The sequence below is a fragment of the Papio anubis genome, chromosome 3 (assembly GCF_008728515.1).
Source record: "Papio anubis isolate 15944 chromosome 3, Panubis1.0, whole genome shotgun sequence".
NCBI lineage: Eukaryota > Metazoa > Chordata > Mammalia > Primates > Cercopithecidae > Papio > Papio anubis.
In genome coordinates, this window is record NC_044978.1 from 161,558,621 (window position 1) to 161,702,799 (window position 144,179).

Genomic DNA, 144,179 nt, shown 5'->3' on the forward strand with positions numbered 1-144,179 from the left:
TAGTATAGTTATAATAAAAAAGCCAGATAGGTGGGGCGCTGTGGCTCATGCCTGTAATCCCAACACTTTGGAGGGCTGAGGCAGGCGGATCATTTGAGGTCAGGAGTTCGAGACCAGCCTAACTAACATGGTGAAACCCCGTCTCTACTAAAATACAAAAATTAGCCGGGCATGTGGTGGGCACCTGTAATTCCAGCTACTCGGGAGGCTGAGGCAAGAGAATCGCTTGAACCCAGGAGGCAGAGGTTGCAGTGAGCTGAGATCACACCACTGCACTCCAGCCTGGGTGACAGAGTAAGACTCTGTCTCCAAAAAATAAAATAAAATAAAATAAAATAAAATAAAATAAAATAATAAAAGCTAGATAATAACAAGTGTTGATCACTATGTGAAAAAATTAGAACCCTAAGTGCAATGTCTCACACCTATAATCTCTACACTTTGGGAGACTGAGGTAGGAGGACTGCTTGAACTCAGGAGTTTGAGACCAGCCTGGGCAACATAGTAAGACTCCCATTTCTGTATTTAAAAAAAATACATGAATGAATAATTAAAAAAAAAAGAACCCTTATATATTGTTGAGAGCATATAAAATGGTGCAGCTGCTCTGAAAAACTGTTCAACAGTTACTATAAAAACTGTCTGGGAAACTGTGTGGCAGTTACTCTGAAAGTTAAATATAGGTTAACCAAATGACCCATCAATTTCATTCCTAGATATAGACCCAAGACAATTGAAATGATATAAATTCGTATAATATTTCTGGGATGTAATCCTATTTGACCCATAAATTCTACCTCTGGTAATATAGTCTAAGGAAGTATATATTTTCTTGGGTTTTTTTTTTTGTCCCAAACTATCCTCAAACTCCTGGGCTCAAGTGATCATCCCACCTCATCCTCCCAAGTAGCTGGGACTAGACTAATGGCAGGCACCACTGCACACAGCTCTAATAAAATATATTCAGACAAGAGTGCAAAATATATGTATAAGATGTTTATTGATGTATTGTGTAATAAATTTGGAAATAACCTCAAAGATCTATCAATAAGAGATAAGTTATGACACAGTTTCTATTAGGCAGTGGAATACCTAGCATTTATTTAAAAGGATTTTGTTGATAGCTGGGTGTGGTGGCTCACACCTGAAATACCATCACTTTGGGAGGCCAAGGCAGGTGAATCTCCTGAGCTCAGAAGTTTGAGACCAGACTGAGCAACATGGCAAAACCCAGTGTCTACCAAAAATACAAAAAAAGAGCCGGGCGTGGTGGCAGGCACCTGTGGTCCCAGTTACTTGGGAAGCTGAAGTGGGAGGATCTCTTAAGCCTGGGAGGTGGAGGTTGCAGTGAGCCGAGATCATTTCACTGCACTCCAACCTGGGTTACAGAGTGAGACCCTGTCTCAAAAAAAAAGAAGAAGAAGAAGAAGATAAGGGCAGGCGCAGTGGGTCATGCCTATAATCCCAGCACTTTGGGAGGCTAAGGTGGGCGGATCACTAGAGGCTAGGAGTTCGAGACCAGCCTGGCCGACATGGTGAAACCCCATCTCTACTACAAATACAAAAATTAGCTGGACACGGTGACTGGTGCCTGTAATTCCAGATACTTGGGAGGCTGAGGCAGGAGGATTGCTTGAACCCGGGAGGCAGAGGTTGCAGTGAGCCAAGATCGTGCCACTGCACTTGAGCCTGGACAACAGAGTAAAACTGTGTCTCCAAAAAAAAGATAAGAGGATTTTGTGTTACTGGACTGATGAACCTTTTACCCTGTAATTTTTATCTTGTTTGGAGATGGAATGAACAGACTAGGACAAACATCTGCTTTTCTTATTCACTCACCTCTGGGTCCACTTCCTAGAAGATACCACATATTTGAAGCAACAAAGGAGAATGTGCAATGTTTGCAAATTCCTTTTCTACAGTTCCTGGTTGTTGGAGGCTATGTTGAGTTGCTTTCTATGTTTCTATTTGACAATTGGGGGTGAAAGATTCCCTTCAGTGTCCCAAATGAGAGAAGAGAATTGTGATTGGGAGTGGCAAAGGTTCACAATTTCAGCCTGGAGGAAAGTTAAAGAGGTAAGGGCAGCTCCCACCTTGGAAAGACAATCTCCCAGGCCTGCAGAAACAGACCTGCAGGATACCAGAGGCCCCTTGTCTACTCCCACATCACTGAGAGAGCTTCCCTAACTTGAGGCTCAGCAACATTTGGTATCCTACATTTAGGCAGAGGGTTGCGAACAGTAGGGGCAAATGCTTGAACTCTGCTTAGCACTGAGTGGTCTTTGCTGCTTTTGGTCCTGAAATTTCTACCATGTTCCAATGAATCTAAGTACAATCTAGTCCCGGGGTCAGGGTGGGGTAGCCAGCCTAAATTTTGGGATTTTTGTTGTTGTTGTTTGTGTGTTTTGAGACAGAGTTTCGCTCTTCTTGCCTAGGCTGGAGTGCAGTGGAGCGATCTTGGCTCACTGCAACCTCCACCTCCCAGGTTCAAACGATTCTCCTGCCTTGGCCTTTCAAAGTGCTGGGATTACAGATGTGAGCCACCATTCCCGGCCTTTGATAGTTCTTAAGGTATCTATTTATTGAAAGGAAAGATGTCCATGATGTTAAGTAGAAAAGGAAAGCTGACTACGTTAGGACATAGATATGTTCATATGCTGGACCACATTCACATGTGTATCAAAACATCACATTGTACACCTGAAATATATGCAATTTTAAAAGCTGAAAAAGAGTATGTGTGTATATATATATACACACACACACACATATATATACACACATACATATACACATATATACACACATATATATACACATATATATAGTGATTTCTATTTTTTGTATTAAAAGCATACAAGTTGTTTGTATAGAGAAAACATTTTGATGGACATATATCCAGCATGGTAACAGTGGCTGTTGCTGGGTGGTGTGTTTTGGAGGTGATCCTTTTTTTCTTTTGTATTCTTCACTAGCATTTTATTTTTATTTTGCAAAGAGCATGTATTTTATAAACAGTAGAAATAAAACTATTTTTTAAAAGATGCCAATGTGAGAGGGTCAGGTAGATACTATTGGCCTCAATAGCTGCACTTCGGAGCTTGACAGATCAACAGTGACACATAGAAAAGCACATAACACAGGGTAGTTCCTGATTGCAGGGCACAGGGCGCTACTTTCTGCCCGATAATTTATCTCTCACCAGATGTTTGTGGTCATGTCTCCTCCTGCATTATATCGAAGTTAAAGGAATGTCAGAACCTGGTCTGCTAAATGGAGGATTGCTATGGGCTGAATTGTATCCTGCTCCTTCAAATTCATATGGTGAAGTCCTAACCCATAGTACTTCAGAATGTGGCCCTATTTGGAGATAGGGACTTTACACAGGTGCTTAAGTTAAGATGAGGGTATGAGGGTAGCCCCTAATCCAATCTGACTGGTGTCCTCTAAGGGAAATTTGGATACACAAAGAGACGCCAGGGATTAACCTACCCAGAGGAAAGGCCACGTGAGGACACAGCAAGAAGGTGGCCGTCTGCAAGCCAAGGAGAGAGGCCTCAGAAGAAGCCAAACCTGCTGACACCTTGGACTTCCCAGCCTTCAGATTTGTGAGAAATAAATTGCTGTTGTTTTAAGTCACCCAGTCTATGATATTTTGTTATAAAAGCCCTAGCAAACTAATACAAGGATATTCATCATTCTATGTTTTTGTGCATTGAAATGTATAAATATTTCAGCCTCAATATTTTCACAGATGCTGTCTTTTTTGTCTCCATTCAGAGTAGCTTTCTTCAACAAATATTTCATAAGAACAACTTCATAATATAAATTGTCTCTATTTATGATTCCACACAATTATGGGCTTCCACAATTTCATTTTATTCCAGTACAGAACATAAATTTATCTAATTAAAAATAGGTGCTTCAGCAAAAGATTCATCCTGCAAGTTGAGATATTCTAAAATGCAATTACAGAATTTCAGCATTAATATTGTATACTATTTGAGGGCTTATTGTTTAATTTGTTCAGTACTCACTGTGCTTATGAAAGGATAAACTTCAAGTTTCTCTGTTTGCAAATCATTTTTCCAATAACCGCATTTTAGTATTTCATTTGACAAATACTTTGATTAAAACTTTTTATAAGCATATGAAAATGTGCTCAACTTTATTATTCATCAGAAAAATACCAATGAAAACTCCAGTGAGATACCACTACACACTAGAATGGGGAATCATGAAGATTGACACTACCAAGTGTTGGCAAAGATAAGTTGCAACCGGAATTCTCAGATGTTGCTGTAGGAACACAAAATGGTATAGTAGCTGGGGCCATGGCATTATGTTATAAAGGTAAATTCATTATGGCTGGGTGCGGTGGCTCATGCCTATAATCCCAGCACTTTGGGAGGCCAAGGCAGTGGATCACCTGAGGTCGGGAGTTCGAGACCAGCCTGACCAACATGGAGAAACCCCATCTCTACTAAAAATACGAAATTAGCCAGGTATGGTGGCACATGCCTGTAATCCCAGCTACTAGGGAGGCTGAGGCAGGAGAATCGCTTGAACCGGGTAAGCGGAGGTTGCAGTGAGCCGAGATCATGCCATTGCACTCCAGTCTGGATAACAAGAGCGAAACTCTGTCTCAAAAATAAATAAAGTTAGATTCATTATCATACGATCCAGAAATTCTACTTCCAGATATTTACCCAAGAGAAATAAAAACATATGTCCGAACAAAAACATGTACATGATAGTAGGGTGTGGTGGTGGATACCTGTAATCCCAGCTACTCAGGAAGCTGATGCAGGAGAATCGCTTGAACCTGGGAGGTGGAGGTTGCAGCGAGCCAAGATCGCGCCATTGCACTCTAGTCTGGGTGACAGAGTGGGACTCCATCTCAAAAAAAAAAAAACAAAAAAAAAAACTCACAACAAAACATATACATGAGTGTTTATAGCAGCATTATTCATAATAGCCCCAACTAGAAACAACACAAATGTCCATCACTATTAAATGGATAAACAAAGTGTGATATACTCATACCACAGAAAACTATTCAGTAATACAAAGAAAGGACATAATACAGACAATAACATGGATACATCCTAAAAATATTATGTTAAGAGAAAGAAGTCAATCACAAAATATTCCATACTCTGTGAATCTACTCATATGAAATTCTGTATTACGTAAAACTATAGGGACAGAAAGAGAATCAATGGTTGCCTGGGGCCAGGGTTAGGGGAGATAAGTGAATATATACAAGTATGAGAAAACTTTCTGGGGTGAAGAATTGCACCATTTTTTGATTTGGTTAAATGATTAGATACAATAACCAAAATTTACCAACCTGGACACTTAAAATTAGTATAAATAGGCAGGGCATGGTGGCTCACGCCTGTCATCCTAGCACTTTGGGAGGCTGAGGCAGGTGGATCACGAGGTCAGGAGTTCAAGACTAGCCTAGCCTGACAACATGGTGAAACCCCATCTCTACTGAAAATACAAAAATTAGCTGGGCACAGTGGCAGATGCTTGTAATCCCAGCTACTCGGGAGGCTAAGGCAGGAGAATGGCTTGAACTGAGGAGGCAGAGGTTGCATTGAGCCAAGATCGCGCCATTGCACTGTAGCCTGGGCAATACAGTGAGACTCTGTCTCAAAAAAAAAAAAAAATTAGTATAAATATTACCTTGATAAACAAAAAGGAGAAGGCAGTTTCCAACCAATTTTGAACAAAATACAACCAAAATTAAGAGGACTTGTTTGTACAAAGTTCAGTACAATGGTTGAATATCTATATTGGTTTATAAAATAGATATTAAAAGGCTTAAACATTTTTAAACATCAGACTGATGACAGGTAGCAGAAAGAAAACATATAATGCCATATTGAAATATGTTTTTATATTCAATGTCAACATTGTCACATGATTTTGTAATCTAGTTATTCTCTGCCTATGTAAAAATATTTGTAGATATTGGCAATTACAGTTTTTTTTTTTTTTTTTTTTTTTTTTTTTTTTTGAGACAGAGCCTTGCTCTGTCCCCCAGGCTGGAGTGCAATGGCACAATCTCGGCTCACTGCAACCTCTGCCTCCTGGGTTCAAGCAATTCTCCTGCCTCAGCCTCCTGAGTAGTTGGGATTACAGTCACCTGCCACCAAATCCGGCTAATTTTTGTATTTTTAGTAGAGACGGGGTTTCACCATGTTGGTCAGGCTGGTCTTGAACTCCTGACCTCAGGTGATCCGCCCACCTCAGCCTCCCAAAGTGTTGGGATTACAGGCGTGAGCCATCGCGCCCAGCCCGGCAATTGCGGTTTCTTTTTGATAATTAAAAGAATTATTTTTTGAGAGTTTGAATATAATTATAAATTTTGTGTGTACCAAATCCAAATGCAAGTAAATCTCTTTAGTAAGAACACTACTTTTTTCAAAATGTGTATGTATGTTATCAACACAAACATTAGTCAATTTTCTTTAGCATTGAAATTTTTATGTTTTTAAGCTGGAGTCTTACTCTATCACCTAGGCTGGAGTGCAGTGGCGTGGTCTCAACTCACTGCAGCCTCCACATCCCAGGTTCAAGCAATTATCCTGCCTCAGCCTCCTCAGTAGCTGAGATTACAGGGACATACCACTACGCTCATCTATTTTTTTTTTTGTATTTTTTTGTACTTTTAGTAAAGACAGGCAGACTGGTCTTGAGCTCCTGACCTCAGGGGATCCACCCACTTCGGCCTCTCAAAGTCCTGGGATTACATGCGTGAGCCACCGTGCCTGGCGTGAAAATTTTAATTTATTATAGAATAACAGTCATAATGATTTCATACATTAAACCTTCAAGAGAATAAACTTCAAAAGCTTTACTTTGATTCTATGCACTGGATAGAAATAATTAAATAATTACTAGACTGAACTGGTTTTCTATTTGAAGCTGATGGCAATGATATACAATTAGCACCATTCAACCGTAAAAATTTTTCTTCATCATGTATACTGCTATCACTTTTTCTATATACACAATAAAAAATGGGGGGAAAATGAGCAGAAAAATGAATGTTGTTTGATCTAAAAGCCATGCGTCATAGAGTGACAGATAAATCCACCTTTTGCAGCTGCACATGTTAACAGTCAACTTTAGGCACAGACTTAAAATAACTTCTAGCTTTAGAAACAGATGTTGATGTTTCTTCAAAAATTTGTATTTATGGCCAGGCATGATGGCTCACACCTGTAATCCCAGCACTTTGGGAGGCCAAAGTGGAGTGATCACTCGAACTCAGGAGTTTGAGACCAGCCTGAACAACACAGAAAAAAAAATAGCCAGGCATGGTGGCACACACCTGTGGTCTCAGCTGCATGGGAGACTAAGGCAGGAGGATCACTTGGGCCTGAGAGGTCAAGGCTGCAGTGAGCTATGTTCATACCACTGCACTCCAGACTGAGTGACAGACTGAGACCTTGTCTCAAAACAAAAACAAAAACAAAACCCAAAAACCTTTTGTATTTATTCATATTATCAGTGATATAATTACAGCCCACATGGTGATGTAAATATTGACATGTTATGTGCAAGTATCCTATCATCGTTAACTTTCTTAGTTAACAGATACTCATTACTTAATTTTTCATTCAATACACGCTTTGCAATTCTCAAAGGGGTCAGGAAAAGGAATGGATTATTATTGGTCATTCTTCAGAATTAGGGGGAGAGTTGTCCTTTCTAGATATGCATCTCATGATTACTAGATGAGATCATGAAAGAAGCTAGAAGTACAATGTGGAGGTTTTCCAAACCCATCCCAGTTTATCTTTTTGGTGAGGTGAAGTTTTAGTGAGGTGAAATGCAAAGATTTTAAGCGTATTCCTCATACAGTTTTAACAAAGGTATATGCCCGTGTAACCCGTACTCAAATAAAGCATAGAATGTTCTCATTACTCCAGAAAGCTCCTTCACGTCCCCTTCCAGTTAATTCCAACCCCTATAGGTTACCTGTGTTTTTTGTTTGTTTGCTTGTTTGAGACAGGGTTTCACTCTGTTGCCCAGGCTGGAGTGCAGTGGCATGATCTCAGCTCACTGCAATCTCAAACTTCCATAGCTCAGGTGATCCTCCTGCCTCAGCCCCTCAAGTAGCTGGGATTACAGATGCATGTCACCATGCCCAGCTAGTTTTTGTATTTTTAGTGGAGACAGGGTTTACTTATGTTGCCCGGGCTGGTCTTGAATTCCTGGGCTCAAACGATCCACCTGCCTCAACTTTCCAAAGTATTGGGATTATAGACATGAGTCACTGTGCCCAGCCTATAGGTGACTCGTGTTCTGATTTCTATTGCCACGCATTTGTTTTGCTTGTTTAAAAACTGTACAAAAATGGAATTATACAATATAAATTCTTGTGAGTTTGGCCTTTTTAAAATCTCCTCAACATTATGAAGTAAGATTCAACTACAGTATTGCATGTATCAATACACTGGTTTGTCCTTTTTTCTTTTTCTTTTTTTGAGACAGAGTCTCACTCTGTCACCCAGGCTGGAGTGCAGTAGTGTGATCTCAGCTCACTGCAACCTCCACCTCCCAGGTTCAAGCAAATCTCTTGCCTCAGCCTCCTGAGTAGCTGGGATTACAGGTGCAAGCCACCACGCCCAGCTAATTTTTGTATTTTTAGTAGAAACGGGTTTCACCACGTTGGTCAGGCTGGTCTCGAACTCCTTACCTCGTGATCTGCCCACCTGGGCCTCCCAAAGTGCTGGGATTACAGGCGTGAGTCACTGTACCTGGACCTCTTCTTTCAATTTTTACACTGCTGACCGGATGAGCATAAGTTTTTAATTTTGATGGAGTCTAGGGTATCAATTTTGTTTTACAGTTAGTGCTTTTGTGTTCTAAGAAATCTTTGCTTACTCCAAGGTTGCAAAGACATTGTTCTATGTTATTTTCTAGAAGCATTATAATTCTAGTTTTTATACTTAGAAGAATGATCTATCTCAAATCACTGTTTATTAGTAATGTGAGGTAGGAATTGGAATGGTTAATTTTTATCTACATTAGGCAACTTTTTTGAGCCTAATTTACCCCCTCTACAAAGTGATTAAAGGCTACCTCAGAGTAGAATTGAATATAAAGTTATTAATATTAGCATTTAGCACAGAGTAGGTGTAGAATAATGTAGTTCAATAAAGATCATCTTATATTTTTGTGGATCTCTTGAATGTCCTACAATAGTCCTGCCCATTTTCTCGTGGTCCTTTAAAAGTATAACACCCTCAATTAGCATGAACACAAGTAATCCAAACTGGCACTTCATGTAAATTCCAGTAGCTCTTTGAGCAAGTATGATCTTCATTTTGAAGAAGATTAAACCGGCTGAGAAAACATAAATAACTTGCCCAAGGAAACCGTTAGTAAGTGGTAAGTGGTATTCCAAATTAGGTCCAAGTTCAAAGCTCACGTCATATTCACCATATTCCTTTGACTCTTTTTTTTTTTTTTTTTTTTTTTGAGACAGGATCTCACTCTGTCACCCAGGCTAAGGGGCAGTGTGCCATCAGAGCTCACTGCAGCCTCAAATGCCTGGGTTCAAGCGATCCTCCCACCTCCGCCTCTGGAGTAGCTGGGACTACAGGCATGTACCATGACACCTGGCTAATGCCTTTGACCTCTTCATTGGGCCTGACATTAGTGTTAACACGATCCTTTGGAGTCATCTGGACATTTCTGTGATAAGCACTTAGAGATAGCCCTCATTTTCAGCCTGTTTGAAACATCGTTTTCCTGATGCATCTTCTACCACGATCATGATGCTCTGTCAGCAGTCTGCAAATGAGCCTCGCGTGTCTTCCCCGCACCTTAGTCTTCTCCATTTGGTCACACTCCTCTCTGCTATCCATCCGTGATTCACACCCAGGGAAGTACAGCCCTCCAGGGAGGGGGTGTTTTGGACCTGCTGCACTTAGTGGGCAGGGTTCAGGGATTCTGAACATCATACCGTGCAAGGAGCAGACCCACAAAAGGAGTCCTTCAGCGCAATAGGCCAATAGTATACCTTCCCCCCCATGTTTGACTAACTCCTGTCTTTAGGGACCCATTTTCCTCTGTGAGGCTTTCTCTGCCCAGCTAGGCCCCAAGTCATCTCTGCCTCTTGAATGACAATCTGCTAACGCCACCTCTGCTGCTCCTTTGGAGATTTCAGTCCTGTGTTTTCTGGTTTCCTTCTCTTCTGGGTGCCTTTCTGTTGAAACACATTGAAGGCACTCTGGCTTCAGGAAGCAAGTCTGCTTACTCACCTATCTAGCACTTCATGAGTGCAATGCTTCATTTGCTCAGTCATTCAGTCAAAAAAATGATTTAAAAAGGCCTCAATCAGTAGAGCTGTAGGAATTTCTTCAGGGGTTGTAGGCAGAGAGACGTGAACAGAGGCCTTTGTACAGAATGAGTATAAATGTGTATGCTATTGATGCCTGTGAGAGACCTGGGAGCAGGGACGGATGCAGGGGAAGGCTTCAGCCATGGCTGACCCTTGCATAGAGCTCAAGGCAGCAACAGAGATATGAGAGAGCCGAAACCGCCTGTCAGCACTCAATTCTGCACTGGCAGTCCCTGTGATTCATGCACCAGGCCATTAATTCAGTAAGAAGCCGCTCGATAGGCAGATGAACAAAAACAGGAGGCCCTTCTGAGAGCCATAAATTCACTCTCCTAACAGCTTTATATACTTGAAAGTGAAGGGTATTCCAGGAGCACCGTGGCAACGACTCAGAGACTCAGTTTCTAACAGAAAACCAGGAAATTCTATTCTACTGCTAACAAATTGAGGACTTACTTTGTCAAGGTGGCTAGGTTGGCACAGAGATGAATAAAAAGCCAGGGTTTACTCTTTCAGGAGATCAAAAACTGGTATTTTTCCTCCTCCATTCTACTTTTTCCTCCTCTGCCTCCATATCTAATCCTAAGAACTATTCCCTTAATACCCTTGTATGAATCTGTTTTCACGCTGCTATAAAGAACTTTCCAAGACTGGGTAATTTATAAAGGAAAGAGGTTTAATTGACTCACAGTTTCCTATGGCTTGGGAGGCCTCAGGAAACTTACAATCATGGCAGAAGGGGAAGTAGGCATGTCTTGCAAGGCAACAGGCAAGAGAGAGGGTGTGTCAGTGCAAGAGAAACTACCATTTGTAAAACGATCAGATCTCATGAGAATTCACTCACTATCACAAGAACAGCATGGGGGAAACCACCCCCATAATCCAGTCAGTACCCACCAGGTCTCTCCCTAAACACCTGAGGATTGCAAGTCAACATGGGATTTGGGCGAGGACACAAAACCTAACCAGATCAACCCTCTCCAGACTCCCCCCTCTTCTTCACCCCTCTGCAGCTGAAAGGCTTTCCTAATGTCTGCATGGGTGGTCTCAACACTCCTTACCTGGTTTCTCTCACTACCCCTGCCCCATATTCTGTTTCAGCATCACACACTGGCAGATTCATGTTTCCAAAAAAGCAATCTAATCCTATCGCTTAGTAACTTATATAAAGCCCTTTACTGATGCTCTGTTGTTTTAAGGAGAAAATTCAGACCCCTTACCAAAGCCCTTCCCCATCACGGCTCTGTTTGCCTCTCCGGCTTTTCGTCAATTTAAGTCTCCAGTCCAGACAAAGTGACTCTCTGTCTGGTTCCCAGACCTCTATGCTCCTGCCTGCTGCTTCTTCCCACTGTGTGTCCCAGCCCCTTATTCTGCCAACTGTGCTTTCAAAATGCAGCCTGGGCGCTATCTCCTCCTCCTCCTCCCGCTCTTGTCCCGATTGAAGGTTGCCTCCTACGTGTGCTTCCACCACCCCTACCCATTCTCACTTGTCACATGCACCATATCTGACTCCTTGTTCTTTTCTCCTAGCTGACTTTGATTTTCTCAACTAAACTTCAAGAACTAGATCTGATTCATTGTTGACTGCTCAGCACCTAGTAGAGCACCTGGCACCTGCTAGGTACATTATAAGTGTTTGCTGAATGTATTTGAATGAGTGCCTACGCAAGGTCATAATAAATGAGAGAAGAATGGCTTATTCAGAGATGCCTGTAATGCACATTTATCTCTCCGTGGTCCCTGGGTTGCTTCTAATACTGCACTTGGAAAAGTTGTGATGGGTAATTGAATGTCTCATTGTTCTTGAATGATGTATGGGAGTGGTATGATCTTAGAAGAGAGACAAGGTTTGTTATCTTTGGGGAAATCAAATTATAAGTCTCCAATATAATTCTGTCACACAAACGATACAAACATTCATGTTCAAAGTAATATACACATCAAAGATCTATAATGTAGTAGGATGAATATTTTGGTTAAGTACTTGAGTTTGAAACATCATGTGTATTTTATTGTCATTTTAAAAATGTTTTTACTTCTCTCTTTTTTTAATAGAGATGGGGTTTCACCGTGTTGGCCAGGCTGGTCTTGAACTCCCGGCCTGGGATCCACCTGCCTTGGCTTCCCAAAGTGCTGGGATGACAGGTGTGAGTCAGTATGCCCGACTGAAACATCATGATTTTATTAAGCAATCTACCTTGCTTTTGAAACACTTTTACTTATTTGGTGGCTCCAGACATCCTTTGGTATGTGGCTGCCACTCTTTACCTTTGTCTTCACATGACCTTCTCCTCTTCTGCTCTCAATAAGGATACGCTATTGGATTTAGGTAATGACCTAGGTAATCCAGAATGATCTCATGTTGTGATACTTAATTACATCCACACCGACTCTTTTTTCAAATAGTCACATTCCTAGGCTCTAGAGACTGGGGTGACCATATTTTTGTGGGGGAGTGGTAGCACACCCCGTTGCTGAAAATACATTTATAAAAGCCATTGGGATGAAATTCCAAGAGTTTTCAATGATCATTTTATCTTAGTTATAAATTACTATTTTGAAGTGCTCCAGAGGAGTCTTATTTCCTCTATTTGGAAGAGGCTGCTACTGGATGAGCATTGAGTATTAACATTGCACAGGGACGCCACCTACTGGTTGTTAAGATTCACAACTGATAGACGTTGGCGGTCACACCGAGTAGAATAACATGCAACAGCACAGTTAATAAACTTGATTACATGGAACCACATTTTTATTAGCACATTGAAAATATAGAATGGCTATTCAAATACAGCTCCCTTCCCTCTCTGAGCCTCAGTTTCTTTACCTACAAAGGTGAAGATTTCCTCACTCATTCCTTCATTTATTAAGACACGATTATTTGGGTATCCACAGGGTGATAGTGGCTGGGACTGCAATAAGCCTCTTACAGATTATTTCTCTTCATAGGTTTGTTGTATGGATTAAATGCAATAATTGAAATAAAGGGTCTGGTGCAGTAATTATTGTTAACTTTAAATTATATTTGATCCAAATATCTAATTAGAGTGGCCTACCTTGACACTGGGTCTTACTTGTTGAAGAGCTCTAGCTCTTTTTTTTCTTTCTTTCTTTCTCTTTTTTTGAGACGGAGTCTCGCTCTGTCGCCCAGGCTGGAGTGCAGTGGCGCGATCTCAGCTCACGGCAAGCTCCGCCTCCTGGGTTCACGCCATTCTCCTGCCTCAGCCTCCCCAGTAGCTGGGACTACAGGCACCCGCCACCACGCCGGGCTAATTTTTTGTATTTTTTTAGTAGAGACGGGGTTTCACTGTGTTAGCCAGGATGGTCTCAATCTCCTGACCTTGTGATCTACCCGCCTTGGCCTCCCAAAGTGCTGGGATTACAGGCCTGAGTCACAGCGCCCGGCCTTTTTCTTTCTTTTTAAAAAACTAAAAAAAAATTTTTTTAGAGACAAAGGCTTGCTATATTGCCTAGGCTATACTTGAACTCCTGGGCTCAAGGGATCTTCCTGTCTCAGCCTTCAGAGCAGCTGAGACTATAGGTTTCAGCTTCTTTTTTTTTTTTTTTAATGCTTGTTAGCTCTTCCTCTCTTCTCTTCCCTCTGACCTGCAGAAGTTACACACCACCTCATCTAGTTCAGTTAACTCTTTGGATGTGAACCAATTATTGAGTACCATGAATTTCAAAGCAAAAAGAGAGAAGGGGTCTGGCGATAACCTTTCCTTTTCCTCCTTCCACCCCATTCTAAATTCCCCTTAGTGTCATCTAGAAGAGACCTCTCAATGTGTCAACACTATTGAATATCTTTCACACATTGGATAATATACTAAATGTTGAATATACAAAAACTATGAACTCTAGTCCTTGAGGCGAAGGACTTCCAAATGCAAGTCCTAAAAATGGACCAGGCAGAACTCAGTGTCTCCAAGAGTGCAAGAAGGGTTTTTCACTGAACGGTTGAAGCAGTGTTTGGAAAGACACAGATCTCATGATTTTTATAAATTCAAATGCAACACAGAGTCACATGGGCATAGAATTTTCCTGGATGTCTGAAAAATTTGCCAACCAGCTTTTTGCCTCCTCCTGTGTTCACTTTTACTTCACCTGGACGTCTCCTAACATCCTGAGAAGGAAATGTTTCTGAGCTATAAAGAACTTGGAATGTCTTTTTCAAAAGTACATTTTTCAACATTCAAGGAATTTCAAGAAATGTACTATTTGCCTAAGGGTAGATGATTTAAAAGATCTCTCTTGTGATGCCTTCAAATAAGTTGGTGATTGGAAAGCTGATACAGGAGTAGAAGGCATTATCATTCTACATTGATGTTTCAGAGGAGGAAGCCAGTTAGGGGAATATTTTCCTCCCTAACATTTTATCCCTGCTGAAATAAGTCAAAATACCCAATGTTCTTTGTATTCAAAGGTGACACTGGTACCAGCACGACTGTCAGCTGCTGTCAATCCTCGGCTTCTAGAAGCAATGTCACGGTGCTTTAACTTGCTTTTCAGTTTGCTCAGCATGTCTTTGAAGCATCACCTTTACTCATCTCTTCCAAAGCTCGCTGTTAACCACATTGCACTATTTCAGCAGGAAGTCAGCGAAATACTTAAAAGCTAGTGGGCCAGCCTCCTTCTTGTTGAGATAGAAGCCTGTTTTTCAAAGAGCAGTCCTCAGAGAGACAGTGTCAACATGTCCTGGGTGCATGTGACAGTGCAGATTCCTGGACCTTGTTCCCAGACCAACAGATTCAGAAACTCGGGGAAAAGATCAGGTAATGTGCATTTTAAACAAATGCCCCTGGTGATTCCTCTACAGTGATGGCTAAGACCTTTGAGTTGAGGGCTTTTGCAGTCACCAACTATAGTTTTGTTGAGCCTGCATATTCATTTACACACAGGGACATCAACAGTCTGCAGAAGCCAGTTCCCAGAAATACACCTTAGTATCTCCACAAAAGGGAGGTCTGTTCACATGATTCTAATCTTCCCAGAAGACTCTCTGAGTCTTACATATATTATGGCTTATATGTGGAAAAAGTCCCACTTGCAATTAAGTATACCTTTTCAAATGGCTACGTAGATCCCGAATAAAGAGAACACATCAAATTCAAAATGCTAACATACATTAAAAGAAGAGGAGCTTGAGTAGTGAGAATAGAAATATAACCTTCAACAGAAAGGGGGGAGAATATCCTTAGGTTGGCTGATACATAGGCAAGAACTATTTCTGGTATATGTCGAGAAAATAAAAATAAGTGCAACATGTTGGGCATCCTTTTTAAACAGGTAGATGCCCAGCCCTGCCCAGGGCAGGTTGCACTTCCTTTTCTGACTGCCTAGATAACAGTGCCACTGGCTCAGGGCTCCTTTTCCATTTGCATTGATTCTACAACCAAGATAGCACTTCTGCCCAGTACGTTTTTTAAACTTTTTTTTTTTTTTTTTTTTGAGACAGGGTCTTGCTCTGTCACCCAGGTTGGGGTGCAGTGGTGTGATCTTGGCCCACTGCAACCTCCACCCCTGGGTTCAAGTGATTCTCCCACCTCAGCCTTCCGAATAGCTGGGATTACAGGTACCCACCACCACGCTCAGCTAGTTTTTTGTATTTTTATTAGAGATGGGGTTTCACTATATTGGCCAGGCTGGTCTCAAACTCCTGACCTCGGGTGATCCGCCCATCTGGGCCTCCCAAAGTGCTGGGATTACAGGTGTGAGCCACTGCACCTGGCCAATTTTTTTTAGTTTTTGATTTTTGAAAAATTTATAGTTTTGCTGGAAATTGCTATATATATGTATTCCACATACCCTGCACCTAGCTGCCCGAATGGTAACCTCTGGCACGACTACAGCACAGGAACAAAGCCAGGAAATTGACACTGCTTATTGGTACAATCTACAGAGTGTATTCAGATTTCACCATTTTTATATACACTGTGTGTGTGTGTGTGTGTGTGCAGCTCTGTGCAATTGTGTCACATGTATACATTAGTACAGCCACTACCACAGCCGAGCTACAGAATTGTTCCATTACCACAAGGCTCCCTCCCTTCCCAGCCATACCTAGCCCCTTCCACCCATCCCTAACCCCAGCAATGGCTAATCTGTTCTTCATGTCTGTGATATTCCACAATTATTTTTAATAGCATTTTAAAGCCTTGAGGCAACTTCCAACCATGTTGAGCTTCCTGCCTGGACTGTCCAAGTTGTCTCTCAAGGTACCAATTACTGTTTAGTTAGTGCTCTAGTTACAAAGTTGCATAAATTTTTAGTGGTCTGACTATAATCCTAATATTCCTGACGGCAGTCTTTTTAATGCTCACTTTTGCTGTGTGTGTGTTTTTCAGCAACATCTATTCTGCATCACCGCAGAAATATTTGTTTAGTGGCTGAAACATAACAGAGGTTCATTTATTTCATTCACAGAAGAGTCCAAGGAAGATGTTCTGTCTGGCAAGCATTTTTTTTTTTTTTTTTTTTTTTTTGCAGTATTCTTGTCATAAACTTTCAAACCAGCTGGGTGTGGTGGCTCACGCCTGTAATCCCAGCACTTTGGGAGGCTGAGGTGAGTAGATTGCTTGAGCTCAGGAGTTCAAGACCAGCCTGGGCAACATGACAAATCTTGTCTTTACTAAAAATGCAAAAAATTAGCTGGTCATAGTGGCTTGCACCTATAGTCCCACCTACTTGGGGGGCTGAGGCAGGAGGATGGCCTGAACCCAGGTGGTCAAGGCTTCAGTGAGCCAAGATGATGCCACTGCACTCCAAACTGGGTGACAAAGTGAGACCCTGTCTCAAAAAACAAACAAAAAACAAAAACAAAACAAAAAACCATAAACTTTCAAACATGTTCTTTGTTATCAACTTTGAACCTAAACCTAATATCATTTTTAAAAATTACACAATACAATCTGTATTTTCATTTTAACAAATGATATCACCAATCAGTTATCATTAAAGAGCATTTCTAAACCATTTAGATTTTAAGACATTTCTAGATGATGATGATGACTGCATTTTATAGAACATATCTGTCTCATTACCACCACCACACATGGCTTTCTCCATTCTTACAGATTCCTTTTATGCAGAGGCTACTCTCCTGGCTCTCTCCAGTCCATCTCTTACTCCCATCCTTTCCCCCAACCAGTCCTTTTTTCTTCCTTCTTTTTGGGGAAGGCAGGGGTGAGACCGCCTTGGGCCACAACTGGTAATGGATAAATCTGGCTAATTCTAACTGCTATAGAGGAAGCTCATTTGGCAATGTCTCTAACTTAGACTTTAACAGTGATAAAGATGATATCTTGGCCTCTATCTGCGTCATCATTTGTCTTATTTCTTAATTGGTTCAAAACCTGGATGGGAAAAGCAATTTTTATTTACTGGGGTCTACTCAAAGTTCCCAAGAAAACACACACATACACACACACACACACACACACACGCACACACACACACACAGAGTTTTGTGATGATACAATTCAAAGGATAAGGGTGGCTTTTGTTTGTTTGTTTGTTTTAGTAATGCAACGGTAGGGAGCAGGTGGAAAGGAAGGGATGTTGAAGCAGCTAAAGAAGTTTTTTAAAAAAGTCTAAGCAGAGTAGAAAGAATGAGGTGAGTGCTCAATGTGGATTCTGTTTTTAGGATAGGACAGTGCCTCTCAAACTGTGATCATGCCGGAGAAATACCTGGGGATGTTGAAATTCCTATTACGATCACTAGATCTGGAGTGGGGCTTCCATGTTTCCAGTAAGCTCCAGGTGATGCTGATGCCTCCGGTCCACAGACAGCACCTAGAGCTACAAGGCTGTAAGACACCACAAATCACTACCTTTTGCAGGCAGTAATCACTCGTCGATCTATTTATCTATTTATTTATTCTTATTATTATTTTCTGTGAGGAGGAGGGATAGAGGAAGGAAGAAGGGAAAAGGAGAGTAAAAAAAAAAGAAGGGAAAAAGGAGGGGGAGCTCGACCTATTTATCTTGAAGCAAATTTATGCAAATAATTATTTTGCTTAATCAAATATTTACAATGCTCCAGTTTCCTAAATGTACATCCATCCGGATGGCGTTTCATACCTGCCTATGTCACTCACCTGCCCCCACTTCTAATGCCCCCCTCCCCCCCCCCCATTTTCAGCAAGCTTTCACTTCTTTCACAACCTATCCCAAAATGTAATGGCTTAAAATGACTACCATTTATTTTGGTCACAGTTCTATGCGTTACAGTTTGAACAGGGCTCAGCTGGGCTATTCTACTGGTCTTGACTGGGCTTGCATGTGAATCTATGGGCAGCTACAGAGAGCTGGATTGCCGTGTCTCTGGCAGTGCCGGCTGTTGACTGGGATGTTGGAGAGGACTGGGCCACGTGTTTCTCAGCATCACCTGGCTGGAGCAGGCTTGTTCACATGGTGACAGAAATGTGCCAAGTACCGTCAGTCCTCCGTATCCATGCGTTCCGCATCTCTGGTTTCAACCAACTGCAGATAGAAAATACTCAGGAAAAAAACTGAGTCTGTACTGAACCCGTATACATTTTTTTCTTGTCATTATTCCCAAACAATTTTATATAACAACTATTTACATAGCATTTACATTGCATTAGGTAACATAACCAATCTAGAAATGATTTAAAGGATGCAAAAGGATGTGCATAGGTTATATGGAAACACTGCAGCATTTTATATAAGAGAACAGAGAGTCCACTGACTTTGGGAGGTCCTGGAACCAATCGCCCATGGATACGGAGGGATGACTGCACATCCTTGGAGTCAGCCCAGATGTGCAAGCCCTTTGGATGCCTCTACCTGAATCACAGTTGCTACTCTGCCCATCCCACTGGTCACAGAGAGTTGCATAACCAAGTCCGGAGTCAGAGTGAGACAGGATTGCCTAAGGGCATGGATGCTGGGAGCAGGAAGCATTTGTGGCTGCTTTTGCAATCAGACTATTTGAGTTGAAATTGGCCTTAAAGGCTTATCAGGCTTCTTTTTATCGCCACCCTATTCCTCCTACACTTTCCTCATCCTGGAACCCCTTTTCTACCTCTCTTTGGACAGAGCCCTGGTCTACTTTTTTTTTTTTTTTTTTTTTTGAGACAGGGTCCTCCTTTTGCCCAGGCTCTGGAGTGCAGCGGCGCGATCATGGCTCACTGCAGCCTTGAACTCCTGGGCTACAGTGATCCTCCCACCTCAGCCTCCAGAGTAGCTGGGACTACAGGGATGTGCCACCACGCTTGGCTAATCTTTTATTTTTTGTAGAGATGGTCTTTCACTATGTTGCCCAGGCTGATCTTGAACTCCTGGTGATTCTCCTGCCTCAGCCTCGCAAAGTGGTGGGATTACAGGTGTGAGCCGCCACGCCTGGCCACTATTATTTATTTATGCTAGTTACTTATATATTTTTAATTCCATGTCAAGTGGGTTTTCTTACTGACTCCTTACAGATAAGGAAAATGAAGCACAGAAAGGTGAAGTAACTTGTCCAAGATCACACAGCTAGGAAGCTGCATAGCCAAGATTTGAACTCATATTTCTTGAACTCAAGAGGCCGGCCTTTTCAAGTAGTCTTATAATTGAAAACAAATGGTTACAAATGACCCACATGCAGACAATGAAGAATTGGCCAGAAAGTGTGTGTTTGCCCACTTGTTGGGACAGCAAATCAGGCTTTAGGGGTAGAAGATCTCAGGGTTCATGGGTTTCTGGGTCTACGACTAGATTTGGACTCAGATCTTTAGGGTCACAAATTTTTCTCAGTTCTCTTAGAGATAATCGGGCTCTGTTGAACGGAATCATTGTAATCAGTCTCACAAGAGGCTAAAAAAAAAGAGACTAGAATGCTAATTTATTACCGTCTATGGATTTAGAGAAGTAACAACCACAGCAGCACAGATGTCAGATGGTCAGAATGACCAACAGGGAAACTAAGTTGAGATGAGAAGGTTGCAGAGTGAGTTTACTTCCTGCCTCCTTGCAAAAAGGATTTGAGTCCAATGCAACGGGAGCTGCTATTTTTAAGGAATACAGTCACCACTGAGGCATGGTGAGTCACTCTCAATTAAAAGGCTGTATCTGCCAAACTGGCAGGAAGACTCATTGAGTCATCAATGCCCTATCTCTCTTGGACAATGCTGGAGAAAGTATTTTCTCTCAACTCTTCATTTTCAATATTCCATTAAAACATCAGTATCAGGTTTCACTTTATTGGCTTGAGAACTTGCTCTATTGACTCTAATTATTCCCTGCCCAGCATTACAGTTGCAGTTGGTGCAGCTATCACCAGGGAATGGCAAAGCCTCAGGTTTAATTATGTAGGAATGGGGTAATTGGTCAGTCTTTCCGTTGATGTAAATAATTCAGGAAAAGTAACACAACCAAGTGAAGTGAATGATGCTTTTTCTAGAAAAAAATATTCTCACTTATAAAAAAAAATGTGGTATACAGTTGGGATTGTGAAGGAAAAAAATGCGAAAATCTGGAGTAAGAGTCAAGATTGAGGGCAGGAGAAAGAAATGCCTCAAGATGTCTTAACTTCCAAGGGATTTAATTCAGGGAATGGGCTGTTTACAAAATCACTGGAAGGTCTAAGGGTATGGACTTTAGACTAGGTTTCTAGAAATGACTCCCAGAAAAAAGCAGAACTGACCCACCAGAACTACTACCTCTGAGGCCACCACTAGGGCTACTGATTTCAACTGTGAGACTGTGTTCCTGTATCAGGAAGCCACACTAAACAAGCAGCCTGGCTTCAAAATGGGTTTCAAGATGTAACCTCGAAGCAAACCACAGAAGCCTTTTCCCTTAGCCTTCAAAAAAATAAACTCCACATCCTTCTCTTTCTCACCGCATCCACTCCCTCCACATTTCTCTAACGGTAGGCTAGTATCTAATTATGTGCCTTCTTAGAAGTTCCTCGGGCTAATCTTGCGATGGGCAGGCCAAGCCTGGAGACCCAGCTGCAAAATTCCAGAGATTATCTCAAGGTGGCTAGTGAACCACCCTGCCATTGTGGAGATGATGTCAGCCCACGCTCCAGGTAGAATGAGACCCAAGATGGCCGCTGGAATGAGACATGTGGACACCGTATTCAGCACAATTCTTGCATGCCTTCCATATCAAGTTTCCCCTTTTTAATCCCTTGCCCCTTGTCTTTCCCCACAAATTCGAATTGGTCGCTTTGGATGGGAATCCAGCCACTTCCCCATTACTAGTTTTGGTTAATAAAGTCACTTTCTTTCCACTAGACCTCACTCTTGTTGAACTCTGCAGGCAACAAGCAACCGGATCTGCATTTGGTTACAGCGCTGCTCTTCATGCTTCCTCTAGACATGCAGATGACTGGAGAATGGATGCAGAACGGTTGAAAAGCCTCATGTTCCTACTACCTCGTTTGCCAATGACAACAAAGGCTTGTCATGGAACAGGAAGTTGGCCTCCACCAGATCCGCCTTCCAAATCTCAGTTGAGTATAATCTAATGGTCAAACTTGATTTGTTTCTGGAATGCTAGTTGGGAGGGAGCCTGGATAATATAATTTGTCGTTTTGTAGCCCCTGGTATGGTCGGTTGGAATGAGTTGGAGGGAGCCAGTCCACACTCTCCACACATCTAGGATCAAGTGGCTTATTCGCCACCATGGCTACGACTAGCTGTCTCAGTTGTGATCACCAGCCCTCACATTTGACCCTCCCTACCACGTGGTCATTGCCTTCCCTCTTTATTAGTAACCCCTTTCATAGAAGAATCAGCTGAAGCCTAGAGGCGTGGGATATTTTGCACAAACCTATGCTGGAGGAAGAAGGGGAGCCAGGCTTGGAACTCCATCTGTCTGATTCCAGAGACTGCACTCCCCACCAGTACTTGATCCTCCCCACAGCTGCTATCTCTCCAAGTCAAAGGCCCATGAAGCTCTCCCTCACTCTGTTTCAAGTGGCAGCAAGCCCCAGGCTCCAGCCCTGTTCACAGACTCCCAACGGATCTCCTGCAGCTTTTCTCTTGCTCCTGCTTTTACCGGAAATTATAACTATTTCAGCAGTTTTAGTGCTTGGAGGAAGCTTTCTCTACCTACCTCTCCTCCCTCTGGGGACAGGATTGCTTTACTCATCCCAGGGAAGGCCTTAAATTACCTTCTGCTACATCCACAGATTTTATTTCATCTCTCTCCATTAGAAATAAAGACGAAGGCAAGACCATGGTTTCTGAGTTCTCTTAGTCTCCACAGAATGTAATTACGACATTTTTTTTCTTTTTCTAATCACAGGAGACTTCTCTCAGCAACCTAGTTACTGATTCTATTACTCCCTCACTCTCCACTTCCAACTGCTCTTTGAAGCGGCTTTGGTAGGGAAGTTATTTCGCTTCAAGTTGTTTAAGAGGCCTCATTAATGAGGTTGATGACAGTCAGATCCTGCCATGCCTCTTAAGAGACTTGTCATTTCCTCTACCCTAAACATTGTAAAACAAACGCGGGTGGAATGGTAAAGCAATGTGGTCATTATTTGTCTATTTGCATCCACCATTGGAAAACATCTCCTTTTCAATTTAAAATACTCTCAGAATATGAGATGTTGCCTATTTGTTGCTGGTCCCTGCTCTCTCTCTCTCCTGTCTCCACATCTGGGTTCATTTAGTAACCATCAAAAGAAAAGCAACCCTTGGGATCCATTATTATCATTTATCCATCCAAATCTGTGAATGCTTACTATGTGCCAGGCACTGTGCTAAGTGCTCAGAAGAGTAGGTGAATAGGGTTCCTGTCTTCCAGACGCTTCCAATCCAGACATTACACAAGCGATCAACTCATAAAATAATTTAAAGTGGGTGCCAGGTGCGGTGGCTCACGCTTATAATCCCAGCATTCTGGGAGGTCGAAGCGGGAGGATCGCCAGAAGTAGGTGTTCAAAACCAGCCTGACCAACATGGTGAAACCCCTCTACTAAGTACACAAAAATTAGCCTGGCGTGGTGGTGGGCACCTATAATCCCAGCTACTCAGGAAGCTGAGGCAGGAGAATCACTTGAACCCAGGAGACAGAGGTTGCAGTGAGCTGAGATTGCACCACTGCAGTCCAGCCTGGGCGCCAGGGTGAGACTATGTCTCAAAAAAAAAAAAAAAAAAAAAAAATTAAAGTGAATATATAGGGCATTTCCTCAAAACTAGGTTCCTACTTAGACGAAGTAGAAAGGGAAGACTTCTCAGAGAAGGTGACGTTTACACTGAAGGAAAAGGAGAAAGCTGCCATGCAAAATGAAGAGAACATTTGGGACAGACGGCACAGCATATAGGAAGGTGGGAAAAGAAAAGGTTGGTGTATTGCAGGTCTGCAAGGAGTCGCTCAGGGTGGAAGCCCATTGGCCAGAGGGAGGCTGATCCTCGAGATCAGTGGGGCCAGACCTTGCAGGGCTTTATAGGTCAAGGAAAGGAATTACGATCGTATGCTCAGTGTGATGGGAACCGTTGGAGAAGGGAGGAAGATGTCTACTCAAGGAATTCTCACGACTGAGTGGGGAGTGGACTGGAATGAGGGGATGATGGCAAAGAGGATGCAGAGGGCATTGCACTTGTCCAAGAGGAGCAGACAGAAGCCTGGACTAGGTGGTGGGGAGTGGAGAGGGGGAGGTGGGGGACATGAGATTTGCTGATAGCTGAGATGTGAGTGGTAGTGAAGCGGAGGAGTTAATGACGCCCTCTGCTTTTTCAGATGCTGTTTGGGGCTCAGCAGTGAGGAATCCTAGCACCAAGATGGCGGGGGTGGGGGTTAACCACCATAGGGGGGGTTAATGGGCCTTATGACTTAATAATATGCCTCTTGGCAACCTACCTTTTCTCCCTTGTGGCTATATTCTTGTAATGCCATCCACTCCTAGTAGATAGAGGCTGCATATTTACCTGCCTCAAGTCTAGAACATGAAATGCCTCTTGAATCTGACAGTATCGAGGAGTGGTTAAGCACAGTCTCTGGAGCCAGGCAGCCTCATCCGAATCCTATTTCTCTTGACTATAGGTATAATCTCACCTGGCTTCTCTGAGGCTTGGCTTCTTTAGTTGTAAATTAGTGTGATGATAATAGTACCTACCTTGTGGGATTGCTGGGAGGATTGTATGAACTCCTGCAAGGGAAGTCCTCGTAGCAGTGCCTGGCACACGAGCTCAGTGTTAGCTCATATTAGAGTAAATCACAGGGGACCAGGTTCTTTTGAGCTGCCTTTATTTCACTCTAAACCCACCCTTATAACAGGATTTAATGCTTTAAGGCCTGCTCCAAATAGATCCAACCCCAGACTGGATTCACAAGACAAGTCTGCCTTACTAAGTATTTCTTTTTTTTTGAGATGGAGTCTTGCTCTGTGGCCCAGGCTGGAGTGCAGTGGCGTGATCTCCACTCACTGCAAGCTCCGCTTCCCAGGTTCACACCATTCTCCTGCCTCAGCCTCCCGTGTAGCTGGGACTACAGGCGCCCGCCACCGCGCCCGGCTCATTTTTTTTAATGTATTTTTAGTAGAGACGGGGTTTCACTGTGTTAGCCAGGATGGTCTGGATCTCCTGACCTCGTGATCTGCCCGTCTCGGCCTCCCAAAGTGCTGGTATTACAGGTGTGAGCCACTGCGCCCGGCCTTACTAAGTATTTCATAGGGAGCTGGAAGTGGGGGTTTCCTCTAGCTGCACAGTGTTTCATTTCAAAATCCCTAATGAAAATCTGGCAGCCAGGCATGGTGGCTCATGCCTGTAAACCTAGAACTTTGGGAGGCTGAGGTGGGAGGAACGCTTGAGGTCAGGAGTTCAAGAAGAGCCTAGGCAACATGGTGAAACCCCATCTCTACAAAAAAATGCAAAAATTAGCCGGGCATGGTGGTGCATGCTGGTAGTCCTAGCTACTGGAGAGGTTGAGGTGGGAGGATCACCTGAGCCTGGGAGGCAGAGGTTGCATTGAACCAAAGATCTCACCACTGCACTCCAGCCTAGGTGACAGTGCCAGAAAATCTGGCCCCTTCTCCCTCTCTATTCACTTGCAACTGTATGCACCTCTCCCCACATTTTCCTCTTCCAGTTTTTCTGGCCCCTGGGATTATACCCCGCTTCCCACCTCACCCTTAGTCTCTTCACAGAACCCAGCTTTACTAATTCTCTCCTTGTTTTCTGCTATGGTCTGAATATGTCTCTCCCAAACTCGTATGTGAAATCCTAACCTCCAAAGTGATGGTATTAGGAGGTGGACTCTTTGAGAAGTGAGCAGGTCAGAGGGGCTGACCTCTCATGAATGGGATTAGTGCCCTTAGAAAAGAGATCCCAGAGAGATTCCTCTCCCTTTCTGCCATGTGAGGATACAGAGAGAAGATGACCCTTTATGAACCAGGAAGTGGCCTTTATCAGACACAGAATCTGCCAGGGACTTGATCTTGGACTTCTGAGCCTCAGTAACAGTGAGAAATACATTTCTGTTATTCATCAGCCACTCAGTTTATGATATATTGTCACAGCAGCCTCTAACAGACTGAGACATTTTCTATTTCCTAATTTCTGATCTTATCTTTATTATTTGTTTTACTTAATTTCCTCTGGGTTTATTTTCCATTCTTTTTAAAACTTCCCAGTGTATATTTTCCATTATTTTACCAACTCTTGAGATGAAAATCTTAACTCATAAATGTTTAGCTTTTTTTTTTTTCTTTTCTGTTACATGCTTTTAAAATTATGTTTCCCACAAGCATGATTTTGGCTGCCTCTCAAAAGTCTTGATGTGTGGTATTTTCATTATCATTCAGTTGAAAATACTTTATAATTTTTATTGTAACATTTTATTTGACCTATGGATTATTTAGAATATTGCTTAATTTCTAAATAAGCCTTGCCTGTGTTACTGATTTCTAGCTTAGGTGCATTGTGTCAGAGGATGTACTTTATGTGATTTCACTGCTTTGAAATTTGTTGTGACTTGTTTTATGTTATGAACCAGCATATAGTTAATTCTGGTACATATTCCCGGTGAGCTTGAAAAGAATATTCACTCTGCAGTTATTGGGTACAATGTTCTAGGAATGTACATTAGGTCAAGTTTGCTAAACATGGTATTTCTATATCTTCGTTAACATATTCTATCAGTTTCTTAAAGGTGCCTTATAAAATTCCACTATGATTGCAGATTTGTCTATTCTTCCTTTTAGACTTTTCATTTTTTGCTTTATGTATTTTGGAACTATATTACTAAGTGTATACAAATTTAGAATTATTGTATCTTCTCATACAATAGTTGATAATGGTAAATTAAACCTTTCGTCATTATGTAGTATTATTTTTCATGGTTAGTAATGTCATTTATCTTAAAGTTTACTTTGCCTAAAATTAATAATTTACGTTAGTTTTTTTTTTTTTTTTTTTTTTTTGAGATAGAGTCTTGCTCTGTTGCCCAGGCTGGAGTGCAGTGGCGCAATCTCGGCTCACTGCAACCTCCACCCCTCCAGGTTTAAGCAATTCTCTGCCTCAGCCTCCAGAGTAGCTGGGATTACAGGTGCATGCCACCACGCCTGGCTAATTTTTTTTTTTTTTTTGTATTTTAGTGGAGACGGGGTTTCACCATCTTGGCCAGGCTCGTCTTGAACTCCTGACCTCGTGATCCACCCGCCTCGGCCTCCCAAAGTGCTGGGATTACAGGCGTAAGCCACCGCGCCTGGCTATATTAGCTTTCTTTTTGCTAGTATTTGCATGTTACATCTTTTTCCATTATTTTACTTTCAACTTTCAATATTTCTGTAGCCTTTTGTTTTAGTTACATTCCTGGTTAAAACAATATGTAATACAAATTTTTTTCCCATAGTTTTATTGAAGACTTGTTTTTATTTGTTTGTTTGTTTTTTGAGACGGAGTCTTGCCCTTGTCCCCCAGGCTGGAGTGCAATGGCTTGATCTCGGCTCACTGCAACCTCTGCCTCCCAGGGTTCAAATGATTCTCCTGTCCCAGCCTCCCGAGTAGCTGGGATTATAGGCGCCCACCACCACGCCCAGCTAATTTTTTGTATTTTTGGTAGAGACGGGGTTTCACTATGTTGGCCAGGCTGGTCTCGAACTCCGGACCTCAGGTGATCCACCTGCCTCAGCCTCCCAAAGTGCTGGGATTACAGGCGTGAGCCACCATACCGGGACATTTTAAAGAATATAAGTAATTTGCCAGATTGGTAACATCCTGGGATTTCTATGTTACTTTGTAGAAGATCTTAATATAACAACCCGCTGCTCTTCAGGTTATTAATAACCTAGTCTTAATGTTTCTTAGCCTTAGCATATGTGAAAAACTATAAATTGTAAATTGCTATACACATTTACATCATCTTGTATATGTAATTGTTTTTGTCTTAAAAAATCTAGTCGGATAATCATTGTCTCCTAATATGAATATTTTGCTTACTTATATTTAATTTGGTTTCTATGTATTCAATCTGTTCTGTTTCTTTTTCTTTCTTTCCTTGCTTTATTTTGAGCTGATCATTTTTTACTTTTTCAGTCTCCCCCTGTGTCTGAAAATTATGCAATCTTTTAGCATTCCTTGAGTGGTTACCATAGAGATTACAAAATAAATTCTAGATATGCAAAAATCTAATATCAATTAGTTCTTTTACTCCCTTTTCAGATAATACACACATTTTGGGAACAATACTTCCCAAACCTTAATATGCATATGAATCACAGAGGATTTTGTTAAAACAGAAATTCTGATTCAGTGATAGTTCTGAGATGCTGCCCTCTAATAAGCTCTATGAGCCACTCTATGATTAGAAAGCCTTTAGAACACTTTACTCTCTTTAGCTCCTCTCTACTTAAATACCAATAATGTCCTTTCTCTATATTTTAAACCCTAAAACACATTACTGTAATTTTTTATATAGGTAATATTAATCTAGATTCGCCCACTTATTTATTTATTTAATGCATATTTTTTGAAATGGAGTCTTGCTCTGTCACCCAGACTGGAGTGCAGTGGCACCATCTCAGCTCACTGCAACCTCCACCTCCCAGGTTCAAGCAATTCTCCTGCCTCAGCCTTCCAAGTAGCTGGGACCACAGGTGCCCAGCACCACACCCAGCTAATTTTTTAATTTAGTAGAGATGGAGTTTCACCATGTTGGTCAGGCTGGTCTGGAACTCCTGACCTCAAGTGATCTGCCCACCTTGGCCGCCTAAAGTGCTGGGATTACAGGTATGAGCCACGGCACCCAGCCTCACCCACATACTTACCATTTTTATTGTTCTTCATCCCATCCTGCATTGTTGATATTTTGGGTTTTTGTTGTTGTTGTTGTTGTTTTTTGCTTTTTGGGTTTTTTGTTTGTTTGTTTGTTTTGAGATAGGTCTCACTTTGTCACCCAGGCTGGAGTGCAATGGCATGATCATGGCTCACTGCAGCCTCGACCTCCTGGGCTCAAGCAATCCTCCCACCTCAACCTCCCAAGTAGCTGGGACCACAGAAGTGCACCACCATGCCTGACTAATTTTTGTATTTTTTGTAGAGATGGGTTTTTGCCATGTTGCCCAGGCTGGTCTTGAACTCCTGGGCTCAAATGATCCACCCACCTTGGCCTCCCAAAGTGCTGGGATTACAGGCATGGGCCACAGTGGCCAGCCTTTGATATTTTGGTATTTCACATGGAACCGTTTTTCTTTTGGCTTAAGAATACCTTTTGGTATTTCTTTTAGTGGAGTTCTGCTGGTGAAAATTCTGTTTTTGCCTGAAAATGTCTCTAAACTTTTAATTTTGAAATATTTTTTGATTTACAGAGACAGAGCAGAGGATTCCTATATATCCTTTACTCATTTTTTTTCTAATGTTAACATCGTATGTACTGTAATACATTTGTGAAAAGTAAGAACTCAACATAGTTACACACTCTAGAACATACTTCAGATTTTATTTGTATTTCTCCACTCATATTTTCTTTCTGCCTCAGGATCCAATCCAGGATACTGCATTACATTTAGTTATTATGTCTCATTAGTTTCCTTTGGTCTGTAATAATTTCTCAGTCTTTTCTTGTTTTCCATGACTATGACAGTTTTGAGACATACTAGTCAGGTATAAATAGCCAGGTATTTTCTAGAACATTTTTTTTAAAGGGGCTCTTCGGCATAAACTGGAAAGCCTACTAGACAAATTCTGAAAGAGCTGTAACACCCTATAACATTTTTCAATTGGAGTTTGTCTGTGTATTAATTTGCTAGGGCTGCCTAACAAGACTGGATGGCTTAAACAATAGAAATTCATTTCTTCATAGTTCTAGAGATTAGTCTGAAATCAAGGTATCAGCAGGTTTGACTTCTTCTGAGGCCTCTTTCCTTGGCTTGTATATGGCTGTCTTCCCTTTCTGTCTTCGTGGCCTTTCCTTTGTGTGTGTCTGTGTCTAATCTCCTCTTATAAAGATACCAGTTATATTGGATTAGGAACCCACGCTTAGGACCTCGTTTTACCGTAATTACCTCTTTAAAGGCCGTATCTTTATATAGTCACATTCTAAGGTACTGATGGTTAAGAGTTCAACATATAAATTTTGGGGTGACACCAACATTCAGACCACATCATACACCTTTCCATGCTTTGAAAGCATGCTTTTTTTTTTTTTTTCCATTTGTGCAAGATATGTCCCAGCATAGTGAATTCTAAATTGGCAGTTATTTATTTCAGCACTTTTCTTAGTTCATTGCCTTCTGGCTTCCATTGTTTCATCTGTGTTCCATATGTTTTTTATTCTCTTACACTCTCTTCTATATTTCCATCTTCATTTTTAACTGCTATGCTTTATTCTGGACAGTTTCTTCTGGCTATCTTTCTATTCAGATTTGAGGGTACACTAGAGTATTTGTTGAGACTAAGTAGCCTGAGTGACCGGAGGACATCCACGGGGGGTTGGGAGGATAAGCTCAGGTGAAAATTCAGGGCTTACAGAAAAAATCTAGATTCTTCAGACTGGCAAGGGAAGCCTTTTGACATAAGGCTCTAGTTTTACTTTGTAGCTTTCCCCCCTATGATTTAAGGCCAACCAGTTAGACTCATATCTTTGTGAAATACATCTTTATTTCTGATTCCAAACTGAAATAATTTCCTCCTTTGAAGTGCTGATTTCCCCTTGTCTCTACTGAGCTAATCCTCAAAGTTTTGGCTTACGTGCCCCTTATTCAATGAAGCCACTTTTGATCATTTTAGACCAGTGGCACAGGGACTCCTGCAGGCTACTTAATGTATGTTAGCTTATAGTGTTAGTTATCTTGTAATGTTTATGCCTTGTTTTTCAAATAAATAATAATACTCGAAGGAAAGGTATGTCTTGTACCTTTCAGCACCTAACACCTTAGCCTTAGTACTTAAACCCATGTTTGGCACATATTATGTTAATAAATTTATATTGATTGATTTTGTTTTCCTTTGTCACTCTCAATGTACTAGAGAGAGATCCTCTAGCTACATACACAATGCATTTTAGCTTTCGGTCACTTTTTTATCTTTTGCCCAGGCTGGAGTGTGGTGGCAAGATTTTGGCTCACTGCAACCTCCATCTCCCAGGTTCAAGTGATCCTCCTGCCCCAGCCTCCCAAGTAGCTGGGACCACAAATACAGGCCATCATGCCCAGCTAATTTTTGTATTTTTGGTAGAGATGGGCTTTCACCATGTTGCCTAGGCTGGTCTTGAACTCCTGAGCTCAAGCGATCTGCCTACCTCGGCCTCCCAAAGTGCTGGAATTTACAGGTGTGAGCCACTGTGGCCACCCTTGGTTACTTTTAATTTATGGAAGGTGCAGAAATAAATGAAGACCATGCAAATGAGAGCAGCTAGAGGCTGTTTATTCAGAACTTGCTATAGCAGGGGGATCAGTCATTGTCATTTATATTTGGCAGAAGCTCAAAGACAATGAGGACAAGGGGAGTGGAGAAACTTTATGATAGAAAAAAGGAAAGGGTTAGGTATGTGCCATACGGAGGCTGTCGGCACCAAGAAGCTGGAGGCAGGTTAACTAGAAATGGGGCATCCTATGCAATTGGTTTGGGGAGCACATTTGGCTTTCTTTGGTTGGTGCTGAGTTGGAAGTGGAGGCGAAATAAAGAAAGCTGGTGGTTACAGGCCAAGTCCTAATTGTTTGGGGATGATCACTGCAGAGTATGGTTTGGCTTCCTGCTGGTTGCTGCAGAGGTTATGGGTCAGAGTTTTATTGTCATATCGCCTGGCTATTGCTCACTTGTATATTCAGTCCCTCAGTCTCCGTTTTGACCACTGTCTTACTTGGAAGACTGTGACCAGTTGAAGGAAGGCTAGTGATCCAGATCTCCAGATCTTGGGGATTGTTTAGTCGCCTCCACAATCAATCTTATTGTGAGATCTTTTGGACTTTTTTGTGTTTTACCATTATGGTGATAATCTGGTAAGAGGGTGCCTGTACAGAAGAATTTAAGACTCTGGATAGAATGCAAAGGGCCTCAGGTTGAAGCATCTTTTTAGATTAACATTTCAATTGTATAGAATTCTAAATTGCTTCTTTAGTTGTGAAATGTGAACCCAGGGATTGACTTCCTGGAGTTTAATTGTTGTGTTTGCTATTAACTCTGCTAGATTAGGCTACTTTCGATGAGGTTCAAGAACAGTTTCTTTCTGTTATCACTTCCAAATACATAAAATTTCCTGTTGAAGATCATGAAGAGGCTGTTTAGGAAGATGTTGTGGGGATACTGGCATAATGATCTTGGTGATAGAACTGGGTATGGTACATGAGTTCCTTGAAATATTTTGTCATTTTTGTGTGCAGTAGGACAGAGTCTATTATCTAAAGTGAAATATCTCAATGCATGGGTCTTCTAGTTACCAGTTCTCAGGGGAATATATTCCCAAGGGAATAATGAACCATGTAACCATAAAGGCTAGTGAAAGCGGGAGTAGCTTTGGTGAAGGGAGCTCGAAGATTTCTGAAAGTTCTGCTAATTTAAATTTAAGAATGCCATTGGTTTTTTTTAACCTGTCCAGAAGATTGTGGGTGGCAAGGATAGTGTAGTTTGGAGTAAGGCGTAGTTATTTTATAATAGTTCCCATAAAGTGTTTGCTTTAGTCATTTGATATAAAAGTTGTTATGCCCCAGGTTGGAAACATAAAACCATGCAGCTTTTTTAGAGACTGTAAGGACCGTAGCTTTTTGGCAGAAAAATGCTGCAGTCTACTCTGAAAATAGACATACAATAAAAACATTTTAAAAATCCATTTGAAGGTGTGCAAAAGGGTGTTGAGGCCTTGGTTCTTGGCCATGTCTCACCTTCACAGATTATTCAGGATTATGTGTTGACAGGTGACACATGACTCCAAAATAACCTCAGCTGTCTTTTTCAAGTTTCCCAACTAATGTCCATATAAGGGAGTAGGCAATTTGTGCCATGATGAGCAGTTTTCATGGCGAAATTAAGCTAACTTCCATTTGAAGTCATCTGATGTCACCAAACCACTGTCTTGGGAATTCCAGCGATGACGCAAACAGATATTTTTCATTCTTCCTTTTCAAAGATTTGGCCTAAACATTGATATTTTATTTTATTTTATTTTGAGATGGAGTTTCACTCTCTCGCCCAGGCTGGAGTGCAGTGGTGTGATCTCAGCTCACTGCAACCTCCGCCTCCCTGGTTCAAGTGATTCTCCTGCCTCAGTCTCCTGAGTAGCTGGGATTACAGGTGCCTGCCACCACACCTGGCTAATTTTTGTATTTTCAGTAGAGACAGGGTTTCGACAGGCTGGTCTGGAACTCCTGACCTCAGGTGATCCACCCACTCCCAAAGTGCTAGGATTATAGGCATGAGTCACTGCACCTGCCAACATTGATATTTTATAATTGTCTCTTTGGATACCTCCAGAAATTTATCCTCTGAGGGCTGAGATAGGATCATATACTGGTTAAGTCTGCTTGTTTGTCACAATGAGCTGCTAGAGCATTTCCTTTAAGTTTCATATTTTCTCTTTTTGCATGAGCCTTTACATTATAATGACCACCACTCAAAGGAACAGGAGTGCATCGAAAAGTACATTAACTTGTCTATTTTTCTGGGAGTTTCGGTAGAGATGAGAAACTCCCCACTTTTTTTTTCTCAAAGCATCTCAAAGTCACGTACTATTCCAAAAGTATATTTGCTTTCTGTACATTTGTTTACTCTCTGGTCTTCAACTAATTGACAAGGTGTAATATATGCATTATGTTCTGGCATTTGTGCTGACTTTTACCCAGGTAGAGGAACACTATATTCTAAAGAGAAATTAGTCATACCATAACCTGCTTGATAACCTCCAGTATCAGTTTTTGTTTCTGAGATGGGATCTTGCCCTGTCACTCAGGCTGGAGTGCAGTGGCATGATCATGGCTCACTGCAGCCTTGACCTCCTAGATTCAAGAGATCCTCCTGCCTCAGCCTTGTGAGTAGTTGAAGCTACAGACATGTACCACCTTACATGGCTAATTTTTTCTTTTTGTAGAGACAAGATTTCACTCTGTTGCTCAGGCTGGTCTTGAACTTCTGGGCTCAAGCAATCCTCCCACCTCGGCCAGTTTCAGTTTTGAGGTATGATTCATTAACAAATAGTATTAGGTCAGGGTTCTCAGTGGGAGTCCCTGATAAATATGAATACAGAAAATTTCCTAGCTAAGGTGAGACTATTGTGAGGCTCCCTTTCTGGTTAGGGGCAGAAGAGTGGCAGGATTCAGGGTGCTGCAGTAGTGAATGGTAATGTGAGAGAGAGAGTAGCAATATCCTAAGAAGTTAATCAGCTGGCTGAAAAGTGTTGTGTGTTTTCAGTCAGTAGTAATGTCAGTACTATATGAGGGACCATGAGATCAAGTGGGGAAACTAGAACTATTTCAGCAGAAGTATGGATAAGTAATTTTTGTTTTTTTCTTGATTGCAGCTTTCAACACAGATGAGAGGAAAGCCTTTACAACCAGATCAAAGGTAAGGCTATATATAGTAAGTCATGAGTTTTGATGGTTCCCATCAAGTTGAGTTAAAACTCCAAGGGCTTATCCATATAGCTTATGCATAAATAGACCAAAGGGATTTTTGTAGTTAAAGATGCCCAGTGAAAGAAGCTGTTGAAGAACTTTCTTCAGGCTGCAGAAAGCCTATTCCAAGTTTGGGTTCCCAGAAGAAAAAGTCTCTTCCTGAGGTCTGAATCAAGTCATAAAGGGATATTACGATCTCAGAAAATGTGTATGCAATATCTAGTTAAACCTAGAAGTCCTATCAACTGTCATTTAGTGAGAGGTCTAAAATAAGTTTGGATAATCTTTTGCCTAATGAGAGAATGTTTTTCCCTCCTTAGACACACCATGTCCTAAATAATGGATTGTACTTTGGAAAAGTTGAAATGTATCTGTTGAAACTTTGTTCCTTCTCTGTTAAGGCTGAGAGCAAGTAAATGGAAATCTTTTACAAGTTTTCTTGTTCTCTGAATAAAGTAGATCATCTACATATGATATCAGAACTAAATCACAAGAGAAATTCAGATCTTTTAAGAATTGTTTGAGGAATTGGGAAAAATAGGAGGGGGCTTCAATAAAACCCTGGGACATGATTGTCCAGGTATATTGTTATCTTCTCCAGGTGAAAGCTAAAAGGTATTGACTGCCTTAGAAGTGGTCTAGAGGCACATCCAAAAAAGAAATAAATAAATAAAAAGGCAGAGCAAAAATACACTACAGTTAAGCAAGTGGCTTCAGGTAGAATTGATGCCAAGATGGTATCTGAATTAGGTACTACTGGGAAGCAAGGAACAAAAATTTTGTTGATTATCCTGAGGTCTTGAAAAATGGATATTCTCACTTATTTGGTTTCTTTACTGGCAAGACTAGAGTGTTACAATCGCTAGTGCAGGGTATGAAAAGACCATTAGATATAAGGCTTTCAAATATAGCTTTGAAATATTCCTTTGCTCTGTCTTCAAGGGATATTGGGGATGATTGGGTAACAGTTTGGTACAACCTATCTTCTCTTCGGTTTCTACTCCAGTTATTTTTTTCTATGTCCGTGGACTTTTAAGGCCACAGAATGTCAGGTACAGTGTCAAGACCTTCATGCGGGGGTATGCATCAAACATAATGCAGGAGGCAAAGGTATATCCACAGTAGGCACAACTTGATTATGAATAGAGGAGTCTTCTGGAACTTTAAGAAACAATTCCTCTCTTGCACATTTAATATTATGATTCCATTTGCAAAGAGGAGGCTATTAAATTTGCAGGGGTAGTTTCACAGACCAGGAAGGGATATTTTCACTCAAGGGCCCAGGGGTTACAATTAAGGGCTGGGAGATAGAAAAAATCTGTGGGTTGAGAGACCTACCACTTGTGTGTATGTTTACTCTGAGGAGGAAGCTCAGCAAAGGTGGTGAAGTTTAATGCAGAAAGAGCAGCACATGTACCTACCAGGAATTGATGAGATTGACCATCTGTCTTCATTCATTTATGCTACTGTGACAGAATACTGGGTAATTTATATAGAACAGAAATGTATTTCTCATGGTTCTGGAGGCTGGGAAGTCCAAGATCAAGGTGCTGGTATTTGGTAGTTTGTTGGGGGCCTTCTTGCTATGGTACTCACATGGCAGAAGGTGGAAGGGCAAGTGGGGGCAAATGTGTCCTCACATGGCAGAAGAGAAAAAAGAATGAACTTACTCTGTGAGTTCTTTTTATAGTTGCATTCATTCATTCCTGAAGTAGAACCCTCATGACCTAAATATCTCCCATTAGTCCCCATCCCCCAACACATTTGCCTTGGGGATTAAGTTTCTAACATATAGATTCTGGGGAACACATTCAGACTATACCATCATCTATACAGTTAATTCACTTGAGTGTGTAAGAGCAAAGCAGGATACTGGGAGCATTTTTCTTCTTCTGAGAGCACTCTCATTGATTGGAATTGAGGGATTTTTTTTTTATCTTGGTTTCTCTTTTATAAGATAGGACAATCTTTTTTTCTGGTTTACAATATCTGTAAGTGTCCTTGTCAAAATGGCTGATGGGAAGAGGGCCACTTAGGTGTTTGATCTGTAAGACCATAGTTTATTTTGGGCCTTGTGTCGTTTTTATTCTAAAGCCCTTTCAAAATGTTCTGAGAGGTGTTTAGTTCAGGTAAAGAGCTATTTTCCATTCTAATTTCTACTTTTGAATTAGCCTTCTAGTTTTGGATTTAACTCCATTGACAAAATAAGACGAAAGGGCTGCTGTTACACTGGCACTGTTGTTAACTCCTGAATATTGTCAGGAGGTATGTTGTAGTCTATCCTGAAAATCTCCTATAGTTTCATCTTGTCTCTGTTTGCGTTACTGAATTATGATACAACAGATTTTTATAGAAAACGTTTGGGATATTGCTTTTAGGAGGCTTTGTTCTACTTTTCAGGGCATTGTTTTTTTTGGTTGCTTTTTTTTTCATACTCTAAGTTTATTGGGGAAAGAGCGATCCTTGTAGATCCCTTCTCATGTCGGTCCAGTCAGCTTTTCTTTAAATCCAAGATTTAACACCTGAGGATCTGGCCAATATATGTATACATTGATATATTTAGGTTAGGTAACCCTGAATCATATGCATTCAAATGAATCCTAAGTTCTTCTATAAATAGTTGCTGGTCTTGTTTGGAAGTAGGGAAATCCTTGATTATTGCTCTTAATTCATCTTGGGTGCAAAGTTTAAATTCTGCAGTTGCCTGCATACCTGGCTTTTGAGGGGAGACGGATCTTTAGAAGCAATTGACATTTTCGAGTTTTAGGAGAGTTGTTGGGACAATGCAGGAGGCCTGGACAAGAGGAGGAGAAGGGGGGTGTTGATGGAAGTGAAGAGAGATATCAGAAGGCTAAGGGATAAGAGGGACATCCGGATATAGGAAGCCAACCCAAAGGGGAAGATTTACTAGGAAATGAGTCTAGTTTGTTGTTAAGTTGTCAAATTGCTTGTTTGCTTTAGCCAAAGCATCTTTTAGTGGAATAATTCTTGAATCAGAATTTCCTTTGGAGGCCTCTGTGTACCACTCAAAACCTGTTGCCCATCACACCTAAGAAATCTTAATTCCCTTTCTTTTCTAAGTTGCCCATCAAGTAAAACATTTTGTCAAGTCAAGTGTTTCCCAGAGTGGCCATTGAAGGCCCAACTCCGCATTGACGAAGTTATCCCACTTAGAGAGATAGGCACAGGCATTATGATTGTAATGAGAGTATGTATAAGCAGCAGCAGTTTTTCCTGGTAGAGAGGATTTAGATTTGGAGCACCCCATGCATGCTGGCTATGGTGTTGAAAGTTATGCTCGTGCTTATCCTGTCTCAGCCCCCAGTCTGATTTTTGCCCCTTTTGAACACAGACCAGATAATCTGTGCCCCCTGGCAGGCAGAATATCAGAATGACCTCTTTCTTTGGATCAAAAGCAAGCCCTCAGAACAAAAAATCAAGATGAAGGGAGAACTTCCTCCAGTTTTATTGGTGACCCACAACAAAATTTGTCCAAACGGATGTAATCTGGTGAGAACTGCAAACTCATCGGTCTGTGAAACTGGCTTCAACAACAGGGTTGTAGGGCCCATGGCCACGTTCTACCGTATGATTCTCCTTCTTATGGAAAACAACACTTTTAGATAGCACAATACAAAATAGAAGTACAAAGGACAGCGCCAAGGATGAAAAGGAATTGCCTGATTCCACTAAGGATGCAAATAGGAACCAGGAACAAAATCTGAGTACCAGACTTCAAATGAATAGCTTAGGAACTCAAGGCAAACAGGGAGGAGTTCCAGGCCAGCACTGACTTACCAAGTTGGCATGGACTTGACAAGCCATAGGCAACAAGGCACAAGGAGCCCCTGTGGGCATCACAAGTGGCCTAAGGCTGAGGTCCACCGCCATGGACAGCACAGACCATGTTTCAGTGAAGTCTCCGGGAAAACTGGAAATTCAGAGCTTGCTAGAGAAAGGAGTCAGTCACCATCATTTGCATTTGTCAGTATCAAAGGCAGGCAGGAGAGTGGGAAAGCTTTATAGTGAAAGATTCAGGTACAGGGAAGAATTCAGGTGTGCCGATTGGAGGTGTTGGCAAGGAGAAGCTAGAGGTTGGCTAAGTAGAAACAGGGCATCTTATGTAATTTGTTTAAGGAGGATATTTGGCTTTCTTTGGTTGGTCTTAAGTTAGAAACGAGTAATAAAAGAGAAGCTGGCAGTCATTGTCCAAGTCTTAACCATTCTTGGCTGATTGCTGCAGAGGTGGTGGTTTGGAAGGTTAGTTGCTACAGAGGTTGTGGGTGAGAGTTCTGTTATCATATATGATCTGGCCATTGTCCATTTGTATAGTCAGTCTATCAAGAGGAAGATAATGGGCTGTGGCTCAAGCCTGTAATCCCAGCACTTTTGGAGTCGAGACGGGCTTAGATCACTTCAGGTCAGGAGATCGAGACCATCCTGGCTAATACACGATGAAACCCGCCTCTATTAAGAAATACAAAACTAGCCGGGCGAGGTGGCGGCTCTTCGTAGTCCCAGCTACCGGGAGGCTGAGCAGGAGAACAATGGAACCTCGAGGCGGAGCTTGCAGTGAGCTGAGATCCGCCACTGCACTCCAGCCTGCGACAGAGCGAGACTCCGTCTCAAAAAAAAAAAAAAAAAAAAAAGAGGAAGATGTCATTGGTTACCACCTCTCTTTAATCATCGTAACTGTCTTCTTCCATATCTCACAGATGAGAGTTAAAAGTCAGGAAGTTTGAGGTCATTTAAGGTTAGCATAATTAGTGACACTAGCAGAATTTAAACCTGTGTGTTCTGGACCTATTTTAAATGATGCTTCATCTTGTAAAGACCATGAGGTTATTTTGATGTTGCCCTATCTATTAAAAATAGTAATTACATACTATTATTAAAAATAGTAATTACATACTATTATTAAAAATAGTAATTACATACTATTTGAAATAGTAGTTACAAACTATTTACTATTTAAAAATAGTAATTACATACTATTATTAAAAATAGTGATTACATACTATTTTAAATAGTAGTTACAAACTATTTACTATTTTAAAATAGTAATTACATACTATTTTTAATAGATAGGCAACATCAGAATAACATGGTCTTTACAAGATGAAGCATCATTTAAAATAGGTCGAGAACACACAGATTTAAATTCTGCTAGTGTCACTAGTTGTATAACCTTAAATACATTACTCAAACTTCCTGAGCTTTGCTTTCCTCATCTGTAAAATGGGGATATGGATAAATACTTGTTGGATGAGTGAATGGATGAAAGTAATTTTAGAATACTTCTCTTGAAATTGCTTCCAAAGCTGGTATCTTTTGAATACCTTTAATGAATGCATATCTTGACAATGATTAACTTTTGGAAACAGACAAACATTTTCCTGAAGATGGTGAATAAGGTGAGAGAACAAGCTGGCTCAAAAACCTCGTGTGTCCATTCAGTAATGGGGTTAATTTTGGGATTTTTGCACATTTTGCATGTGATTGACAAAGCAGCTTTGAAGGCTTTTCCAAAGTTGCAAAAATAGTTGCATTTTGAGAATAAGAACTCAAGTTTCCAAAAGTTTGAAAGATAATACTCATTTTAGAAAGAAAGCTAAATTCTTGTTGTTTTGTGGTTTACCTGTCTGTTTAGTTTTAAGTAGTTAAATAGTCTATGTCATTCAACAAATATTTATCAAACACCTATTATGTATTTAGTGCTGTGCTTTGAACATAGATATCAATATAGCCCTTGTCAACCAGGGGCTCACAGTCTAGTTGAGACAGAAAATTAACAATTGAAATGCAATTCAACAAATACCATAAATAGACTGATATATATTAATAGCTGGATGCCCTGGGAACATGCAGTAGAAACAGTGATGAGCTCGTGCATGTTGAACAAATGACTTCTAGGGGAGTGGGTTGGAGGGTAAGGGCCTGATTTGCAGTGTTTACTGATTTCCATGGCGTAAATGCTTCCACCATTGCCAACGTGACATCATCAAAAGGGGAGTTGGAAGATGTGCAGTAGTATAACATTATATTGAAATTTCCACCATATACATAAAATGCATGTAAATAACCTGAAGAACATAGATAATAGTAAAATGTAAAATAATTAGGAAGTGATGCATTTTCAGTATTTTTACTTTGGCTTTTAATACAATATTTGAGTGGCTGTATTTAAAAACTGGCTCACAAAATTCCTGAACATTTAACAAGCAGCTCTTGCAGGTGGGTGTGAATCAGTGCAAGTGGGCATACCACCAGGTGAAAGCAATGTCAGGAGTTACTGTAGGCTCACATAAGATGAAGATTGTAAAGAAACTGAAGGCAGGGATCTCCAGCAGTGAACCTCTAGGTTGTTGAATTGTTACAGGACTGCCAGGTTCCTATGTCAGCCGTGCAGGAACAGACCAATACTCCAACAGCAGGCTTGCAGCAGAGAAAGGGTTTTAATAATCACAAGTTACAAGCCAGGAAACAGGAAGAGTTCTCAAGCTTCAATTCGTTTCATCGAGGGGTTCTAGGCTAAGGTGTTTAAGGGGATTTGTGGAGGGTGAGGGGCTGGAAAATTTGGGGTTATCGATTTGTTGGGGTAAGGGAGATGAAATCATCAGGATGTGACAATTGCATTCCTCCATGAATCAGTTTTTTATTGGGCCTTCCAGACAAGCTGGCATCCTTAGTTTTGTTGGTATGCAGGACCTAAAGAAGCAATGCAAACGAAAGCTTATCTTCTCATAATGTCTTAGATTTATCTATAGAGCAGAAAAAGAATGAAGAGTCCTGTGATAGGCGCCACATTCTCCTGGGGGTAGTAAGTAGCAACCAGATACAATTAAGTCGGCCATACTGCAAACTGGCTTAATAACAGCCTAGTTGGATTTTTTCCTCCCTTAATCAATTTTACAAAATGTTCTTGGGGATAGTTTCAGAATGGTCAAACTAATTCATTAATTCAATATCAATTTCTTTTTTTAGGCCCTACTTTATGCTGGGCACTGTTTTAGGTGCCCGGGGGAGGGGGGCACCGCAGCAAAAACCGAGGCCCTGCCGTTAGGTTAGAGAGTTTACATTCATGGGTGCGTATGTATGTGTGTGTGTGTGTGTGTGTGTGTGTGTGTGTGTGTGTGTATAAACAAACGTCTGGCATGTCACGTGGTGAGTGGTAAGTGCTATGGCTAAGCATTCAGTAGTACAAAGGGGAAAAGGAGTGGGGCACTGCTATTTCCTATGGGGTTGTGTGGCAGTAATAAGTGTGGAAATGTATCAAAGTAAAGATTGAAGGTTCTGGCATCTGACAAACAGTTTGAATAAGGCGGAAGCACAGACCCTGCACAGATCTCAACCATCCAACAGGACTGGAACACAGAACTTAGAAAACCCCACGTACTTAGTTTTCACTCTGCTCGCCCGGTCTGCACAAGTGCAAAATCCTTTCCTGAAGTTCCTATTAGGAACACCAGGGTTTTTTTTTTTTTTTTTTTTTTTTTTGAGACGGAGTCTTGCTCGGTAGCCCGGGCTGGAGTGCAGTGACTGGATCTCAGCTCACTGCAAGCTCCGCCTCCCGGGTTTATGCCATTCTCCTGCCTCAGCCTCCCAAGTAGCTGGGACTACAGGCGCCCGCCACCTCGCCCGGCTAGTTTTTTGTATTTTTAGTAGAGACGGGGTTTCACGGTGTTAGCCAGGATGGTCTCGATCTCCTGAGCTCATGATCCGCCCGTCTCGGCCTCCCAAAGTGCTGGGATTACAGGCTTGAGCCACCGCGCCCGGCCCAGGAACACCAGGGTTTAACCAGACCAATCAGCTGCAGCAGGGCGGGGCTAATTTCAGTACCTCCTTTGCCTGAAGTCACCTAAAAGCGCGGACTCCCTCGCGCATGCTCAAACACGCCAACTTCCTCCTGGAGCGCCGAGACGGTCTGCGCATGTGCAGAAGCGATAAGTGTTCTTTTTTTTTTTTTTTTTTGTCCCAAGGCGTTGCCGTACAGTCCAGGAGGCGAGTTGCATTCTGGTTCCGTCGTGAGTCTGGCGTGTGGAGCTGGTGCTCCCGTTTATTCGCCACTGTCGCCACCGCTGTCATGAACCGCGAGAGCTTCGCGGCGGGCGAGCGGCTGGTGTCACCGGCTTACGTGCGGCAGGGCTGTGAGGCCCGCCGCTCGCATGAGCACCTCATACGGCTGCTTCTGGAGAAGGTACCGAGCTGTCGGTCCCCTCCCCAGCCGCCGCGACCCCGGGGCTCTGGCTCTGCCCGCCGTTCCCGCTGGTGCTGCCCCACCGGCAGCTCTTTGCTGCTTGAGACTAGTCCCAAGTCTGTCTTAGCTTGGCTTGCCCTAGCTGACCGACTGCGGTCTGTGCCATCTCAGCCTTGCCAAAGCCAGTGAAAGCCAAAGGGTGTTCTTAGGAGGGGGCGTTGGGGTCAGGGTTTTGAGTCCCTCTGTTTCTAACTTCGGGATGCGGAAGTGAGGGAAAGTCCCAGTGTACTTTTTTATTCGCGGAAAGAGCAAAGTTCGCACCTCCATCTTTCACCACGCTCAATGACTCAGAGCACATGTGGTGTTTGTAGACCACTGTATGCTAACTCGAACCACGAGGTTTCTGCCGAACCTCACAGGTCTGCCTCCTGCCAGCGTTCCTGAATTTTAATTTCATTAAAAGTTTTGTTGTGTTTTGTTTTTTGAGTCTCGCTCTTTCGCCCAGGCTGGAGTGCAGTGGCGCGATCTCGGCTCACTGCAACCTCCGCCTCCCGGGTTCACGCCATTCTCCTGTCTCAGCCTCCCGAGTAGCTGGGACTACAGGCGCCCGCCACCACGCCTGGCTAACGTTTGCATTTTTAGTAGAGACGGAGTTTCACCATTTTGGCCTGGCTGGTCTCAAAGTACTGACTTCAAGTGATCCGCCCTTCTCGGCCTTCCAAAGTGCTTACAGGCGTGAGCTACCGAGCCTGGCCAATATTTCATTGAAGTTTGACAACTACCGCCCTTCTCCACGTCCCCCCGCCCCAATCGTAAAGCCCTGGTTTGAAGCATCTTCGTTGGGGATGTGGTGTATTGGTGTTCAATTAGTTTAGCTTACGGAAATTTAAGTATCTGAGTAAATCTCATTGTATACATTTATCATCACTTCTCGAAATCTATAAATAGTTGTAATCAAATGTATAAACTTTTTGTCTCCTTGCTGTCTCTATATAGTGCTGAATTTATGCCTGAATTTTAGAAAACAAGGAGCATGGCAAAATACACATTAAAAAGTGAAAATGTATTCCTGTAGTGTTCTAGAGAACGATAGTTTTATTAAATATAATCATAAGTTTTTTTTTGTTTTTTTTTTTTTAAGGGCAAGTGTCCAGAGAATGGCTGGGATGAAAGTACACTTGAACTCTTTTTACATGAACTTGCAATCATGGACAGCAACAATTTCTTAGGCAATTGTGGTGTGGGAGAAAGGGAAGGGAGAGTGGCATCTGCATTAGTTGCTCGTCGTCATTACAGGTATCTTTTTTTAAGTAGTATGGGAGACATCGTTTATTTATTTTTGGTTCAAAATAATGGCAGCAGTTTTCATTGTTAGATTATCAAATGTCTGTAAACCACTTTTTCCCTGCTCAAATGGATATGTAAACCAAATGCAACAGGGAGATGGAAACAATTTTATCTCAGCAGGTGCTTTTCAAAGACAATAGAGTAAAAGTATGTGGGGGTTACCCCGTCAGGTTCTGGGTGACTAACACAGGCTATACATTTTCTGAGGAATGGTAACCCTAATAAACATATCTGGTTGTAAGAGTTTAAAATTCGTTAAGGTTGTTTATAGTTTTCCATGTTTCTTTTCTAACATTGGCAGTGTTTTGTTTTGTTTTGTTTTTTGAGAATGGTTTGTAGTTAGAACTTTAAACTTTGTTTTAAACTGAATCCCATTTTATAAATACCTCTCTGTTGCAATAGATACAGGGAAAGGTGTATTAGATTATTGAGTGATTTTTTCCTTTTGCATTATTGCAGAAAGCTTTTCATCAATTCTGATAATGATTTAATTGGTAGTTCCAAATATGATCACTCATTGCTCTGTCCACCAACCTTTCTGTAAAGTGTAAACTCTTTTAAATAAAACTCCTCTCTTCCATGCTTTTACATTATAATGAAAATTTCCTGGGCATAGTAGAATTTGTATTTCAGTAAAAATCACTGCAGTCAAAACTGATGATAATGCCTAACTTGGATGAAAATTTCAGTTAACAGTTTGCTGATAACATGGTTGATAATATATGTAAGAAATGTTTTGTAAATGAGATTTCAGTGGTGAGGAAGTACAACATTAGTATTCTTCAATAATCCCCCTATACAGAATTTCTGATATATTTGACTGTCAATTAGAAATTACTCAGGTTACAAAAGGGTTTTTTATTTTAAAGAGTATTGAGAAATATCTTTAAACAATATATAATATCGTCTAATTTAAAATGAGTAGATTTGCACACTGATTTTCTAGGAGCACATAGTTCTTTTAAAATTAAGGCAATATTTGAACCATCATTGGAACTTAGCCCACTGTGTGATTAGGGGAAAAGGAAAGAAAAAAGATAATTTGGCTGGGCGCTTTGGCTCACGCCTGAAATCCCAGAACTTTGGGAGGCCAAGGCGGGCGCATCACGAGGTCAGGAGATCCAGAGCATCCTAGCTAACAAGGTGAAACCCGTCTCTACTAAAAATACAAAAAAATTAGCCCGGCGTGGTGGCGGGTGCCTGTATTCCCAGCTACTCTGGAGGCTGAGGCAGGAGAATGGCGGGAACCTGGGAGGCGGAGCTTGCAGTGAGCTGAGGTCGGGCCAATGCACTCCAGCCTGGGCGACAGAGCAAGACTCTGTCTCAAAAAGAAAAAAAAAAGATAATTTATTGTTTCATATATTTCAGTTTTCTATTGCTACAGAACAAACCACCCTAAAATTAAGTGGCTAAAAACAATTACTTCTTATTACCTCTCATAGTTTTTTGGATTAACTGGGCTCAGCAGGGTGAGTATTGCTTTGGGTCTCTCATGTAGTTGCAGTCAGATACTAGCTGAGAGTTTAGTCATCTGAAGGTTTGCCTAGCATGAAAATTTCACACAGTCACTTCTGCTAGATTCTTCCTGGCCAAGCAAGTCACTAAGTTCAGCCCAGATGCAAGTGGAGAGGAAGTAGACTCCATCTCTTGGTGTGGGAGTAGGATGTGGGCACAGGGAGAAAAATAATTGATGGTGGCCGTCATTGAAAACTAGCTATCACAGCATAATTGATGAAGTTGTTTCAGTTTAAGTAGGAGAGTTCCACATCATTAATAGTTTGTGACATATATCTGTAACAGCCAAATATTGCTCCTGTGTTTTTTGGGTTATTATATTTGCATATTTGTACATTGTATTACTTAGAATGCTGAATGTATTTGTCCAGTTTTTGGCCCATTTTTTGCTTAGGTTCATTCATGGCATTGGACGATCGGGTGATATTTCTGCTGTGCAACCAAAAGCTGCAGGCTCTAGCCTTTTGAACAAAATTACCAATTCTTTGGTCCTGGACATTATAAAGTTGGCTGGTATGTACGGTCTTAATCATAATACTTTTGGCTGACTGGACACACACACACACACCATTGACTATTTCCTTTATTATTGCCCCTTTCCAAGAAGAGTATGACTTTTTCTAAAAATAAAAAGTCTTTAGAATAAGATAGAAAATCAGAGCCATAAGCTCAGAAGTTGAATTTGGCATTGAGCTTCCCAAGAGTGAGTACAGAAACAGAAGCACTAGGGCTACGACTCTTACTATTTTTTAGATGAAATATATTATTTCCTCAAGAACGATGCTGGGTGCTTAGCGGGATAACAGATTTCTGTTTTGCTGCTTATTTGTAGGTGTCCATACAGCAGCCAACTGCTTCGTAGTTCCTATGGCAACTGGCATGAGTCTAACTCTGTGTTTCTTAACATTACGACACAAAAGACCAAAGGCAAAGTATATTATATGGCCACGAATAGACCAGAAGTCCTGCTTTAAATCCATGATCACTGCAGGTAAGAGAAGAAAAGTGTTGTGTATAATGTTTTAAACATCCAATTAGAAAATTCAAATTTCTTATATAAAGATAAATGAAAAATTAACTCTGTTCCCTATTGCTTTTTTAAAAGAAAAAATTGTGGTAAAATAAATGTGACAAAATTTAATGTTTGTATTACTTTATACAACTTTTAAGTTTATGGATACCTAAATATATATGGTTCCATAATTATTATTTGTTGCTGAGCCTTTGCTTATATACTAGTTAAGTGTGCTGTTTTAATTGAAAAATGTGAAAACAATTTTTATCTTTAAATTATGCAAAATTTACTGTATACATTTTGTTTTCATAGGAGGCTTTTGTAGGCTATGCGATGGATCAGTGATCCTTAGGCTGCTGAAATTTATTACATTTTTCTTTAGAGGTAAAACATTGAGTAGATGTTTGTGATTTGTTTCAGCAAGTGAATTGTATTATTATTAATGTCCATCTCTGAAATAAAGTGAACTTTAAAATAAAACAGAAATATTGCCAGAGAATGAGTGGACTTACTTTTCTCTGGATTGAAGTTGAACTGGATTAAAGTGATCCTTTTTGTCATCAGTGTCCATGTTATTACTTCTCTAGATAGCTAACATTTGTTTTCCTTACTTTCTAGATTTCATTCTTGTCATATCCTAGTGTTAAATAGACTTATGGTCCTAAAATTGTGTAGTCGTCCGTCACATTATTTTGACCTGCCTTTGACTAATACCAGTACTGAGCCGTGTATTTATTACCAGAGGAAGGTTAATCTACCAAAATAAATATTAAGAGTTCTTGTGTAGAATAGCATGCTTCCTAGAGTTTCAGGATCTTCCCTTATTTTAGTTCACACTAACATTTTTTTTTTCTGGTTGGTTTGGTTAGGTTTTGAGCCTGTGGTGATAGAAAATGTTTTGGAAGGTGACGAGCTGCGTACAGACCTGAAAACAGTGGAGGCTAAAGTCCAGGAACTTGGGCCTGATTACATTCTGTGTATTCATTCTACTACATCATGTTTTGCTCCAAGGGTGCCTGATAGGTAAATGATTTGTGATTATTGTCCTTAAGTTATCAGTCTTTTAAATAAAATATGATATACTAATTCCCAAATATGCTTAAATAACACTTCGTAATAAATAGGTGAATGATCTGTTCTAAGAGAATAGATTGACTTTGTGAAGAAATAGCGTAATGGCTTGGGAAAACAACCATTTGAAATAGAACAAGGGAAAACAACTAGTACAGGGTGGGGAGCTCTCTTTATCACTTGAGTAGATGCAGACTGTCTCTGTTTCCTTGCTCTTTGTCCTGTTTCTGATCTCTTAGCATGTTTTTTCTTATTATTTAATAGAAGTTTCTTTTCTAAGCTAAATGTTGAGTTTACTTCTTTTCATTGCTATCAGTATTAATAAATTAAAAATTTAGGATTGTTTATTTTCAAATTGCTGTAATTGGAAGATTAACTCAGATGTATACTTATGTGTGCATAGTGGTTGTCATTGTCTGCATTTTGAGAATAATACAAATATTTAAGAAAATAAAAGCAAAAAGGAGAGAAAAAGCAAAGGTTTACTCTTCTAAAGGATAGCCACACATTTTTATTCTGAAAATGTAATAGGCTCAGGTCTAGTAATATAGATTTCTGTTTTTGACTACAATTTTTTTTTTTGTTTCATTTTAACATTTTGAATGGAAGAGGTAATAATTCGTAGGAACTATATTGACTTTGGGCTTTTCTTGTAGCATCGAGTTATACCTTGGTTTTAATTCATGGAAGTACATTATTTGGCAGTAATGAATGCCATGTTGGCTTTTGTTATCTTATAGGCAGATTGTAACTATGCTCTCAAAAATTTACCTTACTACATTCATGAGCCTGTGAACTCTATTTTAAGATTACTTTGCATATGCTGCTGTGGTTTATTCATTACTTACCAGATTTCAAATTTATATTGAAATATTAAATAAACATCATTCTTTATTGGTGGTTTTGATATATATAAAATTTTTAATGTGATAGAAATCACATTTTGAAAAACAGCTAATGAATATTTGTATTAGTTGGATTATTTATCCTTGTGGATACTTTGCTTTTGTTTCATTTTGACTAGTGTCTTTCGGATGTTTACAGTATGCCTGGCACATTGTTAAGTGTTTTACCCGTATTATCTCCTTTAGAAAAAATTTAATAAAGCTTTTTATCAGTCAGAAAAATTCTTGTTTGTCACTTTTGTGTAATGAATATTTCTGAATAAGAGTGAAGTTTAGGAAGAGGGTGGTGCACAGTAATGTTTGAATTTCTGACTTTATTAAATTTTAAAACTACATTTTGATTTTTTTTACATCAAGCTTCATTCCTTTATAGTCTTAATTTTTTGGGTACAGTATACATTTTGTTTTTATTAGTTAATTAGACAAAAAGTAGAGGAAATTCACTTAAGGGATATGTTGCAAAAAAGGGTATTATTTCTTCTAACTGATAAACACGTTAAATTGGCTTCTAAGTTAGAAAACAATTTGATATATATGAAAAATATTTTTTCTGCTTCTCCTTTCATTTAATACGTTTGTTTTTTAAACACACCCTAACCATTAACAGATTTAGGTAATTCAGATTATTTAAAAGTACTCTCAAGTTATTTTTTTTTTCCTTTAAAAATAGAGCTTAATGTTATGGAGCTTTATTTTCAAAGTTTTTTATTAAGGAATATTTTCATTAGAACACACACATATGAAAGTACCTTTTATTTTATGAAGAAAATACTTGTGTGTATCCCAGAAGGTCTATTTTGTTAAAAACATCATCTGATTAGTTTGAAGTAACAAAAAGAATTTCTATATCAATTTGTAGGGTTTGTGAAAATGAATGATAAAATGAATTTTTAATTCATGAGACTTCAAGCAAGCAAATTGATAACTTGTTTTTGGTCTGAGGCAAACTGGATAAAAAAAAGAAAACTTGTAACAGATGAACATAATGGTATTCCTGCTTACAGTTAAAAATATATTAATGACATCTACTAGAAATAGTACATGTATTATGCATAAATTGGTAATTCAAACTATATATTTGAAATATATCCTGTCAAAAAGGACTTTACTTGTATAAAAATGCTTTCAAATTCTTTATACTTTAGAAAGAAAACTTTAATAGTTTTACTAAAACATAGGATTTAGTTTTAGTTTCATAGCATGAAGACATTTCTATTAAAGATGAGCTCAGTCACAAGAAGTATTTGGCTTTGTGAAAGAACATCTATTTATTATGCTGCCACTGAAATTTGTTACCTTACTTTGCATAAAGTTAGACTCTCAGATTAATATGAGAGGTGTAAAATGAAAAAGTAAGAGTAGATAAGGGTGGATTTAAAACCAGGAGCTATTTAAAAGATTCCTCAGTATCCAAGTTGTTGGAAAATGTTAGTTATTTTGGTAATGACACATTTTAATGTTCTGTATTTTTTAATACATTAAAGTCTATTTGAGTATGCATTTTTTATTTTATGAGATGTTTAATGTAAGATTTCTTAAGATTCCAGATATGCTAATTATTTTGCAGATACTAGCTTCGGTATGGTAAGCAAACAAAAGTGAAAAAAAAGAGCATACCACCTTGTGAGGGGTCATTATAAATAAATCTTCTGGCTTTCTATTTAGGGAATTTTTAATTTTAAAATGATTTACCATCTACATAAATTTTTGTATTTTTTTCATATATTGATAACATTAATTTAAAAGCCTTTTAAGGTTTATTCAAAAGCACTTGCTCTGTATTTCCAAGCTGCTGTATTACATGTCAAAATACTGCAATAGAAATTTCAGTATTTGTCGTTTTTTTCCCTTGGTGTACATTCAGGATAACTAGTAAATTTTTTAAAAAGTTTCTGCACTAGCATTTATAAAGCACAGTGTGAGTATGTCTTTCTATTGAATATTTACGTTTATAGATTAGAAGAACTGGCTGTGATTTGTGCTAATTATGGCATTCCACATATAGTCAATAATGCTTATGGAGTGCAGTCTTCAAAGTGTATGCACCTCATTCAGCAGGTAAGAGAGTTTAAAATATATATGTCAAGGAAAAATTCAGTTTAACATATTATAGGATTATTACTTTTTCTTACAATCTGATATAGTAAAAACAGTTATTTATGACCATCTGCTTCAGGTTGTGTTAGGAACTTGCATCTGATAATCTCAATAAAAGTAATTATTCTTTGGTACTATGGTGGTAATTGGACTGATAGCTTGGTAGGCTAGAATCAACATGGAAATACTTTAGTAGTTTAGCTTTTAACTTTCTGAGACTGTTTCATTACCAGGATTCTCATTTTTCTAATATACTGGATTATATCATTTTAAAAAATATGTGATTTATTCTATATTTAAGGAATTATTGTACCTTATTATCTTAGACTAGAAGTGACTTCATTTGTAAACATTCTAGTATATACCTGTAGAATTGGCAGGTTTTTGTATTTTTTTTTTTTTAAGCATCAGCTAGATCCTGGTCATTTGTTTGAGGTTCTACTTTTGAAAATATGTCTTTGTTTCCCATGTCACTTGTAAGAACTATGGCCTACAGGCTTTGTGTATTCAAGCCTTTGCTGATTTGCTGATTTCATTTTCTGCTTTCCTTTTGCTTGCTGTGCTCCAACCACCCTTGCTGCCTTACTTTTTTTCCATTTTGTCACATGCCTGCACTTCCAGGCCTTTGCTCTTGCTCATCCCACTCACTGGATTGCTCTTCTAGAGAGTTGCGTAGTTTTCTTTTCGTCAGTGAGACTTCCTCAGAAACTCTATCAATTTTTGTCATTATTGACAATCAATAACCGGTTACTGGACAAAGTGAATGAATAAATGAAATATTGTATTTATTTATGCATGTATGATACAGGCTATATAGTTTGTGTGCATAATTATGTTAATATACATACTCAGTTTTGGCAAACATGTCAAATCCTATCTAACACCTCCCCCTTTCTCACTAGCGTTTTCTACTTTTTTATTTTTTTGAGATAGGAGTTCACTCTCTTGTCCAGGTTGGAGTGCAGTGGTGCAGCCACAGTTCACTGCAGCCTCAACCTCCCACGCTCAAGTCATCCTCCTACGTTAGCCTCCCGGGTAGCTGGGACCACAGGTGTGCGCTATCACGCTTAGCTAACTTGTTGTATTTTTTTCTAGAAACGGGATTTTGTCATGCAGCCCAGGCTGGTCTCAAACTCCTGGGCTCAAGCCAGCCTCCCACCTCTGCCCCCTAAAGTACTGGGAATACAGGTGTGAGCCACTGTGCCCAGCCCTTGCTAGCATTTTCTATCCCTCTTTTTGCTTTTTTACCATGTTCATTGATTTTAAGATGCAGTGTTCTATATTTTGACATCTGAAATTGTGATGTCTTATAATCAGTGGTGTCTTACAATGTTAATAGGCAATTTTTTTTAATGTAGTGATATATAAAATAATGATGTTTCTTATAATTAATGGCTCCTTGCTATTTTTCTCCAGAACACTTATCACCGTTTGATATAATGTTTGTTATTGACAGTAATTATAATTAAGGTTCTGTTGGAGTAGAACTTTATTTTGTTCACTGCTGTGCCCTCAATACTTAAGACAGTATCTGGTACATAATGGACAATCAATAACTGGTTACTGAACAAAGTCAGTGAATAAATGAATTATTGTATTTATGCATGTATGATATGGACTACATAGTTTGTGTGCATAATGATGTTAATATACGCATTCAGTTTTGACATACATGTGATTTGTGTTATGTGGGCATAAGTTATTTGCAGATTACCTGTGGCCTGCTCCGATATGGTAAATGCTCTGAAGCACAACAGATACTATCTAGTACATTTTTTTGTCTTCTATATTATTTTTCGTATACTAGTATCATCTTTTACATAAATGTGGTTTATATGAAATAGTAATCGCAGATTTGCTTAATTTCTTTACTCACCTTTGTATCAGTTAGGATGTCATTGGCAGCAAGTAACAGAAACCCAACTCAAGTTGGCTTAAACCAATCAGGAAATGGATTAATTTATGTAGCAAGTCCAGAGGTGGAGTGGGTTGTAGGCATGGTGTGTCGGGATTTCTTAAAACGTTTAGAGAAAGACTGTTTACCACTTCCTTGGTATTTCTTTTCGTTATTCCTTAACTTTTTAAGGCTTCTTCACTTATTCTGGACTAGGTTATATCTAATTTGTATGGTCACAGAGGAAGGGTGTACTATTTTCTACACTGGAAATCTTGAAAAACATTTTATTTCAGTGGTTGATTTTTATTCCTCCTTTCCCTTTCCCCCTTGCTCCTCTTCTCTGTAATTTTTAGCAGCTTCTCTTCTTTTAAAAGTCAGATACCATCAGCATTACTAAAAGTTTAGGAAAATGAGGAAGGAGTAGAAGATCACTCATAACGCTATTACCCTAACAAATATCTTTAACAATTTATGTATTTACTTTTTCTCTTTTTGTATGCATATTGTTTTTACATAGTTATATTCATTGTGTACATTTAATTTTTTTAGTGTTATATTTCTGTACCCTTCAGATGCCTATAAAGTTTTCGTAATGATCATTTTAATGATACAACATATTTTTAAATACTAGAAAATTTGGTGGTGTACTTGAAGAGGTTAAAACTAAAAGAGGCTGGGTGTGGTGGCTCATCTCTGTAATTCCAGCACTTTGGAAGGTTGAAGCTTGTGGATCACTTGAAGCCAGAAGTTTGAGACCTCCCTGGGCAACAAAGCGAGACTCCATCTCTAAAAAACTAAAATTTAAAAAAAAATTGGGTGATGTGGTGGTTTGTACTTGTAGTCCCAGCTATTTGGGAGGCTGAGGCAGGCGAATGGGATGAACCCAGGAGGCGGAGCTTGCAGTGAGCCGAGATAGCGCCACTGCACCCAGCCTGGGTGACAGAGCGAGACTCCGCCTGAAAAAAAAAAAGAGCTCCAGAATACAATAAGAAAGGTGCCCTTGGAGTTGTACATCCCTAATACTCTGCTTTGTCATTACCTCTCTGCATTTGGGAGGTGGTTTTACTAAAATTTTAACCAAAAAAAACTATAAGATGGGTGAATAAACTTTTAAATGCAGATACTGTTGCAGATAATGTATTACCTTCTAAAGTTGACATTTCTTTAAAAAAATTTCTTTGATACATAATATTTAGATATATTTATGGAGTGCATATGATATTTTGATACATGTACAGATTGTGGGATGATTAAGTCAGAGTATTTAGGCTATCCATTACCTGGCATTTATTACATCCTTTTGTGTTGGGAACATTTCACATCCTCTCTTCTAGGTATTTTGAAATATACAATACATTGTTGTTAACTGTAGTCACTGTACTGTGCTATTGAGCATTAGAACTTACTAAAATGGATATTTCTTTAAAACAAAAAAGCAAATATATAAAGATTCTATTTTTCCCAAATTGGCCTTCACCAAAAGATGTTGTGGCACTATTGATTTAAATCAAATGAATACTTGAGTCTTGTTGAGTGCAGGTTGCTGTTTCATGACATTCTAAAAAATTAAAGTTAGCTTTAATTCATCTCAATAGTCCTTATTGTTGATATATACCATTTACTACACATTTTCCATGTGTCAGCCATCCTACTAGCCTTTTAAAGTTATTAACTGAATCCTGACAATTTAAGTGTACTTCTTATTCCCATTCTGCACATGGAGAAATAAAATAAGTGGGATTAAGTGACTTACCCAAGGTCCTATAGCTACAAAATAGCCCATCTAGTTCAGTGCGACTCCAAAGTCCCATTTTTCTGTTAAAAAACAAAATACTAAAGTACTAATACTCTAAGTCTCTTCTTGAGAAAATAATATTGCAATAATCAATCAATGAAGGAAAACTATAAATGTTTTTAAATTTTTATTGTTTTAACATTATGTTTTTAACTTTTTTATTTTTAAGGTGAGACCCTAGAATGCCTTAATGCTGAGCCTGTAGAGTATTCTGTATGCTCATGTAGCCCCCCCAGGGAAATTAGTTTTGAATAACCTATATTTCTGTTTATATTTACTAAAATGAATTTAAGAGATTCATGGATTATGGATGTTAGGATAGATTAATGGAGAGGGATATAGTAGAGTCCCAAAAATATGTGTATAAGACTAATTATTTTGAGTCAGAATAGATTGTAAAGCTCCAAAAATGTGGGAAGCGGCAACTTTGCCTATTAAGAATTTGGGAGAAGTAGGTGTTCCTACTGTTTATTCACAAACCTAATTGCCTCTTCATTCAACAAATACTTTCTGGGTTCCTACTTGTGTACCAGGCACCAGGGTAGGAACTAGAGATGAAATAGTGAATGCGACAAAGTCTTTAACCCTCATGGAGCATTCTATTTTTTGTGGGAAAGCAGAGAGTAAACCTTGAGTATGACAAGTCTTGGATAAATGCTGTGGTGTTTGGGGAGGACGGATGTCATTAGATGGAGTGATCTAGGAATGGAGCTCTGAATGACATGAAGGAGGAGGCTTTGCAGCTCTCTAGAGAGATTCTAGACAGAAGCTAATAGCCAAGACGCTGAGGGAGGAGTGTGCTTGGAATGTGTGAGAAATAGCAAGGAGGCCAGTATGGCTGAACCATAATGAACAAGGTGAACAGTGGTTGTAGAGCTTTGAGGTGTGTTAAGGGTTTGGGATTTTATTCTTGGTATGATCATTGGCCATGGAAGGATTTCAAGCAGGAAAGAGTGACATGCTATGTGGGAAATAGACTAGGGAGGCAAGAGTGGAAGGCTGTTGCAGCAACCCATATGAGATTTGTTTGTGGCTTTGGCCAGGGTGGTAGTTGTGAAGGTGGTAATAAATGCTTTTATTCGAATGTATTTTGAGAGTGGATTTTAGAGCATGTACTGGTGACTTAGATGTAGCTGAAAAAAGGGGGCTCTGTACCATTTCTGAGATTGGGTCTGGCCTGTTTGTTTTCTTGCCATAGAATGTGCTGCTTTTTAAATGCTTTCTGTGTTTTAGTGATGGAAGGGTTCTAACAACGTCTGATGCACTGATTCCTCTAGTATTTCTGCTTCCAATTTAGGTTCCTGTTTCTCTCAGGAGGCCTTGGACAGTACTAAAATATTAATACAAAGGCAACTGTCACTGTTCCACTTATTTTTATGTGCTGCTACTTCCCATGTTTTCCAGTTGTTTTTTTTTTTATTCTGTTAGTCTTATATGTGTCTCTCTGTTTTCCTGTGATATGGTGAGATTTTCTCTGATTATGGTTTATTAGGAAATTAGAAGAGGAAGAGGAAGGTTAAGATTTGAACACTTGTATAATGGCCTCCAGAGCAGCCGCTCCACTTCCCTGCTTCAGCTGCTTCCACCTGTTGCCTGGATCTGGACTCTTAGATTAGGCCAGCTATCTGCTCCTTCTATTCTCCCTCAGATAGCAAGATGTGAAAATGAAGGTCAAATATGGTTATAATATTAATAGGAATGCAGATTGTGAATACAGATTGAAAATCTGTGGCTACAGATAAAGAAAAAGGCTATCTTAGTTGTAATTTAGATAGTATCTGTATTTTTAAGAGGAGAAAATTGAAGCACATTAGACAGAAGGTCATAGACTGTGTTGGACGAGGACCGAACTTACTTTTACATTTCTAGTAGGTAAGTATTCAATTTTTCACCAGAATATTAGATTTTCACTGGAAGTTCATTTGCAATGGAATGAAGTCATCTAAGTTTACAATATTAGGGAGCAGGAGTTATGTAGAAACATTGCTTCTAAACTTGCCAAGAGTATACAAATAAAATTTCCATTAAGTGATGTTAAAAGTAAAACTTTGCATTTCTTTTTTGTTATCTGAGTGCTTAAAATGGTCGTACAGGTAGTAGATTGTGCAAGCATTAAAGAGAGGCACACGTATAATTAACTGTTTGGCAACTCGGATGGCTATAGTCCCTTAGGTTATGGTGGCCACCCTCGAACTTACAGAGGGTGTTTAAAACCACTTAATAGTTACAGAACCCATTGTAGACATTTGTTGTCAAAAAGGAGCCCAGATGAGACGCATGGGATGAATCCATTCTCTTTTTTTTTTGAGATGGAGTCTCGCTCTGTCACCCAGGCTGGAGTGCAGTGGTGAGATCTCGGCTCAGTGCAAGCTCTGCCTCCTGGGTTCATGCCATTCCCTTGCCTCAGCCTCCCAAGTAGCTGGGACTACAGGCGCATGCCACCACGTCTGGCTAATTTTTTGTTTTTTTAGTAGAGATGGGGTTTCACCGTGTTAGTCAGGATGGTGTCGATCTCCTGACCTCATGATCCGCCCGCCTTGGCCTTCCAAAGTGCTGGGATAACAGGCGTGAGCCACTGCGCCCGGCCAAATCCATTCTTTCTTATCAAATTTTAAGGTGTAAAATTTTGTTTCATTAAAGTTCCCACCTGAGCTGATACTGAAACCATGCTTGCCTCACAGAGTTGTTATGAAGATTAAATGATTTATGTGTGAAAGCACGTTGTAAGCTTAAAGTTCCACATATAAGCAGCACCATTAAAAATTTTGTTTTAATACTTAAAAACGTTTTCTTGGCACTATTACAAAGAAAATAAAAATAAAAATTTTCAGTCGGTTTTTCTGTGCATTGTTTTAATGGTGTTTATTTTTATTCTAAGAGAGTTGACAAAAATTGTGTATTTTTATGGTGTACAATTTGATGTTTTGATGCATGTATATATCGTGAAATGGTTAAATCAGGCTAATATATTAATTAACTCAAATAGTTATAATTTTTCGTTGTGGTATGTATTTGTTAATAGCAATTGTCTGTTTTCCTAGCAACTAATATGTAATATTATATTGATTCTAGGGGGCTCGAGTTGGTAGAATAGATGCTTTTGTTCAGAGCTTGGACAAAAATTTTATGGTTCCAGTAGGTGGCGCTATAATTGCTGGCTTTAATGATTCCTTCATTCAGGAAATCAGCAAGATGTATCCAGGTAAATAAATAAGTTGCTTTTCAGAAAAAGTAACTAACAAAAATCCATTTGTACATAGGCTACTGTAATAAATCTTAATTTCTACAGCTACCCCCCCCATCTTCTTAATGTAACTTATCCTTCTTATTTCAGGAAGAGCTTCAGCTTCGCCTTCTTTAGATGTGCTTATTACTTTATTGTCACTTGGATCAAATGGCTATAAAAAGCTACTAAAAGAAAGGAAGGTAAGCTTTCCCTTTATATATCGAATAACATTCTCGACTAGAACCATGCTCCAAATCTTTGGTGTTTCTGCTTATTGGTTTCTTGCATTGGGAGGGAGACATCTAGTATGGTCCGACACTATTTATTCAGATCGATTTATTCAGCTCTGTTATTCAGTTTCCTATTAGTTTTTGTCAGCCTGTCTATCCAGATATTACGAGGAATCTTGATTAGGTGATTTTACTTTTATTTATTTACTTTTTAGAAACTCCTGCATTAGGGACTCCTATTCAGTAAAATTCAGTTCATTTATCACTTAAAGGTAGAAGCTCTTAAAAGACAAATGGACAAGTCATCTTTTTAGTTTTTGGAAACGTGAAAATTGTTTAGGGGTGAGATGTCAGTCACAGGAGGAAGAACCAGGTCAGAAGTTAGCTCTATCTTTTTATACTAAAATAGTAAATTTATCTTTGTCTTTTTTTTTTTTTTTTGAGAGGAGTCTTGGGCTGGAGTGCAATGGCACAATCTTGGCTCACTGCAATTTCCGCCTCCTGGGTTCAATCAATTCTCCTGCCTCAGTCTCCCGAGTAGCTGGGATTACAGGCGTGTAATTTTTTGTATTTTTAGTAGAGATTAAAATTGGCCAGGCTGGTCTCCAACTCCTGACCTCGTGATCCACCCGCATCAGCCTCCCAGAGTGCTGGGATTACAGGCATGAGCCACCGCTCCCGGCCTATTTCTTATCACTATCGAATGCTGAACTCATTGGTTATATTGGTTGTGAAAAGAAGTTACATTTATGCTTGAAAACAGAACTTTATCTCCAACACAACTAGCTTAATTCAGGACACCTCCAAAAGACAGAGATCGTATAGCTAGGGCAGGCAGTGTTTTATTCATCTTCTATCTGGGAGAGAGTGAATCCTCTGGTGCAGTTTTTAAATCTGATAACTTTCTAGCACTTAATAACAATTGTAGTGCCTTATATTTATAATAGTACTTTATATATTCTAAAGCATTTTCATATGTATTATCTCATAGATCTTCTCATAGCCTTAGGATGAATACATAACAAGTTTAAAAATCTTGTGCTCTGTTTTACCCCGGTCCTCCTTCCCCTACTAATTCATTCCATGGGAAAGTAATTGTTTAATTGTGAGGACATTTCTTAAGATCTATGTGATATAGGAAAAGATGCTCAATGTTATTAGTAATTAGGGAAATGCAAATTTAAAACCACAATGAAATACCACTACACACCTTTTAGAATGGCTAATGTACCAAAATATGCAATAAGATAATGACTTTCAAATGCATTATGCCATGTGAAAGAAGCCAGACTCAAAAGGCTATGTATTGTACAGTTTCATTTATATGCTATCCTGGAAAAGGTAAAAAATATAAGGAAAGAAGAAAGATTAATGGTTCCTAAAGGCTAGGGATTGGGGAGGGAACTTTTTAGGGTGATGAAACGTTTTATGTCATGATAGTGGTAGTGGTTTCCTGACTGTATACATTTGTCAAAATTCATAGAAGTGGGCACCAAAAAAAGAGACACCCCGAATTTTACTATATGTGAATGAATTATACTTCGGGAAGTCTGACAATGAATTTTTATACAATAAGAATAAAACTCTGGTTTTATGAACTCCAAATTGTAATCATTCATGGTCGTAGATTGTTGTAGCCAAGAGAAGACTGTGGCAAATCTTTCAAGGAACCAGATCCATATGTCAGATGACAACTCTCTATAGATGAGGAAAATCTGTTATCTGCTTATATGTGAGTTTAGTTGTTTCAGATGCCAGTGGTTCTTAGCTCTCCTATAACTAGTCATTTCGTCCTGGAAAAGTTTTAAAGATTTTATTTCCCCATTTCATTTGTGAAAGACACAATTGACATCTCAGGCCACTTTTAGTTTTAAAAGACTCTGGAATATTTCTTAAAAGAGTTACTTTCTGGACTTTGGACATAGTAATCATGAGAACTGGCCTGTAATTTAGTAATCCACTATAAGGCATATTGGTAATATAAATTGGACATTTTGGAAATTTGAGTTTCTCTTTTTAACACAATGGTCTCTTCAGTTTCATGTTACCTCATACCCGTTTTTACCCTCATCAAGCTGTCTTGGCTTTCCTCCCTGCATCTGAATAAGCCCATTTTAAATAGCGGAGTCTAAAGTATGGAAATGCAAAGGTAAAGTTGAATGTGGGATAAGATTCATTGAGTAAATATTTAACTTACTGTGTATTTATTGACCACACGTAATGTGTCAGGCATATAGCTATAGATAGATATAGCAGTCAATACAGTAGATAAAGATACTTGCTCTTGGGGAGCACACATTGCCCATGGGGGAAACCAGCAATAAACAGGCAACATAATACAGAAATTACAAAGTTTGCTTGAAGGTGATAAATGCTATGGAAAAAAAGCAAGATTAAGGAGAATTTGGGATGATAAGGTGGTGGTGGGAACTGATTTTTAAATATAGTGGTTAGGGCAGGCCTCGTTGAGAAGGTGACTTTTTTGTTTTTTTTTTGAAGACAGAGTCTCACTCTCTCCACCAGGCTGGAGTACAGTGGCGTGATCTTGGCTCACTGCAACCTCTGCCTCCTGTGTTCAAAAGATCCTCCCACCTCAGACTCCTGAGTAGCTGGGATTACAGGCATGTGTCACCATGCCCGGCCAATTTTTATATTTTTAGTAGAGACAGGGTTTTGCCATGTTGGCCAGGCTGGTCTTGAACTCCTGACCTCACGTGATCCACCTGCCTTGGCCTCACAGAGTGCTGGGATTACAGACGTGACCTCCATGCCTAGCCCAATACCCTGACATTCAGTGAACTTGAAGTTTGAGGGGAATATACACATATGATGGTGAAGTGCGTTTCAGGCAGAAAGCCAGTATCAGGACTCTAGGCCAGATGTGGACCTTGTGTATCTGAGAAGCAGCAAGGAGGCCATTGTGGCTGCAGCAAAAAGAGCAAGGAGGAGAACTGTGGGAGTTGAGGTCAGGGTGGTAATGAGGATGGGGCTGATCATGTGGGGCCTTTTAGGTCACAGTAAGGTCCGTGCCTCATACTCTGACTGAAATAGGAAACCATTGGAGGTTTGAATTGAGTAGAATGATCTGACATGCTTTGAATGCTCACATTGATTGCTGTTTTGATAATAGATTGGGGGGCAAGGGCAGAAGCTGGATGGATACCTGTTAAGAGCCTTTTATAGTGGTTAAGAAGTGATATTGGCTGGGAGCTAGATGGTGGCAATGGAGGTAGTAAGAAGTGGTTAGAGTCTATGTTTGTGTTGAAGATTGAGCGAATAGGAGTTCCTGATGGATGGTAGAGAAAAGTAAAGAATAACTCTGAGATTTTTGACCTGAGCAGTTGGAAGGATGGAACAGCCATTGGCTATGATGGGGAAGCTATAGGTTTTGGGGGAAGACTAGGAGTTCAGTTTTGGACAAAATTGAATTTGAATTGACCTTAAGATAGAGTTGCAAAGTGGAGAGTAGGATATACAAGTCTAGGATTGAGAGAGAACTGGGCTGGAAATAAAAATCTGGGAGTTAATTGGCCAAGAGACTAGATGAGATTGCAAGAGAGTAAGTCTAAACAGAAAAGAGGTATAAGGACTGAGCTCTGGGCACTACAGCATTAAGAGGTCTGAGAAAAGCAACCAGCAAAGGAGACTTAGAAGGAACATTCAGTTACGAGGAAGACTAAGAATGGTATCCTAAGTCATCCCTTGGTATCACTCAGATACCAAAATCTGTAGATGCTCAAGTCCCATATATAAAATGGCATAGTATTTTCATATAAATTATGCACATCCTCCTGTATTCCTTAAATCAACTCTAGATTGCTTGTAATACTGAATACAATGTAAATGTTATATAAGTAGTTTTTATACTGTATTGTTTGGGAAGTAATGACGAGAAAAACTGCATATTCAGCACAGATGTAATTTTTTTTTTTTTCAAGTATTTTCAAACTGTGTATTAAGGAGGAGGGAGCGATTAGCATAGCTAATGGCACTGATAGGTCAAGTAGGGTGAGCATTAAGATTTGACCATTGGTTAGAAAGGTTTCATGTAAAATTCGTTCTTAACATAGTCTTTCCATGCAAGGTTTGTGTTTATATAAATACCATATACGTCCTTATACATTTATATACATATGAAATACACGTAATACTGAGCACTATGTGGAAGGCACTCTTCTAAGTACATTTTTATGTATACATTTAATCCTCAAAATATTCTTACGAGGTGTTGTTATTCTCATTTTCATAGAAAATGGAGATTTGTATGAGGTGAACTGTGGAATATGGACTGAAATCTAGGCAATTGGGTCTCCTGTTCTCTGTCTTAACTTATAAATTCTACTTGCCTTTTTAAATATAGATGATAATCTAGCCTGGTGGCTATGGAGCTGTTTATATGTCCGTAAAGCTCAAGATATGGGTCTACTGATATCTAAAGGAGACGAAAACAGTGAATAAATCTAGCTACTCTGGCCAAAAAACTCAGTTATATTTTAGAGAGGATAATATGTTGTTTGCTTGTGCAGAATCGCTGTCATTGGAGAACTGCTCCTCCCTGACTCCAGGTGGTCCTGTTGAGTCTGTCAATCACAGTGTCCCTTCTTCTTCTTTCATAGGTTGGGCAGATGATCTGGCTAGTCTGGTTCACAGGCATGTGGAGATAGTATCCTTCCAGTAGATTTGATTGATCTTTTAGAGACGGGACCTCTTGCTTTGCAGATAGTAAGCTGTAAGGATATAATCTTACAATTGTCAGCTGCCATATTTCTAGCCATGCCAAGAGAGACTTCTCAACACTAGGGACTATAAGAAGGAAAACAGAATTAAGTCATTTGAGACTCTATCCAGCCATGCCTGCTTGTGGACTGGGCTCTGAGATGAAGCAGTAAATTCCCTTCTCTGTTATAAACTTTCTAATGCTGATACTTTTGATTCCTTTTATACCTTAAGCCCTTATATCATTAAGTCCTTCACAGTGTTTCCAACATTCATTTCTTTCCATTTCCACTGCTACCCCTCCCTAATTTAAGTCCTTAACACATCACACCTGATGGTTACAATAATTTACTCACACTTCAACTGTTCCCCCACCTTGGTCTACTCTGTCACATTGTAGAGCAGTGCCAGGTTAATATTCTAAAGACACAACTTTCGGAGGCCGAGGCGGGCAGATCACAAGGTCAAGAGATCAAGACCATCCTGGCCAACATGGTGAAACCCCGTCTTTACTAAAAATATAAAAATTAGCTGGGTGTGGTGGCATACATCCGTAGTCCCAGCTTCTCAGGAGGCTGAGTCATGAGAATCACTTGAACCTGGGAAGCGGAGGTTGCATTGAGCCAAGATCGCGCCACTGCGCTCCAGCCTGACAACAGAGGGAGACTCTATCTCAAAAAAAAAAAAAAAAAAAAAAAAAAGACACAACTTTCTTCAAGTTCTTTTGCTTTGGTTCTGGTTGCCTACAAGACAAAGTTCAAACTCCTTAGCCTACCATAATCTGATCCTTTATAATCTGATTCCTTTTTTAAAAACAGTATTGGCCCCTGCTCGTTCGTTTATTCATTCAAACAAATATTTATGTGTAGGCCCTAAAGCTAAATCCACAAACAAGATTGACTTAGTCTTTACCTCCACGGAAATTATAGTTTGGGGAGGAAATCTAGATATTAAATAGTTACAAATCTGATGAGAATTATGAAAGGAAAGCAGAGTGTATGAGAGCATCTATTACCAAACCCAACTGGGACACCTACCCCAGCTCTGGAAGGATCAGGTAAAATCTCCGTGGAAAAAAGACAGTGCATTTATACATTGACATTCGTGGTGTGGTCCTAAGGTAGTACTGATGGCTAGTACAACTGTAGAACTATGAAAGGGTGTTTTAAACTGAGTCTAGAAAGCCAAGTACTGTGCAGTTATTTGAGAGTTTATGTTTTGAGTCACTTTATAAAATTAGCTTTCCTTTAGGATAGATTCAGATTCATTAGGTCAGAAGGAGGGCTTAGACAACTGTATTTTTAACAAAATTTTCCTAGTGAATTTTGGTGCAGATTCATGTTTGATACCCCTTGTTTTGGGGCACATAGGTCACTTGTATATATAACAGAAACTTGGAGAGGAAACATACAGTGTCATAGCATTGTAACACTTATACATAGGTGGATAATATTTCATGGCATTTGAGATGGAATGCATAAATATCCCAAATATCAAAACTTGGAAATATAGCATTAGTTATCTGTATTTATTTCTGATCTTTTATAGTCTTTTTTTCTTAGATTTTTTTTTTCTTTTTTCTTAGCTGCTTTTTGTTTTATATTGAGCACTCCTCAGATTTGGCTAAAATCATAAATTTATTTATTTATTTATTTATTTAATTTTTAAGTAGAGATAGGGTCTTGCTATGTTGCCTAGGCTGGTCACGAACTCCTGGACTCAAGCCATTCTCCTGCCTTGGCCTCCCAAAGTGTTGGGATTACAGGCCTAAGTTTATTTTTAAACTAAATAAATGGAATATATTATAACTCTAACAATAAGACCATTATACAAAGTTATAAGTCATTTTAAAAGTACGCTTTATTATATAGATGGTAACTTTTAAGATTTAAAAAAAAATTTATTTTAGGTTCTGGGGTACATGTACAGGACGTGCAGGTTTGTTACATAGGTAAACGTGTGCCGTGGTGGTTTGCTGCCCCTGTCAACCCATCATGTAAGTATTAAGCCCAGCATGCATTAGCTATTTTTTCTGATGCTCTCCCTCTCCCTGCGTCCGTCTGACAGGCCCCAGTGTGTAGTGTTCCACTCCTTGTGTTCGTGTGTTCTCATTGTTCAGCTCCCACTTAGGGTGAGACCACGCAGAATTTGGTTTTCTGTTCCTGCTTTAGTTTTCTAAGGATAGTCTTCCAGCTGCATCCATGTCCCTGCAAAGGACATGATGTCATTTCTTTTTAAGGCTGCATAGTATTCCATGGTGTAGATATGCCACATTTTCTTTATCCAGTCTATCATTGATGAGCATTTGGATTGATTCCATGTCTTTGCTATTGTGAATAGTGCTGCATTGAACATATGTGTGCATATATCTTTATAATAGAATAATTTATATTCCTTTGGATATATATCCAGTAATGGGATTGCTGGATCGAATGGCGTTTCTGGTTCTAGATCTTTGAGGAATACCCACGCTGTTTTCCACAATGGTTGAACTAATTTACATTTCCACCAACAGTGTAAAAGTGTTCCTATTTCTCTGCAACCTTGCCAGACCTTGACTTTTTAATAATCACCATTCTGTCTGGCATGAGATGGTATCTTGTGGTTTTGATTTGCATTTCTCTCATGATCAGTGATGTTGAGTTTTTTTTCATATGTTTGTTGGTTGTATGGATGCCTTCTTTTGAGGAGTGTCTGTTCATGTCCTTTACCCACTTTTTAATGGGGTCGTTCGATTTTTTTTCTTGTAAATTTGTTTAAGTTCATTGTAGACTCTGGATATCAGACCTTTGTCAGATGGAAAGTTGCAAAATTTTTTTCCCATTCTGTGGGTTGTTAGTTCACTCTGATGATAGTTTCTTTTGCTGTGCAGTAGCTGTTTAGTTTAATTAAATCACATTTGTCAATGTGTGCTTTTGTTGCAATTGCTTTTGACATTTTCGTCTTGAAATTTTTGCCTGTGCCAATGTCCTGTATGGTATTGCCTAGATTTTCTTCTATGGTTTTTATAATTTGGGGGTTTACATTTAAGTCTTTAATCCATCTTGAGTTAATTTTTGTGTAAGGTGAAAGGAAGGGTTTCAGTTTCAAGTTTCTGCATATGGCTAGCCAGTTTTCCCAGCACCATTTATTAAATAGGGAATCCTTTCTCCATTGCTTGTTTTTGTCAGGTTTGCCAAAGATCAGATGGTTTTAGATGCGTGGTCTTATTTCTGAGTTATCTATTCTGTTTCATTGGCCTATGTGTCTGTTTTTATACCAGTACCATGCTGTTTTGGTTACTGTAGCCTTGTAGCATAGTTTGAAGTTGGGTAGCATGATATATCCAGCTTTGTTCTTTTTGCTTAGGATTGTCTTGGCTATTCGGACTCTTTTTTGGTTCCATATGAATTTTTAAATAGTTTTTTTCTAATTCTGTGAAGAATGTCAATGGTAGTTTGATGGAAATAACATTGACTCTATAAATACTTTGGACAGTGTGGCCGTTTTCATGATAATGGTTCTTCCTATCCGTAGTATGGAATGTTTTTACATTTGTTTGTGTCCTCTCTAATTTCCTTGAGTAGTGGTTTGTAGTTTCCCTTGAAGAGTTCCTTCACTTCCCTAGTTAGCTGTATTCCTAGGTATTTTATTTTCTTTGCAGTAATTGTGAATGGGAGTTCATTCATGATTTGGCTCTCTCTTTGTTTGTTGTTGTATAGAAATGCTTGTGATTTTTGCACATTGATTTTGTATCCTGAGACTTTGCTAAAGTTGCTTATCAGCTTACGAAACTTTTGGGCCGAGACAATGGGGTTTTCTAGATATAGTATCATGTCATCTGCAAACAGAGACAGGTTGACTTCCTCTCTTCCTATTTAAATACTATTTATTTCTTTCCCTTGCCTGATTGCCCTGACCAGATATTCCAATGCTATGTTAAATAGGAGTGGTGAGAGAGGGCATCCTTGTCTTGAGCTGGTTTTCAAGGGGAATGCCTGCGGCTTTTGCCCGTTCAGTATGATATTGGCTGTGGGTTTGTCATAAATGGTTGTTATTATTTTGAGATATGTTCCTTCAATACCTAATTTATTGCGGGTTTTTAACATGAAGAGATGTTGAATTTTATCAAAGGTATTTTCTGCATCTATTGAGATAATCATGTGGTTTTTGTCTTTAGTTCTGTTTATTTGATGAATTACATTTATTGATTTGCGTATGTTGAACCAGCCTTGCATCCTGGGGATGAAGCCTACTGAGTTGTGGTGGATAAGCGTTTTGATATGCTGCTGGATGTGCTCCCAGTTTGCCAGGAATTTATTGAGGATTTTTGCATTGATGTTCATCAGGGATACTGGCATGAAGATTTTTTTTTTTTTTTTTAATTTCTGCCAGGTTTTGATATCAGGATGATGCTGGCCTCATAAAATGAGTTAAGGAGTCCCTCCTTTTCAATTGTTTGGAATAGTTTCAGAAGAAATGGTACCAGCTTCTCTTTGTACCTCTGGTGGAATTCAGCTGTAAATCCTTCTGGCCCTGGGCTTTCTTTGGTTGGTAGGCTATTAATTACCGCCTCAATTTCAGAACTTGTTGGTCTATTCAGGGACTCAGCTTCTTCCTGGTCAGTCTTGGGAGGATGTATATATGCAGGAATTTATCCATTTCTTCTTCATTTTCTAGTTTATTTTCATAGCGGTGTTTATAGTATTCTCTGATGGTTGGTTGTTTTTCTGTGGGTCAGTGGTGATACCCCATTTATCATTTTTTATTGTGTCTATTTGATTCTTCTTTCTTTTCTTATTAGTCTAGCTAACAATCTACCTATTTTTTATTAATTGTTTTTTAAAAACCAGCTCCTGGATTTGTTGATTTTTTTTTTTTTTAATGGTTTTTCGTGTCTGTCTCCTTCAGTTCCACTGTGATCTTGGTTGTTTCTTGTCTTCTGCTAGCTTTGGGATTTGTTTCCTCTTGGTTCTCTACTTCTTTTAGTTGATGTTAGAATGTCAATTTGGGGTCTTTCTGGCTTTTTGATGTGAGCATTTAGTGCTATAAATTTCCCTCTTAACACTGCTTTAGCTGTATCCCAGAGATTCCAGTATGTTACCTCTTTTTCCTCATTAGTTTCAAAGAACTTCTTTATTTCTGCCTTAATTTCATTATTTACCCAGGAGTCATTCAAGGCAGGTTGTTCAGTTTCAGTAGCATGGTTTTGAGTGAGTTTCTTAACGTTGAGTTATAATTTAGTTGTGCTGTGGTCTGAGAGACTGTTATGATTTCAGTTTTTTTGCATTTGCATAAGGTTGAAACTTTTAAGATTTCTATATGCTGTCATTATAATTCCAAATAAGCATGTTATTTAGTATTTCTTGCTTTTGTTCTTGAATTCGAAACCATAAATAAAAATAATAATATGTAATATTTACTACAATAAACTAATATAAGTCTTGAGTAATTTTGTAGTTAAACTTATTTAATTAGCAAATTAAACTAAGAGTTTGAGTGTATTCTTCTAAAAAATTACTATTATGTGTCTGAAATGAAACTTGGTCCTTAATTATGAGTACTTTGGTAGACTAATGCCCCCCTTGGAATTTGCCATCCATCCCTCTAATCTTAGCATCCCTTACTCGATATATAGTAGATGCTCATCATATGTTTGTTGAATGTATGAACACAGGGTATTTAAGAACACCTGGATCAAATGTTGTATAATCTCATATTTTATATAGAATAAGTATCTTTCTGGAAAATTAATTTTACACACACACACACACATATTTTTAAAGATATGGGGTGTTCCTATGCTGCCCAGGCTGGACTTGAACTCCTGAGCTCAAGCAGTCCTCCCACCTCAGCCTCCCAAGTAGCTAAGACTATAGGTATGTACCTCTGTGTCCAGTTGCAAATAATATTTTGATATCGATTTCCATTGTGAATTATATGTTCTTTTTTTTTTTTGAGCTGGGGTCTCATTCTGTCACCCAGGCTGGAGTGTATTGGCATGATCATGGCTCACTGCAACCTTGTCCTCCCTGGGGTCAGATGATCTTCCCACCTCAGCCTCTTGAGTAACTGGTTTCCACAGGTGCACACCACCTTGCCCATCTAAATTTTTTTTTTTTTTTTTTTTTTTACTTTTTGTAGAGACACAAGATTTTGCCATGTTGCCCAGTTTGGTCTCGAACTCCTGAGCTCAAGCAATCCTCTTGCCTCAGCCTCCCAGAGTGCTGGGATACAGGCGTAAGCTACTGCACCCAGCCTTTTTTTTTTTTTTTAAAGGGAATAATCTACTGTATATTTCTATGTTCTTATAGAAAAAACATTTCTCTAAATATTCAACTATATGGATATAGTCGAAAACTTGTGAAAAGGAATGGTGATTACCTGTTGTATATAACAGGCATTGTACTTCCTGCTTAGCAGAAGCACTTTTCTAACCTTAAGATTTTGGAATTGTTGATTTTAGTGATTTTGTCATCTTTTTGAAATTTCTGTTATGTCTTCATTGTTCTGTCTTGTGACATTTAGGTTTTTGACTTTAAGATTTTTGACAACTTGTAGATGATTGATTCCAAAGGCCCATGCATGTGTACATTTTGCTTAGCGTGAGTGAAAATCCACCTCCTTTGAGGATGACCTGCAGGAATTGTAGCTCAGCTAGTGAATGAATCCAGCAGGCAGCTCACTTTCATTGGGATTTTGTTCTTTATTATCACTGGGTAAACACTTTATGGGAGAAATTTTATGTTGGAGTAGTATTCATGAATTGGATGCCTTCATCTCAGATGTCAGGAGGTAATTCTCTTTGTAACATTCAGAACTTTGTTCTTTTCCTTTCATCTAGATATATAGAGTAGAGTAGAATAAACAGGAACAGGACAAGAACAGGATTATAGCTACAGTGTATTATCATGTGTCTGTAGGAGTCGTGCTAGCTAACTGTAGTTTTTTTTATCCTGAAAACTCTTTTAGACTAGGGGAAAAATAGGTGGGTGGGGAGCTAACGTTTTTATGAATGTCTCTGCTGTATGCGAGGAACTGTGCTAGATTCATTGTATTTATTATTTCCTGTAATACCCAGAGCAAGTGTGTGAGGTAGGAATTATCCCCATTTTGCAGATAAAATTGAGACCCAGAGGAGTTAAGTATTCGCCCAAGTACCACCAGAATTGCCATTGAAAGCCATTGAAAGCCAGGTCTGTGTGATGCTAAAGTCTCTCGGGCTTTCAGTCTTACTACTCTCTTCTCACTACTTCTAGTCACTCATCCGTTGTTGAGGGAGTGATCACTTGCTCTGTGCTAGGCATTTGAGCCATAAAGATGGTGATCTTGTGACCCTCCCACTCTATCTAGTGGAGGTATGTAAAACCCCAAAGGCTCTGTAATGTACTAATTGGTTTTATTTAAAATTCTATGTATATAATTTATAAGAGAGAATATCTCTAGGAGTAATTTTCAAAGTATTAAGATGCCCATTTGAGAACTCTGTCACTGTAAGTTAAAGTTTGCTTTTTTAATAACTTCATTCAGTAGGCAGGTTTTTCTGTTGAAAAATGTGGATGTCCTCCATAAACCATAATTGCATATGTGTAGCATAAATATTGTTTTTTTATTGGATTTGTTGCAGAAATAAGGGCCTCTTTTGTTTAAATGGACTTGCTTTTGAACTGTGAAAATTTAATCATGATAGTTTATTGGTTCAGCTCTGGAGAAGCTGAGGCAAAGCTATTTTGCTCCAGCCAGAGCTATTTATATACCATCACTGAGAGTTCCTTTTTATATTATTGGTGTTATTGTGTACTAAAAAAAGGAATGTTAGTAGAAAACTTAGGATTTTTTTCATTCTATGTCCTTATTCACCACAATGATATTTTTAGAGGTTATTTCATCTAGCTTTATCTCTTCAGAAAAAGCTTTTTCTTTTTCACAGTAGTGGCAGACAAGAACTCAGCTTGAAGCCATTCCTTCTTAAGCTTTCTTTTTTGAAGGGTGAAAGGATCAGAGAGAGTGGAGCTCTGTGTGTGAATTGAGCCTCTTTGCCCTTATCCCCTTCCTGATCAACACATTTGCTTCATTGAGGGGAGAAATAACCATGAATTTAACCCCTTTTAAAAAAGGGGTTAAAACGTAAGGCTGTATCTTTTAGTTTGTCTATGCAGAAAGAAAGTCTATGGTCTTAGAAGTTTATCCTCACTTTTGTTTCGCTTCTGGAGAAGATCATTATTCCGTTTAGCTTTCCTTTTAGAAGAGTGCTTTGCTGAACAGGGAAGGCAGGTAATCGTTTATTGTTGCAAATATCTGCTAAATTGGATAAGTGGAAGAAGAATAACAGCACTATGGCTGCTCGGTGGCTAGAATTTGTGAGCTAAAAACTGGGGGACAAACTAAGTTTTAAAAGAACGTTATACACTTCAGTGTCCTTATAGCAGAGCTAAGTTTGGAAACACTACTAGATCTGCAGCCCTATAAGTGGAGTGGTTCAATCTCTGCAGAAGCATCTGATTTCAGGCCTACATATGGGGCCTTAACAACTTGAATGCAAATGGGTGTAGCCTCTGAAGCAAGATTTGCCAAGTGTGCCTGGATCCTTTTAGCTGACCACAGTCAGGGACAGCAGCATGTCATATTTAGTACTGTTTTCCTCCAATATGGACATCTGTCTGCTTCAGTATTTACCTACTGTCAGTCATCCATCCATCCATTCATTCATGTTATCTTTGAAATAGTAGACTAGTGGGTATGTTTCTTTTGGTTTGTTACCTGCCTTGTGAAACATATTGTAATAATATGTGAGGTTCCATCTTTATTTTATCCTATAACTTGAAACAGTATGTTTTCAAAGACATGATTACATAAGACCGTTTCACTTAAAATTTAGTGAATTATGCACATCTTTGGATTCTGGGAGAGACAGGCTAAATGTCGAATTTCATGACTGCAAATCAGTTTGCAAAAGGCCATATGAAAGATAATGCTTAATATCATTCAGCTTCTCTTCCATTAACATCTTGAACTATGGTGTAAAGTTTTGTATTTTTATTCTAGAAATATAGCTGACATTAGCATTCAGGTATACAGTTCAGTTTATCTCTAGTGAAAAGTCTCTTAAAATTAAGTTAAATACAGTACAGAGAACATGGAAAATCAATAATATTTCATTTCTTTTAAGTAAGATCTTTCTATATACATTTTCTTGGGTTGCTTATAAATTTCTTTCTTTACAGAAGTATTTTATAATAAATGTCAGTTATAGATTTAACTGTAGCAAAAAATAGTACAGGTTCTGTAGTAGCTTTAATATATCAGGTAAAAAACTGCTTAGCTAAGTATTAGTGTAGAATAGTGGAATAGTCTCCTAAATGATATTTTTAAAATGTAGTAATATTAATAGGAGAGCATTTAGGAGCTTAACATGTGGAATATTATAGAATTTAGCATATTGTGCTTTAAGATATTTAAAACATTTGCTTATTGGTTTACTTATAACCCTTTACACAGAGTAAATATATTATAAATATTTGTTGATGGATGTGAACTTGCTTCAAATTTTTTTATATCTAATTACTCCCATACTAGTGATATAAGATTTAATTACTTTAGTGTTATCTTCGTAGTCTAAAAATAGTATCCTAATATTACCTACAGTTCAAATGGAATTCTAGTGGCATTAGCAAGTGATTGATAGAACTGGTAAAAACTAATTTGTTAAAGTATTAGAAGTTGAACATTGGGCAAATTCACTTTTTAATAGCCATGTATGCATCAGTAAGTTTAAAAGCACCCCCTCTAGGGGTGTTGCTTAGGAAACATTTTCTCTTTTTTCAGAAATAGCTAACCTGAGTATAAATTAAGTACTCATCAGGTTCAGCTTATTCACAGATGTGACCACATTGGTATTTAATGTGGCTGCCAAAGTAGATAGAATAATATTTTAAATTGTCTTCACCACTGAAATATGTAAACTGGAGAAAATTTTGCTTCATGAATATATGCTTGAGGATAAATGAAGGATGGGTGTGGGTTATGTTGTTGTTAGGTGGTTTGTAGGGGGTAGGGCTCTGTAAAAGGCATTTCCTGCCTATGAGGTTTGTTTGTGCCTTTGGGAGTTTGATGAATTTCAGAGTAAATTGGAAAGACGGAGGCCATTTAAGACTTTGGTGAATAATATAAGTGAAGAAAAATCAGCATTTAATATCTAAATGAAAATATGTGACTGCTTTTAAAAAATAGCATTTAAATTAGTAACCTAATTACTTTATAGGAGATGAAAATGTATGGATGAAACCCAGGAATTCTCCTCTTTATTAACCCTGGTGTGTTACTAAAAAATTATGAATTGTTCTGATTGCTGGAAAAACTGTTGATTTGTTCCATTTGATTATCTTCTTGTTTCACCTTTTGTAGTATGGTAATATTGGGTTAAGAAGGAGGGACGAGGGCCGGATGTAATCCCAGCACTTTGGGAGGCTAAGGCAGGTGGATCACCTGAGGTCAGGAGTTCGAGACCAGCCTGACCAACATGGTGAAGCTGGCGCAATCTTGGCTCACTGCAACCTCCGCCTCCCGGGCTCAAGTGAATCTCATGCCTCAGCCTCCTGAGTAGCTGGGATTACAGGCTGACACCACCATGCCTGGCTAATTTTGTATTTTCAGTAGATAAGGGGTTTCACCATGTTGGCCAGGCTGGTTTTGAACTCCTAACCTCAAGTGATCCACCGGCCTCAGCCTCCCAAAAATGCTGGGATTATAGGCGTGAGCCAGCACATTCAGCCCAGGATATTTTTATATGTCTAAGGAAAGATGCTTTTTTGTTTGTTTCTGGAAATAATGCCATTTGTCTCCTTAAATATTTCTCTATACTTTAAATAACAAAAGAGAAAGGCTTATCTCATGTAACAGTAACATTTATTAATAGCTTCATTAAGTATGGCCACTGTAGATGTTAACTTTTTGAATATAAAAGGAATGAATTTATTTTAGTGATCTAAGATTTTTGTAATTCCAACATTCTGAGAATTAATATTACAAAGTATCCTAAAATTTAAAAATGATTATTCAAAAATTTTAGGTGAGAATATAAAATATATGTACTGGGTTTATAGAAGTGAAACTGTTTGTGGTCTTAAGTAGTCTCATTAATAATTCATAAACCTGATAGGAGTTTTCCTCTTAATCTTTACCTAACAAAAGATGGAGTTAATCATCTGTGTGTTTCAGACATGAAAAAATTCCTCTGGGACTCAGTGTGGGATCAGGGTATCTTGGCCTTTGAGGTTGGAGAAGTGTCATTTCTTGCTGTCTCTGCTTGGGCACTCTGTTAGCCGCTGGCTGTTTGGTGTATCCTTAGAGTTTATATGTTTTGTCTGTGATTAGAGGAGCTCGGTGCAAATGGGTTTGTTTAGCTGCAGTTGTAGTTGGGCAGATACTGATTTCAACACTTTTTAAAGGTCTTGTGAGGAGAAGAAAGTAAAATTTTAGGTCAAGTAGTTGCCAACTTAATATTTACTTGTAACTGTTAAACTGCCACTTATATACATGTGACATTTGATACTTGTAAAATATATTTTTATTATATTTTCTACTATTGAATATATTTTATTTTTCAGAGTGGGACAATTTTTAGTTTTAGTTGCCTTTTTTTTTGTTTTTGTTTTTGTTTTGTTACCCAGGCTGATGTTGACCTCCTGGGCTCAAGCTTGGACTATGGGAGTTGCTGTATTCTTTTAATTGAAGTAAGGGAATTGTTCACTTTAATGTTGTGTGATTTAAAGGAAATACATTTATAAACTACCTTTTCCTAAATAACTTGTGTACTAAAGTCTGGCACATTTTTCTTGGTGTTGGGGCAACGGTGGTGAAGAAGACAAAGTCCTTGTGGTCGAGGAGTTTTTCCCCTGTAATACATAGTAATAGGCAATACTGATTTAAGCAAATACATGAGATAATTTCAGATTGTGGCAAGTATAGTGAAGGAACCAAAATAGGTAATATGTTGGAAGGAGATTGGGATTGGGAAGGAGATTGGCAGAGTTGGAAAGCTGCTTTAATAGGGAAGTTAACAAAGGCGGGTGTCTTTAGTATTTGACAAGAGGGACCACTTGGGGAATGATCTAGGAAATTCAGGGAAAGCAAGCACAAAGGTTTGAACACTAGAATGATTGGAACGGAGGCTAATGTGACTGGTGTGTAGTGACTAGGGGAAATGATAGTCACTAGGTTGAGTATATTGGCTGGGTCACATTATGTGGGGCCTTAGAAATGAAGAGTGTGGTTTTCTAATAGTTACTGGAGGAAGTCATCAGGGGAGAGGCATGAACTGGTATGCTTTTGAAAGACCTCTCTAGTCTCTGAGTATAGAACAGATTATAGAACGGTGGAGAACAGGCAGAAAAATCATTTAGGATCTATTGCTGTGTCCAGGGAAGAGGTTGATAGCTACGAGTTCCAGAGTGGTAGATCTGGAAGTTCTGAGAATAAGATGGATTTGTGATAGATACATACTAGTGAAGGGAGAAAGTGTGCTGGTTCTTTGCCTTTACTAAAATCCTGTGGCTTCTGATAGTTGTAGCAGCTTTGAATTTCACTGTGTTGTGGCAAAGGAGAGAATTGGTGTTAAGGCACATGGGTGGGTTCATTTACAATGTAGACTTCATACCAATCAGATTTTTGTCTTATTAAATCTGGCAGTAGATATTTGATTTGCTTTAAATGTGACATTTTATTGTTGCAGGAAATGTTTTCATATTTGTCCAACCAAATAAAGAAGTTGTCAGAAGCCTACAATGAAAGACTGTTGCATACACCTCACAATCCCATATCTTTAGGTAATTTCTTTTTTCCTAAAGAAAAACAAATACTTATGATCCATCTCTAGGAGGAAGCTGGTACTTCTAGAAAGAGAGAAAACTCTTTCTAGTTATAATGATATTTCTAAATTCCTCACAGTATTTTAATTTGTAAATTGAAAAAGTTTAGTTAGGCTTTTGAAATATTTTAATATATTTCTAAGATAAAGCCTATACACTGAGAGAATCAGAGTCAATATTAAGTATTATAATGAAAATACAGAAAATAATACTTAAAGTCCTGTTTCTAACCAGAACTCTATTTATAAATAATTAAAGCTTTCTCCAGGTCGGGTGTGGTGGCCCGTGCCTGTAATCTTAGCACTTTGGGAGGCTGAGGCGGGAGATCACTTAAGCTCAGGAGCTCAAAACCAGCCTGGGCGACATAGTGAGACCTTGTCTCTATTATTTAAACCAAACAAATAAACAAAACTTTCTCCAGTTAACAGAACCCTAACATACCAGAAATTAAATCTTATGTTGTTTTTAATGTCATTATTGCTTGTTTTCTTTAGCCTATGGATGTTAAAGAAATTTGTATTTATGGTATTTTCATTTGTGTATATAAGGACTATGTTTTTGTCATGTAATATAGGGGTTACTAAAAACAATAATGTGAATATTGACTTTTATGAACTTAATTATCTGTTAAGCTTCATAATTACCCCCTTTTAAATTGTGAATATATGTAATATAATGTTTCATATTTCACAGATATCTGAAGAAAGGAAAGTGAATCATTTGTAGCCGAAGCCTTTTTTAGGAATGGGCTTCTGTGGAATACCATTTGAACACCAATATATAATAAAAACCACCCCAATTAGTCCTTTGCTGATTTATGATCTATGTAGATGTTATAGAAGGTGATATTGTGTAGCTTGAATTCCAAATCTTCCATGTCCTAGCCTCTGACCTCCTTTTCCCTCACATGCAAAATTGTTTAATGATTGGTTGCGATTGTTTGTGAAGCATGTAGTATGGTGAGTCCTTAGTAAATGGTAGCTACGAGTGGTGCTATGTATGCAATCCAGTTTACCCACACAGCCTCAGAACGATCAATTCCATTTCTATATGCAGAATTTGATCTTACTTAGTTTTGTATATGTACTGAAATATATCCCACATCCTCACTTTACAAGTTTTTAAAACTTGGTTGAATTTGAATAAACAGCCATACTGATCGTGTTATTGTTCCATCTCTTTAGTTGGAAAAATTTACTCTCCTGAAGGATGATATGGAAATTCTGTTTCGTATTCTGAGATGTTAATTTACATTAAAATATTTTTGTCTGATATATAAAGAAATCCCTATGATTTATTAAGTACGTTACAGTGAAATTGTGCCACTTGACAATGAATCAAAAGTAATGTCTTCATCATCATTATTGTTATTATTTGGATGATTTTTATGCCAGTAAACCAACGCTTATTAGGGTACTTTTTTCTTTTTCAGCTATGACACTTAAAACACTAGATGAACACCATGACGAAGCCGTCACTCAGCTCGGCTCGATGCTTTTTACCAGACAGGTTTCTGGAGCCAGGTAAGTATGTTTAAAATAGATGTGGGTCTATTTGGCTTTTCAAAGTTAACTCCAATAAAATACCTTTCCTCAACAATAGTCCCCCAAGTGTATGCTGAACTATACCTGCGAATTCATCATGGAGTAAAGAATGATGAGTTAGAGAATGTGTAAGGCTACTGTATGCCCACCTGTTGACTGCTTATGCCTGAAATCGTCACAAAAAGACATGAATCTTGTTTGTTTTCATAGATGTACAGAAACAAAGTTTTATTACCTCTCTATATAGATTTTTTGTCTTTATTTCCTTTGTTAGATGATCTTCGGCGAGTCACATTATGGTATTAGAAATAAGCCATCTTCATCACTAAATTGAAGTGAAAGTGTTGTTAAGGAAAAGCCTTCTTCCTAAACTAAAAAAATAAAGAGTATGCAATCCTTGCCTGTGTAACTGCCTCAGAAAATTGTACTTTTTCCTCTTCTGTATACATGGCCTGAAAAATGAATCTCGTTTTTCATTTTAGATTTGATGAGGTCAGAGAAAAATGACTTGAAAATATCTTGCTGTAAATACTTTACATGCTTCTATTAAAGAATTTTTCTGTAGCTACCAGAGGATAGAGATTTTATATCACAGTACAACTTTTTAAAAGTAAAATCTTAGATTAATTTACTTTTTACCTTGATGAACTCTTATCTATATACAATATAGTTTTGACGCTTCTAAAATGGATTTCTTGACATTGCTTTTAGTATTGCCACTATTTGTCTTTATGTTTAAGTTGAGCCTCATTGACTTCTTTAAAACATAGCTAAATGATTAGAGTATTAGAAATCTGCTTATATCTAACATGCCAGTGAAATCAAGCTTTAAAAATGCAGGTGCCTTTGCTGAATATTACTGTTTGCTGACCACCACCCCACTATAAACAGTTACATAACTTCTTCTGTATCTTGGCTTTAAAACTTTCCATTGCATAGCACTGATCAGATAGTTAGACTTTTAGTTTGTTGATTATTTGAGGTAATATGACAATTACAGTGGTTTGACTTGCAAATTTCAATATTTCAGTGAAGGGTGTATATATGAAGTCATATTCCAGATTTGACACAAAACCAAATCATTTTCTTTTTACTTCTTTAAAGAAGATGTAGAGGTGTTTAAGATTCCTAGAGCTTCAGGTAAAGAGAAAAATATACTGGCAAAAGTAAAATAAAAAGAGATTCCTAGAGCTTATAGGTCTTTAATAGGAGATAAGTAAACGATAATCAGATAAGTAAACGGTAGGCAGGACTTTTCTATGTAAAAAAGCAGTGTGTTATAGAATTTCATTTTAAAGTTGATACAGTCTATTTTCGTAGGCCATGATTTATTCCTGTTTTAAACTTCTTAATAAGTGGATATAAGACTTTGTAACACATATCTTTTGTTTATGGGTGACATTGTGTTACCATTACCAGACATATTAAATTGGTAAATCTTTCTTCTTTCAGGGTTGTGCCTCTTGGGTCTGTGCAAACTGTGAGTGGCTATACTTTCAGAGGCTTTATGTCACATACAAATAATTACCCTTGTGCTTACCTAAATGCTGCATCAGCCATTGGAATGAAGATGCAGGATGTGGACCTGTTCATAAAGAGACTTGACAAGTGTTTAAAGGCAGTAAGAAAAGAACAAAGTAAAGAGAGTGATGACAATTATGACAAAACTGAAGATGTGGATATTGAAGAAATGGCTTTAAAACCAGATAATGTACTTCTTGACACATACCAGGATGCTTCTTCATGACATGAGAAGGGTTTCTTCTTGATCTTTGCAAATACACATGCAAAGGTGTATTTGAAAGAAATGATAAAGGCTGTAGTACAAGCAAGCAGTTTAAAGATAAGACTTGAGATTTTTGAATTGAGAATTTCATGGAGAATATTCAGTCAAGGAGTAGACTGTGGTCTGAACTAGCCATTGATGATTGTTAAGTTTCCCATTCTTAGACTGCATCAATCCTTGTGATCCTTAACAGGTTATAATATACAGCTAGCATTTTTCTAATTGTTAAAATATCTGTCAATTAAGCATCATGACTCAGATAATTTTTACTAGTGTAACGACAGTAAAATTACCTTCAATTCTCTTTGAAATGTAGAGTGCTTCCTCCTAACCATTCTTTACCTTTTCTGATCACACAGAATTGAGAAAGATTCCTTATGACACTAGTTACTAGTTGTTTGTTGAGATGTGTAAGTCACAGTGTGCCTGTAAAATGGACATTCCCCAGGGAAGCAGAATCAAGGTATAAACTTCCATTTTGACCCAAAAGCAATGGCTCTCAACTGGGGTTGATTCGCTTATCTGAACAGCATCTGCAGACATTTTTGGTTGTCACAACTGGTGGGATGCCGTTAATATCTAGAGGATAGAGGCCAGGGTGCTGCTCAGCATCCTACAATGCACCGGACAACTCTCCACAACAAAGAATTATCCAGCCCAAAATGTCATTAGTGCTGAGGCTGAGAAATACACCTCTAAAGTAGATAAACTCCTTGAGTAAAGAGAAGGTTACCATAGCAACTTTCAGTAGTACTTCAAAGAAGATAGCTTTATAAATGTCATCAAACTATACTATATGGAGAATCTTAAGTGATAACCAGGGTCACAGGTTCCAAGCATGTCATTATAAATTGTTTTATATGGCACTGGTGCATTTTTCCTTTTGGGTAAGGGAAAACATTATTCCACTTACTGTTTTTGCTTTAAGCAGCCTGCATATATTGGTTAGTTTGTTCAGATGTTGTGCACAGACATCATCAAAATTAGCTAACATGAGTATTTTTGAACATAAGTTTGCTAGGAAGGTAAAAATCACATAGTATAATAAACAGGTGTGTTCCCCCCTCCTTGCCTATGTGCTCATTTTTCTGAGTCTGAAATTCGAGACATACTGGCTTTAACAATAATTTTGTTGTTAATTTAAGAAATAGACTGATATGTCATAGCCTGAAGATTTACTGAAGCTTCTAAACATGCCACCATGCCAAAGCTATGTTTCTCAAAACCAGTTCTGTGGCTTCTGTTCCTAGAAGATGCTCATGGGGAGAAAGTGTTTACAAATAATTTTGGGAGCCGCCTTTGCAAACCTGCCTGTTGGCGTATAGAAGGCTCTAAGAATTCCTTCACTAAATAACCAGTTTCAATATATCCTTATCCAAAGAGAAACTCATTTTTTTAAAGTGAAATATTTGTTAACAGCCCATTGAACATACTTTTAAAAACACTATGGTAGAGAATGCTGTGTTGCCTTCTGGGCTGCATTTTCTTATTGATTTGGCATTGTAACCTATGTATGAGAAAGAGATTTTCTGGTATTTTGGTGACATTGTACATTGTTCCGTACTGTAAACATGAGCTCAGACAGACACCACTTCCTTTAATGTGTAAGGTAGACTCTTGTGGTCACTGGCTTGACCACCTTGGAAGTCAGTGACTATTTTGAGATGAAGTATTTAACTATGAATATCATAAAGGTTATTTTTAAATGTATTTATTTTATCTTTGGGGTTCAAACATTAAAAAAAATTTACATAGCTATAGTAGCTCATTTCAAGGGAATAAATGCTGGATTAAAAAGTGTAAATTTTTAATGAGAATTTAGGACTAAATTGCAGGACCCGTAAAACTGAAGAGTTGCAACCTCTAGATTCAAAAAAGGATGAAATGTTGTCGCAAATGTAAATTCTGGCAGCACAGCTTGCTGTACATGTAAGCCAAAATTGTTTTATAGAACAAGTGATCTATATTGTGATCATCACTTAGCTTAAGAAAGGCCGGAGCTGGGAGAGTAGCAAATGTTTTCTCATCTGCAGTGTATCAGCAGTTCTTGGGCTTCAGCTGCTGAATAGATAATAATTCTAATTGAAGATAAATTACATGAACTCACATGTGAATGATAGATATGTTACAACATTTCATTCCTGATGCAGAAAATCAGCTGTGGTTTTTATTATTAACCCTTTCTTTCTCAGTGGTTTTGGAATTCTAGCTCTATTCCTCCTGGCTTAAATTTGACTCTGAGGGCATAAAATTCACAAGTTTTTGAAGAGTTCTGTCTATTCAGGCTTTCCTTTGTCCCCATCCTAGTGTCATTTTCACTCACTCCTATTTCCACACATAAGTATTAAAAAGGATGTGTTTATTATAATTTGCTAGTACTGATTGGTAAGCCTCATAATTGGCCTTTGTTATCTTTGTTCTGTGACGAAGGCAGTGGATGATACATTACCAGTCATTGCTGAAGATAACCTCTTCTGTCTTTGCGACCCAACAACCCTTATTAAAACTATCAGGTAAAATATTGGAGTTAGGTTTGTAAAGTCATTGGGCTGTGGCAGCCTGCTTAGAAAAGAAAATTGTGTAACAGAATATTCTTTTGGTCACTACACATTGTGTTACTTATACATGGCAGGGAAAGGAATTTTAAACTCGCAGTTTGGTTCTTAGGTCCTCTGTTGATGAATTCTCGCTCTATCAGGGAATGATATGTGACGCCAGCCTTAGGAACCTGGTGTTCAACTGTAAATCTTTCTATTTAGCTTTTTGTATTAGTTGAATGAAGTTACAGATATGAATTATTGAATACAGTTCTGTTCAGCCAATAGGCACTTGATATACAGAATGGTAAATTTAAATATGAATTAAATTTTTCTATTATTATGATCAGCACTTCACTGTGGTTCTGTGTCTTTAACCACCTCATAATAAGAACTGTTATTGAGGACCGGGCTACAGAATGTGCTTGTATTTTTAGACTACGTCTATGGCTTCCATAGATTTTAGTGAAATTTAAACAAAGATAATTTGTGTTTACTGCTGATGCTACTTTAATGTTGAATTAGTAGTTCATCCTGAGAGTTATATTTCACAGAGGAAAATAACCAACAGCTGAAAACAACAACAGGAAAACTCTTGTGAGTCTGAGTCATACTCGGAGACAGTTTTTGGAATACATACACATTTGGTGCATGTAAGAGTTGGGTTTCCTTTTCCCACTTTCTGAGATGTACTAACTTCTGCCAAACCCTTAAATGATTTTGTTATGTTTTACATTTTTGAGGCCAACCTTATTTTGTAACTGAAAAAAAGTCCAGTTTTGCATACACAGAAATTTGGTCATTTTAGAAGCCTCATAACCTGAATAGTTTGATAATAATTGAATATGCTATTAACAGCTTTTAAAAATAAGGTTCTATTAGTCAGTTTTTTCCTTGTCTGTCATATTATGTTGGTTAATGTCTCTTATGGCCAATCTTAGGAGACAGACCTAACACTCACTGCATCCTTTTGTGCCTTACTTTTTACTTTCCTTTTGCCTTTTTGGTATGTGCACATGTAAGATGGTAAGTTTAAGGCTAATGAATATATGTTTGTAATTTCCTACTCACTACTCTGCAGTTAAAGCTAAGGCCTTAGGCAAAATCTAGAAATGTTTATATTGTTTTGTTTTTTATCGAGTGGTGTCAACTTGAGAAATACAAAGAAAAGCTATGCTTAACTGTATAATTGTGGGGGATTTTAGCCATGAGAATATGAAGCTGATGTCAGCCTGCTAACCTGTTTTACCAAAAGGAAAAGATGTTTCCAGAAATGTTTTCGGTGTAGACTGTTTAAAGATAAAAATAAATTATATAATTTGTTACATGAAATAAATTTTTAATAAGTCACTGACAGTACATTATTTTACCTAATCATTACGATAGATAAAATCTGAAAGTACAAATAACTGACACTAAATTACTTGCCCATTTTTGATTCAGTCATCAGTATCAGCTTGTCTAGAAATCAGCAAGAAAAGTCATACCTTAATGAGAAGCATGAGTCATGGCTGGGGGTTAAATTAAAAAAAAAAAAAAGAGACGATATTCCTGCAACCATTTTGCAAAGGATCTATTGACTGTAGAAAGTACTTAGAAGCATTTAATCTTTTCTAAAAGAAATACTGTCCTTTATTTGAAAGTAGATTAATATCACTTTCTCCTTTAGATTTCACATCTAAATTGTGCTATTTGAATTTTGCAGATAGTGGCCTTTGATTTGGAATTTGATCTCTGCACTAGCACTTATTAACCATGTGAGGTCACATATTCAGCCTCTTTGAGTCTCAGTCTCATCAAATATAAAATAGATACAACCTTATAGGAGTGAAGATTAAATGAGATAATATATGGCAACGTGATTAACTCAGTATCTATGCATAAAGTACTTACTGTTAATAACTGCTATTATGCTCCATAAAAAGCTATACTATCCTAAGTTGTACTATATTTAAATTTAAATGTATTCATTATTGTGTAGTTTATTCAGTAGAACTTTTTTCGAAGGGAATCATCAATGAATTTTGTCCATTTGCCAGTGGAAATTAAGTTAAAAGTATTCAGCTGATTTTAGATGACCGTTATTTTTTATTTTCAGGGTTTTTCTATTTTGGCTTTTATAGATTTCCTTTTGTTTTGCATTTTTGAGAAGTTTTTTAAACCCGTATTTAAAGTGCATTGACTAATTACCTGAAATTTCAGATCACAACCCAGGAAAGATATACAGAAGAAGTTCACATCACAATCCTTCCATATTGATTATATTATCTGACCAAAATGTATGGTATAATAGGCAGATCTACAGGCATGGCAAATGTTCAGTATATATAGCCCTATTCTTACATGACTTTATAGTAGAATGGCTGATCATGGCTCCCAAATGGATATCTCTAGCAGACTTCTTTCCTGAACCCCGCACTTGTATGCAACTGCCTAGTCAACATCTTTTGCGTGTCTGATGGACATCTCAACCTCCACATGCCACAGGTTATTCCTTGATCTTCTCCCCTAAAAATCTGTTCACCCACAGCCTTCCTCACCTCAGATCACACTTCTCTTCAGTTGATTAGGCCAGAAACCTTGGAGTTATCCTCCACTTTTCTCTCTCACATCCTACGCCAAATCCATCAAGAGATCATGTTATATCTATTTACTGATTTACCCAGAATCAAGCCATTTCCCACCTACTCTGTAACCAACCAGTTCTGAAGTCCCAGTCTGGATTATGACAGTACCCTTGGTTCCCCTGGTTCTTCCCATGTCCCTTTACCATCTGTTCTCACAGCCAGAGTGATCCTCTGGAAACATAGGTCCTGTCACTTGTCTGTTCAAACTCCTGCGGTAGCTCCCATGTCACTCAGAGAATAAGCCCAAGGCCTTGCTGTGTCCCATAAGGCCCCACAGCACTGGCCATAGTAACCAGTCCCCCTTTATCTTTCTGAACCGACTCTTCATCCTTGCCCACTCCATTCCAACCAAACTGGCCATCTTGCTGTTCCTCAGACACTCCAGGCATGCTTTGCCTTAGAGCCTTGGCTCAAGCTAGTTCCTCTGCCTGAAACGTCTCTTAACCCAGATGCTTGGCTAACTCAATTCCTTCATACTGTTTACCAGAGTTCTCCCTTTTCAATGAGCTCTACTTCGACTACCCTTTTTAATACTGTAGCTGTCTCCCCCTCCCCCTACTCCCACTTACCATTGTGTAAAAATGGTCTTAAAATTGAGGGTGGGGCCCGTAAGAATCATCTGGAGTTGTTAAAATGCAGATTCAAATTCACTAGGTCTAGGGTGGGGCAGCATCTCTAGCAAATCCCTAGGGCCTGCCCACACTGCTGGCCCATGAGCACACTGAGGAGCAGAGGTCCGACATAGCGTGTCATCTCCGTACTTACTATGTTGTACTGTTTGTCTCCCTCTCTGGCTATAGCATAAACGCCACTGAAGCAGAATCTTTGTTTTGTTCACTCATGTATCCCAAGCACCTAAACAGCACCTGGAACGTGACAGACCCTCAAATGTTTATTGCATGAATGATTCAATAGGTATTATTAAATATTCATGTAACTATGTATGAAATCTCATCGTGTCTGATGGAAACTACTCAGCGGTTTTCCATCTCTCCTAGAATAGAGCTCTACAAATTTTACTTGGGTGGTAGACACAAAGAGGTTCTGTTCAGATCTTGCACAGAAAGACTACTACCCAGTTGCAAGGAGTGTGCTTAGCTGACAGCCTCCCTGCTATCAGCACCTTCAAGGTTAGCTCAAGCCTGTGTTTGAGCCAAAGTCATGGCCTTCAGCCAGTTTCTGAGCAAGGCCCAGATACAAGGACCCAGCCATTTCCACCGAGTGCGGCTCTGGAACTCCCTGCTGGACTGGCAGACACTTGGTTGGGTCTGCTTCACAGTCCGAGGGCTCCCCCTGCCCTGGCCTGCTTCCCCTCTTTTCTTTTTCAGGTGTTACTCCCCAGCAAACCTTTTGCTGTCCTAACTTTGCCTCAGTAGGTACCTCCCAGAGAATCCAGCCTTCGATACCCGTGGCCAACAGAACGACCTACACTCTTCTGCACACCTTTCTACTCATTCTTCTCTCCCTTGCTCTAAACGTGTCTGCTAAACCCGATTGCAACCCACTTGGTACTATTCCAGTGACACCAATCCTCAGTAAGGTTCATTAGCCTCATGAATCTTTTCTGTGTTGGCTATCACAGATTATGCCATTGTTTTCATCTGGCATTTTTTTTTTTTTTTTTTTTTTTTTAGCTATTTTATGATTTTAAATACTACTATTTTGAGGAATGGTTCATGACTTAATGATTTAGCACACCTTTGGTAAGTGGTCATATGCCGTGAGAAGGTGAATCTGTTGTTCAGTGACACTACAGTGATCACAAAGTGAGAGGCCAGACTTCAACCCTGGCTCTGCCACTTAGTGGCCGAGTGATCTTGCATAAGTTACTTTTGACTCATCAGTAAAATGGGGATAATATCTCACAGGATTGAAATAAAGATCAAATGGAAGAATATCGTATATAAAGTACTTAGCAAAAAGTCTCGTATATAGCAAGTGGTCTGATAGTAGCTGTTATTAAATGAATCTTACTTAAAATTATTAAATGGTTGTTAAAAAAAAAAAAACAAAACTGGGAAAGATCTTCAATAAAATAGCACCAGAAACAGTCTTTGGAAAATGTAGTTGTGTTTGTTGGCCTGATCTTTATTAAATCCTGTTAGTTCTGGTAAAGAAAGAAAATTGAGGCTGGAACTCTCTTCAGAGCGCTTGGCTTCAGTGGCGTTTTTGGAGGTTCCCTCCTCTTTGCTCCTGCCTGACTTGCACTGTTGGATTCATTTCTTTGTCTTAAGGCTTTTTCTCCTGTTAAATGCAGATGCCTCTGGAAATAGATAACTGCTATTTATCCTTATTAGTTGGTGACATCTTACTTTGGATGTATTTATCAGATGTTTCCTTAAGAGTGGGCTTTTTGTTAAAAAACAAACACTTTTTATTATAGAAACTTTCAAGCATATGCCAAAAAATGTGATGACGCCTAGTAGCCATTAATCAGCTTGGGCACATACCAAGTCCAATTTTGTTTCACCTACAGCACCAGCCAGTCCTCCCCTCTATCGCTTCAAGCAAGTCTCATCATTTCTGGGTGTAGCTCACATTTCAATACATGTCACCAAAGGAAAGGACTAATTTTTGTTTTTTAAGTCACAATACCATTATCACACCTGAAAAATTTAACAATAATGTCTTGATGTCATAAAATACGCTGTCAGTTTCATTTCTGTAACGACCTTTCTCAGGATCCCTTTAGTCAGGATCCCTTTAGTCAGGATCCAAATAAGATCACCTAAGGGTAGATTTTAGTGGAAATAGGGTAAGAGGAGGGAATCAGGAAGCATTAGGAACCAGTGGCAATTAGAGAAGTGCAGAGAGGGGAGATTGAAAGTACTTGAGACAGTGTTTGTTTGTTTTTAAACAGCTTTCCCCTGCGTTAATACTGGATTTACAGGAGATGTTTATACCTGCACACAGGCTCCCAAAGATCTTTCAGGATGCTGGAGAAATTACAGTTTGACATGCTTCAAGTTTCGCTGGTTAGCATGAGAAATGGACTTGAGTCCACACTGGTGTGTAATAATTCACTTTTAATGCCAACTTTCCCAACGTGAGGCTGTAAGTTAGAACCCCAAATAGGATTAGGTCTGTAATATGCTGGTGGTGGGGTGGTAATCGTTGTAGCTATATAGACTAACTTTTATTCTAAAATGGATTGAAGACAAGGCAAGCTATGCTGGGCTCCCACCAGCTAGGCTCAATGAGCCGAGAAGGCAGAGCGCTATCTTAAAACCAGCGTTCAGAGCAAACGGGGGCAGAGAGGCACCCCTGGGGTGGAGCAGAGGAGCTGACTGTGGTGCTCCTGGTGGAAGAGTCCATCTGATGCGCTTCATGGATCACATGAGAGAGACGAAGGAGTTTTCTGGGAGAACTTGGAGCTTCTGACCAGATCCGAAGCTGAGAGAGTTCTATTCCCACCCTCCCTCCAAAAAACTTGGTCATGGGCAATAAGTGGGTCCTTTACACCACAGTGGCAAAAGGTACTTTTAGTTAGAAACCAAACCAAACCTCACTTTGGAGACGTTAACCTGGAAATGTAAGATCCAGAGTCCCTAGGAATCCATTGGTCTAATGAAATTCCCCATTTTAGCTTTCCCAGGTAATAAAACATTCTAAGAATGACAACCCAAAGCCACACAGCCCCTTCATGACAGCACTGAGGCAGGTTTCAGGCTGCAGCCAACCACAGGCCCGTGACGGCCAGGGGCAGGTCTAAAGGAGGTAGAGAAACCTTTTGTAAGACAAAAAGTTGATCCAGAAAACGTTTTCCCCATTTTCGGATCAACTTTTCTTTTGTTTCCTTAGAAAATTCATCGATTTCTTCAGTTTCCAGTGCCTCTCTCACCACATCCAGTTGATGTGCTGTTCTGTCCTTGCCTGGTGACTCAGACCTTCCTGGAGTGGGAGAGGTGGGGGTGGTGGCCGGCAGGAGCTTTTGAACAGTAATCCCTGCTAACTTTTCTTGAAGGCCAGTAAAAACACTCATCAGTTTTTATCTTCTAATGAAAAGCAAATGGACCTTTTAACATTAGGAAATTCAGCATTTTTTGAGTTTGCATTTATGATCATTGTCTATTTTCCATTTATTACTCTCTATTTGCAATAAGTGTATTTTAGGGCCAACTTGGTTTATGCTGTTCCCAGGGAAAAAAAAAGTAAAACCCACAACCAACCAAACTGCTTTATAGATCCATCCCCATGGAGCACAGAGCTTCCTAGGCATGAAATTGACTGACGCACACAGAGGCAGCAGGTGCGGGGCCACATGCCACTTGCCGCCTTTTTTTTAGTGTGTGTTTATAATCAGTAAATGGCTGTAGATGTTTAAATGGTTGCCTAATACTGATGGAGAGCGGATGCCATTATAACTTGAACTTGTATTGCCACGCAGATGGTGGAAATAAACATCCAATTCTGCACACAGTTTTGTTTGTTTCTCACTTTTAAAAGATCAGCTGAGTGTCAGGCATCCATGGTGCCAGCAGGGGGGCTGCGGCTGGGGGTGGGGAGCGATAGGAGAGCTGGGCTGCTGTCGAGTTCAGATTGGCTTTTGTGCTGACAGTCAAAAACAGCAGGCTCCCCTGTAAATGGGAGGGGGTTCATGGCAGCAGTGGACTCCACCCCGGAGTTACCAGGCAGCAGCTCCAAATATCCCTTCACACACAGTCAAAATGTGCCTCCACAAAACTTAGCTCTGGGGCTCTGCTGCCTCTCACCCTTCTCCATCGTAGGATTCCAGCCCTAACCGTGCCTGCGGGAACTCTTGCTACACCTTCTTTTCTTTCTCCCTTCTCTTTCTTAAACACCTCGAAAAATGGAGCTGGTTGGACACAGGGGTGACAACACCTGATTCGGTTTCACCCTCCTAGCTTCCCCGTCTGTCCCTCGAATGCCCATTGGTCTCCTACATTTTGTGGGACCTTAGCAAATATTTCTTGAACAAATGATCAACCGATTTGTTCACACTCTAGAAATAACCAACAGGGTTTAATGATAGCCTAGTCCAGAAATATTTGTTTTAACAGATTTGGAATAATCAGAGAAATGAATCTCTGTGAAATTTTGCAAATCAGTGAGCAGAAAAGAGCAGAGTGAATCTGGGGACAGGGAAGTCTTCCTAGTACCTTAAAATTGCCTTGTGGAGGAAGCCCACACCTTGGGAAGAAGCCCAAACTTGTGAATGCCCTGCAAGTCATTTCTCTGGGACAGTGGCACTGGCTCCAAATGTAAATGTTTAAGAGATGAATCCATGCTTCAGGGTCAAAGAATACGCTCCATGGGGGAGCAAGGGCACAGGGTTTATGACAAAGGCCATTCCCAACAGGCTTGGTCTGTTTTATTAATGAATCCTGCAAAAGCAAGGCAAACCCGCCCCCACCTCCTCCAGTTGGCTTCTTTCCTTCATACCAGCCCTCTTTCTCTCAATCAAATAATGCAGTGATCCTTCCCATTTCTGTAGAGTGCTTTCTGGATTACAAAATGCTTTCATGTACATTATTTTGTTTTCATCTTCTGACAGTTTTAGGAGCCAGGCAGGGCGTGATGATTATCCTTATTTTGCACTTAAGCCCCAGAGAAGTTTGGTGACTTCCATGGCTTGTCTTGTCTGGCGTCATTCCGAGGGTAAGGTCTGGAAACCCTGACACAGCTCTGACGCCAGCCTTGGCGCTTTCTTGGAACATTAAAACATGGGGTAGGAGCCTTTGCTTTAGAGCAGGAGTGGTCAGCAAACTTTCTCTGTAAAGGGCCAGGCAGTAAATATTTTAGGCTTTGCTGGCCATACCATTTCCGTTGCAACTACTCGAAAGCAGCCACAATCTGTAAATGAATGGCCATAGCGGTGTCCCAATAAAACTTTATTTATGGACACTGACATTTGAAATTCATATAATTTTCATGAGTCGTGAAATATTCTTCTTTGGTTGCTTTTTTCCCCCCCCAATCCCCTAAAAGTGTAAGAACTATTCTCAGCTCACGGGCCATGCAAAAATAGGCGGCTGGTTGGATCTCACTTGTGGGCTGTGGTTTGCCAACCCTCCTTTAGAGCTGGTTCTGCTGTTTATCAAGTGTGTAATCTTGGATAGGTTCCCTGCATAAACCTCAGTGTCCTCAGCTACAAGATGGGAAAAGGAAGGAGGAGTTCCTCCGTCAGGGACTGGGGGATGCCATGGAATAACTGTGAAGTGTTTAGCATGATACTTACATAGATCGCTCTTGGGAGTGGGAGGTGTCATGATAAGATGATGCTGAGTCCCTTCAAGTTGTTTGTCCTCCCGAAATATACTGATGGGGGGCTTGTCACTGTATAACAACCTCAGCCTTTTTTGCACTTATTGCTAGTGAGAAGTTGAGGGAAAATCCAACCATGCCAACAGGACAGAAATACTTTTTTTTTTTAAACTAAAGAAAAGCCTTTTTTAAAAATAACAACTTACCAAGGACAAGAAATGCCCAGACTAAATGAGAGCAGGCTGCACACTGGAACTGCTGACATGAAGCCAGGGCAAGGTGCTTCCCTACTCTGGCCTCAGTTTCCTCCTCTGTGGAGGAGGAAAAAATGAGAATTTTGGATTCGGTCCTCCCCCAGGTCAGTCCCCCTCTAACACTCTGTCATGCCAGGTGATAACCAAAATATCTAGATCCAGAATTCATGTCTGCAATGCTCTTGCTATTGCTAACAAGGCCCCTGCCACCAAGGGGAGATCACACGTTTTCTAGATGTCCTTTTTTACCTCCCTGCAGGGTCAGTGAGGCTTCCCTGTAGGTGAGGTCCTTGGGCAAGTCTACCTCTCTACACCTCAGTTTCCTCATCTGTGAAATGGGGATAATAACAATGGTCTCGACAGCACAGGGTTGAGGGGAAAACGAAATAGGATGCTAGGTGCAAAGCACATAGCATATGGGACAAGCACCCTGCCAAGGCCGATGAAGAACTCAGTGTTCTGCATGTCCTTGGTGCCCGCCTCCATGCTCAGGTCCTCAAGAGACCCGTGATGGTCTTCCCTTGATCTTGGCTTTTGTGTTGGTGATGGCGGTGAGGAATCATCTAGTAGCCAAGTAGAACCTTCTATTCCTGAGGACTAATGAGACTGTGAACTTTGTGCATCCTCCACTCCTAGCAGCCAGAAGACTCAGCCCAGGCCAGAGGTCATGGTCTGTGGGGCTCTGGTGGTCAGCAGAAGAGGCCAGGATAGAGCAAGGTGGACAATGACTGCGAGCACAGCAAGCTGCAGAGGAGCAGGATCCAGGTAGGAGCCAGAGTCTGTCCACTCAGCATGTGTGAACCTGGCCTAGATTTGCCCAAATCCGGCTCCCTGCTCTCCCCTTTCAGAAGCAGAAGCTTGTGACTTGGCACCTGTTTCTGGAACCCACTATGGCCCAACCTTCTCAGAAGATTTTGCACCTTGAGCCAAAGAGGATGCAGGGCTCTTGGGACCCAAGAGGCTGAGTAGGGCTCCTGCCCTCCCTCTCCAGCCTGAAGTTTCCCATTCATCAGCTGGAACCTTCACACGTGCCCAGAGGACTGCTGACTCCCACTGACGGTGGCCACAAGGTGACAGCTTGTGTCCTGTGGGGGTAGATGGTGATAACCATCTGGTAACCAAGCAGATGAAGTCCTGGGGTGACGAAGTCCTAGGAAATAAAGAAGATTGGTCTTGTCCTTAGCCATCCTCACTCCCTTGGAGCAAGCCTCCAAAGTCCCTGCCACAGCAGGCCCTAGGCATGGAAGGGATGACTGATGACTGTCATTGTCAAGGACGGGTAGGTCAAGGATGGAAGAGTGGCTCCTTCTGCCTTGCACTATCCCCCTCTCCTGAGCCAGCCTCCTTCCTGCCTTTTGACTCCCTCTCAGGCAGTAGTCACAGCCTTCTGGAGACGAAGCTGGCACAAATCACAGGTCAGCTGGTCTGCAGGGCAGTGGGAACCCCCAGGGCATGGGTGGAAAAGGTGGAGGCTGGCTGGACCATTTATCTGTCTGTCTGAGATTTACTGAGCACTGGCCAGAGACTGCTCATTTCTTCTCAATATTTCCTTCTGTCCCTTAGAACCCTAACTTTGGGAATAACACTGCCCTTCCCAGGGGGAATAACACTGGCCTTCCCAGTAGGATGAGCTTCCTAGCTGATGTAACCATGCATTAAGGTTAGGCCAATGAGATGTAAACTGAATTATTGTATAGAACTGCTGGAAATTTTCCCTAAAAGAAACGTGGTATGCCTTTTTATGCCTTTTTGTTCCTGACACAGAATTCAAATGTGATGGCTGGAGCTTAAGCAGCCATCATGGACCATGAAGTAGACACACTAAACCTGCTGCAGGAGCAAGGTGGAAGGAGTCCGGACCTCTGACGATGACAGTTTCACAAAGCTTTTCCTGGGGTGTACACCTCCAGACACCTCTGGTTCCTGAGAGGCAGATAAACTGCTCCCTTTTAAAGCCACTGTTGTTTCGAGTTGATCCGTTACACATAGTCAGACCTGATCCAAACCCGAAAATAAAAGAAAAAGCAAAAAACCCTGATCCAAACTGATTCAAGTCCGTGCTGTGTGACAGACTCTCTTTGAGGTTGTGGTGACCCAGCAGTGAGGATAGGATGGTCCCCAGCACAGTGGCCATGGTGCCTGCCCTGTACAGCCACATTCTAGTGGAGAGAAAGCTATATATGAGGAAACAGTAATTCTATGAAATAATCGGTGGCATGGAATAAAGAAAACAGGTGATACTGAGTGAGACACAGTTCTGAGACTGTCTCATGTATTAACTAATCTAATTTTCATATCAGTTCTGTGAGGTGATATCATACCCATTTTACAGAGGAAAAAGGAGGCCCGGCGGGGTGGGTAACATTGCGTGCATAAGGACACACGCCAATGAACAGAGGAAGCAGCATGTGACTCCCAGCACTCAACCTTCAGAGCTCACACTCCTAGCAGCTCCCCCAACTGCTTCCATAGCAGGGTAGAGAAAGGAACCACTTCTCAGGAACTATGGCCCAACCAGCGCTGGACCCACTGACTCTGACCCAGTAGTCTTTTTTTTTTTTTTTTTTTTTTTTTTTTTTTTTGAGACAGAGTCTGGCTCTGTTGCCCAGGCTGGAGAGAAGTGGCACAATCTCAGCTCACTGTAACCTCCGCCTCCCAGGTTCACGTGATTCTCCTGCCTCAGCCTCCCTAGTAGCTGCAACTACAGATGCATGACACCACGCCTGGCTAATTTTTGTATTTTTAGTAGAGACAGGGGGTTCACCACGTTGGCCAGGCTGGTCTCCAACTCCTGACCTCAAGTGATCTGCCCACCTTGGCCTCCCAAAGTGCTGGGATTACAAGCGTGAGCCACTGTGCCTGACCCTATCCAGTAGTCTTTATAACAACACTATTCCCTTCAGGTGTGACCTTTCGACCATGATGATCCTGGGACATGAGACTTAGTGGTAGCTGTCCCCAAGAGCACGCCTGGCAAGAGTACCAGCTGGAAACTGCATGACCTTTCTGGGGTGAGGCACGCAGCCTTTCTTCCATTGCCTTTTATTGGTAACAAGTAAGTCACAAAGGCTGACCCAGTCTCAGGAGGAGGGGATACAGACTCCCGCCTTTCTCAAAGAATGTGTAGATTTGTTTAGAACCATCACATGAATCAGACATGTTCTCAGTGATGGTCACTGGGTAGGGAGGCCCCTAGGAAGCAATTGGAACACAGACATGGTAGCTGGAGCCCAAGCAACCATCTTGGACCATGAGGACTCCACGGACAGACACCAGGAGCCAACAGCACTGCACAGACAGTAGTGACCATGCACGGTGAGTGGAATCTCAACCTGATGTGGGTGAGTCCTAGGAGCTCAGAGCTGAGGAGGCCTTGTGTTTCTCTGGGCATCAATAGCAGTGGTCAGTGCTGGCTGGGTCTCCTCCCTGTCTATGAGGGCTCTGTGAGCTGCCGACCACTGCAGCAGCTGACTTGGGAAGCACCAAGGGGCTGGTCCAGGGCAGATGTGCCCAGGCAGGTGGAGGTGTCTGCATGGGGCAGGGCCGGCCCTGGAGCTGCACTGGCCCCTAGGTAGGCCAGGTCAAGTGAGCTGGTGGGATCCTCAGTGGATTGCTTCTAACCATTGACATCTTAGAGAGGGAGGTTTTGAAGTCAACTTCCCTTTATAGGAACTGGCCCAATTGCGGAACAGCTTTCTGGAGGGTCCCAAAAGTTGTGGAATTGCCTGAGGTCTGGGGAATATGGACCAGGGCAGGAGAAACTCAGGGACTTGCTCCAAAAGTCTTCCGATTTCTCCCACAGCCATCACCTCAACCACCACCTAGGAAACAGGAAACCACTCCTCCAAGAAGAGTCAACAGATGGTTCATGGAACAGCAAACACAGGAACACTTGCTATTCAGTAAGGGCCGAGGCTTTTCCTGTAGTATCCTACGTTATCTCCTTTCACCTTCACAGCAGCTCTGCAAGAGAATATCACTATTCACCTTCTACAGAGGAGGAGACTGAAATTCAGAAAGATGAAGTCATGTGCCTAAGATCACATGACAAGTGGCAGGGACAAGCCTGAAAGCCAAACCTGCCTGGCCATGAATCTTACTTTCTTTTCTCTGCCCTATCCTAACTCTCACCTCTAGATACAGCACTGGGAGTTGGGCTTGGACACGCTCCAGGATCCTTGAGTGACAGCAGAAATATGTCTGCGGCTGCCTCAGTCATTCAAGAGTAAGCTCAGCTGGTTCCAGGACAAATCTTGTAGGAGGGGAGCACTCTCAATGCTGGGAGGCCCCATGGGGGTTCCACCAGACGCTGCCCAGACCATCTGCAGCTGGGACAGCTGGGGGGCCCAGCCGCTGGGAAAATGACTGTGGAACCATTTCCCAGAGAAGAACAATGGAAAATGGGGCTTATTCGTGGGGAAAAGGGAGGAGTATGGAAATAAAAGAAGGACTGGATTTTCCATACGAAGGCTTCTCTCCCTCTCATTCTTCATCTTGCTCTGATTGTGAACCAAGCCCTGTCTTTTTCTAGGTTGAACAAATGGTTTGTCCTCAATGCTTTCTTGGGAACCCATGGCCCAAAACTCACCTTGGATGAGACCTGAGAACACAACAGCAGGGGAAAGGCTCTCCGCCCTGGGCATTTTGCCTTCTTAGAAACGAGAAGTGTGAGCAGACTCCATGTTAGCCTGGCTTGGGCTGCAGAGGCGCCATAACAGAGCCACGCTCCATGAACATCCTCCTAAGTCCAAAATCCTCTGCAAACCTAAAGCTTAAGAAAATCTGACCCTACTCCAACTATGCGAGGCTCTTTCTAGTCTTTATCTCACAATTGTGTGAATGTACATACATTTTTGCTGCAGAAATGCCAATGTGTGTTTGTGTACAGGAGGCTGCCCCCAGGTGGGTACTGTGCCCCACAGTACCCTCCTTAAAAATCCCCAGATTCTGAATATGGAAAACACCTGGTCCCAAGAAGATCAGACCAGGAATTGTGAATCCACATCAGAAAAATGCATATTCTTCTTGTCCTTCTGTCATTCTTTGTCCTTTTTCTCTCTTTTCTCTCCCTTTTCACTCCTCCTCTTATTTTTAAAACATTCTGCTTCTTTACGTTCCCTCTCTGCTTTTCATCTTCGTAGTTTTTGTGGTTGCTGTTGTTTGTTTTTTGAGACAGAGTCTTGCTGTGTCACTCAGGCTGGGGTGCAGTGATGCAATCATAGCTCACTGTAACCTTGAACTCCTGGGCTCAAGCAATCCTCCCTTCTCAGCCTCCCAAGTAGCTGAGACTGTAGATGCATGCCACTACAACTGGCTTATTTTTTTACTTTTTGCACAGACGGGGGTCTTGCTTTGTTACACAGGCTGGTCTTGAACACCTGGTCTCAAGATAGCCTTCCACCTTGGCCTCCCAAAATGTTGGAATTACAGGCATGAGCCACCACACCTGGCTTCATCTTCATAGCTCTTTGGCTCTTGTTTTCCTCCTATACACACATGATCCATCCATCCACCTAACAGATGTGTACGGTGGCCCCGGCATGTCACTTGGCCATGCAGATACAATGGGGGGCCAGTGGGCATGTCCTGACTTCAGTCTGGTCCTGAGGGTGAGTCTAGTGGGGGAGCCAAGAAAGAGACGATCTTCAGGCCACGTGATGGGAGGGAGGACGGAGGAAGCCTAAGGAGCTAAAGAAGGAAACACGTGGAAGGAGCACCTTACCCAGACCCGGGGCAGGATGGAGCCTAATGGGGGCCTCGGAGGTGCCTTTCTTTCCTCCTAGCCTCACAAGCTTTCCATCAAAGGCACCACAAATAAACACACTAGCATGTTATCCCTGCAACACCATATCAACGCCACATCCTGGCCTTCTCTTCTGCCAGCAATTTCCGCCAGTCCCCTCTTCTGTAGGGCCACGGTCAAGGGCTCTGGAAAGGTTTGCCAAAAGAAGGGAATCTAAGAGGAGAGCTGGAGGATTTTGTTAGCTGGAATTTTCTTTTTTCCTCTTTATCATGTGATATTCAGTATATTCCTGTCCTAGGGTTGTGTAACTAAGTACCACAAACTGGGTGATATAATCAACAGAAGTGTATTACCTCCTAATTCTGGAGGCTGGAAGCCCAGGTCAACGTGTCAGCTGAGCTGGTTCCTTCTGAGGCTGTGAGGCAGCGTCTGTTCCATGCCCCTCCCTAGCTCCTGGTGGTTTACTGGCAGTCTTTGGTGTTCCTTGGCTTGTAGAAGCATCACCCCATCTCTGCCTTCATCTTCCCATGGCGTTCTCTGTGTGTAGATCTGTGTTCAAATTTCCCCTTTCTCTAAGGACACCAGTCTCATTGGACTGGGCCCACTCAACTCCACTATGACCTCATCTTAATTAATTACATCTGCAATGACCCTATTTCTAAGTAAGGTCACATTCTAAGGAGCTGGGAGTTAGGGTTTCAACATATGAATTTGAGGGGACAGAATTCAACTCATAATATCAAGTCTTTTCTTGGAGTCACCATGTTTCCAGGGGAGAGTCCTTACCATCCAGCTCCATTGGGCCTGTGGCTCCCGAAAGGACTGATGGGGGATGAGTCAGGAGGCAGACAAGGAGCCGGGTGGGCTTTGCCATTGCAGAGTGAAGAAGGCAGTAGTCCCGTGACTGATGCTCTCAACCAGGGAGAGCCTGAAGGAGGCAGGGAGGCCAGGGGCTGGTAGAGGAAGGCTCGGGCTCCATGAAGGCTGGGGCCAGTTGGGATGCTAGAGCTATCTCAAAGGGCTTTAAAAACAACCGTTTGATGCAAAACACTTGAACAGAAAAGAGAATATCATTTCCCATAATTCTGCCTGCCAATCATGAAGGACTTTTCAAGCTAAGCTCAAAAAAAGTGACAAGGAACAGATCAATGTAGCATGGCGGTTCAGGATGGGGTTGCATGCCAGCTCTGCCACTTAGGAGCTGTGTGACCTTGGCAAAGTTACCCTCTTTGTGCCTCAGTTTTCTCATCTGCACAAAAGGGTAAACAGCTGTATCTACTGCATAGAGTTGTTGCAAGGATTCCTTGTGAGTCCTATAAGCAGAGCTCTCAGCACAGCGCCTGACGCACTCTGCTCTGTTAGCATTTAGAGTGTAAGTGTTGAAGCCCAGAACAGACTAGAACCACACTAAGTCTGCTTTTAGATGTTTCAGAGAAGCTTACTTTTAAAGCAACTATTTAGGGAACAAGCAAACTGATCCTTTGGACCCGGAGGATAGTGAAAAAATGTCTAGCTCCTTTAAATTAGTGCCACCCACGTCCAAAGCTCAGCTAAATTGCACCCCAGGACACTGAAAAACTTACTGATACGGCCACAGAACTGCTGTGAGTATTCCCTGGGGAATCATGAGGTATGGGAGTGGCATGAGAGAGCCGGGGATGGAAAGAGCTTTTTTAGTTGCTTTTTAAGGAAAAAAGGGTAAATTCCAGAAACTCCAGGTGGGAGGGTGTTAATCCCTTATAAAATTATTAGGCAGGTTGGCACACTGGTAGAAGAAAAGAGTAAAAATCACCCAGGACTTTCATGGGCTCATTGTCTCTTTTGGGATGTGGTTAATATGGATTTGCGAAATGCTCCAGACCTGGTGGACCTTGATCTTGTGAGATGTTATCAGAGATCCTCACAATATCCTTTTGGACAGGAAGGAGAAGCGTGATCTGGCACAGGTAGGTCGATTTGTTCTTGGTTGTAGGCAAAGGATGTTGAGTAACAAACAGTTTGAAAGGAAGATCTTGAGAGTTGAGTCCTGGGTTCAAAGGTCTCCCTGTTGCCTTTTAGAAATGGATAACATCCTTCCCAGCACTGGATCGAATCTCCTCTCCCTCCCCACCCCTCTGAATATAGTTTTGACGTTTTCTTGTTTGTTTGTAGAAACACATTAAAATACTAACAACAAGCATAGGATAATTTTGTCTTTGCATTTTTTTCCTTAAATTTCACTCCAATGGTGAAATGTATCATCAAAATTCAAACCATTTGGTAATCATTTCACATTTCAGGGGATACTGAAGTCCTGAGTCTTGTTGATGAAGAAGGAAGCTAGTTGGTCAATAGGCGTTCTTTTCTGCTCATGTTTTCACACACACACACACACCCCCCCCACACCCCCACCATTTTCCTGCTTAATAGCAACTATGTGCCCAGCACTGTGTTAGAACCAAGAGACTCAGAATCATAAAATCAGAAGGAACCTGGATATTTTTGAGAACAAGTGCAAAAGCCGTTTTCCTGATAATATAGGACTTGCAGAAGCATTTTAATGAAAGCTCTTGCTATACAGCCATCCTCAAAAGGTTTGCAAGCTTCCTTACCCTTTGTGCTGGGGTTTTACTTTTGAAATAAAAGCCGATCTCCTGGGAAAGGCCATAAAGACAAAATTGCAGTCCAGGCTTTTTTTTTTTTTTTTTTTTTTTTTTAAAGCAAGGAAGAATGTTCAGAGAGGAACTCCTGAATGATTATATTCAGCCAACCTCTGGGAAAAAAAACCAAATAACTCCCATCCCCTCCTCCAACAACTACAAAACCAGCTGGCCCCAGGATGTGGAAGGCTGGCTCATGCCCTATCTCAGTCAGGCCCTTTCCTGGCCCTTGCTGCGCTGTGTGGTGGGCCCAGCTGTGTACACTGTACCCGGCGTTTCACGGGGAAATTTGTTCTTGTAAGTGGAGTGGAACAGAACATGGATCATAGCCGTGACAAGCCAGGAGCCGATGTTCCCCAGTGTTTCCCAAAGCAGCTGCTTTCTGTTCTTTCATAGTACTATAAAGTGTGTTTTCTAAAAACGGCAGGCCGAATAAAAAAGAGAGCTTCTCTTCTTCTCACCTAGTCCATTCCTCACCCCTCACTCACTTCCTTTAAATCAGATCTCAGTTCATCCATCAGGAGCAGGCCGAGATTACGTAGGTAATCTAAAGGGAGGTGTCTACTGAAACGTGGGGTTGCCCCGAGCTGCTGGGAGTTTGGGAGGTTGGTGTCACATGGTTTTTGTGCAAATGCCTGAAACTGCTTTACAGAAATACGAGCTTCATCCCACATGCCCTGATGAGTGGCTGTTGATCCTGGCTGCCCGTTTGCAGTACTTTGGGAGCACTGAAAAAATTCTGGTGTCTGGGCCCCTACCCCAGACCTAGGGAACCCAGATCTCTAGGGGTTGGCCTGGATCTCTGTAATTTAAAAAATCCAGTATTTCTTTCTTTCTTTTTCCTTTTCTTTTCTTTTCTTTTTTTTTTTTTTTTTTTGAGGCAGAGTCTGTCTCTCTGTCACCCAGGCTGGAGTGGAGTGGCGCAATCTCAGCTCACTGCAACCTCCGCCTCCCGGATTCAAGCGATTCTGCCTCCTCAGCCTCCCCAGTAGCTGGGGCTATAGATGTGCACCACCACACCTGGCTAATTTTTGTGTTTTTAGTAGAGATGGGATTTCACTATGTTGCCCAGGCTGGTCTTGAACTCCTGACCTCAGGTGATCCACCCGCCTCGGCCTCCCCAAATGCTGCGATTTACAGGCATAAGTCACCACACCCGGCCTCTTTCCAGGTATTTCTGAACCACTTAGGCAGCAAGAGCTCGGAGTTCAACATCTGAGAGACCTGGGTTTGAAACTTGATTTCACTGCTGACTTGTGAGGGGGCCCTTGATTCTTGTTTCTTAAATTTTTTTTTTTTTTTTGAGGCAGTTTTCTCAGCTATAAAATGAGAGATCATAGTAACTACCTTTGAAGGTTGAAAGGATTAAATACAATGTTAGTGCTTGATACATGGTAAGTGCTTAATAAACATTGGATGTTAAGATGATTATCATGGTTTTGAATCACTGACAGGTGCTTGTGGATTTGGACTCATGCTTTCTGTGTCACAGCCTCCTCCATGTGCTGTGGGCTGGATTTGAAGTAACCAGGACCCATCTTCTCTCTGTTTCTCTGCTCTGCCCATGAATGTATTTGGCTTCAGTCTCAAACTGAACATGGGACGTTGGCTCCACTCCTACCACCTCTAGTATTCAGGATGAGAGCAGAAGAGTGAAAATACAGCAGTAGCCTTGCAGTGTATAATTGGTTCCAGTGATGTCATTGTTCTTGACCAATCTCCCTGGCAGTGAGGGTGTGAGGCTGTGATTGGCTTAGGACTGCATCACATGGCCCATCTAGAGCCAGTGATGAAGTACAAACTGAAGAGTATGAGCTGGAGATTGGAGAGGGAAACCATGGTTGGGTTTAGTGGATGCTGGGGCAAACACTGTAATGCTTGCCTCTTACAATCTGGCTCACCCATTGTTAGCTATAACTGTGCAAAGAAACAAGACCACTTATTACAGGAATGGGACAGGAAAGAAGATCAAAACCCTGTGCTACCGCTGAGGCTGATATCTAGCCGGTATGCACCAACAGGGTGCAATGGCCTGTGTCTACTCTGTTGGCTGCCATATTGCTTGTTAATTCTTTCAGTATTTCCTCTGCCTGTAAGTACAATGACCTCCTGGATGCTCCCTGTACAGATTCTAATCTCTCTTTGTTCATGCTCGTCCATCTAACTGGTGTCATGTTCCTCCCTCTATGTGCATGTGCACCCATCCAAATCCTACCTACTCTTCAAGATCCCACTCAAATCCTCCTTTTCCAGAAAGCCCCTTGCTCCTTCACTTCCTCCCATGACTAAAGGAAATGCATTCAGGTTTCTAGCACTTTCATCTATGTCTATTTTATAGCATGCATCACTTTCAATCTTGTACAATTATTCTAGCACATACTATTGCTTTCACTACTAGCCTAGGACCTTCTAGAGGGCTAGGTTTATTCAGCTCAGTGCCTTCATTACTGTGATGGTTAATTTTATCCATCGGATGAAGGTTGGAAGGCTTGGAAGGGTGAGGAGGTGGAAGTGGGGAGAATGAAGAGAAATTGATGAATGGTTACAATATACATTATTTGGGTGACGGATACCCTAACATCCCTGACTCGACCACTATGCAATTTATGTATGTAACAAAATGGCACATGGACCCCATCAATTTGTACAAATAAAAAGGATAATAAGCAAATAAAAAGGATTATCCATTAGCTTAGCTGGGCCATGATGCCCCACTATTTGGCCAAATATTTTTCTGGATGTTTCTGCGAGGGTGTTTTTAGATGAGATGAACATTTAAATCAGTGAACTTTGAATAAAGCAAACTGCCCTCCATAATGTGGGTGTGCCTCATTCAATTAGTTGAAGGTCTGAATAAAACAGAGACTGACCTCCTATGAGCAAGAAGGGACTCTGACAGCAAATGACCTTTGAATTAACTGCAAATTGGCTCTTCCTGGATCTCCAGCCTCCTGGCCCACCCTCCAAAACGTGGCCTTGCCAGCCTCCATAATTTTGTGAGTGAATTCTTCAGATAAACCTCCCCCTTTACATACGCACATCTTATTGGTTCTGTTTCTCTGTAGAATGTTGGTGAATATAGTTACCTAGCGGAGTGCCTGGCAAAAAGTAAGTCTTTGTGCATAAGTGAATGAACGAATGAATAAATGAATAAACGGATCCTGCATGGCCCTTGGGTGCTCTGGATCTAAGGGAAAGCCTGTTTTTTTAATTACAGTTGATGGGATTATGTATGGAAACAGGCTTTCTAAAGGGTAGAGCTTCACACAGATGTTTGTGGTTCCAATTGTTACTTCTCCCACCACTACTGGTTCTAGAACTTTGGCCACTGCTGGCCTTCAAGTGGTTGGCAGCTCTTGCCCGCATGGATCACCTGACACCTTATTCCAAGTAACCTCCACCTCATCCTCTTTCTCCAGCTGCCTAATACTGACTTGGTCAACTGGTGTGTAATTTCCTGTCTCCCTCCCCTATCTGGGCCACACCCTTTGAAGTCGTGCCTCAGTTTGTTGGAAGAAAGCCATGAGGAAGGGGCCTTCACTGTTTTCTTTTTCATGAGCAAATCATGCATCCATTGAAGAACTGGATGAATTAGCAGCTAGAGGGGGGCTTTTGCTAGTGCGTCTGGTGGTAGGAGGAAACCAGTTCTTCAAACTCAGTGTTTTTGCCAAGACATGTTACTGTTGCCACTGAAAAGCCTGTGCTGAATGAGAACAGTTTCTGAAACCAGTGACAAGCCCCAGATGAGGAATTGCCCCAATTTACTGCAAGTCCAAACAGCTTGGCTCCGAGGAGTGGGCTGGCACCACATTTGAACAACAGCTGTGAGATCAATTTGGGTATGGGTTTATTAGTCATGAACTGGGTTTGGAAGGGTGTCTGTGGGGAGAAGGGTCTTGGACAGGGGACCCAAACTGCTGTGAATAATCCTGACAGCCACATGTATCGCTCAGGAAGATTTCACTGCCTCAGCTGTGCCTCGTCAGTTGGCCAGTTCAACGAAGCCTCAGTAGATAAGAAAGAACAACCCAGGCCCGGGGCCAGCCGGCCAAATCCCAGCCTGGCGTTGGGCCCGGGTTGATTGTACATGTTGTCAGATGGCAGTCCTGGCCTCTGAGATTCTCAAGTTGGAAGACAGAAGCCCAGGAAGGTCATAGAGCACTTGTCAGGTTACAGGAGACCCATGAGTCTTTCTGGGGTACAAGTGTTTCATCTCAGAACACAGCAGGAGGACAGCAGCCACAACAAAGGGACAAAGGATTATCAGATCCCCACCATGTGCCAGCCCCACTCCTACCCTCCATGAACTGAAATCCTGCAGGGCAAATAGCACGCGAGGCAGTGTGAGGAGTACCAGGCTTACCAAGAGGCTGCTTCACCCTCTGAGGCTGTTAGCACCTTGGTTGGGTTTTGGTGCTGTTTTGCGTCCCTCCCTTCCTTCCTTCCTTCCTTCCTTCCTTCCTTCCTTCCTTCCTTCCTTCCTTCTTTCCTTCCTTCTTTCCTCTCACTTTCTCTTCTTTCTTTCTTTCTTTCTTTCTTTCTTTCTTTCTTTCTTTCTTTCTTTCTTTCTTTCTTCTTTTTCTTTCTTTTGTTCATTAATTCATTCTGCTTGCAAAGATAATATTTGCATTCTGGCTCCATGCTGTTGTAGAAAATTCAAAAACAGAAAGGTAGAAAGAGGAATGTGCTGGAAACAAATTATTTGAACATCTGACATCTGACAGATGATATCTTCCACATCTTTCTCCTATGTATATACTCATGTAGACATTTATATGTAATTTTACATAATGAGAATTTTTGGTTTCCTAATTTGCATTTTTTACTCAACAATGTCATAGAGAGCTTCCTCCAACAATAACTGTAGATACACACATCAACATTTTATTATCAATTATTGTTATTATTTTGAGACAGCATCTTGCTCTGTCTCCCAGGCTGGAGTGCAGTGGTATGATCTTGGCTCACTGCAACCTCTGCCTCTCGGGATCAAGCAATTCTCTTGCCTCAGCCTCCCGAGTAGCTGGGATTACAGGTGTGTGCCAACACACTCAGCTAAATTTTGTATTTTTAGTAGAGATGGGGTTTCACCATGTTGGCCAGGTTGGTCTTGAACTCCTGACCTCAAGTGATCCACCTGCCTCAGCCTCCCAAAGTGCTAGGATTACAGGCATGAGCCACCATGCCCGGCCCACCTCAACATGGAAAAAATTATTATTATTATTATTATATATTTTTTGAGATGGAGTCTTACTCTGTTGCCCAGGCTAGAGTGCAGTGGCACGATCACGGGTTCAAGTGATTCTCCTGCCTCAGCCTCCCGAGTAGCTGGGATTACAGGCGCCTGCCACCATGCCCAGCTAATTTTTGTATTTTTAGTAGAGACAGGGTTTCACCATCTTGGCCAGGCTGGTCTCGAGCTCCTGACCTCGTGCTCCACCCACCTCGGCCTCCCAAAGTGCTGGGATTACAGGCGTGAGCCACCACGCCTGGCCTATTTATTATTTTTATAGAGACAGGGTCTTACTATGTTGCCCAGGCTGGTCTTGAACTCCTGGCCTCAAGAGATCCTCTCACCTCAGCCTCCCAAAGTGTTGGGATTATAGGCGTGAACCTCCAAGCCTAGCTCACATCAGCATTTTAAATGATGGCTTAATATTCTGTTACATGGCTGTATCAAAATGAATGGACTCAGACACCCATGCATGGACTCTTAGGTTGTTGCCACTTTTTTGCTCTCAGAGACCCCACCAAAGTGATCCTCTCCGCACCCATCCACTCTCCGACATCCTCCTGCTTGTTTCATTTCTACTCTGTGCCTAGTACCTAGCACCTGCCTTGTGTCTGGTAGGTTCTCCGTAGATGTTTGAGGAATAACTCGAGCAAACAGTTTCATGTCCTTGTTCTGTTATCTCCTTAGGAAAAGCACCTAGAATTAGAATTGTGGAAACAAAGGGAACAGACATTTAAATTTTGGTCACACATTGCCCACTCACCTTCCAGAACAGTCCTGCCCACTTATGGTCCTCCATACGTTGTGGGAGTTCCTCCTTGCTGCACCGCGCCTGGGTCTTCTTTTTTTCAATCTTTGCCAATCAAATAGGTTTGATGCTTTATACTTAAAGCTCCATTTTTCAATCTGAGTTAAAATTATTCATCTCCCTTCTTTCTTTTCTTTACCAGCAGCTAGCACAGAGCCTGAAGCAAGGGCAGTACTTAATAAATACGTAATGCAGTTGCTTAAGAATGTCTGTAAAACTCGTCACCGTCCTAGACACCCAAGAACATGCAGAGAAACATGTCATTGATTCTGCTGCTGGCCACATGGAGACCTGATGTGTTATCTTACATGGTTGGCACCCACCTTTGGAAAGAAACGAGCAATGCTGTGGGAGGGAGAACACAGGAAAATGACGGTCCCCCACCGGATAGGTTACAGAGGGCGTGTCCTGGGAGCCGACACGATGTCTAAGGTGGAAAGGAGGAAGCGCAGGGCAGTGAGACCTCCCTCAATGAGGCAGACACTCACTCACTGCATTGGCGGTTGGCATCCTAGCCTCACCCCTCAGGGAGAGATTCCATGAAGGAGGAAGGGACTCTGGGCAGTGGCTGCGGTTTCTTAACCTACAGCTGAGAACTACCTGCAAGAGAACCCTGAACGAATACTTATTAAAAGTGAATTTTCCTGTCTTCACCACAAAGCAGTCTCGGAGCTCCTGCGATTGGGCAGGTCCTGACACCTCCAGCAGGAAATTCCTTGACGTGGCGAAACTTGGGAGCCATGGCTCGGGGCAACACCCACCTGGTAGATGTTAGAGTGAAATAGAGAAGGGGGATTTAGGGTTTGCCTCAAAACAAATAACCCGTTCATCTAGCACCCTCCCTGCCCTTTACACCCTCACGTCAGCCCCTTTGTTCTGGTGTCAGGAGGCGAAATCATTCTCCCTGGTTCTTGTGTGACCTCGCTGTGGGAGAACAGTCTTTGGTCTGCGGGATTTAGAGAACTGGCTAAGCGTGGCTGCTGACGTGTCCGTCCGCCAGCCGCCATGGGAATCTTTGTGGCTAAGTTGTCCATGAAATGCGAAATTCTCTTGGGATTTTTCAGGATTCTCAGGGGAGGACTTCCATTTGCCTACTCGGTGGCCGCAGAGGAGAGCACGCTCTTGCTGCTCTCTATCCGAGTGACCGTCCCCTTGCCTGGGTCGGGCAACTTCCCCCCCGCCCGGGGGAGTTCGCCAGGGCAGGGCATTGGAAGCAGTGGCAGCTGCTGGAACCTTCCCAGGTCGTTGCCTCTAGACCTGAAGAATGGGCCTCCCCAAAACGTGCACTGTGGAAAATGCAGTTTCTGCTTCTTGCCTCCTGCGGCTTCAACGGCTGCAGAGGTAAAGCCCGGAAGAGCTATGGACATGTCAGAAAGCAAGGGAGGCGGCTAAATCCTGGCTATCACCATACAGGCGCGCCTAAGTCCCGATCTTGCTTTACCCACGGTCTTGGCTCAGGCCCCCGCTCCTGATGGAGCACGGGGTGGGGGGGTGCAGAGGGAGCTGTGATTTCCAAGAGGCTGCCAGATGGTGGCGAGAGGCCCGGCGCACACATGTCACGCCGACTGACAGCCTCGGAAATGATGCAGATGGAGCAGGAGCCCTTTAGCCATAGTGAATGGCATTAATGCCATTCACTGAATGCTTAGGCGGTAAGTAATGCGTCCTGATAACCCGCCGGAACCGCTCACTAGAGCTCTGATAGGCTGAGACCGGCGCATTTCCAGCGGCGCAGGGCTAGTGCAGTCAGCGTATGGGTGTGATGTGCGTTGGAACCATCATTCCCTGGAACCAGATAAAGCAGTTGCTCTTGATGTTGCTGACTTAAGGCCAGATGAGTGGAGGACAGGCGAAGAGCAAGCGGCTGTGCCCAGGACCACTCGCTCCTCCGGGTTATTCTCTGCCACCTCCCACCAAGAAAACACTCTTCCTCTCCCTTAACCAGCGAACCCACCCCCACCTTTAAGAAGCCTTCCCGGATTTACCAAGGGCAAAAGGCCACCCGCCCTTTCCTTAGGATGCACTTTTCAAACCAGGAAGCTTCCAATACCAGAATCTCTGTTGTTTCACCCACTGACTGCGTGGCCTTAGGCAACTCTCCGGGCTGCTGGGGAGATGAAGCCAGGTAATATGCAAAGAATGTAGACCTGGCTGGGCACTGTGGCTCACGCCTGTAATCCTAGCACTTTGGGAGGCCGAGGTGGGCGGATCAAGATGTCAGGAGTTCCAGACCAGTCTGGCCAACATGGTGAAACCCCCTCTCTACTAAAAATACAAAAATTAGCCAGGCATGATGGCGCAGGCCTGTAATCCCAGCTACTCAGGAGGCTGAGGCAGGAGAATTGCTTGAACCCAGGAGGCAGAGGTTGCGGTGAACCGAGATCGCGCCATTGCACTCCAGCTTGGGTGACGCAGCGAGACTCTGTCTCAAAAAAAAGAAAAAGGAATGTAGACCTGTGCCTGGAACAAAGGAAGGCTCATTATCAGAATTATTATACATAATATATAATCCATATGTTATTACACATATTCCATATACACATATTATAATATATAATATACATATACATAAAATATGTACATTGTATATATAATTTATCTATATATATGCAATTTAGTATATCTGCATGTGTGCAATTATATATTGTAATATATAATCCATATGTTATATACACATGTTACATATACACGTTAAAATATACATATACATAAAATATGTACATGGTATATATAGTATATCTGTGTATATGTATTTAGTATATCTGTATGTTTGCAATATATAATAGGTATTATATACAGGTACATATACAATTTATAATACATAATATTAATAATTATGATTAGATTAACAAATACTAAGCACCTACTATGTGCCAAGCATGGTTCTCCCATTCCTGTCAATGTGTGACAAACACCCAGAAAGGGAGTGGGCCATGTGTGCAACTTGCTCTAACATAAAGTCAAATAAAATACTTTCTAAGCAGAGCCGTCAGGGGATGAGGCTCAGGGAGAGGCCCACCAAGAAAGAAGGAGGTCCCCAAGTCCTGACTGCCAGAAAGGAAGAGAGGGCTTACAGGAAAACAGGAGTGTGTGCTGGACCCAGAAGGACAAGTAAGGTTTGCCAGGAAGAACGAGCATCCTAGGGTATGGGGGCAGAGCGAGAGGAGGGGGCAGAGGCCTTCGCTTATCTAGAGAGCAGCTGGTGAGTGCCCACTGTTTGCCCAGGACCCTGCCAGGCCCTGGGAATGGAGCAGTGACCAATACAAACCACCGTGGCTTAGCTAGGGTTAAGAAAAAGAAAATATAACATAAAGGGGATGGGAATCCCTTGTCTGTATTGGGTCATTTTCACATTTTTATAAAGAAATACCTGAGACTGGGTACTTTCTAAAGAAATTTCTAAAGAAAGGGATTTAATTGGGTCACAGTTCTGCAGGCTGTACAGGAAGCATGATGCTAGCATCTGCTTGGCTTCTGGGAGGCCTCAGGAAACTTAAAATCATGGTGGAAGGAGAAGAGGGAGTGGGCATCTCACATGGTGAAAGGAAGAGTAAGCAGGTGGAGGTGCCACACACTTTTAAATGACCAGATCCCGAGAGAGCTCACGATCATGAGGACAGCACCAAGAAAATGGTGCTAAACCATTCATAAGAAATCCACCTCTGTTATCCAATCACCTCCCACTAGGCCCCACCTTCAACAATGGGGATTCCATTTCAGCATGAGATTTGGGCAGGGACACACGTCAACACTGTATCACCTTCCGTCTGTCCCTGGGGGGTGGGAGACAGTGGTTGTGGGAGAGAAATGGCAATAGAGAGAGATTGAAAAGGTCATGTACTGGGGTCTTTGTTTTTCCATTCCCAGAAGCCATGGCTGGAGTGGGTAGCTCTAGGAATATCCAGACAGGCATGAGTGTGATAGAGCACGCAGAGCTTGCACCTTTTCCACTGGGTAGTCAGGGTTCAGGAGAGGCTACAGGCCCCCAAGGGAACCCAACCCACAGCCTGTTCACAACTGGGCTCTGGAGCGATGATGAAGCAGAGGAGGGAGGGGGAGCCGGCCACCACACAAGCCTGAGGTGGTGCTTTCCAGCTTCTTGCCCTCTTTTGTTTTGAAAAAACCAAGCCCTGAAGGGAGAGAAATTGCTCTTTTTTCTAAATTCCTTCATTTCACTATTTAACATAGGCCGGAAAATGGGCAGTCACAGGAAGAAAGGGACACAGGCTGCTGGTTAGACTGTGAATTTTCTAAAGACCTATGTTTTTCTTCTGTCTCACAACCCAGGGTACATTTGGAGAGACAGAGCTTGGAGGAAGAGAAGGTGAGCCTTCAACCAGCAGTGTGGAAGCCAAGCCCAGCGGCAGAGGCCCAGAAGCTCTGGAGCTTAGGCCTGTCCAGTGGCCTGCATGTGGAAGTACAGGAGTGTCAGGGTTTGTTTCTCAGTCTGCTTTCCTGAGCTGTGTAGGTTGGACCCAGAGGTTCCAGCAAACCATGGATAAGGAAACTTGGAAGCAAGCTAAGTGCCAGTGCATCTATCTTCCAGGGTCAAGGAAGGCAGTCAAGGCCAGCAGGTGGATGCAGAAATGTTTTCTCAGCTGCAATCCCACTCCTGATACCCCTTTCCCACTCTCCACTGAGGAGAGAGCCCTGATTTTTCTTTCAGGTAGTAGTAGGTAGAGCCCCAGGGGTAGAACGATGATTGACCTCAGCCCATCATGGTAATCCCATCCTCCTTTGCTAAGTATTAAATTTACCAGCCTCTCTTGCAGCTAGGTGTGACCATTGTTTTAGCTGGGCCAATGAGATGTAAAGGAAAGTCTGTTGGGGAAATTTTGAGAAAGAGAGGAAGAGCAAGCCAAGGAAGAAGTTCTGAGAGCCAAGGAAGAAGAGATTCTGGCTTTCTGCCTTTGAATGTAGTCATGATATCTGGAACAATAGTAGTCATCTTGCTACCATGAGGTAACAAGCATGAGGATGAAAAGACAACCACTCATAGATGGCAGAGTAGGAAGATAGAACTTGGATCTTTTGTTGAGAAACTAAACCGAACTTCAGACTGTTAACCTCCAGGCCTTTTCTTGAGTAAATTGTAAATTACCTTACGGTTTAATTCACCAATAGTTGGGTATCTGATACTTGCAGCAGAGTGTATTTTTGTTGATATACTAAATATTAGGGTTCAGTCAGGAAAACAGAAACTACATCTATTTTTTCTTTTTTTTGAGACAGAGTTTTGCTCTGTTGCCCAGGCTGGAATGCTGTAGTGTGATCTTGGCTCACTGCAGCCTGCACCTCCAAGGTTCAAGTGATTCTTCTGCCTCAGCCTCCTGAGTAGCTGGGATTAGAGACTTATGCCACCATGCCTGGCTAAATTTTGTATTTTTAGTAGTGATGGGGTTTCTCCATATTGGCCAGGCTGGTCTCCAACTCCTGACCTCAAATGATCCACGCACCTCAGCCTCCCAAAGTGCTGGGATTACATGCATGAGCTACTGTGCCTGGCCACATCTATTATTTTAACAGAGATAGTTTAATACAAGGAAGTAGTTGAACCGAGTATTGAAAAGGCAAAGTGGGACCACTGAGGTCTCAAAGGGGTAGTGACTAAAGGAAGCAGCTTCCATCCTTAAGACTGGAGAATCAGAAGAGGTCGGGGTTATGAGGACTTAGAGGCATGGAGGAGGTGCCCTGTAAAGCTGGTATCCAGGCTGGCTCTGGAAGGGTGGGAGAAAGCTGGAACCAACCACTGCTGCAAGGCTGAAGACTGCGGCTGAGGCTGTGCAGATGGAAACAGGAAGAAAACAGGAGGAAACAAGCTCCTTTTCTCTGCTCCTCTGCCTTGCGGTTTCCCCTGAGAAAAAGAAAAGAAATTTTATCTGAGGAATGCAAGTCCTTGTAAATGATCAAGCCCAGAGAGACAAGACAATGAGACAGCACTCACATCTTACACTTCACTTTGAGCTATGCATTCATCTCTTGAAACTGCTTGCTATTACCACAAGGAACTGTAAATTAACCCAGTAATGCCACACCAGACACTATAACCCATACCCTATAGCTTCACAATGTATAGCCAATCCCTAATCAATGTTATTTCTGTAAACCAGTGAGGATTCCTGACAGTGTTGTAGCAGCCCTCTCCCTCCCTGTCCCCCTTCTTTGCCTTTAAAAACCTGCTTTTAAGAAAGGCAGAATGAAGCGCATAGCCTAGGTTACTTGGGTCTGAGTCTTCTGGGCAGCTGTCCTCACTTTGGCTTAAGCAAACTTTTAAAATTATATTTCATGCTTCAGCCTCTTCCTTTAAGGCCAACACCGTCAACCAATAGAATGTGGCAGAAGTGATAAGTAGGTAGGTTCCGGAGCCTGGACCTTGGAAGGCCTTGTGCTTCCCTCCTGCCCATCTTGGAATATTGCCCTGACATGGCCATGCCATGAAGAATGAGCAGTGAAAGACCATATGGAGAGAGATGCCCAGCCCAGACAGCCAGAGCCCAGCTGCCTCACCAGCTGCTAGCTGACTGCAGCTGCATGAGTGAGCCCAGGTGAGTCCAGCAGCCAAACCACCCAGCCAACCCCACGAACTGGGAGAACTAAATGTTAGAGTTTGTTATGCAGTGATAATAGATAACTGAAACAATGTACAATGAAGACAAGAGTCAACTAAAGCAGGGCACCCAGCAACAGGACTTGATGGTGCTAGGGCAGATAGGAGGGGAAACAGGGGAGGAGGAAGGGGCAGGGAGAGGTGAGAAGGAAGGGCCTGGGTCTCTCTTCTGACCTTTTATAATTATGACTATTACTTTTGAGACAGGTCTTCTCTGTTGCCCAGGCTGGAGTGCAGTGCTTCGATCACAGCTCACTGCAGCCTCAAACTCCCAGGCTCAAGTGATCCTCCCACCTCAGCCTCCTGATAGCTGGGACCATAGGTATGCACCATCACAACTGGCTTATTTTTAATTTTTTTTTGTAGAAATGAGATCTCAGAATATTGCCCAGCCTGGCCTCAAACTCCTGGACTCAAGTGATCCTCCCACCTCAGCCTCTCAAAATGCTGAGATTATAGGCATCACCCATGGCACCCGGCCCTGACCTCTTATTATTGAGGCTCAATGAAACCACAGCTGTTAGTTTGTTTCTTTGAGCAACAAACCCATGACAATGTGGCTCCAAAGCATAGTCCAGTCCTGCTCCCTGGAATGCTGTTCCCTGGCTCCTCATCTAACTAATGTTATGCACCCTAATCCTCAGCTTCTATTGTCGTGTCTTTAAAGCAGTGCTTCCTGACCCTCAATCAGGACCCACTGTGTGCTCTCTGAAGGCACACTGAGTTTCCCTACAGAACACTCATCTACATTTATAATTATTTATTGTATTTCAAAGGATCCAGGCCCACAAAACCAAAAGAACTGATGCATCAAGACGCTATGAGACATGATGAGTAATTGCAGAACTTCCCAGTCCCTCATCCTATGTATGAATTTCTTTAGACCAGCGGTTCTCCAAATGTGGTCTGGAAATCAACATCACTTGGCATCATCTGGGAACTTGTTAGGAATGTAAATTCCTGGGCCCTAATCCCAGTGATACTGAATTAAACTCCGAGGGTGGAGCTCAAGCAGTCTGGGATCCATCCTGGTGATTTTGATGGTACTAAAATTTGAGAACGACTAAGCTAGACATCAGGGAGAAAGGTGAGTTGGGGAGAAGCAAGGAATGAGATGAGATCCTGAGACAAGATAGCCCTATGCCAGGTCCCTCCCTGCCTAGTGTGCCCAAAGGAGGAGGGTGGTGTCAGAAATGTGCAGGAGGTTTGGAGGGGATTGGTCTGAATACACAAGGATCTATGCCCAGTTTCCCAAAGAGATCTCAGATGAGGCATGACTGCATGCTGGACCCAGAAAGCCACCCACTGGCCCACTGTCAACAGGGCTTTGGGACATGTTGGGAAGACCTCTTAAGTTCCTCCTGAGGATCACTCAGATTGCAAAGCCAGAAAGGCCCAGATCTCTGCCCTCATATTTTGCCTGTTATTATTATTATTATTATTATTATTTGAGACAAGTCCTCACTCTGTCATCCAGGCTGGAGTGCAATGGTGCAATCATAGCTCACTACAGCCTCTAACTCCAGGGCTCAAGCGATCCTCCAGCCTTAGCCTCCCAAATAGTTGGGACTACAGGCACAAGCTGCCACACCCGGCTAATTTTTTTAAGTTTTTGTAGAAATGAGGTCTCACTATGCTGTCCAGTCTGGTCTCTAACTCTTGGGCTCAAGTGATCCTCCTACCTCAGCCTCCCAAAGTGCTGGGATTACAGGTGTGAGCCCCAGCGCCTGGCTGCCTGTTATATTTAACACAACTGGATTATGGGGGAACCCCAGTGATGTTTTTCCTGGTCAAACTTCAGGCGAATTGGGAGCTGCTCAGCAAATCTTGAAGACCTATGGTCTAGGGAGATAGCCACTGATACCCTGAATTCATCTTCCAATTCCTGGGCACAATAATAAAATCTACTATTGACTGGCCTGCCAGGGACTTTCCCCTCATTTTATCATTTAGTCCTCACTGTGTCCCAATGAGGGAGGAACTACCATATCCCCATTTAACAGACGAGAAAACTGATCTTTAGCGGCATTCGGTAACTTCCCCAGACCCATTCAGCCAGGATGCGGCAGGGCCAGGACTTGACCCCATGCCTATCTCTCTCCAGGGTCTGCGCTGACAGCCAGCCTGTTCGGCTGCCAGCCTCATCATTTTTTGGAAACACATTTCACACTTTTCTTAAAGAAGTAGCAAAATGAGCATCTCGGCAGAGAAATACACAGTGTGCTGCGCTGGCTCACGAGGTGGAGGGGGTCAGAGGCTTCCCCTGCAGCTGGTAGGCTCAGCTGTGGACTCCGAAGATGATATTCATTCTCATGTCTCTCTCTCTCTCGTCATCCTTTGCTCCAAGCACCAAAGTTGAAGAGAATAAACAGCGGGCAATGCATCTCCCCGAGTTTATTTACTAAAACAACATTTTTTATTACCAGGACATGTTCAGAGCGAAAATATGACAGCCCACATTTTATGTCGCCATTGATCTTTAATCCGAGCCTGCCTCGAGGTTTCCTATAAAATCAGGGCTTCCTGGTCCCAAATGTGATTCCGGCACCCGAATGAATGACGGCCAGGGCTGCTCTTTTCTCATCTGAAAAGGCTGAAATTGCTTTGTGTAAATGGGTAGAAAATGCTGATATTTGGATTCTATAAATATCTCGCCTCCCGAGCGAGCAGCGCCGGGCTTCATCTGCGCGGTCTCCTTGGAGTGTTTGGGGCCTTATCGCTTGTATCCAGGGTGCGGCATACAAATGAGCCTCCGCCCCGCGCGGGTTTGGAACATTTGGGCGCATCTGCAGTTCCTGAGCGGGGATGCTGCGGAGCGAAGCAGGACGTGGCCCACGAGAGCGGCGGGGGGCTGGAGATGAGCACGAACCTCGCTTTAGGGGAGAGAGCCGCGCACAACCCCTGCTCCCCACTTCCATTTGCAGCCGGCGCCTGCTTGCGTGGGAGAAGCTTCTATCTATAGCGCGCTATTTTTAGCTCCATCATCTGAGGAACCTGACAGCCAGTTAATGACTGGGACCCATCGCGGCGTGTCTGCCGCGCTGTAGCATTCGCACGCCAGGAGCAGATGTGCTGAGGCTCAAGGTTGTTGCTTCTGAAAGTGCCCTTCCTTCCCTGGGAGGTGGGGCTGTTTGAGCAGGGCTGTATCAGGGGGCGTCGCCCCCCACTTTCTGACAATCCTCATAGAGCAAGGAGGGGGCATCTTATTCATTTCTGCTGCAGTGAATATCTTCTTCCTGATGCACGCCCTGGCCCCCCTTCCTAGACAGCGCAGCCTGGAGAGATGGAGGGGACAGGGAAGGCTGGATGGCAGCTCTGAGCGATGACAGAGGACTCCTATTGCACCCTGGGGAGATCGGAAACCTGGGAAGATCAGGGCACAGGCACCTTAGTTAAGAAGCTGTAATTTTTCCCCAAGGAAGGAAAATTCTGTGTTTCAGTGATTTAATGCCTGTCAGAGAGGCTGTACTCTGTGTTGGACTGAACCCCTGAGTTTATAGATCAGGGATTCTCAGAGAGGCCCAGCGACCTGTCCAGGCCCACACAGACTGACTCCCTGCTCCACGCCCTCTGCACCTGCTGAACCAGGGCCAAGTTACAAGTCGAGCGGCTGGTTCTATTCAGTGAATGACTCCAGGGCTGTAGTTCGGTGTTTGTGCACTCATTCGTTCTTTCCCTTCTACCTACTTGGACCTGGGGTGGGCTGACTGGCTGAGTACCAGGAAATCAGACCCAGAGCAAGGGGTGACATGGAAAAGCCGGTGTCAGGGTCCCAGTTGGGAAGCCTGGGAGAAAGTCTTGGGTTGAGAGTTAATACCACAGATGTGCCCAGGAAGAGGCCCTCTATCAGGCCTCCTGGATAACGTCAACAGCCGACATAGGCAGCAGGTAGCATGTGCCAGGGCACCGTCCTGAGCATGTTACAAGGATCAGCTTAGAGTCCTCACTGCAACCCCTAAAGCTGGTATGCCGTTATCACCCACATTCTGCAGGTGGAGAAAGAGAGGCCAGAGAAGATAGTGACTTGTTTGAAGTTGCCCAGCTGGTAAGTGGAGGGTCTGCGATGGAAACTGGGGCCACCTGGCTCCCTGTTCACGCCCTTAACCATTCTTCTGTGCTGCATCCGGGTCAGAGCTATCTGACTTGCCTCACTCAGCCCAGCCCGGCTTGAACTTCCAAACAGGCTCTGTCACTCTCAGGTTCCCCTAGAACAGCACTGTCCAGTCACAGCACTCTCTATGATGGTGGAAATGTTTTGCATCTGCTCTGTACAAAGGGTAGCCACTAGACACATGCAGCTACTGACTGTTTGAAATGTGGCCACTACGACAGAGAAACTATTTGACTTAATTTCAGTGTCAATAACCACATGTGGCTAGGGGCTAGCACTTGAACGGTGCAGCTTTAGAAGGCTGCCTGCACACTTTAGCCAACTAGGGAGATTTGAAAGATAATTATGCTAGGACCTATTCTCAGAGATTCTGATTTCGTTTGTCTGGGGTAGACCAGGGCATCATTATTTTCAAAGGGCTCCGGTTGATACAATGTACAATGAAATGTTGAGAATCACGGGGCTCCATGAGATCCCAAGTCCCGCTAGCCTTGTCTGCCCTGTAGTAAGCAGCCGTCTGTTCATACTGTAAGTGACTCATTCAACACTGTTTCTATTCCTTTTATCCCTCACCTTCCTCTACTACAGAAGCTAGAAAGCTAAACACTTCATTTCTCTAATGGCCATGCAGCTGGAAATGCCCCTGTAGCACTGCTCTGGCCAAAGAAACCTAAGTAGAATTCTGCTGGCTGTGTTCCACCAGCCGCCTTCTTCCTCCCTAGGATGAAACCAGGTATCTAGTGCTGTGGCAGCCATGAGGGAAGACTGGAAGAGTTGGAGTCAACTTGCATTGATATTGTGCTAAGGACACAAACCGAGCAACTGCCTACTTCTAGACTTTTTGTTTTGGAAAACAATAACAACCTATTTGTTTAAGTCATTCTAGTTATATTTTCTGTCTGTTACATTCTGAAGCATTTCTAGTACAGCCATCTGTATTATCCTTGGCCTTGAGATTGTTCTGAAGACCAAACATGTTAATGTATGGGAAACCACTTCGCAAACTGTAAAGCACTCAGCGAATGGACAGTGTTTGGAATTGGTTTGGAAATATTGCCAATCTCAGCTTTATGTAAGGAATCTAAAAGAAAGGGCATGAAAGCCATGCTATTTCAGGGTGAGCTGGGGAGCATTTCCAGGAGGATTTTGGTGAAGGGAGGCACAGAGTCCTGGGAATAAGGTGACCAACTTGTCCTAGTTTGGCCAAGACATTCCCAGTTTTAGCACTGAAAGTTCTGTGTCCCAGGAAACCCCTGCATCCTCGGAAAACTGGGATAGTTGGCCACCCTGTCTGGAGCATGCAGCACAGAGACCTACCAGTCACTGCAAAACATCTGCTTTTGGAGCAGGTTGCTAACTCACCCCAAAGTGCCTGGCCACTTCTTACTGGGAAATCTATCAGCTGATGCACTGCGAGCCAGAACTTACTCTACTCAGCATTTCAGCTGTGGTTGCTGGTAATGAATTAGTGGCTCTTTGAAATTTTCACATACTTCCTTCATGGCCTCCATTTCTTTTTTTCTCTAAGAAGGAGGAAGTGTGTGGGAATCTGCCACTCCTGGGGAGCAGGGCTGGCCCGTGGGCTAAGTGTTCAACTGCCTTGCGCAGTGCCCTGACCAGAGCCAGCCTCCAAAACACACACTGCTTGGTGGAAATGCTCCAGGCTGGTCTTTGGCTCCGGTCCTGTTCCCCATCTCCAAGGTGCTGCATCCGCATCTGGGTCACCCCCTACCCCTGCCTCTCCTCAATTTCATTCCAGCCGGAATGACTCCTTGCCAGTAATTTTGCTCACCCCTTTCATCTGAATGGCATGTTTCCATTTGCAAAGAATCTCATGCCTGTTATCTCTTTCAGTTCTTCCGGTAGTCCTGAGAAGTGCTTATTAGTCACCTTATCCCCACTCTCTTGATGGGAAAACAGGCTCAGAAAATTAACTCCACGGAGTCCCTTTAATTTCTGTCTGCCATTGCTGAGGTGTGGTTCTGGACAGGGCTTTGGAATCTGACAGATTTGGGTTGAATTCGGTCTCTTCTCCTCCCCAACAGTGTAACGCTGGGCATTTAAGCCTCCTGAGCTTCACCTCTTGATTACTGGGAGGAGTAGATCAGATAGTGCCTCTGCAGTTCCCAAGAAGGTGCCTGATACCCATAGAGGTTCAGTAAGTGATTACTCCCTTGTCCCTTTCTCCTTTTCCCAGGTGCCACCCCTTCCACTGTGCTTCAGTGTTAACAAGCTTCTAAAAGACTAAAAGTTCAGGTTGGGTGCAGTGGCTCACGCCTGTAATCCCAGCACTTTGTGGGGCTGAGGTGGGTGGATCGCTTGAGCCCAGGAGTTTGAGACCAGCCGGGGCAACATAGTGAAACCCCATCTCTATAAAAGAGTACCAAAACTAGCCAGGCAAGGTGGCACGTGCCTGTAGTCCCTGCTGCTCAGGAGGCTGAGGTGGGAGGATTGCTTGAGCTCAGGAGGCGGAGGCTGCAGTGAGCCCAGATCGCACCACTGCCCTCCAGCCTGGGCGACAGAGCAAGACCCTGTATCAAAAACAAACAAACAAACAAACAAACAAACAAAACACTAAAAGGCCTTTAAGCCCTTTAGTAATAATAATAACTAACAGCCGTGTGCCCAGCACTATCCTAAGCATCTGTTAATTCTTCTGGTCCTTGAAGTCTGTACTATTTTCACTTCCTTCCATAGATGAGGAAACCAAGGCACAGGGAGGTTAAATAACTTGTTCATAGTCTCAGCTAGTGGGCTGGGGTGATAAACCCAGGCTGCCAGCTCCAGAAGCTGTGTTTCCAGCCATGCACTGTCCTGCCTCCGTGGACGTCCTGCTGAAGAATTCCAGGAGCTGGCAGCACAGGGTAGCTGGAGGGCCTTTATGGATCCTGCATGCCTTCTGTGCTGTTCCCATCGAGTATGAATTTATTTTAAAATACCATGCTTCCTGAAATGACCATGACGCCCTGGCAGGTTTTGGGGGGTGTGTTAATTTCCTGATGCTGCTGTAACAAATTGCCACAAACTTGGTAGCTTAAAACAGATTTAGCTTCCAGTACAGGAGGTCAGAAGTCCTAACTGGGTCTAATTAGGCTAACATCAAGGTATTGGCGGGGCTGTATTCCTTCTGGAGGCACTAGAGGAGACGCATCCTTTGCCTTTCCAGCTTCCAGTGGCTGGCTGCTTTCCTTGGCTGTAGCCTCTTCATTGTCAAAGCTGGCAGCATCTTCTAGCCTATGACTCTGACCTCTTCTTGGTAAGGATCCTTGTGATTAGGCTCACGTGGATAATTCAGGATCATCTTCCCCCCTCAAGATGCTTGACTTGGGTTGGTCGCGATGGCTCGTGCCTGTAATCCCAGCACTTTGGGAGGCTGAGGCAGGCAGATCACAAGGTCAGGAGTTCGAGACCCGTCTGGCCAACATGGTGACACCCCATCTCTACTGAAAAATACAAAAATTAGCCAGGCATGGTGCCATGTGCCTGTAATCCCAGCTACTTGGGAGGCTGAGGCGGGAGAATCGCTTGAACCCCGGAGGTGGAGGTTGCAGTGAGCTGAGATTGAGCTGTTGTACTCCAGCCTAGGCAACAGAGCGAGACTCCATCTGAAAAAAAAAAAAAAAAGATGCTTGACTTCATCACATCTGCAGAGTTCCTTTTGTCATGTAAGGTAACTTATTCATAAGTTTTGGGGATTAGGACATGGGCATCTTTGGGAATGCCTTACTCTACTTACTATAAGGTTGAGGCAGAGTTTGAATCCCAGCTCTATCATGCAGCTCTATCATGGGTAGCCTCTGTGCCTCAGTTTCCTCCTCTGTAAAATGGGGGATGATGAAGCTGCTGGACCTACCTCCCTCTGAAGATTGTGAAGGCCAAAGGGGATGATACATGTTCAAGTGCTTTGCAAAGTTCTATGAATGTATAACTTCTTATTGTTGAATAAAATAGTACTCAAAGAGAAAGACTGCTTCAGGCCAGCCCAGGACCAGTTAGAAATACTTGCCTTCTGCAGCCCAGAAAACTCAGCTCCAAGGTTACCCACTATAACTCTTACTTCCATTTCCAGACCTGAAATGTGAAGTAACTGCTCTCCAGCCATTTCACTCAGTGAGTCTCTTCTTTTTGACCAGAATAAAAGTCAAAGTCATGGAAGAGTCCTTTCTCATGTAGGGCTGCATCAGCTGAACACTACTCCTAAGGGAGGAGACCACCCCTCATATTGTCTTATGCCCAATTTCTGCCTCCAAAGAAAGAAGAAGTAAAAAGTAAAAGGCAGAAATGGAATGCACAGGCAGATCGCCCAGCACCGTGCCCTAGGCCTGGTAGTTAAAAATCAACCCCTGATCTAACTGCTTGTGTTATGTATAGATTTCAGACATTGTATGAAAAAGCATCGTGAAAATCCCTGTTTTGTTCTGTTCTGTTCTGATTACTGCTGCATGCAGCCCCCAGTCACATACCCCCTTCTTGCTCAATCGATCACGACCCTCTCATGTGGACCCCCTTAGAGTTGTAAGCCCTTAAAAGGGACAGGAATTGCTCACTCGGGGAGCTCGGTTTTTGAGACGTGAGTCTTGCCAATGCTCCCAGCTGAATCAAGCCCTTCCTTCTTTAACTCGGTGTCTGAGGGGTTTTGTCTGCTCCTCATTCTGCTACACTCCCACTTCTGTGAAAGATTTAACTTCATCTGGGAACATCTGCTCAACGTGCTCCTCATACCCTTCCCCTCCTCCTAGTCCTGTGTTCTGGGGCAGAGTGAGGAACTGCAGTGGATGCAGAATGAAGTCCATGCATCTTGTCTTTCAAGGGGCTGGCACTCCAACAGGGTGAGGCACTCTGGAGGGGTCTCCAGGGAATGCATCCAGCATGGCATGGCATGATGCACCACAAATAACCAAAAGCAGTTTTCTCAGTCCTTTCCACAAAATATCTCACTGAATCCTCAGAATAACCCTAGGAGGTAAGTATGGTCATTTTCCCCATTGTGCAGATGAGAAAACTAAGGCTCAGAGAGGTTTAACTGCTTGCCTAAGGTTACACAGCTAATAAGTAGCAATATAGGTGTCTAGAGTCTGTCACCATTGCCCTTTGCCGCTGTGGTCTCATCTTTCTTTTCCCAACTCAGGGACATTTACATTTTAACAAGACTCATAGGCCTTAACAACTACATAATAATTATGAAAAAAAGAATATAATGATGGAAATATTAATAATGCATGAGGCCAAAGAGGACAGCTATAAAAGTTCAGAGATTCATGGGTAGAAGGAAACTGAGAGAAGATACCACAGTGGACTTTGCAGGGGGTGAACTGTGTGGTGCAGGAGAGGTAGGCCACTTGTGGCCAAGGTTTCTACAGGCCAAAGCCATGAAGTTAGGCAGGTTTGGGGGCAGTTAAGAATCCTGTTTGATTGGAGTGGAGAGTTTGTGGCCTATGGTAGAAATTGAGGTTAGTCCCACTCATTCATTCAACAAACATTTACTGAATGCCTTCTGCAGGCCTGTTGTTCTCCTTGGTGCTGGGGAAATAACAATGAAAGGACAGATGACCCCAAGCTCCTGGAACTTCCACTGCATTGAAAGAGACAGATAAGGACATACTAATGAGAAAATATCAGGAAGTTAAGTGCTGAGAAGAATGTAAAACAAAGTCAACGGGTGTTGAAAGAAGCAATCCACTGTGAGTTCTGAGCCTTCCTGCTCTTGATTGCTGGGTATGCCAGGAATGCCAAACCATCCTGCTTTTACCTGGGCTGTTTCTCAGGGTTGTGTTTGCAACAGACAATCTTGTTTTCCACCAGACAAAGAGCAGGTTTGTTTACTGCTCACTTTCCCAGGATCAATGTTCTTTGGGTGTGACTGAAATCATCTGTAATGTGTGGCATCTACCTGGGCCTGCCTCTCTTACCCCCGTGGGACTAGGGAGACATGGAGACCCAAGCTAACATCATGCTCTCTACTTGCTCTGCTGTGACTAATAAAAATTCCTTTGTCTCTGACTCAAGAGTCTCATATCTTCTGCCAGCATCCAAGAAACTGTAGCAGGCTAACTTTTTTTTTTTTTTTTTTTTAGATGGAGTCTCACTCTATAACCCAGGCTGCAGTGCAGTGGCGTGATCTTGGCTCATTGCAATCTCTGCCTCCCAGGTTCAAGTGATTCTTCTGCCTCAGCCTCCTGAGTAGCTGGGACTACAGGCATGTGCCACCACACCCAGCTAATTTTTGTATTTTTTGGTAGAAACAGGGTTTCACCATGTTGGCCAGGCTGGTCCCAAACTCCTGACCTCAAGTGATCCACTTGCCTCAGCCTCTCAAAGTGCTGGGATTATAGGTGTGAGTCACTGGACTCGGCCAGGCTAACTTATTACCTTGCAACTAGGGAATGTTTCCGACTCTTCCCAGACCCTGACAGAATGATGGTGGTAGAGTATGGACAGGGAACAGGTGTCTTAAGGTGATCTAACTTTGATCTCAAGGGGGAAGGACACCTGACCTCAAAGTCACATGTCGAAGATCTAGGAGGTAAAAAAGAACTGTAACATTATCATGTTAGTTTGTTTTTGTGTCACTATAAAGGAATATCCAGGACTGAAAAATTTGTAAATAAAAGAGGCTTAATTGGCTCAGGTTCTGCAGGCTGTACAGGAAGCATGGTGCTGGCATCTGTTCCTGGTGAGGCCTCAGGGAGCTTACAGTCATGGCAGAAGGTGAAGGGGGAGCAGGCACATCACATAGTTGTGGTGGGAGCAAGAGAGAGAGGGAGGAGGTGCCACACTCTTAACCAGATCTCAAGTGAACTAACTGAGTGAGAATTCACTCATTACCAAGAGGAGGGCACCAATCTATTCATGAGGGACCTACCTCCATGGCCCATACACCTCCCACCAGGCTCCACCTCCAATATTAGGAATCACATTTTAACATGCAACTTGGAGGAGACAAATATCCAAACCATATCAATTACTAATTAGGTGATTTAGGCAACTTCATCTGGTGACTGCAGGGCAGGTGGGAGCATTGTTAGGCTTTTCAACATAAGAAGAAAGTTAACGTGATGGCAATGTGTTATGCTGTCTGTAATTTCACTTAAAATATTTTAACAGAAATAGTGTAATATCTAGTGTGTGTGGGTTTGCTTTAATCTATTCTCTAGAGACAGTTAACATTTTAAGTGTTCTAATCAGAACACTGCAAGGGTGGTTAGTTAGCATTTAATAACTTCAAGCCAGACGTCTAACCTGAGGTGGCTACCACAAGATTGCAGTTACTATTTTTAAATTTCAGATCAATATCAGAGGCTTTGTTAGCTAACATAATAGGTGCTAGAAGTTATTTTTGTTATTGGTGAAATAAGGAGCATTTAAGATTGGCTTAACATATTGTAGCAGGACCCCTGCTCTTGATGAACTGAATTTAAGAATCCCAGGAGCCCAATCTTGGCTGCATATTGTAATCACCTGGTGGGAAGTTTTAAAAAATATCAATATAGTGTCTGGACTCTGCTTCTAGAGACTGACTTAATTGGCAGACTTGGCAAGGGCCAATGTAATGGTGTATTGCTGGTGTGCACCCTGGGAATTGGGATTTTTTTTTTTTTTTTTTTTTTTTGAGACAAGGTCTCGCTGTATTGCCCAGGCTGGAGTGCAGTGGTGTGATCTCGGCTCACTGCAAGCTCCGCCTCCCAGGTTAACGCTATTCTCCTGCCTCAGCCTCCCAAGTAGCTGGGACTACAGGCACCTGCCACCATGCCCGGCTAATTTTTTTTATTTTTTATTTTTAGTAGAGATGGGGTTTCACCGTGTTAGCCAGGATGGTCTTGATCTCCTGACCTCGTGATCCACCTGCCTCGGCCTCCCAAAGTGCTAGGATTACAGGCATGAGCACCGTGCCCGGCCGGGAATTGGGATTTTTAAAGCTGCACAGTCATTCTAATGCATGGCAAAGTTTGAGAAGCATTGCAACAGCTCACACTTAAGTCTGTCTCTTAGGAGCTATGTGACCTTGAGTAAGTTCTTTAACCTCTCTGGGCCTGTCTCCTCATCTGTAAGATGGGTATGATAATATGCCAACCCCATCTGCTGATCATGAGGATTTCATGAATTATTCCATGATGAGTGCTTAGAATAGTGTCTGGCAAGCAGGAAGTTCTCAATTAAGTGTTAGCCATTATTATGTTATTCTTAATCAAACTATTTTCACTTTGATCTTTGGAACATTTCCCAAGGCATGATTATGGTGTCTAGCCGCTATCTTGGAGAATTCATGTTCCTAGTCCTCTGTAACTAATTGGCTGAAACCTGCCACTGGAATATTTGCCCTGAATGAACCTTTCATATGAGATGCTGTTGGAACTCCTAAAAAGAGAGAGGGTGCCAGAACTTGATTTTGCTTCCAGAACAAGTTGTAGGCTGGAACTGTTTTAGTGTCAGTTTGCTAATAAATGTCTGTGTGGGTGGCAGGAGTCTCTATAAAACTTGCTTTCAATAAAACGGAGTGAGAAGTTTGTGGAGTAGTGATCTTTGACCCATCTCTGCCTCTGGTTCAGATGTTCTTATTCCTTTTTAGGGCCTCTGACCCTTTAAGAGTCTGGTAATGCCTCTGGATCCCTTTGCAAAATAATGGTTCCAAATGCATAAAATAAAATACTTATTACTACAGAGGAAACCAATTTTATTATAGTTATCAAATTATTAACAACAAATTTATTATATAATTATATATGTACTTCCTTGTTAGTATCTTAAACAACGAAGTCAATTGTAATGTGATATGAAAAAAATCTATGATTTCTATTAGTGACAATAGAAATCACTTGTGACAAAGCCACAAGTATTTTTATACTGCTGTGGTTTCTTGTCTCATTTGTAATGAAAGACAATGCTAAATTTCAGTTAAACATTAATGAAAATAAAGATGTTATCTTTTTCCCCATCTGTGTTCACAACTTTCTTGAATTTCACGACTCTTGGAATAAAAACCCTTGATTGGAGGCTACCAATAGCTGTCCAGCTAATTATTGGGTGTGACCAAATGGGTTTAGGCCACACTGCAATACAATGGAAATACAATGAAAATATAATACAATGCCATAATTGGACCAATTGAATTTACAGTCCAATTATAGAACCATAATAAGAAACTTTTCAATTATTATTGCTGTAATAAAACTCCAAAACCTAGTGGCTTAGAATAATGGTTTACATTTCCTCGTGATTCTGTAGGTCAGGACTCTGGCCAGGTGATATAATTTGGCTGTGTCCCCACCCAAATCTCATCTTGAATTCCCACATGTCTTGGGAGGGACCAGGTGGAAAATCACTGAATCATGGGGGAGGTTTCTCCCATGACTTTCTCGTGGTAGTAAGTCTCACAAGATCTGATGGTTTGATAAGGGGAATCGCTTCTCTTTAGTGCTCATTCTCTCTTTGCCTGCTGCCATTCAAATAAGATGTGACTTGCTCCTCCTTGCCTTCCGCCATGATTGTGAAGCTTCCCCAGTCATGTGGAATCGTAAGTCCAATTAATCCTCTTTCTTTTCTAAATTGCCTAGCCTAGGGTATGTCTTTATAAGCAGCATGAAAACGGGCTAATACACAGGGCTCAGCAGGGTGATTTTCTGTTGATCTTCCTTGGGTTTCTCATGTGTCTGAATTCACGTAGGAGCTTGGCTAGATCTGAAACTGCTCTTCCTCCAAGGCCTCTCTTCACATAACCTCTGACCTCGGAGTCATCTAGCCTGGACTTCCTTAAAGCATGGCACCTGTGCTCCAGAGAGATAGTAGCATCTGCCCGTCCTCTTCAGGCCCAGGCTTGGAAGTCCTACAGAGTAGCCTCCACAACCTTCTACTGGTGAAAAACAAGCCATAGGCTGGTCAGATCCCAGGGAAAGGCACACAGACTCCATTTCTTGAACTGAGGAAGGGCACAAAAGCCCAGGGAGGGGAGAAATTATTGGAAGCTATCTCTGGATTCTTTCCACCATAGGGACCTATCAGGATTGCAGACTGCTCAGACATGGGGGTGAGTCAAAGCTGCCACTGAGATGTTCTGCTTCGGGACTTGCTGTTTTTGCTACACATCAGACTTCCTCTCCCAGAGTTCCTAATCAGTTCTCACAGAACCATCAAAAACTATTCCTGAGGCTTGCGAAGTGATTCTGATCTCAATGAAAAAAAAAAGTGCACAGATGGTTTATTAGATACTTCCAGTTAATCAGACTTAATTATGCAGTGTGTCCTATACTGTCAATACCATAGGTGGCTGTTGCTTTAGCAATGAGAATTAAATGCACACTTTCCCTTTCATTATCTCAGCATGTCTGACTACTGTTGATATCTAAGCAGAGAGAATACTCTTCTCCTTTTGGGGAGCCTTGGCTGAGTGCAACCCCAGCTGCAGCCTGAATCAGGTTCCCCTCCCTGGGTTTCTGTAACCCCTACCCTTGTCCGTGCATTTTCAACAGCTTCATTTTTTTCCTTTTTTTTCTCAAGAGGCTAGCAGAACTTGGAAACTTGGAGTCTTCAGAGTATGTATTTTGTTACCTTTGGGGCAGAAGGAAGAGGTCCCTGTTCCTGAAAGCTTACTTAGGAGCCTAAGGTCTGGAAGGAGGCTGGGGGAGACTGGGAGGGGTTGGGAGGGGCTGGAAGGAGGTTGGGGGACACTGAGAGGGGTTGGGAGGGGCTGGAAGGTTGGGGGAGACTGGGAGGGGTTGGGAGAGGCTGGGAAGTGGTTGGGGACACTCTGAGGGTTCACAATATCCACAGAGTATCACACTTACTCAGCACTTCCTTTGTGCTGAGCCTTGTGCCAAGGATTTGATATGAACTCATTTGTTTTTCATGACCCTATAAGGAGGACACAATTGTTTTCATTTTATAGATAAGAAAATGGAAGCACTGAGTGGTTAAGTGGGTGACCTCAAATTTGCAAGAACTGCAAGGGAGGTTTCCAAAGGCTGGAAGTCTACGGGTTTGGGAGAGTGGCAGGAGGTGGCACAGCCTGCACCTCAGTTCTAAGGCTCCTTTGGCCCAGGAGCTCCCAGGAGGGGATGCACTGAGCATGGACTCTGGGAGCCTCCCACATGCGGCACGGCGCAGGAGGTCCCCAGGCTCCTCCTGGCAGAAGGCTCGGACAGTGGGCTCATCGGCCCTGTCCAGTGAGAGCCGGGCACCAAAGGACCCTTTGGACATGCTCTGTGTTACCTATAAATTCCTGCCTCCCTCCACTCAACCCTGAAAAAGATTATTCCCAAGCAAAGGACTCTGGTGGGTGGTGACTTGACCCGCATTTCATTTTACATATAATAAATAAAGCAAAATGTTGTGCCAGAATAAAACTCACACAATGTCTGGGGCCACAGGATACTGGCAATTTTGCTTCTGGGCCTTTCCTCCAACTCTGACCAAGTTCTAGGTCATGCCATCCCTGGGCGGGCCCTTGGAGCTCCATCCCAGCCTCCACCAGCTGCTGCTCCAGCAGCCTTGACGCCCCCAACAGTTCAAGTGGCCTCTTGCCTCAGCCTGTCTGAATTGGGTTTGTTTAAGGAGATTAAGAACCAGACTTGGCTTAACTCAGACTGGCTCCAACTCGTTATTACCCCACAGTCTTAAGCTTCAAGCCAGCCTGAACAAATTCCTACAATCTGCCGTGGGGAGAGAGCCACTTCCTCCTGTAAAAACAACCCTATCACACTTCATGGCAGGTGCATGCTAGGCAGAGATCTGTATTTGATTATTTATATTCAGTTTTGGTTTTGCTTGATAGGATTTAGAATGATCTGAGGGAAGGAAAGGAGTGTGTCAAGAGAAGAGAGGTGACGGGCAGATGCGGGGTAAGGGAACACTTTAACAGAGGGGAAAGAGGTAGCCCCTTCCTCACTTTGGACAGAGTTAGGGATCTCAGTGGAGCAGGCTACAAAATACAAATCATATCATTCCTGTGGGAAAATGGCAAATTGGTCTTCACATTAGGAAGTCAGAGTAACAAGAAAACTTCACAATAACAAGTATTGAGTACTAAGTACTTAATCTGCATGCCAGGAACTGCACCATTTCCCACGAATTATCCACTCTCATTGCCCTCATCGTACAGATGAGAAGACAGAGAGGTTCTGCAGTGTGCACAAGACCACTCAGCGACGGGGTGGCTCAGGTGGGTCTTCAGTCTGCATCTGTCTGAAGCTCCCGGCTCTTAGCAGCACTGCAGAGATGCAGCTAGGAAGAAGCCAGAACAGACGCAGTCAGCGGTTCTCAGCCCTGGATGCGCATTCACATCAGCTGGGGAGCCTTTAAAACAAGCACTGGGCCCAGGCGCCTCTCGGAGAGCCTGACTGAATTGAACTGGGCTGCGGCCTGGGCATCAGTTTGCTTCTAAAGCTCCCCAGGTGAATCTGATGTGCAGTCAGGGCTGTGAACCACGGCTGGATAGGTCGAAGCTGAAAGTAAGTCCTGAGGTGACCTGGGCAGAAGTAAGACTCTGACACTAGGGAGCCTGGGAGAAGGAAGACAAGAATCACAATTTCTCTCTTCGTCCTTCTTTTAAGTGATAAGTGACTCTGCATTCAAGATAAAATTGAAGAACTTTAAATACCACGTTTCCCTAGATAAAGCACAGAAAGCAAACCATCTGAAACTTCTTTAATTTCATCAGTAGCTCAGGCCCAGAACCAACCAGACTGCCGTCTGACACAAACACCACTAGAAAGCCGTCATCCTGTCCCTGGGCCAGGTTAACCCCGACCTGGAGTTAATCCAGAACTGATTTAACATATATATATATATTTTAATTTTTAAAATCCTGGTAAAATGTACATAACATAAAATTTACCACTTTAATCGTTTTACCTATACAGCTTGGTGGCATTAACTCTGTTCGCATTGTTGTGCAGCCATCCCAATTGATACGGTTTGACTCTGTGTCCCCACCCAAATCGCTTCTTAAATTGTAATCCACATAATCCCCACATAGATAAGAAAATGGTCCCTCGAGGGAGGGACCTGGTGGGAGGTGATTGGATCATGAGGCGGTTTCCCCCATGCTGTTCTCGTGACAGTGAGTTCTCGAGAGATCTGATGGTTTTCTAAGGCAGTTTTTCCTGCTCTTGCTCACTCTTCTGTCTCCTGCCACCATGTGAGAAGGCCCAAGCTTGCATCCCGTTCGCCTTCCGCCATGATTGTAAGTTTCCTGAGGCCTCCCCAGCCATGCGGAACTGTGAGTCAATTAAACCTCTTTCCTTTATAAATTACCTGGTCTTGGGTATTTCTTTATAGCAGGGTGAAAATGAACTAATACCCACTATTCATTTTCAGAACCTTTTCATCTTGCAAAACTGAGACTCTGTGCCCATTCAACAATAACTCCCCATTCCTCCCTCCTCTAGCCCCTGGCAATCAGCATTCTACTTTCTGTCTCTGAATCTGACTGCAACCCAGACCTAATTTTATGACAGATTGTTTATTCCTATAACAGCTCAAATAAAATCAAATAACTATAACTACCCTTGATTAAGCAGTTCATTACAGAGCAACTATCTCAGTATGTGCTATTGCAACCTGCATTGAACAGATGACCATGCAGTGTGGCAGAGACAATTCTATGTGCTCACTCTGGAAGATCACCTTTTCTAGCCTCTATGCAGGGTAGGAGGGGCCATACTACTAGGTTCTAGCCAATAGAAAATAGGCAGAAGTGATGAATATCATTTCCAGGCCTGGCCATAACCCCCTGTGCTATCTCCCACACTCTTTCACCCTTCCACAGGAAACTACATATTTAAGGTGGCAGTGTTAAAAGATGAGAAGAGTCTGAATCTTGAGTCCCTGCTTGGACAGAGCCCTCAAGAATTGGTGTCCAACCTGCATTAAACTTGGGTATGAACAAGAAATCAAATTGAGATATTGTGCATATGTATTACTGCAGCAAAGCCTATCCTACCCCAATATAGAGAGACCCAGTGACTTACTGTATTAGTTCATTTTCACACTGCTGATAAAGACATACCTGAGACTGGGTAATTTATAAAGAAAACCAGGTTTAATGGACTCACAGTTCCACGTGGCTGGGGAAGACTCAATCATGGCAGAAGGTGAAAGGCACGTCTCACATGGTAACAAACAAGAGAAGAGAACTTGTTCAGGGAAACTGCTTTCTAAAACCATCAACTGTTCTGAGACTTATTCACTATCATGAGAATAGCATGGGAAAGACCCACCCATATGATTCAATTACCTCCCACTGGGTCCTTCTCACATATATGGGAATTGTGGGAGTTACAATTCAAGATGAGATTTGGGTGGGGACACAGCCAAACCATATCACTTGTTATAGCTAATAGCCACTGGAGTCAGTATTCAACCCCAGTTCTCTCTGATACCCAATTTGGTAGCCTTGGCATTACACTCTGCTACTATTGTGTTGTCCACATTGCTCTCTCTTTTTTTTTTTTTTTTTTTTTTTTTGAGACGGAGTCTTGCTCTGCCGCCCAGGCTGGAGTACAGTGGCCGGATCTCAGCTCACTGCAAGCTCCGCCTCCCGGGTTCACGCCATTCTCCTGCCTCAGCCTCCCGAGTAGCTGGGACTACAGGCGCCTGCCACCTCGCCCGGCTAGTTTTTTGTATTTTTAGTAGAGACGGGGTTTCACCGTGTTAGCCAGGATGGTCTCGATCTCCTGACCTCGTGATCCGCCCATCTCGGCCTCCCAAAGTGCTGGGATTACAGGCTTGAGCCACCGCGCCCGGCCTATTGCTCTCAAACTATCTATTTGAGGTTAAATATATGGCCTTAAAAAACTGCTTATTTCTGTACAAAAAGCTAAGCATTTTAATATGTCCCTCTCTCCACACCAAACTATCCTCTGTACACCTTGCTATCCCCAAAAGAAAAATAAAACAAGCTTCTTTTGCTGAGCTCCATTCCTCCAGTTGATAAAAATCCCAGGAGCCTCTAGTCCTCAAGTCAGGCAGACGTTTAAACCTATTCTTCTTCAAGAGATGCTTCACCAGCAATTTATTTCCTGTCACAGCCTGTGTTTTCTGCCTATGAAGGATGATATTTTGTTCACCTTTGGTGCCTTTACCCCATCGTATTCTGCAGTAAATGTCCCCAAACAATGCTTGCACTATCCATTAGGAAAGGCTGTCTCGACTGGCTGTCACCCAGCAAGGCTGCTTCTCCCAGTCTTTGGTCTAAACATAATGTCATTTCTTCTTAGCACATCACCCACTACTATCTCCTGTTTTTAAAAAAGGGTTTCAACAGAAGTTTCTTCTCTATTCTATATCAATATCCGTTTCATCACAACAAGCCAAGAGCTTGATAACCTTTTTAAAATTTTGAAGAGGAAAGTGTAGAAAAATGACCCAGAGATAGAACATACATCCGGGAACTTAGAAAAGTAAAGTTGGATGTAGAGTAGCAATGATAGTGAAAAGAAAATGTCAGAAAACTTTCTACATTATGAACCTCACAGAACAGAGAGGTAAATATTTTTTACTCAAGCATTGAAATAGAGTAGGGTGGACAGATTTAGCAACTAAAATACCAGACGCCTAGTTACATTTGAATTTCAGATCAGCAGTGAATCGTTTTTTTGTATGTCTCATGCAATATTGGGGTATGTTTGTACAAAAAAGGTATTTGTTATTTATCTGAAATGTACATGTAACTGGGCACCATGAATTTTGTCTGGCAGTGCTAAGAGAGGGCACAGGCTCAGGCTCAAACTCTGATTCTGTCCCTTATCAGCTGGGCCACCTTGGATAGAATACTTAACCTCTCTGTGCCTCAGTTTCCTCATCCCCACAATGGGGATAGTGAAAGGGCTATTGGGAGACTCATCTGGGAGATGCAAGTAAAGACCGTGCACTGTACCTGGTACATAGTGTTCGATAAACATACAAAAGCTGGTGGACGGCCAAGGGGAACCAAGCCTGTCAGCATTCGCCTAGAGCCTCTTCCATGTTTGGTGCCGTGTTGTGTCTGCTTCGTACCTGAGTCCCTCTGTGACTCTGGCAAGGTGTTAATCTCTCTGAGCTTTACTCTCCTTATGTGTAAAAAAGGAGCTGATACCATCTACTCTTGGAATTTCTGGAAGCATTAGTGAATGCATGCAATAGGATGACTTAATTCAAATCACCGTTCCTGTGGGTTAAGCATTGCCGCTCTGCAGTCTGTCCTTCTAGAGCCCTGAAGCGACCCAAGGTGCCTGGAGCCTCACTGAGGAGAGGGAGTAGAAGGAAGGCCTGGAAGAGCCAGAGGAGAATATGGCACCCTAAAGAAAAGCAAGGGAAATAGAAGAAACCTTCTCTTTTCCTTGCACTTCACCTGTGTGGGAGGAGCTGAATTTCTGTTTTAGTAAGAGGTCCCCGCTGAGAAGCTCCCTTCTCGCCACACCTCCTTTCTGATTTGCTGGTGTCATTTTTTGTTTGTTTGTTTTTTTGAGACAGAGTCTGGCTCTGTCGCCCAGGTCAAAGTGCAGTGATGCGATCTCGGCTCACTGCAACCTCGGCTGCCTGGGTTCAAGCAATTCTCCTGCCTCAGCCTCCCAAGTAGCTGGGATTACAGGCACCCACCACCACACCAGGCTAATTTTTGTATTTTTAGTAGAGACAGGGGTTCACCATGTTGCCGAGGCTGGTCTCGAACTCCTGACCTCAGGTGATCCTCCCACCTCAGCGTCTCAAAGTCCTGGCATTTCAGGTGTGAGCCACTGTTCCCAGCGGATTTGCTGTGTCTGAAATTCCTTTTCTATAAGACCCTGCTTCTAACCCGATTTGATCCTTTAAATATTTGTTGAGCACGTACCACATACGATGGGACAGCAGGTGGTGGGAGAGACATATCTAAAATTTAAACAGGATCAGAGTCTTAGGCTAGAGGGAAAGGCTTTGATGATAGAATTTTAGGAACTTGGAGAGGCATTTCTGAAAGCAAGAGATTTCCAAGGACTCCTGAAATTATACTATCTTAATTCTTCTATGCAGCAGACAAGTTTTGAGCACCTATTACATGCCTGTCACTGTACTGGAGACTGGATAGGTAGATGAGTGAGATCCAGTTCCAGCCTTGCAGTTGCTCTGGTCCACTGAGAAATGTGTTAAGTACAATGTGGCAGGTGCTATGATGAGTATCGGAACAGGGCACCGTGGGGACACAGAGTAGGGATGGCCAACCAGGACCTGTGGGGGCAGGGAAGGCTTCCTGGAGGAGGTGATATTTGACTCCAGTCTTGAAGGAGGAGTGGGTGTTAAAGAAGGGGAAGAAACAAAGGAGAGAAGTATTTCAGGCAGAAAATACAGTACCTGCAAAGGCATGCATCACCTATATAAGACCCACCTAATAATAAAATACCACCTGCCGGATGCAGTGGCTCACGCCTGTAATCCCAGCAGTTTGGGAGGCCGAGGCGGGCAGATCACGAGATCGAGACCATCCTGGCTAACACGGTGAAACCCCATCTCTACTAAAAATACAAAAAATTAGCTGGCCATGGTGGCACACGCCTGTAGTCCCAGCTACTCAGGAGGCTGAGGCAGGAGGATTGCTTGAACCCGGGAGGCAGAGGTTGCAGTGAGCTGAGATTGCACCACTGCACACCAGCCTGAGTGACAGAGCAAGACTCTGTCTCAAAAAACAAACAAACAAACAAACAAGCAAAACCACCAAAAATACCAGTAGCCAGTGTTTCCTGAGTGCTTACTGTAAGGTAAGGCATGGTATTAGGTCATTTAACCCTCACAATAGGTGGTAATTTTCCTGTTCTCCCAGTGAGGAAACTGAGTAATAGGTTGGGTAATTCGCCCAAATTCATACAGCCAGTTAGCAACAGCTCAGCATTGTACTTGGCCTTTCCAATTCCCGAAGCTAAACTCCCAAAGCCTCTTCCCTAAGTCCTCTGCATTGTTATTTGGAGCCGTGAAGTGAGAGCTCAGCATTCCTTGGTCACCTTTCTACGTATTTGCTATTTTCTCTTTAATGAGAAAATTGGGCTCCGTCTGAGGATCCTGATAAAAACCACTTAGCCTGTGTGTGCATCAGAGTCCCTGGGCTTCCTTTCTGCCCTCTCTCTGCCCAGTATTCCAGCCATCTATCTTCACAAAGCACCGAATCAGAGAAAAGTAATGTGAAAAACAAAATCGATGGCTGGATGTCACCCCCAGGTCTTTAATGAAATTGCAGTGATGCTTGACTTGTCGTGGCCTCCCTGCTTCCCAGCCTGGCTCCCGAAGCCCTTAGTGTCCCTATTGATTCCTGGGCCGCTGCAGATGGGAGCCCGTTGCGAGGAGTTGCTGAAGTCCTGTTAATCCACCTTCCATTGTGGGTTGATTTTTTATTTGTTGAATTTCCTTATCTAATTTCCCTAGTTCCTCCATTTAGAAATAAATAGTATAGTCAAGTTAAAAAAGAAAAGGATCCTATGGGTCTTGAATTCATTTCCTGTCTAGCTGTGTGCCAGATTGGAGGTAGCTGACCCTGTAGGCTGTATTTCCCAGGCTCCAGTGTGGTTGACCCGGCTGGGTTTGGCCAGTGGGAGGCCAAGGTGGGAGCCAGAAGGGTAGAAAGAAGGCAGAAGCCAGGATATGTCTGACCCCTTTCAGGCCCCAGCGTGCCCAGCAGTGGCTGCATGTTCTCTGTGGCATCTTCTTCTAAGGGTCTACCTTGGCCCTGTCGGGGAGACCCTGGCCCTGGGCTTTGGTAACACCACCTCCTCCTCTGTCCCTCCAGCCTAAGAGCTGACTCACCGTCTCCCATTTGGCTTCTTAGCTCTTTCATCAACTGGGCAAACAAGGCCCTTTGTTACATTCCTTCTGTTTTAAATACTTAGAGTGGTTTCTGTTTACCTGGTTGGAGTTTAACGGATACAGAAAGGGAAGCTAATTTGCTAAGGGTAAGCAAAGACATGTGGGATGCAGCCCAGTCTATAAAACTATCAGCAATCCTATCCAGTATGATTTGGCTTAATTCAACTCAACAACTCAGTTTAACTCAATTCAAATTAATAGATGCTCACTGAGCACCTACTTTGAGAAACGCACTCTACTAGATAATAGGGATACAAAATAAAGAAGTAAAAGAAATTCCCTCAAGGAGTTGACTAGGCGTCTAGTGGCATAGTCAAGAGAATGAAGAGTGAAGGTATTCTCCACAGTGGATCGTAATAAAGGGCATTGTTAGACAATCTCTGGTGTGGGACCCTCATTAGACTGGAGGTTAAGGAGCTTCTAAGGAGGCAACTCTCAAATGGGAAGGTGTGGAGTAAAGACTGCCAGCTAAGGAGAACAACCCCTTCACGCAGGGAGTAGATGGATAATTACGAGGCTTGAGAAACCTAATTCCAGAAAGTATAACACTTACACCCCAGTCTCTAAAATCCATCCAAGCAGATGGATAGATGGAGCAGAAGAATTAGCCTAGGAATTAGAATTAGCTTAGGATAAGATTTTTATTTAATAAAAATAATAAAAGGTAAAGAAAATATTACAAATAAATGGTATTATGACAACTATTGAATTACTGGGGAAAATATAGATTTTGCCAAAATTATTGATTGAAGAGTTCATTCCTCCCCCCAATAAATTATAAACTCTAGAAAACACTGTAGATTAAAGTTTATTGGATTTGGGGATGGAGAAGGACATGCTAAAGCATGGAATATATTATAAAGAGAAAAAATAGAGTTTTATATATTAAACTCCATAAGCAACATTAAAATAGAATGGAAACAAACTAGGATTAAAAGTTTGCAAAAAATATGACAAAGAATTTATATACTTAATATAGAAAGAATTTTTATAAACAAATATAAGTCTAATGGAAAATATAAGCTAATGACAAAAATATGCAATTCATATAAAATATATACATAAAAATTTTAACCAACTAGTAATTAGAGATATGCAAATTTTTAAAAGTAAAACTTTTTGCCAATCAAATTGGCAAAGTGTATTTTGTTTTCTAAATAATACTCCACACTGGGGAGCGTGGTGTGAGAAGAGAGCCCTTATCATTGCTGGTGGGAGTATCAATTATTACATTTCTGGAAAACAATTTTGTGATGTGTATCAATAACCTTAAAAATGTTTATGACTTTTTTCAGCTCTATAAATATCACTTTTAAGGATCTATCCAAAGTAAATAAGCGGAGATGCAACCATCTCAGTATTCCTGAGATGGAAGACTGAACACAATCTTCTTAGGCAGCTCTGTTGTGTAACAGACAATCTCAATATCTTGTGTCATAGAATATTATAATGTGATAATTATAATGCAACAAATGCAAAGGAATGTGAACAACCAGATGAGAAAGGAATCATTCTGCCTGGAGGTAGCAGGGAAGTCCTAGCAGAGAGGGTGACATTTAAATTGGGTCCTGAAAGATGAATAGGAGTTTACCAGGCAGGGTAAACAAAGGGGCAGGCAGAAAGAAGAACATATGTTCATATGAACAGGGCTGAAAGGTAGATTTAAGGAGCAATAAGAAGTTTAGTGTGGCGTGAGCTGACTTAGATCATACTGTTGGGAGAGAGAGGGAAGGTAAAAGAGGAAAGTCAATGGGTTTCAGAAGGATTTTGATGCCATCCTGAGAATTAGACAAGAGCTAGTGTATTAGTCCATTTTCATGCTGCTGATAAAGACATACCTGAAACTGGGTGGTTTATAAGGAAAAAGAGGTCTAATGGAGTCACAGTTCCATGTGGCCGGGGAGGCCTCACAATCATGGTGGAAGGCAGAAGGCACGTCTTACATGGTGACAGACAAAACAGAATGAGAACCAAGTGAAAGGGGTTTTGTAAGAGGTTTCCTATCAGATCTCGTGAGACTTATTCACTGCCATGAGAACAGTATGGGGGAAACCACCCCCATCATTAAATTATCTCCCACTGGGTACCTCACACAACATATGGGAGCTACGGGTGGGGACACAGCCAAACCATATCAGGCAGTCAACTTGAGCTTGCAAGCAGAATTGTGGGAAGGTTCATTTTGCTTTGGGAGGTACGTGAGGCATCCTGGAGGCAGGGGGACACGTAGGAGACTCTGGTGAGAGACCGGCCAAGACTTGCTGAGATTTGGCCCAAGGCACAGATTGGGTAGGAATTACAGAGGTATTATTAGCAGGACTGCCACAATGAGAATAAAGACATAATTCCTGGATGTGCAAGTTTTTGAGACAAATGGGAACAAATAATTACAATAGAGTTGCCACATGCAATCAAGAATGCAAGCGGTGCCAAGGAGAAAAGTGGTAAATATAGGATTAGGGAAGTTATTACCTCAAACAGTAGGAATTCCAGAAGAATACCTTCACATCTCCCGTCAGCCTTATCCAGTGAAAACAAAACTCATTTTCCCTGGGAGGTATCCGGGAAGCACAGTCTACTCCTGAGGACCTGGAGGTAGGTTAGCACATAGCTCACATCGGTTTCTAGCATCTCCTGGTTCCAACTTTTTCTCAGTCAGTTTCCTCCCCCAACCCACCCCATAGTGGAAGTGGGGGAAATGAAAGTTCATGAAATGCTGCTATTGAATTTGCTACAGATGATAGAGGCCAGCTGGTGGCTGCTATGGTTTGGCTGTGTCTCCACCTAAATCTCATCTTGAATTACAGCTCCCATAATTCCTACATATTGTAGGAGGGACCCCGTGGGAGATAACTGAATCATGGGGGTGGTTCTCCCATACTGTTCTCAAGTAGTGAGTCAGTCTCATGAGATCTGATGATTTTGTAAGTGGTTTCTCCTTTCGCTTAGCTCTCATTCTCTTTGCCTGCTGCCATGCAAGACATGCCTTTCGCCTTCCATCATGATTGTGAGTCCTCCCCAGCCACGTGGAACTGTGAGTCCATTAAACCTCTTTTTTTTTTTTTTTTTTTTTGAGACAGAGTATCCCTCTACCGCCCAGGCTGGAGTGCAGTGGCCAGATCTCAGCTCACTGCAAGCTCCTCCTCCCGGGTTCACACCATTCTCCTGCCTCAGTCTCCCGAGTAGCTGGGACTACAGGCACCCGCCACCTCGCCCGGCTAGTGTTTTATATTTTTTAGTACAGACAGGGTTTCACCGTGTTAGCCAGAATGGTCTCGATCTCCTGACCTCGTGATCCACCTGCCTCGGCCTCCCAAAGTGCTGGGATTACAGGCTTGAGCCACCGCGCCCGGCCTTAAACCTCTTTTGCTTTATAAATTACCCAGTCTCGGGTATATCTTTATCAGCAGCATGAAAATGGGCTAATACAGTGGCCAAACTCAAAGTATGGGTTTTCTGCGAGTACCTACAATAGCCCCTCCCCTAAATCGATGGACAATTGCAGACACTAACAATTGGCTGTGCAGGCACACACATGGCACTCTATCCTACCCACCCTGCATACATTTTTGCCTTTCTTTAATGGGTGACCATTTGCCAAAACTGATGTGAATGCCCATGGAGATTCCATATTTTACTGTGACACTGTTATTTAAATAACGAGTAAAAAGGAGAGGGTTGGGGGTTGGCTCGTAGGGCTGCAAGCTGTGTCCAGTAATAAGGCCCTCGGTTTATAGGTTAATTCTCCCATCGGCTGAAGAGGCTGCCTTCTCAAGCATGTCGGAGAGGAGAATTTATTACCCATGGCACTGCTGTCATTGGGAATGCAGGTAAATAACCGCATTGCAAATGTGGTGTGAAGGGGACACTTCTGAAGTTGGCAGGCAGCAGCAGGGTGTGGAGGGGAGCTCAAGGCCTAGGAGACAGGGAAGGGAAAGACCACCCAGCTTATGTGTTTGGACATTTCCATTTGGGGACACTGTCCCGGTCGCCTGGGGAGTCCAGTTATTCAGTCTCTGTTAAGCCTGGGAAAGAGAGCTGGTTGCACATTTTGGAGCCTGTTTCCAAACAGCACTGTCATTATTACTGAAGGCTTTAAATGAATGATAGCCTGGTGACAATGGGGTTTAAAATGCCAAGCATGTGACCATTTAGCAAAAGCTGGCAATTAACCTTCATGCCCCCTATTATCACTTGGTGTTTTTCAAAATTAGGTGCCAACCCCAGATGAAGTTTTGACCCTACATTATAGACTCGTGGTCTGTGGTGACAATTCACATTACAGGCAATGCTTGGGAAACGTCTTTCCCCCACTGTACTCCACTGTCTCACCTTAAATACTCGATCTTTGGGTCCACTCACTACAGCTTCCTCCTGTGGGCTCCCCGTAATTTTTTAGAGTAAATACTAAATGATTGTAATGATACAAGAAAATGCAGAGCCTCAAACAAGATTTAAATTTATTTCTCTCTCACAGAACACTTCAGATGTAGGTGGATGCTCCAGGTTGGGTGGTCTGGTCTATTGAGACCTGGGGACTGGATCACTTCTACCCCGATGTCGACCCTCTTCTAGCAAACATGTTCTGTAAAGGGCCAGAGAGCAAATATTTTCAGCTCTGTGGGCCCCTTGGATTCTATTGTGATTATTCAGCTCTACCTTTGTAGCCTAAAGCAGCCAGGGACTATACAGAAGCCAATAGACACAGCTACGTGCCAATAAAACTTTATTTACAAAAGCAGTTGGTGGTGGTCAGTGGGGTGCAGTGGCTCATTTCTATAATCCCAGCACTTCGGGAGGCTAAGGTGGGTGTACCACTTGAGCCCAGGAGTTCGAGACCAGCCTGGGCAATGTGGTGAAACCCTGTCTCTACAAAGTATATGAAAATTAGCCTAGTGTGGTGGTGCACACCTGTAGTTCCAGCTACTTGGGAGGCTGAGGTGGGAGGATGGCTTGAGCCCGGGAGGTAGAGGCTACAGTGAGCTGTGATTGCACCATTGCACTCTAGCCTGGGCGACAGAGTAAGACCTTGCCTCAAACAAACAAAACGCTTTGCATCATGGGGTCCTAAAAAAAAAATCAAAAAGTAGCAGGTAGTGGACAGGATCTGATCTGCGAGCTGTAGTTTGCTGAGCCCTGCTCTAGAGTCACACTCTTCAATGGATATAAAATGCAAACCACACATATAATTTAAAATTTTCTACTAGCCACATTAAAAAAGTCTAATGAAGCATGTGAGATTAATTTTAATATGACATTTTTATCATTTTGACACATGATCAATATAAAAATGTTTTACTTTTTTTTTTTTTTTTTGGTACTGAGTTTCTGAAATCCATTGTGTATTATACACTTACAGCGTACCTCAATTTGGGTGGACCACATTTTAAGTGCTTGGGAGCCACATGTTCCAATTGTGGCCAGTGGTGACCATATTAGGCAGCACAGTCCTGGAGGGTTGCTCTTCTTTTACATGGTTAAAACTGGCTCATTAGAGTCAAGACTCCAAATTAATGTACATCACTTTTCCTGACTTAATACTGGTGAGAATCCAGTCACATAGGCACAACCTTCTGCAAAGGACATTGGGAAATGTATTCTCTGGCTGGGTAGCCCTGTGCTTTGCTAAAATTTGGTGGGCGCAGTTCTGTCACTAAGGAATCAGGGGAGGAAAGGTGTTGGTAGACAGAAAGTTTTGCTATACCATCTAAATTGTATTAATTTTCCACAGAGTCTTATCTCTGATTCTAAAGTCACACTCTGGCCTGAGGCTGACCCTGAAAGTCAGTCTATTGGAATGGAAGGCATGAGAGGTTCCTGTCTGTCTTTCTTGACATCTCCCATCCCTCTACCATTCTTCTGCTCCATTCCCTGCATCTGTGTTAGTTGCCAGGGCTGCCGTGACATTACCTCAAACATGGTGACTTAAAGCAACAGAAATCTATTCTCTCACAGTTCTGGAGGCTAGAAGTCCAAAATCAAAGTGCCAACAATGCCACACTTCCTCCAAAGATCTCGGGGAAATTGCTTCCTTGCCACTTCTGGCTTGTAGTGACTCATGGTGTTTGCTGGCTTATAGACCCATTACTCCAATCTCTGCATCTGTCTTCACATCGTCTTCTCCTCTGTGTCTCTCTGTGTACTCTTCCCTTCTTTTAAGGATGCTGTCATTGGCTTTAGGACCCATCTTAAATCCAGAATAATTTCAGCTCAAGATTCTTAAGTAATTACACCTGCAAATACCCTATTTCTAAACAAGGTCATGTTGAGGGGGGCATGAATTTGTGCACTACTGAACCCACTGCACTATCTTTTCAAGACTTTGAACCACAGCCAGCCGTTTTTCAACTGCCCTCCCACCACAGCCCTGAATTTCTGCTGCATAAAATGCCTTACATTTAGGATACCGAGGGCCAGGAAAGAGTTCAGGGAGCTCCCCAAGGACCGCCCCAGTGGTTGGAAGACCCAGAAAAGGTTGAAGAAGGATACCACAGTAGAGGGCCCGTGAGCACTGGAGGAGGAAGATGGGGCTGGTGGGCAGAGGGAGTGTGGAAGCAAGCTTTGCACACTTCCACTATGAATCCATGTGTACCCAGCATGCCCCAAAGATGGAACCCATATGAAGCACTTTGCATCCTGAGATAACACAACAACAAAATAAAAAAAATGGGATCACTCTGTTTCTAGTACCCCAAATAAATGAATCCTTGAGCATTTCCTGACAGTTGCTGATTACCTAGCAAAACACCTTTATCCTCGACTCCTGCAAGGTTGGTTTCTGAAGATGCTGAGAGGATAATCTTGTCTGAAAATGGCCGTCATTCGCCAATGAACAGACTAAGGGAAAGTTGGCAACCCTGGTAATTTTGCAGGGTTTGTCGAATTGGTTTTTTTCCTTTTAAATACCTGTCATGTTTTTTACTTTCTGGCTTCCTTCCAATTCTTTGCCAATGAATTTCTTGCTTTTGCCTTGACTCTTTTCACAGTTTCTTTAGCTGTCAAGGGGTAAGACTGGCAAATTTGACCTTCTTCTCCATCTTCAAGTCCTGTTGATTCTGTCTTCTGTCTCTTCATTTTGTCCAGCTCTGTCTACCTCCACTCTGCCATCCTTGTTCCTATCTCGCTTGGACTATTGCAGCATTTCTAACTGGCCAACCTACAGCTTCTTGCCTCCCTACCATCCATTTTCTACACAGAGCTTAGAGTGATCTTTTCGAAATTCAAGCTTGATGATGTGGCCTTCTTGCTACTAAGCTGCACTGTCTCCCTATTGATCTTAAAATCATAGCAACTATATATGGCACTGTGTGCCAAGCACCGTTAGAAAAATTTTACACACATCAGTATTAATTAATGTAATCCTCCCATGAATAACCTAATATTTCATATAAGCAAAATTAAGTAACCTAGCTATTAAGTGATGGAGCTGGGACTTGAACCCAGAGAGAGAGGCTTCAGTGTCTGCATTCTTACCTGACATTCTGTAATTGGCCAGTGGCCTCTGAAACATGCCATGCTCCCCCACCACCTTGCCAGCTTCCTTACTTCTGCACTGAGGACCTTGCCCGCTTGTACTTGCTTGTACCCTTCTTGCTCCTACCCACCACAGGGCCTTTGCACACACACTGTCCTCTACTGAGCATGCTCTTCCTTCCTTTCTAAGCAACAGTAACTTCTCACTTTCAGACACTGGTTCAGGGATGCTGTCCATGAGCTCCTCAAGTAAGTCAAAGCCCTGAGAGAGGCTTTCAGAGCACTAAGAACTTCTGTGCAACACAGGCCTCAGCTCTACCTCCCATTGGTTTGGATGATGATTTGATAATGTCCCTGCCTCCCCTCTGTCTACTTCCTCCAACTCAAGTGTAAACTCCATGAGGACGCTGTGTTTTGCCCTCTGCTGTCCCTCCAGGACCTGACATAGGCTCTGACTCACAATATTTGCAGAATAAGGAAATGGATGAAGGGGATGTTGATGAATCGATACCTTGATTTTCAAAACAGTCCTTACTGATGCAGTTACAGAAAAGCTAACAAGGGGAGAACAGAACTAAAACTGTGGTTTTGTTGCACAGAGTTCTGGTTGTCATTCTCAGCGTGACCTGCCATCGTTGGCACCTGGTGCATGCAGCAGAGAACAGGCAGGCTCTGCAGAGGACAGAGTCTAGATCCTGGCATCAGAAGACCTTGACATGCACAGTCCATTCTCAGGGCTGATGTCTGTCATATTTCTATGAATTTCAGATGCTCTTTTGTCTCCTTCAAATTTTAATATATTTGAAAGCAAAATTCGTCTTATAACAGAGCCGTACACTTAATGAAGTGCATTTTTTGTTGGTCCCTGTGAAGCAGTTATGAAATCAATGGTGAGTACAACAATCAATGGCATTTGGGAATCAAGGAAACTATTTGTGGCCCCGGGTAAATGCTTCGCCTTTCTAAGTCCTAATTCCCTTATCTATAAAAGAGCAGGGTTGTTGTAAATATTGGAGACGTATGTAATGGCCTTAGTACAGTGACTTGTAGCTTTAATTCATCAATAGAAAGTCTATTATGCGTTTCATAAAATATGTGTCAGATTAGTGTTTTGCTGGAATAATCCATATACTTGCATGGTCAGTCATATATTTGGCTACTCAATTTTAGAGAAGAAATGAGAGAGAAGATTTTGAGGGCTCTGTCTTCTTTACATTTTAATTAATTCTGTCTGAAACCTCTTGCTCATATCTGTGAGCCACCAGCACAGCCAGGGAGGGAGGCACCATCTAACCCGTCACAAGGGTGCGCTGTTAAAGCTCAATTTCGTTCACTCCTCCATTTTCTAAAGAATCTGCAAACATTCTACGTAGACCTTTGCTTCACCCTTACATTGCAAATGATGTGGAATTTGACTCATCTACAAAGACGTCACTTTTTATTTTATTTTTTTAACTCAGGGCAATTACTTGTTCTATTTCTGCATCTAATGCTCTTCCCAGTTTATTCTTGGTGAGCGTTAGTCAGCGCAGTTATATTTCAGTGAAAGATTCTATTTGCTCCCAAGCAGTAACGGGAGTATGGGGTATAATCTCAGTAAAGTCATCTGGAGTCTTCATTTACGTCACTGTTTGCTCTTCATCGACTTAAGCCAGGACATGAGCAATGATATAAATTAAGCCTTCAGATGATTTTGTGGAAAATTATGGCTCTATGAAGGACCTCCCTTTACCCTTAAAAATATCACAGGCCCAAGAGCTGTCTTAATCACATTTAACTTGGCAGACTAATGTGTACTAAGAATAAACTAGAAAACATACATTCCGATTAAAAACAGAAGTAGCAATTGCTGAGTTAGGGCAGAGAAAGAGTATAGAATGGACTGATGCCACCTTCCAAGTAAAGGCATCCGAATCCCTTTTCTGATGTTGAGGGAGTCCGCCATGGTGAGAGAGTTCAAAGCAGACCTTTCCCACCGACTAACTTTTGTGTATGTTGGCAAATATTTTTCCTCTTTATTTATGCTACTATGATAAGGTTTTCTATTATTGGCTGTGGAACATATTTCTTGTCTTTTAACAGTTGATTTAACATTTGGAAAAAGGAAAAAACATCGAGAGCTAAGCCGGGTGAATGAAGTTGGTGATGAAGTAGAGTAGTGGAGCGTGTGTTTGTGTGTATGTGTGTGTGTATGTGTGCGTGTGTGTGTGTGCATGTGCGTGTGTGTGTGTATGAGAAAGAGAATTTTCCCAATTGATTATAGTGGGTTGAATGAGACCCTCTCCCCTCACCCAAAAAAGATATATCTATGTCTTCATCTGTGGAATCTGTGAATGTAGCTTTGTGGCAGGCCAGGTCTCACTAACACAGGCCTCCATAACAACTGTTTCAGCACTGATTGAGTGGTTAAGTTAAATATTAAAGCTGAGCGAGCCAGTGCCCTTATACAAAGGCTGGAAGGTAACAAAAGCCCACCAAGAGTTTTGCCCAGGCCTTTCCTGGGACTTGAAGCATGACAAGATAATAAAGAAATTCTTAACAGGAGTTCTTAATCTGTTTAGAATTAAA

At 41.8% G+C, this 144,179-nt stretch overlaps 1 protein-coding gene, 2 long non-coding RNA genes and 1 other non-coding gene across 6 annotated transcripts; 2 read left to right on the top strand and 2 right to left on the bottom strand.

The window, feature by feature from the left end:
• Positions 1-29,469: 29,469 nt before the first annotated feature.
• LOC116274309 lies at positions 29,470-29,531 on the bottom strand. Its single transcript, XR_004182937.1, has one exon. It is a non-coding gene; the product is annotated as a U7 small nuclear RNA (small nuclear RNA).
• Positions 29,532-33,896: 4,365 nt separating this feature from the next.
• On the top strand, positions 33,897-82,449 carry SEPSECS (Sep (O-phosphoserine) tRNA:Sec (selenocysteine) tRNA synthase). 3 transcript variants are annotated; one of them, XM_009206618.4, is made up of 12 exons: positions 33,897-33,933; positions 34,277-34,320; positions 43,709-43,863; positions 45,824-45,942; positions 46,262-46,420; positions 47,314-47,467; positions 50,376-50,478; positions 57,282-57,411; positions 57,544-57,635; positions 75,091-75,184; positions 76,659-76,749; positions 78,223-82,449. In XM_009206618.4, the coding sequence occupies exons 3-12, from the start codon at positions 43,775-43,777 to the stop codon at positions 78,515-78,517; spliced, it is 1,326 nt and encodes a 441-aa protein (XP_009204882.1). In that variant the 5' UTR covers positions 33,897-33,933; positions 34,277-34,320; positions 43,709-43,774; the 3' UTR covers positions 78,518-82,449. The 3 variants fall into 3 exon arrangements, with proteins under 3 accessions (XP_009204882.1, XP_021794027.1, XP_003898597.1); XM_021938335.2 differs by lacking the exon at positions 33,897-33,933 and having other exon boundaries at positions 34,044-34,320; XM_003898548.5 differs by lacking the exons at positions 33,897-33,933; positions 34,277-34,320 and adding an exon at positions 42,264-42,567.
• LOC108585862 lies at positions 40,807-41,844 on the bottom strand. The gene is made up of 2 exons (XR_001902393.2): positions 41,767-41,844; positions 40,807-41,078 (listed from the first exon to the last, which is right to left on the bottom strand). It is a non-coding gene; the product is annotated as an uncharacterized LOC108585862 (long non-coding RNA).
• A 10,516-nt stretch (positions 82,450-92,965) lies between the features above and the next one.
• LOC110743240 lies at positions 92,966-94,663 on the top strand. The gene is made up of 2 exons (XR_002521977.2): positions 92,966-94,101; positions 94,337-94,663. It is a non-coding gene; the product is annotated as an uncharacterized LOC110743240 (long non-coding RNA).
• The last annotated feature ends 49,516 nt before the right edge of the window (positions 94,664-144,179 follow it).

What these genes read in the sequence shown, in the direction of transcription:
- SEPSECS (XM_003898548.5), top strand. Translation starts at nt 42,301, where the DNA reads ATGTGCAGAAGCGATAAGTGTTCTTTTTTTTTTTTTTTTTTGTCCCAA. An exon ending in TAAATCCATGATCACTGCAG is followed by an intron (nt 46,421 to 47,313) that starts GTAAGAGAAGAA and finishes TGGTTTGGTTAG; the next exon opens with GTTTTGAGCCTGTGGTGATA. An exon ending in GTATGCACCTCATTCAGCAG is followed by an intron (nt 50,479 to 57,281) that starts GTAAGAGAGTTT and finishes TATTGATTCTAG; the next exon opens with GGGGCTCGAGTTGGTAGAAT.